This window comes from Saccopteryx leptura, chromosome 4 (assembly GCF_036850995.1).
Source record: "Saccopteryx leptura isolate mSacLep1 chromosome 4, mSacLep1_pri_phased_curated, whole genome shotgun sequence".
Taxonomy (NCBI): domain Eukaryota; kingdom Metazoa; phylum Chordata; class Mammalia; order Chiroptera; family Emballonuridae; genus Saccopteryx; species Saccopteryx leptura.
The window spans coordinates 119,646,970-119,791,148 of NC_089506.1; the positions used below are offsets into that span (position 1 = coordinate 119,646,970).

Genomic DNA, 144,179 nt, shown 5'->3' on the forward strand with positions numbered 1-144,179 from the left:
TTTTTATGTATAAGGACAGTTAGCTTTATACTGGAAACAAGCTGTTTTTAACTTTTTAAGAGCTTTGACAGGGATTTGGTCATACTGAGTATAAAAAACTCCTTGTTAGAAAGTTTAGACTGTAATTTTAAAAGTTGCTTCTTTAATTATTTATAAGATAAATGCTTTTTCTTATTAGAGGCTAAATGACTCTTGTTATTTTACCATTGTAAAAAAATTTTTAGAATTTTGTTAGGAATTTTTCCCTAAGCCTTGTAGCTTAGTGACTGCTGTAAAAGTGGGCCAGGAAGAAAACTAATGTTGCTTAGCAATAACAGATACATTAGCTCCTATATCTAAAAGTCTTTTGTATTGTTAAGTCTATTATAGGGCATTAGAGGAGCTAAATTTCTGCTTTCTGTGGTGCCTCCTTTTTCAGTATGTGGCCTGACAAGCAGCCAACTGTCTGAAGCAGCTTGAGATAAACTCTTAAAATGATTTAATTGTACTTAATTTCTTTGTTTTATAGATTTGAGCATATTTTTATGCACAAAGAAGACAATTTTCAGCATAGAAACAAATATAAGATATAACTTTAATTCTAATACCTGAATTATTATTTGACTTCTAACTTTGGATACACCTTATAATGCATTAGTTAAATTAGCAAGTCTTAAAGATCTATATTCTATTCAATTTAAATTTAAATGAATTCTCCTTATAATTTCTAATTTTTAAAACAAAAAATATATGAATGAAATTATTTTTCAATATAAGCATCGGCATTTCCAATTTTTGTATCAAGAACTTAATTCAGGCCTTAAAAACCATATTTTAGACAACATCAAACAAAAACTAAACAGAAATTAGAATCAGACAAACCAGACCAGACAAACCAGAGAGAAAACCAGGATTTCAAAGCATAATTAGACTAGAAGGATGCCTGCCTGATTTTAATCAGGGCATTTTCTGACAGAGGGACTGACGATGGATGGGACTAAATAAAATTTCCCCAAGAAAATTTTTTTGGCAGCTGCTGGAATATTTTCTATAGTCAGATGTAACACATGTTCCCTGCTTCAGTTTCCAGGCAAAGAATAAGAAAGAAACATAATGATAGTTCAGAGGATTGTAGCTAAAACATTAAAGAAAATTAGTAAGCATTCTCTATTTTCTAGATTTTTTTTCTCTATTATAAAAACTAGAGAATTTTAAGGACTTTGTGATTCTTTTATATGTCCTCATTTTAATTGAGTTTGTATTAATTGATGTAAAGCTTTAAGCTTTTCTTTTTTAACAGTTATTGCTCAACCCATATTGGTTTTTTACTTAACCATTATTAATATCAGACATTACCTGACGAGCTGGAGGCCCTGAGTATTCAGAACTTGACTGCAAAGATTGCAAAGATAAAGAAATAAAATTACAAAGAGACCAAACAGAAAGAGGAATAGTGTCTCCTGGCTGATGAACACGCCATAAGTGCTTTTTACTTGGTTCCAGGTTCCTAAATTTTTAACTAATAACCTAATATTTTTATTTTTTTTGAAACCAGTAACAATGCTTACCAGACCCTTTTAATAATGTTTGCAGTAGTTTCATGGTTTTGGATCTCTATTTATGAGGAATTGATGTGAGAAGTCCCCATCACTCTGCCTCCTGAAAGCTTTGCTTACCATAGAGCGTTCCTATTACCTCCTTTGGTCCAGTGGTCCCGAGACTGCAAATTCTGACCTCTTCGAGCCCCCATTTGTGGGATTGTGACCCACGTTGTGTGCCAGATGTTAAGAATTTTTTCACAGTTTGGACTTGTGAGGCAAAAGACACACCAGATTATATATACAACATGCAGAGGACTGAAACTCTTAGGCGCTTCCAGCCCCAAGAAACAGTGCCTCTGCATATTTGTTGAGTTTCAAAAACCATAGCTCAGCAATTAAAACTAGAAAGTTACACAAGCCTTTTCCCCCACCCGTTTCATTCCCAACCCTGCACATCTACTGTTTCTTTTCATGAACAAGGACACAAGAAGAGTCAGAGTCTCAGAGCTTATCAATCACAAAGTACATCTGGTTCTTGCAGGCATCCCTCCAAGAATCCTGTGTACATGCACTTGAGTAACCCAGGCCAGTGTCTCTCCATGGCCAACACACTCCAAGAGCTCCTGTCTCCAATTAACCCTTGTTCTGCAGTCAACTGCCATTTATGCTGGTGCAGAGTTGTCTCCTACAAGTAAACACAGAAGGACCACATTAGAATCATTAAGGAAAGCTAAAACCATTGGATGAAAGTTTCTTGGGTGATTAAAAAAAAAAAGCCAGATATTAGTTAAACTAGTAAAACAGATTTTATTCAGTAACTACTGACCATGAGGGAAAAACCTGAGTTTCATTCTAATTTGCACTATGTAACTGGGCATTGCAGAAGGAGAATGAGGGTGTAGAGATGGGGAGCTCAAGTGAGAATCTACAAAGGTCTGGTCAGGGTAAATGTGATTAGGCCAATTGGGTGTGCTGTTGACAATAATCAGGATTCTATTCTTCCTGCTGATTGCATTTCAGAAGAATGACTTTCACACTCTTGAGCAAGACACTTGAGTTGTAGAAGATACATCTACATCCTGAAGATACAGATGAAGAAGTCACAGTGATGAGCCTTTGTTCTTAGTAATGCTCTAAGGGGAGGCCAGGGGGCCAATGTCAGATATTGATTAGAGTTATTTTGATAGCCCTGAGCTTTTCCAAACAGGAACTCAAGAGGAGGTTGGGTAGTCCTATGCATGTGGCTTTAGGCTGTTAGGAGCCATATTCAAGTATGGTCAAGTCTTTTAGTGTGGGGGTTTGAATGACGTGTTCATACAGGAAGTTTTTGTTGTTCTCATGGGTTAAAGAATATTTGATATTCCCAAAATATCTCCCCTCAGATTACTTATTAATTAAAAGTGGGGTAATACCTTTACAGTGGAGAAATCTGGTAGACACCACCTTAACTAAGTGATGGAAGTTATCATCACCAACAATAAGACAAACTGGCATCAGGTGGCCCCTAAAGCAATGCACAAAGACACACATAAGACATAGTACTGTTGTCAAAATGTGTCACTTGAATCACATCATGAAGAAGCAATCCAACAAACCCAAAGTAAGGGACATTTTAGGAAACAACAGGCCTGTACTCTTTAAAAAATGTCAGTATCATAAAATACAATAAAAGGTCAACTCTAGATGAAAAGAAGTGAAAGAGACATTAAAACTAATGAAGGCCCTGGCTGTTAGCTCAGTGGTAGAGCATTGGCACAGCATGTGGATGTCCTGGGTTCGATTCCCGGCCAGGGCACACAGGAGAAGGGCCCATCTGCTTCTCCACCCTTCCCCCTCTCCTCTCTCTCTCTGTCTCTCTCTTCCCCTCCTGCAGCCAAGGCTCCTTTGGAGCAAAGTTGGCCTGGGTGCTGAGGATGGTGCCATGGGCCTCTGCTTTAGGTGCCTTAGGTATAATGGAGTGACGGCCCAGATGGGCAGAGCATTGCCCCTAGTGGGCATGCCAGGAGGGTCCCAGCTGGGTGCATGCCGAAGTCTGTCTCTCTGCCTTCCTGCTTCTTGCTTCAGAAAAATACAAAACAAACAAACAAACAAAACCAAATGAAGGTCCTGGCCAATTAGCTCAGTAGGTTAAGAGTGTTGTCCTGAAACAACAACATCGTGAGTTCAATCCCTAGTCAGGGTACACACAGAAAGCAACCAAAATAATACAGGACTGAGTGGAACAACAAATGCCTCCCTTCCCCCTCCCCTCTCTCTCCCTTTCTCTCTCTGTCTTTCTAAAAATTACTAAAAATTAAGCCCTGGCCAGATAGCTTGATTGGTTGGAGCATCGACCCAGAGGGTAGAGGTTGCCAATTTAATTCCTGGTCAAGGCACATTCAGGAGCAGTTCAAAGTTTCTGTCTCTCTCTCTCTCTGCCTCTCTCAAAACAACAATAACACCAAAAAACAAACAAAAAAATAACTAAATTAAAAACCACAATGAGATATTACTATATACCTACTAGAATGGCTAAAATAAAAAATAGTGATAACACCAAATGCTGGCAGGGATACAAAGGAACTGGTTTACATATACACTGCTGGTGGGAATGTAAAACAGTAGAGTCACTCTGAAAAAGAATTAGATAATTTATTTTATTTTATATATATTTTTTTTAATTGAGAGCAGGGGAGGCAGACAGACTCCCATGTGTGCCCCAACTAAGATCTACCTGGCAAGCCTCCTATGGGGTGATGCTCTGCCCATCTGGGGTGTTGCTCTGTTGCTCCTCAATAGAGTTATTTTTAGTGTGTGAGTTGAGGCCATGGAGCCATCCTGGAGGCAACTCACTTGAGCCAATTCAATTGAGCCATGGCTGCAGAAGGCAGGTGGCAGGGGAGAGAAAGAGAGGGAAAGAGACACAGAGGAGAGGGAGGGGGAGAGGGGGAGAAGCAGATGGTCACTTCTCCTGTGTGCCCTGACTGGAAATTGAACCTGGGACATCCACATACCAGGCTGATGCTCTACCAATGAGCCAACCGGCCATGGCAGTTTCTTAAAAATTAAGCATGCACTACCATACAATCTAGAAATTGCACTCCTGGGAATCTATCCCAGGCAAACAAGAAGTTAAGTCCACACAAAATACTTGTATATGATTAACAGCAGTTTTATTTATAATAGACAGAAATTGGAAACAACTTATATATTCTTCAACAGATAAATTGGATTTATATATTGATTTGAGAGAGAGAAAGGAGAGAAGGAGAGGGAAAAGAGAGTGTGAAAAGCATCAACTTGTAGTTGTTTTCTGTTCGTTGTTCATTGATTGCTTCTCATACATGCCTTGACCTGGGAGCTCAAGCTGAGCCAGTGACCCCTTGCTCAAGCCAGTGACCTTTGGACTCAAGCCTGGGACTTTGGGGTCATGTCAGTGATCCTGCGCTCAAGCTAGTGACACCATGCTCAAGCTGGAAAGCCCACACTCAAGCTGTCCAACTCGTGTTCAAACTGGTGACCTCGGGGTTTCAAACCTCAGCATTCTGGGTTTGTTTGATGGCACTGTATCCACTGTGCCATCACCAGTCAGGCAACAGATAAATTGTTCTTTAAAAATAATTTTTTATTTTTCAATAACAGTTGACATACAATATTGTATTAGTTTCAGGTGTACTACATAGTGATTAGATATTTGTATAATGATGAAGTATGATAAATCTAGTACTCATCTGATAACGTACATAGATTTTACAATATTATTGACTGTATTCCCTATGCTGTATTTTACCTCCCTATAACTATTTTGAAACTACCATTATTTACTTTTGAAACTACCATTATTTACTTTTTTTTTTGTTTAGAGAGAAAGGCAGGGGTAGGAGCAGGAAGCATCAACTTGTAATAGTAGTAGTTGCTTCTTGTATGTGCCTTGACCCAGCAAGCCCAGAGTTTCCAACCAGCATTCCAGGTCAATGACTTATCCACTGCACCACCACAGGTCTGGCCATTTTGTACTTCTTAATCCCTTCCTCTTTCTCACCCGTACCCCAACCCCCCCTCCCATCTGAAAACCATCAAAATGTTCTTTGTATCTATGAGGCTTTTTTCTGTTTTCTTTGTTCATTTATTTTATTTTTTTTTTAAAGATTATACATATATAAGTGAACTCATATGGTATTTGTCTTTCTTTGACTTATTTCACTCAGCACAATACCTTCTAGGTCCATTCATGTTGTGGCAGATGGCAAGATTTCATTCTTTTTTGTCATTGAGTCATATTTCATTGTACATATGCACCATTTCTTCTTTATACATTCATCTATTAATGAACACGTAGGTTGCCTGGATATTGTAAAGCAGGGGTCCCCAAACTACGGCCCGCGGGCCGCATGCGGCCCCCTAAGGCTGTTTATCTGGCCCCCACCGCACTTCCGGAAGGGGCACCTCTTTCATTGGTGGTCAGTGAGAGGAGCATAGTTCCCATTGAAATACTGGTCAGTTTGTTGTTTAAATTTACTTGTTCTTTATTTTAAATATTGTATTTGTTCCCGTTTTGTTTTTTTACTTTAAAATAAGATATGTGCAGTGTGCATAGGGATTTGTTCATAATTTTTTTTATAGTCCGGCCCTCCAACGGTCTGAGGGACAGTGAACTGGCCCCCTGTGTAAAAAGTTTGGGGACCCCTGTTGTAAAGAATGCTGAAATAAACTTAGGGATGCATATGTTTTTTTCAAATTAGTGTTTTGGATTTCTTCAAACAAATATCCTGAAGTAAATTGCTGGGTCCTTCTTTGTATCTTGTTAAATAGCCTTTGATTTAAAGTCCATTTTGTCTGGTATAAGTATTGCTACAGCACCTTTGTTTTTCTATTTGTATGATATATCTTTTTCCTTTCCTTTACTTGCAGTCTTTTTTTTTAAATCTGAAGTAAGTCTCTTGTACATAACATAGGTATAAGTCTTGTTTCTTATCCATACAGACAATGTGTGTCTTTTGATTGGATAATTTAATCCATTTATGTGTAAAATAATTGTTGATAGATATGCAGTTACTGCCACTTATTATCATATTTTTTTATCTTTTTTTCTTCTTCTTGAAGAAGTCCCTTTAACATTTCATGTCGTATTGGTTTGGTGGTGATGAACTCCTTTAGCTTTCTTGTCTGGGAAGTTCTTTATCTCTCCTTTAATTTTAAATGATAGTTTGCTGAGTAATCTTGGTTGTAGGTCCTTGCTTTTCATCACTTTGAATATTTCATACCAATCTCTTCTGGCCTATAAAGGCTCTGTTGAGAAATTAGGTGATGACAGTTTTATGAGATCTCCCTTGTAGGTAACTAATTGCTTTTCTCTTGCTGCTTTTAAGATTCTCTGTTTGTGTTAAAACTTTGACATTTTAATTCTGACATGTCATGGTGTGGACATCTTTGGGTTCATATTGTTTAGGATTCTCTGTCCTTCTTGGACTTTTATATCTATTTACTTAACCAGGTTAGGGAAATTTGGAATTATTATGACTTCAAATAGGTTTTAATTCCTTGCTTTTTCTCTTCTTCTGGTATCTCTGTGATGTGAATGTTGGTATGTTTGATGTTGTCATCCAAGAGGCCCCTTAAACTATCCTCCTTCTGTTTTTTTTTTTTTTTTTAGTGAGAGGAGGGGAGGCTAAGAGACAGACTCTTGCATGCACCCCAACCAGGATCCACTCAGCAAGCCCACGAAGGGGGCAATGTTTTGCCCATCTGGGGCCATTGCTCCATTGCTCAGCAACCAAGCTACATTTTTTTAGCACCTGAGGTGGAGGCCATGGAGCTATCCTCAGTGTTCAAGGCCAACTTGCTCGAGCCAATTGAGCCATGGCTACAGGAAGGGAAAAGAGAGAGAGAGAGACAAAGAGAGAGAAGGGGAGAGGGAAGGGCAGAGAAGCAGATGGTTTCCCTGACTGAGAATTGAACCCAGGACATCCATACTCTGGATTCATCCGACGCTCTACCACTGAACAACTGGCCAGAGCCCTCATTCTATTTTTTATTTTTATTTTTTTGCTGTTCTGATTGTTTTCATGATCTTGTCTTCCTAATCACTGATATGATGCTTGGCATCATCCAATCTACTGCTGATTCCCTTTAAAGCAGTGGTCCCCAACCTTTTTTGGGCCATGGACTGGTTTAATGTCAGAAAATATTTTCATGGACCGGCCTTTAGGGTGGGACAGATAAATGTATCATGTGACTGCGACAAGCATCAAGAGTGAGTCTTAGACGGATATAACAGAGGGAATCTGGTCATTTTTTAAAAATAAAACATTGTTCAGACTTAAATATAAATAAAACAGAAATAATGTAAGTTATTTATTCTTTCTCTATGGACCGGTACCAAATGGCCCACAGACCGGTACCGGTCCGCAGCCCGGGGGTAGGGGACCACTGCTTTAAAGTACTCTTCATTCCAGTTATTATCTCTTTATTTTTTACTGCATCTTTTTTATAGTTTCTATGTTCTTTTTTATGCTGTCAAAGTTCTAAGTTCCTTGAGCATCCTTATAACTATTGTTTTGAATTTTGTATCAGGTAGATTGCTTGCCTCCATTTCATTTAGTTCTTTTTTCAGAGATTTCTCTTGTTCTTTTATTTGGGACATGTTTCCTTGTCTCCCCATTTTGGCTGCTTTCCTGCGTTTGTTTCTATGTATTGGATAGCACTATTACATCCGCTGGGCTTGGTGGAGTGATATTTAGTAGGTGTTCTGTGGGGCTCAGTGGTACAATCTCCCTGCTCATCTGAACTGGGTGCTTCAGGTGAGTCTTTTGTGTGGGTTGTGTGTGCCCTCCTGTTGTAGTTGGGCCTTGGTTGTTGTTGGCATGTCAGTGGGAAGGATTGACTCTCTAGCTGTTTGGTTGTGAGGATTGTCTGTGACTATAAGTGGAGCAGCTGTTGTGCAGGTGCACTCCATAGAGTAGGACTTGCTTTAGTGAGACTCTGGTGCCTGCTGAGTCTGTCCTTTGAGTGTGTCATCTGTGGAGGTGGTTGGGTGGTGGTCTGGTGTGGTCTGAGTCTGGCCACCAGCTGTGTTGGTTTAGGGGCCTCTTGGGAAGTGCAGGCCAAGGTCAGCTGCCACTTGTGCCCTGTCTGGAGCCACTTGATGAGCTACAAGGTGATCTGCAGATAGTTGTTGCTTGTGATGGGCTTGGAGGTGCCAGGGAGAAACTAAGCTGTGAATTAATGTTGGCTGCCACTGGTGCTGGAGCTGGGGCTGCTTAGCAAGAAATACAGGGCACACCAAGCTCTGATGCTACTTGTTTGGTGTCTGTGAATCTTTAAAAGTTTTTAGGGAAGTCTGCAACATGAGGCAAGAAAGGCCATTTGTATGGAAATGCTGCTGGAACTGGTTGGTTAGTGTGGGCCTGCAAGTTTGGTGGGGCAGAGTCACCGGGAATCACCAGGGCAGGGTGAATGGTGTTAGACAGATAATGGAGACTCAGATAGAGTGCCTGCCTGTGCCTGCATGGGAAGGCTCAGCAAAAGCAGGGCCCTCCCTCTGCTCTTAACTGCACGTAGGACAGACGCATTTAGATGCAGCGGTTTCCTACATCTCCCCCTTTTTTATTTCTTAAATGCAGGTGATGGCATGCTATGCTTGCTGGGAAGAGCTGTCTTTGGATGATTCAACATTGGACTAAAAACAAGCAAAACAAAACTACACAACGTATTATTATTATTATTATTTTGTATTTTTCTGAAGTTGGAAATGGGGAGGCAGTCAGACTACCGCACACACCCTACCGGGATCCACCCAGCATGACCACCAGGGGGTGATGCTCTGCCCATCTGGGGTGTTGATTTGTTGCAACCAGAGCCATTCTAGCACCTGAGGCAGAGGCCATAGAGCCATCCTCAGCACCCGGGCCAACTTTGCTCCAATGGAGCCTTGGCTGCGGGAAGAGAAGAGAGGAACAGAGAGGAAGGAGAGGGGGAGGGGTGGAGAAGCAGATGGGTGCTTCTCCTGTGTGCCCTGGCTGGGAATCAAACCCGGGACTCCTGAACACCAGGCAGACACTCTACCACTGAGCCAACCGGCCAAGGCCCACAACATATTATTAAAGCAATCTAATACCAAGCAATATGTTTAAGCATATTGAAAGGGTTAAAACCTTGTAAATCATCAAGAGGTTGTTTTGCTACTTGTGCCAGACTAACAATATCATCATGGCTATCTTGAATATTTTGGATATGTTTATGTAGTTTAGCTACATCAATACTATTATTATTATCACTCCAAATTCCTTGAAAATGCATTTTGATTTTTTTCCAGTCCCATTTGGTCTGATCATAAGGGACTGAGGTCACACAAATTCATTGAAACACAGCATGACATAAGAGTTGTCAAATTTTGCCCTGACCGGTTGGCTTAGTGGTAGAGCGTCGGCCTGGTGTGCAGGAGTCCCGGATTCAATTCCCGGCCAGGGCACACAGGAGAAGCGCTCATCTGCTTCTCCACCCCTCCCCCTCTCCTTCCTCTCTGTCTCTCTCTTCCCCTCCCACAGCCAAGGCTCCATTGGAGCAAAGTTGGCCCTGGCGCTGAAGATGGCTCTGGGGCCTCTGCCTCAGGTGTTAGAATGGCTCTGGTTGCAGCAGAGCGACGCCCCAGATGGGCAGAGCATCGCCCCCTGGTGGGCGTGCCGGGTGGATCCCGGTTGGGCGCATGCAGGAGTCTGTCTGACTGCCTCCTCATTTCCAACTTCAGAAAAATGCAAAAAAAAAAAAAAAGAGTTGTCAAATTTTGATATTTTGAATTTGATCTTTTATATACATGACAGTAGCCTCTAAGACATTTAATTTTGCCTCTAATTTAAGATTTATATGTTTTTGTTCATGTAGAGCCAAAGATGTATTTTGTGCTAATTGATTTACATAATGAGCATTTGGGATACTTTGAATTAGGGCTGTGGCCCCTACAGTGGTGGACACCAACAAGCCAACCAGGGTCACAATTCCAAATACAATCATTCCCACTACTCTTTTAGACCTTTGAATGAGTAGTTGGTGGACTTCCTGCAATGCCTGGGGACAAGTATCATGATACCAAGCTTCAAAGACATTGGCTAGTAGCATAAGGAATGAGGGCTATTTCAATACCAGAATATCTTGTTCTCTGTTATATCTTGTAATATAATTTGTCAAATTGCACTGTGGGCATTAGGCAGTATAATATTGTCCAGAAGGAGTAATATTGACTTGGCTTGATAGTAGCACATGAAGAGGCTGGACACAGGCATGAAGGCCATAACAAAAGGTAGAGATTGGGCTGCTCTCAGGACTGCGAGTAAAGTTCACAAAGTCAGTGGCAGTGTCCAATTGCCACAATTCCCTCTGGAGTTGACTAGATAAAGTAATAAGAATATTGCTTATAATTCTCCAGGGGTCATGTAATTGTGATGAGGATGAGAAACATTGAATCTTTGTGACCAATCACAAACTTGTTTGGCCATTCCTGTAATATTAAAGAATTTTGGCAGGACACAAGCACATTCAATCCAATATAGGAACCCACCTAATTCTTGACTAATACTATTAGGGCAATAAAAAATGGGGGGGGGGTGCTGTAAAGCAAGAGTTAAATTCTAATCTGCTGACCCTTGGGACTGTGGTTCAAAATTTTTTGTTTTGGCTGGGTCTGAGGGATATCCCTCACAGTCATATCAGAAAAACTATGTCTAAATTCTTCAGGAGCAAAGCAATCCTGTTCTTCCTGATCTTCTTCTACCTCTTGTTCTAACTCTTGTCTATACTCAGGGGGAAGTTCCTCCTCCTTTTCTTCAACTCTAGCCACAATGAGAGGTGGAGGCGAAGGAGGGGGAGGAGTACAAAGAACCTCAAAGCCTCTCACTGTTTATTTCAATGGTCAGCTGAAGTGCCTAATGGCAATCTCTTGTCTTCTCGGGTAGGATCAAGACAATCTCTAATTAAATTCCCCAAGGAGAAGGTCATAACTGGAATCTTATCCAGGCCTTCTGCCATATAACATGCCTAAAATTGCTTACCAACCCTTTCTCAGGTTTTCTCCTTAATGGTCCCCTCTGCAGAGAACCAGGGGCATGTCTCTTGTACAAAATGTAAAGATTCAGCAAGTTGACTCCCATGGGCAGTACAGCCAAAATCTCTTAACATTGCCTGAGCATCTGCACATAAAAATTTCTTTCTTGAGAATCAGAGTTGCCCATATTTTACAACCGCTTAAAATCCGCTCCTTACTTCAACTTGTATTTGATGCGTCCTCCTCAAGGATTGTCCTCTCACCTATGTGGAGTTCTCTCATACCAGGTTCCTGTTTGAGCACCACTTGCTGTCACCTGTGTAAGGAAGTGAAGACCTGAGTGGGGGCAACGGAGGATTAATGAAAACACAAAGACGTAGATAAAGTTCGGGCCAGGTGGGGCACTCTGCTCGGATGGAGACACAGTGGCCCAGAGCCTGGAAACCCCATTTATTTTATATGCTTAAACAAGAGGGCATTTTGCTGGGGGGTGAAGGTAATAACCTCAAATCTAAAACTACGTGATGCTCTATCCTACAAGCATAGTAGGACATCTGAGCCTGCAGTAGCACTGTGTGCTTGCTGCCCTGCCTCTAGAGTTAATACTATGAACAGCCTCTGAGTTGTTTTTGTGACCTTGCTCTGCCAGGTCACTCTTGGCCGAGCAGGACCCTTCCTCTGCTCTCAGCTACACATAGGCTGGATGCATTTAGATGCAGTGGCTCTCTACAGCAAAGAAACAATAGCCTCTGCCAGCATTTCTGTCTGGGAGAAAGCTGCCCTTCTAGCTTCTCACTTTGAAGACAAACAATTCAGTTCCTCCCTATGTGTCTGTGGTACTTTTCAAGCTGCTGTGCCAGAGTGAGTAAGTACTTCAGAAGGTAAGTCTGTGCACAGGCCCTTTTAGAGGAATTCTGGGGGCACCAGCAGTCCTTGGTCTCATTCAGCCCCAATCGCTCTGGTTGTTACAGCCAGAAGTAATAGGGACTGTCTTCTTGGCACAAAAAAAGCCTCAACACTGATGTAATATATATACATATAGGGTTGTGTGTGTGTATGTGTGTGTGTGAGAGAGAGAAAAGCAATAAAGCTACTGTGCCAAAATGTTAATGAGTGAAGAGTATATGGGGTTGTTGTAATATCTTTGTAACTGTCTATATATTTAAATTTTATTTTCCAAAATAAAAATTTAATAATAATAAAAAAAGAAGTCTTCTGTTAAGGCAACACTTTGCTAAAGGATAGAGCATGACTAGGAAGGGTGACAGACATTGAGCCGTAGTCTGTTTTAATTCTACCCTGAAACCTGTGCCAGGAAAATAAAACTTTAGTTTGTCACCACACTCTCCTTCAGAGTGTGTGTTTGCCCAATGAGCACTGGGAGGGAGAGTCGCTGTGAGGAAGTATCAATCAACACAGTCTTAAAAGCAAACTTATTAGTTATTTTTGGAACCAGGGAAAAGAAAGTAAAATTTACAGTCAAGAAGTGTACCCTGACAAACTGTGAAGATAAAAATAAGCAAGTGAATGAGTTGTGGAGAGGGATGGAGCAAACAAGTCATGTGACCCACGTGTTTGTAAAGAAATCAGCTTTGTAATTGTATCAGAACAGCAAGAAACAGGCGTCTTGCCACACACAATCAAGTAGCCAAATAAAGAAATTAAGGAGTCTTGAATGCCAGCGCACGACAGCATGGAGACCTAAGTCGTTCAAATCAATGCAGTGGGGAACACAGTTTGGAGGTGGCTTTTAAAGACAAAATTACATACTGGCTGAGGAATGGGGAGGAAAGGAAGCATAGCAGTAAAACAAAGCAGTGAAACAAACTTTCTTACAATGTTTATCTATAGGGTTAATTCAGGGAGAAACATTCTGAGAACACCTGCACCCTTGCAAAGCTAGTCCAAGGCCACAGTCTGGGGGACCAGCCTCAAGGTGAAGAATAGGGAGTCTTTTCAGAAAAAGTTAGTTCTGCTAAAAGTCTCATTGTTTTAGAGAAAGTAAGTTCTGCCAAAAATTATTCATGTTAAGAATAATTTCTTTTCTACATTTCAGTAATGAAGCACTAATAAACATTTTTTAAAATTTCTTAAATCACATCACCACTTGCCCTTATCTCATGCAATAAACTCTGCTCTTTTGCTAGAACACAAATTAGCACCAGGCTATATAAATTGCTCCTTACTTTGGACAAATAGCTTTTTTCTGATAGCTTTCTACTGTGAAGGAGAACTAGGTTCTCCCACAGGAAGCCAAGTGTTTTCTTCTGTGACCAAGTTTTTAGGCCAAATTTTCAATCAAGGCACTTAGGTGGGGCATCTTGCCTCACACTTCAAATTTAAAAAAGAAAAAAATTCATCTGATGAGACTTTCAGAGACACTGAAAACATTCCAAATGGGCAGAAACACCGTGTTAACTAGAGAAAATGTTTCTCAGGATTCAAACTTTCTTTTTATGCAATTTCTTTTTTTTTACAAATATATTTGAATATATTTATTCTATTTTGTTTTGTCCTTTCAATTTGTTCCACCTTATCTGTATTTTCTTTTTTTATATATAAATAAATTTTTATTAATGTTAATGGGGTGACATCAATAAATCAGGGTACATATATTCAAAGAAAACATGTCCAGGTTATCTTGTCATTCAATTATGTTGCATACCCATCACCCAAAGTCAGATTGTCCTCTGTCACTCTCTATCTAGTTTGCTTTGTGCCCCTCCCCTTCCCCCTTCCCCTCTCCCTCCTTCCCTCCCGCTCCCCCCCTCCCACCCCCGGTAACCACCACACTCTTGTCCATGTCTCTTAGTCTCGTTTTTATGTCCCACCAGTGTATGGAATCATATAGTTCTTGTTTTTTTTCTGATTTATTTATTTCACTCTGTATAATGTTATCAAGATCCCACCATTTTGGGCCCTGGCCGGTTGGCTCAGTGGTAGAGCATCAGCCTGGCATGCAGGAGTTCTGGGTTCGATTCCCGGCCAGGGCACACAGGAGAAGTGCCCATCTGCTTCTCCACGCCTCCCCCTCTTCTTCCTCTCTGTCTCTCTCTTCCCCTCCCGCAGCCAAGGCTCCATTGGAGCAAAGTTGGCCCGGGCGCTGAGGATGGCTCTGAGGCCTCTGCCTCAGGCGCTAGAGTGGCTCTGGTCGCAACAGAGCGACACCCCGGATGGGCAGAGCATTGCCCCCTGGTGGGCGTGCTGGGTGGATCCCAGTCTGGCGCATGCGGAAGTCTGTCTGACTGCCTCCCTGTTTCTGGGTTCGGAAAAAGAAAAAAGAAAAAAAAATATCCCACCATTTTGTTGTAAATGATCCGATGTCATCATTTCTTATGGCTGAGTAGTATTCCATAGTGTATATGTGCCACATCTTCTTTATCCAGTCTTCTATTGAAGGACTTTTTGGTTGTTTCCATGTCTTGGCCACTGTGAACAATGCTGCAATGAACATGGGGCTACATGTGTCTTTATGTATCAATGTTTCCGAGTTTTGGGGGTATATACCCAATAGAGGGATTGCTGGGTCAGAAGATAGTTCTATTTTCAGGGGTTTTTTTTGTTTTGTTTTCTTTTTCTGAAGTTGGAAACAGGGAGGCAGTCAGACAGACTCCCGCATGTGCCTGACCGGGATCCAGCCGGCATGCCCACCAGGGAGCGATGCTCTGCCCATCTGGGGTGTCGCTCTGTTGCAACCAGAGTCATTCTAGCACCTGAGGCAGAGGCCTCAGAGCAATCCTCAGTGCCCGGGCCAACTTTGCTCCAGTGGAGCCTTGGCTATGGGAGGAGAAAAGAGAGACAGAGAGGAAGGAGAGGGGGAGGGGTGGAGAAGCAGATGGGCGCTTCTCTTGTGTGCCCTGGCCAGGAATCGAACCTAGGACTCCTGCACGCCAGGCCGATGCTCTACCACTGAGTCAACCGGCCAGGGCCTATTTTCAGTTTTTTGAGGAACCACCATACTTTCTTTCATAATGGTTGTACTACTTTACATTCCCACCAACAGTGAATGAGGGTTCCTTTTTCTCCACAGCCTCTCCAACATTTGCCATTACCTGTCTTGTTAATAGTTAATCTAACGGGTGTGAGGTGGTATCTCATTGTAGTTTTGATTTGCATTTCTCTAATAACTAATGAAGATGAGCATCTTTTCATATATCTGTTGGCCATTTGTATTTCTTCCTGAAAGAAGTGTTTGTTCATGTCCTCTTCCCATTTTTTTTATTGGATTGTTTGTTTGTTTGTTGTTGAGTTTTATGAGTTCTTTGCATATTTTGGATATTAGGCCCTTATCTGAGCTGTCGTTTGAAAATATCATTTCCCATTTAGTTGGCTGTCTGTTTATTTTGTTGTCAGTTTCTCTTGCTGAGCAGAAACTTCTTAGTCTGATGTAATCCCATTCATTTATTTTTGCCTTCACTTCTCTTGCCTTTGGAGTCAAATTCATAAAATGCTCTTTAAAACCCAGGTCCATGAGTTTAGTACCTATGTCTTCTTCTATGTACTGTATTGTTTCAGGTCTTATATTTAGGTCTTTGATCCACTTTGAATTAATTTTAGTACAAGGGGACAAGCTGTAGTCGAGTTTCATTATTTTGCATGTGGCTTTCCAGTTTTCCCAGCACCATTTGTTGAAGAGGCTTTCTTTTCTCCATTGTGTGTTGTTGGCCCCTTTATCGAAAATTATTTGACCATATATATGTGGTTTGATTTCTGGACTTTCTATTCTGTTCCATTGGTCTGAGTGTCTATTTTTCTGCCAATACCATGCTGTTTTGATTGTTGTGGCCCTATAATATAGTTTGAAGTCAGGTATTGTAATGCCCCCAGCTTCATTCTTTTTCCTTAGGATTGCTTCGGCTATTTGGGGTTTTTAATAGTTTCATATAAACCTAATGATTTTTTGTTCCATTTCTTTAAAAAATGTCATAGGAATTTATAAATTGCTTTGGGTAATATGGCCATTTTGATTATCTTTATTCTTCCTATCCAAGAACAAGGAATATTTTTCCATCTCATTGTATCTTTTTTGATTTCCCTTAACAATGCTTTGTAGTTTTCATTATATAGGTCCTTTACATTCTTTGTTATGTTTATTCCTAGGTATTTTATTTTTTTTGTTGCAATCGTGAAGGGGATTATTTTTTTGAGTTCATTTTCTAATATTTCATTGTTGGCATATAGAAAGGCTATGGACTTTTGTATATTAATTTTGTATCCTGTGACCATACTGTATTGGTTTATTGTTTCTAGTAGTCTTTTTGTGGAGTCTTTGGGGTTTTCAATGTATAGGATCATATCATCTGCAAAAAGTGATACCTTTACTTCTTCTTTTCTGATATGGATGCCTTTTATTTCTTTCTCTTGTCTGATTGCTCTGGCCAGAACTTCTATCACCACGTTAAATAAGAGTGGAGAGAGTGGACAACCCTGTCTTTTTCCTGATTTAACGTGGAAAGTCCTCAGTTTTATGCCATTTAATATGATGTTGGCTGATGGCTTATCATATATGGCCTTTATCATGTTGAGATATTTTCCTTCTATACCCATTTTGTTGAGTGTCTTAAACATAAAGTTGTGTTATATTTTATTGAATGCCTTTCTGCATCTATTGATAAGATCATGTGTTTTTTTTCTTTGTTTTGTTGATATGGTGTATTACGTTAACCATTTTACATATGTTGAACCATCCTTGAGATTCTGGGATGAATCCCACTTGATCATGATGTATTATTTTTTTAATATGTTGTTGTATTCGATTTGCCAGTATTTTGTTTAGTATTTTAGCATCTGTATTCATTAGAGATATTAGTCTGTAGTTTTCTTTTTTTGTGCCGTCCTTGCCAGGTTTTGGTATGAGGTTTATGTTGGCCTCATAAAATGTGTTTGGAAGTATTGCTTCTTCTTCAATTTTTTGGAAGACTGAGTAGAATAGGAACCATTCTTCTTTGAATGTTTGATAGAATTCACTAGTGTAACCGTCTGGGCCTGGACTTTTATTTTTGGGGAGGTTTTTAATAGTTTTTTTCTATTTCCTCCCTGCTAATTGGTCTGTTTAGGCTTTCTGCTTCTTCATGACTCAGTCTAGGAAGATTGTATTGTTCTAGGAATTTATCCATTTCTTCTAGATTATTGAATTTGGTGGCATATAGTTTTTTGTAGTATTCTACAATAATTCTTTATATATCTATGATGTCTGTGGTGATTTCTCCTCTTTCATTTTGGATTTTGTTTATATGAGTCCTTTCTCTTTTTTCCTTGGTGAGTCTTGCCAAGGGTTTGTCAATTTTCTTGATCTTTTCAAAGAACCAGCTCCTTGATTTATTAATTTTTTCTATAGTTTTTCTGTTCTCTATTTCATTTATTTCTGCTCTGATTTTTATCATCTCCTTTCTTCAGCTGGTTTTGGGTTGTCTTTGTTCTTCTTTTTCTAGTTCCTTAAGGTGTGAAGTTAAGTGGTTCACTTGGGCTCTCTCTTGTTTGTTCATATAGGCCTGAAGTGATATGAACTTCCCTCTTATTACTTCTTTTGCTGCATCCCAGAGAATCTAATATGTCGTATTGTCATTTTCATTAGTCTGTATATATCTTTTGATCTCTGCACTTATTTCTTCTTTGACCCATTCATTTTTTAAAAGTATGTTGTTCAGTTTCCACATTTTTGTGGGTTTTTCCCCTCTTTTTTTGCAGTTGAATTCTAGATTCAAGGCTTTATGATCAGAAAATATGCTTGGTACAATTTCAATTTTTCTGAATTTGCTGATGTTATTTTTGTGGCCCAACATATGGTCAATTCTTGAGAATGACCCATGTACACTAGAGAAAAATGTATACTCTGTCGCTTTTGGATGAAGTGTCCTGTAGATGTCTATCATATCCAGGTGCTCTAGTGTTTCATTTAAGGCCAATATATCTTTATTGATTTTCTGTTTGGATGAACGATCTAGAGCCATCAGTGGTAATTTGAGGTCTCCAAGTATGATTGTATTTTTGTCAATTTTTGTTTTTAGGTCAATAAGTAGCTGTCTTATATATTTTGGTGCTCCTTGGTTTGGTGCATATATATTAAGGATTGTTATGTCTTCTTGATTCAGTGTCCCCTTAATCATTATGAAATGAACTTTTTTGTCTCTGAGTACTTTTTCTGTCTTGTAGTCAGCATTATTAGATATGAGTATTGCTACACCTGCTTTTTTTTGGATGTTATTTGCTTGGAGTATTGTTTTCCAGCCTTTCACTTTGAATTTGTTTTTATCCTTGTTGCTTAGATGTGTTTCTTGTAAGGCAGCATACAGTGGATTTTCTTTTTTAATCCATTCTGCTACTCTGTGTCTTTTTATTGGTGAGTTTAATCCATTTACATTTAGTGTAATTATTGACACTTGTGAGTTCCCTATTGTCATTTTAGAAATTGCTTTCTGTTAGTTTTGTATCTTGTTTGATTCTTCTCTTTTGTTTTTCTATCATTTGTTTTTGTTTGTATTCCATACTTCTTTCCTCTGTTGCTTTTTTAAGTCATGTGCTTCTGTGGTGGTTTTTTCAAGGGTGGTTACCATTAAGTAATGAGAAGGGTACCTATCATATTCATTGTAGTACTCTATCTTATGAGTGTTTCTGCACTTCATCATCCTTTGCTACTGTTAATTTCCGTCCTCTCCCCTTTTTTTGCTTTTGTTGTCACAGTTTAAGTTTGGTTTTATTGTGTTCTTGGTGGAGCTTTACTTGTGGTTTTGTTTTGTTTTGTTCTTTGAATCTGGTTGGAAAATCCCCTTTAGTATTTCCTGGAGTGGGGGTTTTCTGATGATAAATTCCCTCATCTTTTCTGTATTTGTGAATGTTTTTATTTCTCCTTCGTATTTGAAGGATAGCTTTGATGGGTATAGTATTCTTTGATGAAAGTTCCTCTCTTTCAGGGCTTTAAATATTGGGGTCCACTCTCTTCTAAGCTTGTAGAGTTTCTGCTGAGAAATCTGATGATAATCTAATAGGCCTTCCTTTATATGTTGTATTCTTCTTTTCCCTGGCTGCCTTGAGAATTTTTTCTTTGTCGTTGGTTTGTGCCATTTTCATTATGATATGCCTTGGTGTAGGTTTGTTGTGGTTAAGAAAACTCAGTGTTCTGTTTTCTTCTTGAATTTGAGGCTTTAGTTCTTTCCACAGGCTTGGGAAGTTCTCATCTATTATTTGTTCGAATATATTCTCCATTCCATTTTCTCTCTCTTCTCCCTCTGATATACCTATTATTCTTATGTTATTCTTTTTGATGGAGTCAGACAAGGACCAAGGTGGGGGAAGTAGAAATAATAATAATAAAGGCAAGAAGATGAAAGAAACAATAGTGGAACAAGTTATAAAGTCTGTGGATTTTTCTTGATTTTGAGAGGTTAACTTCTTCCGTTTTCTTTCCTCTCCCTCTTCCTGGTTGATGACTCTGTACCCCAGGCTCTGCCCCTGTGGCATGCTTAGGTAGAGATTTGCAGTTGATGGGACTCTACGGCGATGTCATATATTAGGCTTAAGTCTTGTTGGTAGTCAAGGCTTGTTAGCATTTGCAGGCTCCGACAATGAGAGAGTCCGTTTTCCCGGAGCCTCTCTTCTAGTCTCTCCTTTCTGAATTTGCAGCCTGATGATCCAGGTATGAGGCTGCCTCTGCCTCTGCCTCTGCCTGGGGAGTAAGAGGCTCTAAGATCTGGCAAATCCCCACTCTATCCCCACTCAACGCAGGGCTTTGGGTAAGGCTCTGGCAGTCAGAGCCGCCAGCGTAATCAGGCAGGGCTGGGAGCCAAATTGCTCTCAAGGTGACTTTCTATGAGCCTCCAGGCCTGTTCAGCATGCCTAGCACTCTGTGGGACCACTCTCCCCAGGCTTTCTGCACTTTGTAACCTGTTTTGGCTGGGAAGAAGATGCCTTAGTCGCTGCCTGCAGTACAGGAGGTCTTAACATCTGCCAAGTCCCTCTTTTTAGCATATATCCCTGAGTATGAAAGCTCTGCCAATTAGAAGTTGCCCCACCCCTTTAGCAAGAGGCACTAAAAAATATCACACCTCTTGTCTTAGATCGCTGAACTGAGAGAAATCTTGTCAGAGCCATGTAGGTCAGTTGGGAGGTGAGCAGACTGTGTATTAAGCTAATTTCAGCAATTGGATCCACTGATCTGCTCCAGAAAGGACTGCAAGCTGCCCGTGCACCCCTCCCCCGATGCTTGATTGTTAGCTTGAATGGCTGGGTGAGGTGCCCCACCCACCAGAGAAGCTCGGGCGAAGGGGAGTTTGCTTTGGTGCACTCCCCGCGCGTGCTGGCAGTTTACTTGCGGCATGGGCGTTTGCTCCCAGCACGAGCGTTTGCTCGCATGGGCTGATTCACCACAAGCACACTTTCCTCGGCTTGAACGAACGTCCGTTCTGCAGCCTAGCTTCCTCCACACCCTTAGTCCTCCCGACTCTCAGTTCCAAGTGAAAGCAGCCTTTGCTCAGGTTAGTGAGGAAGGCAGAGTGTTCCTTTGTCCGACTTATTTCCTTCAGGGTTGATTATATATTTAGTCAATTTTTTGCTTGATCCCACCTTCGCCTTCAGTGTGTGGAACTCCTGGACACTCCAAGGATAGATTTTTCTGACTCTGGTTGATGAACTTGTTGAAATTTTCAGGAGATTTGTAGGTCACGCTCCTCAAGGCACCATTTCTCTGACGTCACCTCTCTTTTTATGCAATTTCATTTTAAATTCTTTTTTGCATGGTTTTGAGAAATCTTTCAACCAATGCTTTCAAAGAACACAATTTTGATAGTCTTCAGAAAGAAATAACCAACTCATATTATTATTATTATTATTATTATTATTATTAGAGACAGAGAGAGGGACAGACAGACAGGAAGGGAGAGAGATGAGAAGCATCAATTCTTCACTGCGTCTCCTTAGTTGTTCATTGACTGCTTTCTCATATGTGCCTTGACCAGGGGGCTCCAACTGAGCCAGTGACCCGACCCCTTGCTTGAGCCAGTAACCTTGGGCTCAAGCCAGCAACCATGAGGTCTGTGATCCCACATTTAAGCCAGATGAGCCCGTGCTCAAGCTGGTGACCTTGGGATTTCGAATCTGGGTCCTCTACATCCCAATCCGACACTTTATCCACTGTGCCACCATCTGATCAGGCTGCTTTCTAAATTTTAAATCCCATTCAAATCACACCAGTTGCCCCAATATTGTCCATACTAGCTAAAGGATCTTCCGTTAGATCTACTTGTAATTACCTTTTAGGTCTGGAACAGTTTTTTGAATCTTTCTTTGATTTTCATGACCTTGGCAATTTTCAAGGTTACTGGCAGCTATTCTGTAGAATGTGCCTCAGTTTGGATAGTCAGATGTTTCCTCAGGAATGGATTCAGATTTGCACAGAAGTGATGCCGTGTTCTTTTATTTCATTCTAACAGATGGCACATAAATATCAATTTTCCCATCACTGTTGGTGTTCATTGCTATTGTTAAAGAACTTATTTGTCCCTTTGTAATTACTATTATATTAATAGTAATTAAAATGTAATATTATTAGTATTAATAATATGTATTTTGTGGGAAAGAACTTTGAAGTTATATAAATGTTCTATTCTTCATGAAACTTTGAATTGACTCATTTATTTTTATGTGTATGGGCTATGGTTTTCTATTTTATTTAATAGTTATAATCTGTTAATATCACCATTTATTTTGATGCTCAAATTGTTTAGGTTTGACCAATGGTAGCTTCTTTAGGCTGGTTTCCATTTCCTTTTGACATGTCCCTATCCTTCTTTGAGAATTTCCTTACTTTCTGGCAGAAAAAGTTGTCTTAGGCTAATCTTGTAGTTCACCCTGGAAACAGCCATTTCTCTAAACAATTCTGGTTTCTTTTATTAGAGAATAGTAGTTTGAAGCCAAGATCTAGATGTTAGATGTACACATTGCTGTTCAGATGTCACTGCTTCCAGGCCTTCTCAGTGGACAGAGTTAGGAAATACATGTACGTATACACACATTTACCTCCACAAATATATCTTTACCTATCTCTATAGACATACTGAAAATCATGAATTCACACTGATAACTCCAGTTACAATTTAACACTACAAGGTTCATCCTCCCTTTCTTTATCTGTAATTCACTCTCTGACAGTGACAAACCTGGCCTCATTATCCTTTATGTAGTTACTTATGTGATAGTCCCCTTGCATATAACCAGTGTCTCATCTTCCCAAGCACCCTCTCCTACATGGTCACCCTCCTGATCCAACCAATCACCCAACACCACACATTGAGCACTTCTTGCTGTTAGATAGGACAAGGGTCTCAAGGTCTGGGCAGTTCTTAGTAAGCTAAGTGCTATTGTGCTAAATGCTAAAATGTAGCATGTATTTTCATATATTTTTTAAAGATTTAATTTATTCATTTTAGAGAGGGGAGAGAGAGAGAAAAGAGGGTTAGAACAGAAAGCATCAACTCCCATTTGTGCCTTGACCAGTCAAGCCCGGGGCTTCGAATCAGTGACCTCAGCGTTCCAGATTGACACTATATCCACTGCGCCACCACAGTTCAGGAAGCATGTATTTTCAGAACAGCTATAAACAGGATGAGTTTGACAGGGACCTAATCCAATAGGTATAACCAACTACAATGAAGAAATTAACATGTAAGTGACCTAATTGTGTACATAAGCTATGGCTAAACCTCCCTTAGGGGAGATAGAGCTTTGGATGTGAATCCTATCTTCTTTACTTGCTGCAAGTAAACAGAACTACTTTGCAACAACCACATTTGTTCATGAATAGAGCACCCCAAGCACCAAACCCCTTGAGTTTAGTAACACTGCCACACAGAACCTTTCCTCAGACCACTTGGGCTCTAACACCTAGACCAGGCTGCACCCCCTCCTCACATGGAGGTTTTTTGCACCCCACCTAGATTCTAACTCCTGTGCTGGGCAGCCTTCCTGGGCTGACACCCTCTTCATCCTGCTTGGGCTCTACAACTGTGCTGGGCGGTCCTCCAGTCATGTGTGAACACCCATCTCCCCTTGGAGGACAGCACCCTTGTTAGGCGCCTCTTCCGTGCAGATGCGATTCTTACCCTGCCCTGAGCCACTGTGGAACCCTACTGCGTGCATGTCTGCTGTGCTGGCCCCACCTAGTGGCTTTATCCCTGAATTGTTTAGGAAGGTAAGATGAAGAAAGGGAAGGGAAGAGAAAGAGCCATCACAATTATAATGGATCTTTACATTATTTAGTCCAGTCTCTAGCCCCCAAGGTTGACTCTTGTCCATTTTACAGGGGCATCAATTGCTCCACTGCATACCAAGATTCAAGTAGAATGAATTGATTGACTAGAAATACTCACTGCTAATACTCACTGGAATTGACTGCTAATACTCACTGGAAGCAAATAAAACTTGTTCTCTAGAATTATACTGACTTGAAATATTTAGCAAACTCCAACCACATCACATTTTGCAACATCCTTCCCACAATTCATCTCATCTCAGAACTTATGATGTTCCTTTTTACTGAGAAGGCTTAACAGATATTGGTCAGCAACTATATTGAGGACCAGTTCTGTGCTCACTATTGTGTACCTGTGTAACACCATGTTGTGTACACTCAACCAAAGCACCAGTGAGAATATGCCCTGCTGTGTACCACACTGCTTGCTTTCTATTTGGACCACAAGCAAAGGGAGCCTGAGCACAGGTGAGAAGGTAAACATGCATTTGTGCACATGGGTATATGTATGTAGCACATATATATGTGTCTGTATTCAGGCTTCTAAAACACACATTCACATGTGTTATGGATATGTATATCTTCATGCCAGGATAGTTGAACAGAATGTGTACCTTGCTCCACACCCTACTCAGGAAGGGCTGGGTTTCTGGAGCCTTTCACTCTCACATCTGGCCGATGGATGGCTTTCAGAAAGGATGAGCACATGTGAGGAGATTTCATTTTGCTTCCCTGTACAAATTTACCCCTGCTCAACAGCCAGAATCTGAGATCCCTGGAAGATAACCCTTCTGTCCCCTACCCTAGGAGTCTATGTACATGAAATACATTCTAAGGAGTTAACAAGCATGTTATAGACCCTTTAACCTTATATATCTGCATGCCTACCTGGTCAGTTCCTAATTTCACTGAACTTGTATTTTACATGAAAGGGTAAAAACAAAGTCAGAGCTGGTGTTGGCAGTGGTTAAGACCCAAGGTTCTGAAGTCAGACCCTCGTAGAATTCTAGCTCCACCACTTGTAATCTTCTGACCTTGGATAGTCACTTAACTTCTTTGAAACTTAATATTCTCATCTGTAAAATTAGAATTAAAAATAGGCTTTACATCAAGAGGCTGTTGTCTAGATTAAGTTAGGTTTAAAGTTTAGTAAAGAGCCTGGCATATCTCAGGGATCCAGTAAATGTTAGGTCTTATGAACCCTAATAAAGAAGACACCTCCTAAGAAGGGATCAGGAAGGTACCTAACTAGGCTCAAATAAAAACAACAACAACAACAACAACAACAAAGAGCCTGGCAGCCATTACTGCAAAGAAGCCTCTCACAGAAGCTGCACTTCAGAGAGAAGCCTGCACTGAACTCCCTGCGTCCAACACTGAACTGCCTGCCTACACTATGTTCCTTGCACCTGAACCAGCGTTTATAGAGGAGTTCCTGGAGTCCTATTTCAACCAATAAAACTGAGGCTTCTCCCATTCAATTGGAGCTACAGCTCCAACCAACTAGAGTGGCTCTATTCTGACAGTCAGGACAGTGCCTTTTGGGCCAATAAAACTTCAAGGGTTGGAGTCCTCATTTGCATGAGAACAGACCAATCAGGGGTACTTCTATACATATAAACCAGTTCCCCTCCGGTTCTGGCAGAGTACTTTCCCTTTCTAGGGAAGAATGCATTTTCTCAGCTGAGCTGAAATACTGAAGATATCTCACAGGAACAGAGCTGAGCAGATCAGGGCAGGCCATGGCAGACTGGCACAGAATGGTACAGACCAAAGCACAGTGTAAAGCAGAGTGGCAAAGAGCAGAACAGAGCAGGAATCAACCAATGAATGCAAAAATACGTGGAACAACAAATCGATCTTGCTCTCTGTTTCAAATTTAAAAAAAGCTAGACCTTGCCATTAGAAGTTTTAATGAACCCTGGCCAGTTGGCTCAGTGGTAGAGCATTGGCCTGGCATATGGATGTCCTGTGTTCCAGTCCCAGCCAGGGCACACAGGAGAAGCACCCATATGCTCCTCCTCCTCAACAACTCCTCCTCCTCCTCAACAACTCCTCCTCCTCCTCCTCCTCTTCCTCCTCCTCCTCCTCTTCCTCCTCCTCCTCCTCCTCCTCCTCCTCCTCTTCTTCTTCTTCTCTCTCTCCCCCTCCCACAGCCATGGCTTGATTGGTTCCAGCAAGTTGGCCTCTGGTGCTGAGGATGGCTGTGTAGCCTCTGCCTCAGGCACTAAGAAAATGGCTCCAGATAGGCAGAGCATTGCTCCCTAGTGGGCTTGCTGGGTGGATCCCCATTGGGTGCATGGGGGAGTCTCTCTCTTTCTCCCCTCCTCTCACTAAAACAAACAAACAAACAAACAAACAAACACAAAAAAAACAAAGAAGTTCTAATGAGGAATAAGCTGTTCACTTTCTTTGCTCTACCATTCACCTTGTGGATCTTCTTCTGATTCTGCAGAGTGGCAGAACAATAGAATAACGATTTTATGCCTGTGTTATAATATAACCAGCGAGTTCCCCAAAGACACCAAGTCCAGATTAATTTTTGAGGAGTTTATTAATTAGCCAGCTAACTACAGGGCACAATCCCAAATCATGTAGAAACTCCCTCAATTCTGTGGCTGCTTTTATAGACCAAATCACATACTGGTTGGGGTGGGTAAGGAGGGGCTTGTGATTCCTTTGTAGAGGTATATGTTACTCTCATGACTTTAGGGTGAGTCCGAGTATAGGAATTCTTGATTAAGGTACATAAACATTGTTTTCTAAGATTTTTAGATAAATTCTATCTCCTTTGCTCTGTGTGGCAAGTGGCCCCAGGCATCCTTTCAGAGAATTCTAGGAATTAGCTAAACTATGACTAGGTGACCCAGTTGTCCTCGTAAGCCAGGAAGCTCCTGCATTCTTCTCTTTCCATTCTCTACAGAAAGGAGGGGGGTAAGGAGCCTGATTTTTCCTCTTTAAAATGGCATTGTTAATGCTAAGTTTTATAGTTCCTTGGCACCTTATCAGACCTATGTGCCTTATTTCATCGAATCTACAATGTATTGATTTAAATTTCTTTTTGATTTTTAGAGAAGAGGAAGAGAAACACCAAATTGTTGTCCTACTTACCTATGCATTCACTAGTTGATCCTTGTACGTGCCCTGACCCCCTGACCCACAATTTTGGCTACCAGGACGACTCTCTTATCAACTTAGCTATCCGGCCAGGGCCTACAAACGTATTGATTTTAAGGTATGCAATTTAAGAAAATATATTATAGCATTAGAAAAGAAAAAATGCTGCCATATGTACTATGAAATGCCAAGCGATTATAATACGCGACCTAAGTACAGGGATCGTAGAATGTCAAAAGAAAAGAAGCCTGTCTTCTTGGGATCCTCTACAAAATGTGCATATTGAAATCAGCGTAATTGAACGCACAAATGCACCACGCAGGATGCATACTCAGGAGCTGAGCGAGCTACAGCTCCGTGGTCGAGGCTCAGGTGCGCAGGCGCCCTTCTGCTCCGGGTAGGGTTTAGCGTGCACTACGCTAAGTTTCACTTTCCATTCCGTGGGAATCGAAAGCCCATGGCAGGGGGGAGTGGCCTGGCAGGCGGGCCGCGTGAATTAGTCGCAGTAGCTCCGGCTCCGCGGCTCCCGCCGGAGCCGGCGCGGGCAGCACAGGGAGCTCTCTTCTGAGTGTCCTGGGCATCAGTCTTCAGCGGAGGAAGCCTGGCGCTGGCGTGGCAGGTAAGGCAAGTTTGATGCTGATTTGGAAGCTTTCTCCAGGAAAGATATACCACGGTACTCTGCTCCTATTCCACCGGGATAATTAAGGTATTTATTAGGCTCTAATAATTAGGGGATCTACACATTTTAATAATGGTCAATAGTCATTAATTCATAAGTTGGACCAATGAATTTACTTCCAAGCTGATATATGTATTTATTTGGACTTTTTGCATGACTTTGAGTTTAACTGAAAAAGAAATTACAAAAGTCTTGCAAACTTGTAAATAAAAAATACAAACCAAGCAGACAAACCTATAATGTAGAAACAAAAGTTTCTCTTTATCCTTAACTCAGTAACAATTTTGTATACACCGTACCAGAAATTTTCATATGGACAAGTCTTTAAAATTGTTACGTAATTTGCTTAACAGTATATTATGGACATCTATTCATGGCAAAATATAGAGATAGGTCTACCTGATTTTTCAAAATCATTGAATAATATGAGAAGTATACCGTCTGTTTAAACAACTCATGGACAGTTTGTTTCTAGTTTTTACTGGTATAGATGATGTAGCAAGAAATATCTTTTTTTTTTTTTTTTTTTTAAGTGAGAGGATGAGAGGAGGGAAGATAGACTCTCGCATGTGCCCCGTCTGGGGCCAATGCTCGAATCAACCAAGCTATCTTCAGCACCTGAGGCCGACACTCCAACAAGTTGAGCCACTGGCTGAGAAGAGAAAAGAAAGAAGGGGGAGAGGGAGGGGAAGAGAAGCAGATGGTTGTTTCTCCTGTGGTCTGACTTGTGGTTGTACCCTGGATATCCGCATGCTGGGCTGAAGGTCTATCCACTGAGCTAGCCAAGGGCCAGGAATATAATTTTATTAACACATTTATGCTAATATACAAATATATTTGTGGAAAATTCCTAAAAGAGGAATTGCTTAGTCAGTGGGCATTCATATTGAGAAATTTGAAAGATTTTGTCAAATTGTGCAAATCAATATTTTAGACTTGATCTTCCAACCTCCTCTCCCTTTTTCCTGGAGAAAAGCTAAATTTAGATCTTTGAACATAAAACTTTCTTCTATGACCCTGGAAAAGCTGGGTTCAAAGCATTTGTAAATTAAATCATGTGCTTTCCAGCACTGAAGTAGTTGTATTTTGAAATTGTTCCAATAAACAAGGCAGATATTTAGAACCTTTCAGTGTTAAATTGTGCAGAGTGAGGCAGAGATCTAGTTTATGTGGTGTATTCCTTGGAGAAATGGGTAGGAGACTAATAAAGGTATATGACTTCATTTTGATTTATGGAACAGTAGAAAAAAACTACAGGAAAGGCCCCCCCCCTTTTCCACTATTAAAAGATGTGTTGCACAGTTTTGGCACTTTTGCACAATGATTGCAAAGGGGAAATGATTAACATGTATACAGACTCAAAGAAAGTAAGACCTAATGCCTTTCACATGGGCTATTTCTTTCTTTTCTTTTTTCTTTTTCTTTTTTTTTTTTTTTTTGAGAGAACAGCCCCAAAGTCCCCTCTTATTTTAGGTTTGTGTGCTATGTGGTAATCTGCATGCCCAGCACATTGCTGCCACTCAACACACCTCACGTGGTTAAGAATTAGGTCTCGGCCCTGGCCGGTTGGCTCAGTGGTAGAGCATCGGCCTGGTGTGCAGGAGTCCCGGGTTGGATTCCCAGCCAGGGCACACAGGAGAAGCGCCCATCTGCTTCTCCACCCCTCCCGCTCTCCTTCCTCTCTGTCTCTCTCTTCCCCTCCGGCAGCCAAGGCTCCAGTGGAGCAAAGATGGCCTGGGTGCTGGGGGTGGCTCTATGGCCTCTGCCTCAGGTGCTAGAATGGCTCTGTTTGCAACAGAGCAACGCCCTAGATGGGCAGAGCATTGCCCCCTGGTGGGCATGCGGGGTGGATCCTGGTCGGGCGCATGCGGGAGTCTGTCTGACTGCCTCCCGTTTCCAACTTCAGAAAAATACAAAAAAAAAAAAAAAAGAAAGAAAGAAAGAAAGAAAGAAAAAGAAAAAAGAATTAGGTCTCGATTTGCTGTTGCCAATATTATGGGTTTGATTTGGAAGATGGGGCAGCTTGGATCATGTTCCAGGCATATTAATTTTGTTCCTCTTAGGGCAGTTAGTGATGGAGTCAGTTTTTCTTACAGAGAGGCTACTTGTGAGTGAACAGCAGCCCAGTTAAGAGACCAGAACCAACTAGGTGTTTTGCCTCATGATTTTTGCTGTTTTTCAAACACCCTGATTGATTCTGTGGCTACGACGGTGGACCTAACCCAGCTGTTTCTGTTATTCACATCTTCTACTTATTTTAAGGGTAAAATTTTGGAAAGGGTGGGAGCTAAGTTGGTTTAGTTCTTTGAAGCCAAATAAATATTTTCAAAAATAACATTATTGGCCTGACCTGTGGTGGTGCAGTGGATAAAAGCATCCGCCCGGAATGCTGAGGTCGCAGATTTGAAACCCTGGGCTTGTTCAGGGAAGGCACATATGGGAGTTGATGTTTCCTACTTCTCCCCCTTCTCTCTCTCTCTTCCTCCTCTCTAAAAATGAATTAAAATTTTCTTTAAAAAAAAATAACATTAACCAATGTCACCCCAATAAATTTAATAAAAAATACGTCTATATTTTAGAGCAATTTATATTCATGGCAAAATTGAGTGGGAAGTACAGAAACTCTATACCGCTCCCTACTCTCAGCCTGTCATTATGGACTCCCACCCACCCTACCCCACACACGGGAATGAATATATATTTGTTACAATTGATGAATCTACACTGACACATCATTATCATCCAAAGTTCATACTTTACAATAGGGTCCACTCTTGGTATACATTATATCATCATACAAAATAGTTTTATTGCCTTAAAAATCCTCTGTTGGAGCCAATTTTTTGTCAGGGGTTGAGTTTGAAAATTCAGCTTTCTTGGACTATACCTATCCTCTTTTCTTTGGTGGGTGCTTATTCAGCTGCATGCTGTCTGCTCACTCTGCTCTTCCCAATCCTCCTTGGAGTCTAAGTTTCACTTTCTTTCATTGCTTGACTCACCCGTCTGTCTTCTGTGATCAGCTCTGAAGGATGCGGCCTTTTTCTCTTGCCCTGTTCCTAGCCTGCTAGCCTTCACAGTTGATGTACTCTAATGCCTTTTACTGACCTGTTTGGCTGACTTATTTTTGAGTGCAAAACAATGTCTCTGGAAAACACAGGCTGGCCCCTTTTGACTTTTTTTTTTAAGCGAGAGAGAGAGAGAGAGGGACAGACAGGTACAGACAGGAAGGAAGAGAGATGAGAAGCATCAGTTCTTCTTTGCAGCACCTTAGTTGTTCATTGATTGCTTTCTCATATGTGCCTTGCAAGGGCGGGGGGCTACAGCAGAGCGAGTGACTCCTTGCTCAAGTCAGCGACCTTTGGGCTCAAGCCAGCGACCATGGAGTTATGTTTATGATCCCACGCTTAAGCCAGCGACCCCGCAGGCTAGTGTGATGAGCCTGTGCTCAAGCTTGCGGCCTCAGGATTTTGAATCTGGGTCCTCTGCATTCCAGGCTGACGCTCTACCCATTGCGCCACCACCTGGTCAGGCCCCTTTTGACTTTGGTCCATCAGATTCCCCTCAGTGTTTCTCAAAGTCCTATCCCCTGTTCATGGGATTGTCAACTGTCATCATTTCTTTTTCAACTTAACTCTCCTTCACTGAGGTTCATAAGAGGAACAACTGTTTATGACTTTCAAAAATAAGTATTTCCTAAGAATAAGAGGTTGTTTGTTAACATGAATTTAATAATATATTCACTTATATTTGTTTCCCAACTTCAGATGTTCTCTTTTCTTCCTCATTTTGTAAAAGAATTAAGAAAAAAAGATTCTAACACTTCTTTCGTTTCTAATTCACTAAATTTTTGGATCTTGGAATGGGAACACTATTGCCAACAAAGGCTACATTGCAAGATATAAAATCTATCCTCTAAATGAATTATTGATTATTTTTAAATTACATATCAATCACAAGATATTTGGAAATTAAGAGAAATAATCAAGAAAAAACCCAAAAATTATTAGTAATCTTATCAATTAGAATTAACTTCCAATGACATTTTTGGTACTTTTGGTACATTTCATTCAGGTTGTTCTTCTGTATGTGTGTATATGTGTGTATAGTTATATTTATGTTTTATAAAATAAACATACCATATAATTTCTTTTTTTAAATTTTCCTTAGAAAGTTAAATTTCATGAGATGACACTGATCAATAAGAGTACATAGGTTACAGGTAAACATCTCCATAGATTTGAACTGCTGTGTTGTGTGTTTATCACCCAAAGTCAGATCATTTTCTGTCCCAGTATATTTGTCCCTCTTTACTCACCTCCAGCCCAACCTTATCCCCAAACCTGCCTACCCCTTGTAATCACTTCACTTTTATCTGTGTCTGTGAGTCTCATTTTTATATTCCACCTATGTGTGAAATCATTTGGTTCTTAGCTTTTTCTGATTTACTTATTTTACTCAGTATCATGTTCTCAAGGTCCATCCATCTTGTCATAAATGGCAATATGTCAGCACTTCTTATGGCCGAGTAGTATTCCATTGTATATATGTACCACATCTTCTTTATCCAATCCTCTATCGAAGGACACTTTAGTGTTTCCATGTCTTGGCCATGGTGAATAATGCTGTGGTAAACATGGGTGTGCATGTGTCGTTGCTTACCAATATTTTCGAGTGTTTTGGGTAGATACCAAGTACAGGAATTGCTGGGTCATATGGTAGCTCTATTCTTAATTTTGTGAGGAACCATCATACTTTCTTCCATAATGGCTGTACCAGTTTACATTCTCACCAGCAGTGATTGAGGGTTCCCTTTTCTCCACAGCTTCCAAAATTGTTGTTACCTGTGTTGTTGGTAACAGCCAGTCTAACAGGTGTGAAGTGGTATCTCATTGTTGCCACGGACCAGAGTGGCTCCTAATACTGGAGGCCTTGCAGCTAAGGCAGCCATAGCCATGGACTTTTTATCCCCTGAGTCATCCTCAGACTCCAAGTTGTCCTCATATTCATACCCCCTGTTTCCGGCTCACCCTGATACTCTTCAGAGAAAGATTTGTCCTCATACAGAAACGTTTCTACAAAAAGGTCCCTTATTTTTTACCCTATCTGTTCCATAATTTTTTACTTCCGCTTATATATACTTTCCCCAAAAACTTTCTTTATTCACTGTGCACACTTCACTTGGGGGGTTCTGTCACCTGCCTTCAGTTTTAGTTTCCTCGTACTCAAGTCTTCTGTTTGGGCGCCACTTGCCACGGACCAGCGCAGCTCCTAATAACAGTGCGGAATTAAGGAAACAGACTTATTAAGAAAAAAAGATGGGACCGGGAAGACTTTTCAAATGCTGATGGCAATATCCGAGTGTCTCATAGCTCCCGTTTGCTTTATTATATAGCCATATGCAAATCAAGGAAGTCCTTGATACAAAGTTACACATCCAGGCTAAAACAGGAACTCTCTCCCAAGGCATAAACAGGAATCCCCCTACCATGCATAAGTGAAATCAACCAACATCTAAACAAACAAAGAGTAAGTGGAATGGCATGTAAATTGCTTCCAGCAACTTAAGCAAGCAAGTGAAGTGGGTGCAAATACTCAGCATCATAGCCAACATGGAGGTGAAGGGGGGGGAGAACTTAGCCTTTTGCTAAGCCTCGAATCTATAAAGGATTTTTGCCATTTACAGTCCACAACATATTGTAGTTTTGATTTGCATTTCTCTAATAACTAGTGAAGATGAGCATCTTTTTTATATCTTTTGGCCATTTGGGTGTATTCCTGGGAGAAGTTTCTGTTCAGGGCCTCTCCCCATTTTTAAATTGGATTATTTGCTTGTTTTTTGCTGAGCTTTGTGAGTTCTTTATATATTTTGGATATTAACCCCTTACCAGAGATGTTCTTTGTGAATATCATCTCCCATTTGGTTGGCTGCCTGTTTGTTTTGTTGTTGGTTTATTTTGCTGTGCAGAAGCTTTTTAGTTTTACAGAGTCATATTCACTTATTGTTGCCTTTACTTCTCTTGCCTTTGGGGTCAAATTCATAAAATGTTCTCTACGGCCAACATCCATAAGTTTAGTACCTATGTTCTCTTCTACGTAATTTATTATTTCAGATCTTATAATTAGGTATTTGACCCATTTTGAATTAATTTTTGTGCATGAGAACAAGGTATAGTCAAGTTTCATTTCTTCACATGTGGCTTTCCAATTTTCCCAGCACCATTTATTGAAGAGGCTTTCTTTTCTCCATTGTATGTTTTTTGGCTCTTTTGTCAAAGATGATTTTTCCATATATGTGTGGTTTTATTTCTGGGCTCTCAGTTCTGTTCTATTGGTCTGTATGTCTGTTTTTCTGCCAATAACATGCTGTTTTGATTATCATGGCTCTGTAGTATAATTTGAAGTCCAGTAGTGTGATAACGTCCAGCTTCATTCTTTTTCTCAGAATTGCTTTGGCTATTTGGGATTTCTTATGGGTCCATATAAACTTGGTGATTTTTTTGTTTTCTTTTTCTTTTTTTGTGTGTGTGAGAGATAGATAGATAGAGGAATAGAGAGACAGGAATATTGAGCTGTTCCTGTATGTGCCCTGACTGGGGATCAAACTGGCAACCTCCATGGTTTGAGACAACCCTCCAACCTACTGTCTATCTGGCCAGGGCTTTCTATTTCTTTAAAGCATGACATTGGGATTATAATGGGGATTGCATTAAATTTGTATATTGCTTTGGGTAGTATGGCCATTTTAACTATGTTGATTCTTCCAATCCATGAACATGGAATATTTTTCCATTTCATTGTGTCTTTTTATTTTTATTTATTTTTTTATTTTTTTGTTTTGTTTTTGATCATTGTATCTTTTTAAATTTCTTTCAATAATGGTTTGTAGTTTTCTGTATTTAGGTTCTTCACATTCTTTGTTAAGTTTATTCCTAGGTATTTGTTGTTGTTGCAATTGTAAAAGGAATTATTTTTTTTTTTTACTTTGTTTTCTGGTTTCATTGTTACCATATAGGAAGGTTGTAGACTTTTGCATTTTGATTTTGTATCCTGTGACTTTACTCTATTGGTTTATCATTTCTAATAGTTTTTTGGTGGGGGTCTTTGGGGTTTTCTATATACAGGATCACATCTTCTGCAAAAAGCGATACCTTTAATTCTTCTTTCCCAATGTGGATGCCTTTTATTTCTTTCTCTTGCCTGAGTGCTCTGGCTATGACTCCTAGAATTGTGCTGAATAAGAGTGGAGAGATTGGGCAGGCTTGTCTTGTTCTTGATTTTAGAGGAAAAGCCTTCACTTTTTCACCATTTAGTATGATATTGGCTGATGGTTTGTCATATATATGGCCTTTATTATGTTGAGGTAGTTTCCTCCTATACCCATTTTATTGAGTGTTCTAAACATAAAAGGATGGTGTATTTTATCGAATGCCTTTTTTGCATCCATTGATAGAGTCATTGTTTTGTTAATGTGGTGTATTACATTGGTTAATTTATATATGTTGAACCATCCTTGAGCTCCTGGATTGAATCTCACTTGATTGTGATGTATTGTTTTTTTAATGTGTTGTTGTATTTGATTTGCTAGTATTTTGATGAGGATTTTTGTATCTGTATTCATTGGAGATATTGGTCTGTAGTTTTCTTTCTTTTTTTAATTTTATTTATTTATTTATTTTTTTACAGAGACAGAGAGAGAGTCTGCATCCCAGAAGTTTTGATATGTTGTGTTGTCATTTTCATTTGTCTGTATGTATCTTTTGATCTCTGCTTTTATTTCTTCTTTGACCCAGTCATTTTTTACAAGTATATTGTTTAATTTCCACATTTTTGTGGGTTTCTTCCATTTTTCAGTTGAATTCTAATTTCATAGTCTTATAGTCAAAGAATACAGTGTGTCTGTAAAGTCATGGTGCACTTTTGACCAGTCACAGGAAAGTAACAAAAGACTATAGAAATGTGAAATCTGCACCAAATAAAAGGAAAATCCTCCCAGTTTCTGTAGGATGATGCGCTTGTGCAGATGATGACATAACACCATGTATACAGCGGAGCAGCCCACGGCCATGCCAGTCGAGATGTGGACAGTACAGAGGAAAGTTCAGTGTGTTCTGTGGCTCACTAAATTTGAATCCGTGACCAAAGTGCAACGTGAATATCGGCGTGTTTATAACGAAGCATCACCATATAGGAGTAACATTACTCGGTGGGATAAGCAGTTGAAGGAAACCGGCAGTTTGGTGGAGAAACCCCGTTCTGGTAGGCCATCAGTCAGTGATGAGTCTGTAGAAGCTATACAGGATAGCTACCTAGGAAGCCCTAAAAAATCTGTGCGTGAGCCCACATTGAACTGCACTGAATAGGTATGAAACTGGGAGAGTTTTCCTTTTATTTGGTGCAGATTTCACATTTCTTTCATCTTTTGTTGCTTTCTTATGACTGGTCAAAAGTGCACCATGACTTTACGGACACACTGTATACTTGGTATAATTTCAGTCTTTTTGAATTTATTGATATTAATTTTGTGGCCCAACTTAGGGTCTGTCCTTAGGAATGTTTCATGCACTGGAAAAAAATGTATAATCTAATGTTCTGGGATGAATTGTTCTATTGGGTTGGGGAATAAGTTCGTAGCGTTTTTACTGACTTTTATTTAAACAAAAAACAATAATTATATCAATAAGTTAATCAATTATATATTTGCCGTTGCTGTTTACAACCTCTTCCCACCTCTCGACCAATTTGTTGATGCCGTTCCGCCAAAAATCACCTGGTCTGGTGTCGAAGTTGTTGAGCCAGTTTTTAAGGACCTCTTTGTTATCGAAGGTAACGCCCTTCATATGGTTTGACAGGGAGCGGAAAAGATGGTAATCGGTCGGTGCAAGGTCCGGAGAATATGGCGGATGCTGAAGGACCTCCCATTCGAGCTCTTGGAGTGCGGCTTTGACGACTTGTGCAACATGGGCCTGGCGTTGTTGTGAAGGAGTATGGTTTGACCATGTCGATCAGGTCTTTTCAGTCAAATAGCCTCATTCACGCGGTGTAGCTGGGCAATGTAGAGCTCCTTGTTGACCGTGGCATTCTTTTCGAGCATTTCCCAGTTCTTCATCAAATTCAGAAGGCCTTCCGCTGCGGCACGTGTCATCGACGTCAAAGTCGCCATTTTTGAACTTTGCAAACCATTTCCGTGCTGTAGACTCGCCTATGACACCTTCTCCATACACGTCGCAAATGTCCCGGGCTGCTTCGGCAGCTTTTTGACCTCGATGAAAAGCAAAAGAAGAGCAGGTGTCGAAAATGTTGATTTTTGCCTCCTGGGTATTCCATTTCTAAACCTCAAAACTAATAAAAAATTAAATAACTCAAAAATACAATTAACATAGTTTTGTAGAGCAGAAAGAGTTTTATCGAATGAATACTTACCCTTTGCCAAACAGCAAACAAATCGTTGTAAAATAAAAGAAAATATAAAAACGCTACGAATTATTCCCCAACCCAATATAAATGTCTATTAAGGCAATTTGGGGCCCTGGTCAATTGTCTCAGTGGTAGACTTTTGGCCCCACGTGTGGATGTTCTGGTTTGATTTCCAGTCAGGGGTCACAGGAGAAATGACCATCTGCTTCTCCACTCCTGTCCCTCCCTCTTCTCTCTTTCTCTCTCTCCCCACCACCTGCACAGCCATGGCTTGATTGGTTTGAGTGAATTCACCCCAGGCACTAAGAATGAATCCATGGAGTCTTTGCCTCAGGCACTAAAAAATAGCTCAGTTGCTGAGCGATGGCCCTAGATGGGCAGAGCATCCCCAGTAGGGGCCTTTTCAGGTGAATCCAAGGGGGGCGCACATGCAGGAATCTGTCTTGCTGTCTCCCTTCTTCTCACTTAAAAAAAAAAGGCCATTTGGTTTAGTGTGTCATTTAAGCTCAATATTTCTTTATTGATTTTCAGTTTTGATGATCTGTCTAAAGCTTTCAATAGTGTGTTGAAATCTCCAGGTATGATTGTGTTTTTGTCTGTTTCCACTTTTACATCAGTTAGTAGATGTCATATATTTTGGTGCTTCCTGATTCAATACATACATATTAAAAAGTGTTATGTCTTCTTGATAATGTGTGCCCCCATTATTGTTATAAATGTCCATCTTTGTCTCTTGTTACTTTTGCTGTCTTGAAGTCAGAATTGTCAGATGTTAGTATGCCTTCACCTGCTTTGCTTTGGGTATTATTTGCATGGAAAATCATTTTCCAGCCTTTTACTTTCAGTCTACTTTTGTCCTTGCAGCTTAGCTGTGTCTTTTAAAGGTAGCATACGGTTGAGTTTTGTTTTTTGATCCAGTCTGCTACTCTGTGCCTGTTTATTGGTGAGTTCAGTCCATTTACAATTAGGGTAATTATTGATGCTTGAGGATTTCCTTTTTTAAAAATTTGATTTAGGAAATTAAATTTAACAGGGTGACATTGATCAATAAGAGTACATAGGTTTCAGGTAAAGATTTCTATAGCATTTGAACTGTTGATTATGTTGTGTATCCATCACCCAGAGTGAAATCATTTTTTATCACTGTATATTTATCTCTCTTTATACCCTTTATCCTACCCTCTCACCCACATCCCCTGGTAACCAACCACTTCACTTTTATATAGATAATAGTGAAGTCTCAGTTTTATATCCCACTTACATGTGAAATCATACAGTTCTTAGCTTCTTCTTTTTTTTATTTTTTTATTAAGCAGAGATGGGGAGGCAGAGAGACAGACTCCCCATGTGACCTGACTGGGATCCAACTGGCAAGCCTCCTGTAGGGTGATGCTCTACCCGTCTGAGGCCGCTGCTCTGGTTACTTGGCAATCGAGCTATTTTAGCCCCTGATGTGAGACCACTGAGCCATCCTCAGCTTCCGGGGCCAACTTTCTCAAGACATTTGGGCCTTGACTGTAAAGGGGTGGGGGAGAGAGAGAGAGAGAGGGAAAGAGAGAGAGAGAGAGAGAGAGGGAGAGAAAGAGAGAAAAGGGGAGGGCTGAAGAAGCAGATGGTCACTTCTTCTGTGTGCCCTGACCAGGAATCAAAGCTGGGACTTCTACACGTTGGGCTAATGCTCTACTGCTGAGCCAACTGGCCAGCTTTTTCTGATTTATTTATTTCACTCAGTATAATGTTCTCAAGGTCCATTGAGGATTTCTTATAGTCATTTTGTGTTTGTTTTCTGGTAGTTATGTGTCTCCTTTAGCTCGTCTCTTTAATGCTTCTGTCACAGGGGTCGGGAACCTATGGCTCGTGAGCCAGATGTGGCTCTTTTGATGGCTGCATCTGGCTCGCAAACAAGTCTTTAATAACGTTAAAAATATAAAACATTCTCATGTATTACAATCTATTTATTTCCTATTGCTCATGTTCATGGTTGCGGGTGGCTGGAGCCGATCACTGCTAGCCTCCAGGACACCACCAAATTTTTATTGGATAATGTGTAACATACACGGTCATTGTGAGGTCAGGAAGTAAACTTCCCTCCTTTTAATCAAGTAGTCAGCTAGCTGTTTGCAGAAACCCTTTTGACAAAGGAGATGGCTAAAGAAAAAAAGATGAGGAGTATCATACTTTTCAGCAGGAATGGACAGAGGAATTCGCCTTGTGGAGAGAGCAGGTTCTGCAATGTGTCTAATATGCAATGATAAAAGTGCATCGATGGCCCTGGCTGGTTGACTCAGTGGTAGAGTGTTGGCCTGGCGTGCAGGAGTCCCGGGTTCGATTCCCAGCCAGGGCACATAGGAGAAGCACCCATTTGCTTCTCCACCTCTCCTCCTCTCCTTCCTCTCTGTCTCTCTCTTCCCTTCCCACAGCTGAGGCTCCATTGGAGCAAAGTTGGCCCAGGTGCTGAGGATGGCTCTGTGGCCTCTGCCTCAGGCACTAGAATGGCTCTGGTTGCAACAGAGCAATGCCCCAGATGGGCAGAGCATCGCCCCCTGGTGGGCATGCTGAGTGGATCCCGGTCGGGGGGCATGCAGGAGTCTGTCTGACTGCCTCCCCATTTCCAACTTCAGAAAAATACAAAAAATTAAAAAATGCATCGATGAAACGGTCAAATATAAAGCAGCACTTCGACACACACCATACTACATTTGCATCAAAATATCCAGCAGGGGACAGTAGGAAAAAAGCATGTCACGAGCTACTGTGCAGAGTGCAAGCTAGTCAGCAGCAACTCCGTGTTTGGACCCAACAAGGTGACTGGAATTCAGCTAGCTTTGCTGGTGCTTTAGCAATTGTGAGAAACGGAAAGCCATTCACAGATGGGGAGTATGCCAAAACATTCATGCTTGATGTTGCCAATGAACTTTTTGATGACTTTTCGGATAAAGACAAGATAATCAAATGAATAAAAGACATGCCTCGGTGGGCAAGAACTGTTCACGATCGTACCATCATGATGGCAAATCAAATTGAGGCAACAAGTGAAGGACATAAATGCAGCACCATTCTTTTCTCTCGCTTTGGATGAGTCAACAGACATAAGACGTTTATCCCAGTTCAGTGTGATTGCAAGGTATGCTGTCAGTGACACACTACGTGGGGAAAGTCTTGCTGTTTTGCCTATGAAAGAGACAATAAGAGGGGAGGATTTATTCAAGTCTTTCACTGAGTTCACTAAAGAAAAAAATCTACCAATGAATAAACTTATTTTGGTATGTACTGATGGTGCTCCGTACATGGTGGGGAAAAACAGAGTATTCGTAGCGCTTCTTCATGAACATGAAAAGAGACCCATTCTAAGTTTTCACTGCATCCTACATCAGGAGGCACTTTGTGCTCAGATGTGTGGCGAGCAGTTTGGTGAGGTGATGTCGCAGGTACTTTGGGTGGTCAACTTTATTGTTGTCTGAGCTTTAAATGATCGCCAGTTTAAAACACTGCTGGATGAAGTTGGGAATAATTATCCTGGTCTGCTTCTGCACAGCAGTGTGTGTTGGTTGTTAAGAGGGAAGGTGCTCAGCCGTTTCGCGGCTTGTCTGAGCGAAATCCAGACTTTTCTTGAAATGGAAAACGTCAAGCATCCTGAGTTAGCTAACGCCGAGTGGCTCCTGAAGTGCTACTATCTCATGGATATGACTGAACATCTGAACCAGCTCAATGTGAAAAATACAAGGTGTTGGAAATACAGTCTTATCCCTTCAACAAGCAGTGTTTGCATTTGAAAACAAACTGGAACTCTTTGTTGCGGACATTGAAACAGGTCGTTTACTACACTTTGAAAAACTGGTAGAGTTTAAAGATGCAGATGCATGCACAGCAAGCAACCCTGCTCAACATCTTTTTTTTTTTTTTTTTTTTTTTTTTTTTTACAGAGACAGAGAGAGAATCAGAGAGAGGGACAGACAGGGACAGTCAGGAACGGAGAGAGATGAGAAGCATCAATCATCAGGGTTTTTTTTTTTCATTGCGACACCTTAGTTGTTCATTGATTGCTTTCTCATACGTGCCTTGACTGTGGGGCTACAGCAGACCAAGTAACCCCTTGCTCAAGCCAGTGACCTTGGGTGCAAGCTGGTGCACTCGCTCAAACCAGATGAGCCCACGCTCAAGCTGGTGACCTCGGGGTCTCGAACCTGGGTCCTCTGCATCCCAGTCCGACGCTCTATCCACTGCCCCACCTCCTGGTCAGGCTCAACATCTTGATCTCTAGCAGCTAGACCGCTTCACATCTAATCTCTTGCAGTCATTCAAAGCACGCTTTGAAGAATTTCATGAGCGCACTCGTCTTTTTAAGTTCATCACCCATCCACATGAGTGTGGAGTAGACAGCACCGACCTGAGTTACATCCCTGGTGTCTCCATCAGAGATTTTGAGCTACACGCTGCTGACCTGAAGGCCTCAGACATGTGGGTGAATAAGTTCAAGTCACTGAATGAAGGTTTGGAAAGACTTGCATGACAGCAAGCAGAGTTGGTGAGCAAACACAAGTGGGGAGAAATGAAAGACCTTCAACCCACGGACCAGCTGATTATCAAAACTTGGAACGCACTTCCCGTCACATACCACATATTGCAGCGTGTGAGTATTGCTGTACTGACAATGTTTGGCTCTACATATGCATGTGAGCAGTCTTTCTCACATCTAAAGAACATTAAGACCAACATATGATCACGTTTAACAGATGGAAGTCTCAACACCTGCATGAAGCTTAACCTCACCATGTACCAACCAGACTACAAAGCCATCAGCAAAACCATGCAGCACCAGAAGTCGCATTAAAGATAAGAAGTACTTTATTCATCATTGGTTAGCAACAGCATAACAACGTTATTTAAAAAAATTCAGATACTTATTGTACTTTAAAAGTGTTGGTCTTACATAAAATGCACACATTTACTTGTATTTAGTGTTAAGCATATTGTATGGCTCTCATGGAATTACATTTTAAAATATGTGGCGTCATGGCTCTCTCAGCCAAAAAGGTTCCCGACCCCTATTCTGTCAGGTTTTTTTTAAGTTTTTTTTTAAATTTTATTCATTTTGGAGAGGAGAGGGAGAGACAGAGAGAGAGAGAGGAGAGACAGAGAGCGAAAAGGGGGGGAGGAGCTGGAAGCATCAACTCCCATATGTGCCTTGACCGGGCAAGCCCAGGGTTTCGAACCGGCAACCTCAGCATTTCCAGGTCGATGCTTTATCCACTGCGCCACCACAGGTCAGGCCTCTGTCAGTTTTTTTGGTTGGTGGTATTCCAACATTCTTTCCCCTGTTTCTTTTTTTAAGTTATTTGTCTCAGTAGTGGCTTTTTTTTGTGAGTGGCTATTAAGACTATGACTCTATTACTGTTGATCTCTCCCTTTATGTCCATCAAGTCTTGCTTTACATATTTGAGTGCTTTTTACATTGGATGCATAAATATTTACAATGATTATATCATCTTTTTGGATTGTTCCCTTTATCATGATGTAGTGTTTTTCTTTGTCTCTTACTATAGCCTTTGTTTTAAAGTCTGTTTTCTAAGATATAAGTATAGATATCCTAGCTTTTTAAAATTTCCATGTGCATGAAATATTTTTTTCATCTTTCACTTTCAGTCTGTGTGTATCTGTAATTCTGTGGTCAGCCTGTTTTAGACAGCATATATATGGGTCAATGAAATTTCAGAACATCTATAGGGGACCTGAGTAAGGGGGGGGGGGTAGAGGGATTGAACCAAAAAGGACAAAAAAGAGAAAAACACTCATGGACTCAGACAGCAGTGCGGTGATTGCAGGAGTGTGGGAGGTAGAGGAGGGTATAGGTGGGATATATTGTGATGGAAAAGACTTGACTGGGGAGCAGTGAACACAGAATAGAGTGCACAGAGATGTGTTGTGGAATTGGGCACCTGAAACCTATATAATTATGTTAACCAGTGTTACCCCAAAAAATACAATTAAAAAAAAAAGAGGAAAAGATAATTCCTTTGCAATTATAACAAAAAACAACTACCATGAAATACCTAGGGATAAACTTAACAAAGCATACAAAGGACCAGAAACAAAGGACACTGAAAACTACAAAGCATTATTAAAAGAAGTTGAAAAAGACACAATGAAATGGAAAAATATTTTGTGTTCATGGATTGGAAGAATCAATAGTGAGAGAAGGAAAGATAGACTCCTATATGCACCTGGACCAGGATCGACCTGGCAGCCCTCGACTGGGGCTGATGCTTTGCCCATCTGGGGCCATGCTCGCAACCAATTGAGCCATGGCTGCAGGAAGAGAAGAGATTGAAGGGAGAGAGAGAGGGTTGGAGAAGCAGATGGTTGCTTCTCCTTTGTGCCCTGACTGGGAATCAAACCCAGGACATCTACATGCCAGGCCAATGCTCTACCACTTAGCCAACTGGCCAGGGCCTAGTTAAAATATTTCTATTACCCAAAGCAATATACAGATTTATTGTAATCCTTATCAAATCCTCAATGTAATTTTTTAAAGAAATAAAACAATAAATCATTAGATTTGTATGGAACTACAAAAGACCCTGAGTAGCCAAAGCAACCCTGAGAAAAAAGAATGAAGCCAGAGGTATTATACTAACCTGACTCCAAATTATTCTACAGAGCTACAATAATTAAAACAACATGGTATTGGAAGAAAAACAAACACACAGACCAATGGAACAGAGTTGAGAGCCCGGAAAAAACCCTACATGTATACAGGCAAATAATTTTTAACAAAGGAGCCAAAAGCACAATGGAGAAAAGAAAGCTACTTCAATAACTGGTGCTGGGAAAACTGGAAAGCCACATGCAAAAGAATGAAAGTAGATTATAGTTTTCCTCCATGTACAAAATTTAAGCCAGACCTAAATATGAGAGCTATAACAAATTACATAGAAGAAAACGTAGGTACTAAACTTACAGACCTTGGCCATAGAGAACGTTTTATGAATTTGACCCCAAAGGCAAGGGAAGTAAAGGGAACAATAAATAAATGGGACTCGATCAAACTAAAAAGCTTCTGCTCAGCAAAAGAAACTGACAACAAAACAAACAGGCAGCCAACCAAATGAGAGATGATATTTGCAAACAAAGTTCTGACGGGTTAATATCCAGAATATTTTAAAAACTCATACAACTCAACACCAAACAAACAATCTAATTAAAAATGGAGAGAGGACCTGAACACACACTTTTCCCAAGAGGACATGCAAATAACCAACAGATATGTGAAAAAATGTTCAACTTCACTAGCTAATAGGAAAATGCAAACCAAAACTACAGATACCACCCCACACCTGTTAGATCGGCTATTATCAAGAAGACAGGTAACGCCTGACCAGGCGGTGACACAGTGGATAGAGTGTCGGACTGGGATGCGGAGGGCTCACCTGGTTTGAGCAAAGCTCACCAGATTGGACCCAAGGTCGCTGGCTCCAGCAAGGGGTTACTGGGTCTGCTGAAGGCCCATGGTCAAGGCACATATGAGAAAGCAATCAATGAACAACTAAGGCAGGGGTCCCCAAACCTTTTACACAGGGGGCCAGTTCACTATCCCTCAGACCGTTGGAGGGCCAGACTATAAAAAAAAACTATGAATAAATCCCTATGCACACTGCACATATCTTATTTTAAAGTAAAAAAACCAAAACGGAACAAATACAATATTTAAAATAAAGAACAAGTAAATTTAAATCAACAAACTGACCAGTATTTCAATGGGAACTATGCTCCTCTCACTGACCACCAATGAAAGAGGTGCTCCTTCCGGAAGTGCAGCAGGGGTAGATAAATGGCCTCAGGGAGCTGCATGTGTCCCGCGAAAAACTGATGATTGATGCTTCTCGTCTCTCTCCGTTCCTATCTGTCCCTGTCTATCTCTCTCTCTGACTCTCTCTCTGTCTCTGTAAAAAAAAAAAAAAAAAAAGACAGGTAACAACAAATGTTGGAGAGGCGGTGGAGAAAAGGGAACTCTCATTCACTGCTGGTGGTAATGTAAACTGAAATAGCCATTATGGAAGAAAATATGGTGGTTCCTCAAAAAATTAAGAATAGAACTACCATATGATCCAGCAATTCCTGTACTTGGTATCTATTTGAAAAACTTGAAAACATTTACTTGCAAAGGCATATGTATCCCTTATTCATGATGGCCAAGGTGGGATAAATTGTGACGTGTCCTTCGATTGATGACTGGATAAAGAAGAGATTGGTCATATGTACAATGGAATACTGCTCAGCCCTAAGCAAAGATAAAATACTGCCATTTGTGACACTAGGGATGGTCTTTGAGAATATTATGGTAAGTGAAATAAGTCTGAAAAAATAATCATATGGTTTCACTCATGTGCGAGATATAAAACTGAAAGTAGCAAATGAACAAACAAGAAAAACAAAAACTCATAGACACAAATAACAGTGTGGTTGTTACCAGACCGAGGGGATTCAGGGGTAGTAGAGGGTAAAGTAGGTGAAATACTGTATTTTTCATTCCATAAGACGCACCTAGACTTTTAAGGAGGAAAATAATAAATAAAATATTCTGAACCAAATGGTTTGTTAAAATATTTAATAAAATATACCACAATAACATTTCAACAATGTAAACTCAACAGCAGTATTAACAACCATTAACACTGTTATTAACAAATGAGAAGAGACTTTAATGTTCAAATACTCTTCTAGTTGTCTGGGAGCCCACAGCTGCTAAAAAATAATGAACATTCGTTCCATAAGACGCACGGGCATTTCCCCTCCACTTTTGGGGGAAAAAAGTGCATCTTATGGAGCGAAAAATATGGTATATGGTGATGGAAGGAGACTTGACTTTGGGTGGCAAGCTCATAGTGCCTTATTCGGATGATGTGTCATAAAATTGTACACATGAAACCTGTATAATCGTGTTAAGCAATGTTACCCCCATAAATTTAATTTTAAAAAGAAAAGAAAGAAAACTATTAAAAGATTGTAAAAAATATATTTTCTCTTTGGGCATGGGGTGTTAGAATATAAAGCGACTCTCTTCTCCAGGGATAGTGTGGGTTCTTTCCCACTGTCACAGTAGTTCTTCAGAATATGGACTTAAGCGGGACATACTTGAATACTTCTGTTTGAAAGAAAATAAGTGTCTAGGTGTAAGAATCAATCTGAGGCTTCAGTTTTGGAAAAGAAATGAAAGCTCTTAACCTCCTACCCTGCTCCCCAGCTCTGCCTCTGGCTTTTCAGTTCCTTCCTGTACTGGCCTTCCTTCAAAGGCTGGCCTTGCAGGCTCTGCATTAACACCTCCATGAGGAACAGATTACTACTTGGGCAGGCTCACTGCCTCTGAAAAGGGTTGTGGAGTGACGTCACGGAAATGGCGCCGTGAGCAGCGCGTCCGACAGATCTCCCCAAAATCACAACAAATTTATCAACTAGAAACAGGAAAATTTATCTTCGGAGCATTACGGAGTTCCACACAAACTGAAAGCGAAAGGACTGTTTATCACTTGAATCTGAGAGATGAGGGTGTGGAGGAAGCTACCGCAGGGACGTCCATTCAAGCCACGAGGAAGTGCGCCTGTGGTGAGTCATCCTGCACTCGGGAGCCGCGAGCCGCCGCCGCGAGCAGCGCCGGGGTCGGTTGCAGAGCTAGCACCGCCGCCACGAGCAGCCGCCGCGAGCAGCCGCGAGCAGTGCCGGGGTCGGTTGCAGAGCTAGCACCGCCGCCGTGAGCCACGAGCAGCGCCCGGGTCGGTTGCAGAGCGAGCACCGCCCACACTCCGGAGCGGCGAGCAGCCGCTGGTGCGCGCCCGGTCTGGTTGCAGACCGAGCATTGCAGACCGAGCACCGCTAACGTTCCCAGCGGCCCGCGCACGGGGAGCGGGAGAGGCCCCAGGGCGGTATTCCCTACTTGGGAGATTCTCTCCGCAGGCGGGGCACCTCACCCAGCCATTCAAGCTAACAATCAAGCATTGGGGGAGGGGCGCGCGCAGGCAGCCTGAAATACCTTCGGGAGCACAGCTGCGACCCAATTACTAAAATTAACTTAACCCGTGAAATCTGCGCACCCTCGGTTCTAATTGATAAGATCTCTCTCAGTTCACCGACCCAAGACAAGAGGCGTGATATTTTTTAGTGCCTCTCGCTAAAGGGGCGGGGGCAACTTCTGATTGATAGAGCCTCCATATTCAGGGATAAACGCTAACAAGAAGGACTTGGCAGATAATAAGATCTTTACTACACTAGTCGCAAGCAGAGACTAGTGCCTCTTCTTCCCAGCCGAAACAGGCTACAAAGTGTGGAAAGCCTGGGTTGAGAGGTCCAACTGAATGCTAGGCGCTGAACAGTCACCTTGACAACAATTGACTCCCACCCCCGCCTGATTACACTGGAGGCCCTGACTGCCAGAGCCTTTCCCAAAGCCTTGCACTGAATGGGGATAGAGTGGGGATTTCCCAGCTCTTTGAGCCTCTTACTCCCCAGGCAGAAGCAGTGGCAGCCTTATAGCTGGATCACCAGGCTGCTAATTCAGGAAGGGGGGACTAGGAGAGAGAATCCACGAAAGCAAACTCTCTCATCGTTGGACCCTGCAAACGCCAACAAGCCTTGACTACCAGCAAGACTAAAGCCAATTATATGACATTGCCATAGAATCCCATCAACTGCAAATCCCTACCTAAGTGTGACACAGGGGCAGAGCCTGGGGTACAGAGTCACCGACCAGGAAGAGGGAGAGAAAAGAAAAAGGAAGAAGTTAACATCTCAAAATCAAGAAAAATCCACAGACTTTACAACTTGTTCCACTAATTTTTTTTTGTTGTTGTTGTTGTTGTTTGTTTCTTCTATCTTATTGCCTTTATTTCCTCCACCTCGGTCCTTCTATTCTCTGCCCATCTTATGCTTCCCTTTTCTTGAACTACACTACCCATAAGTGTTACATTTTATTTCTCTTCTTCATCCTCACCCTCCTTTGGGGTTATACTCCAGGACACTTAACTCTCACTCTCTCCTCTTTTTTTTTTTTTTTTTTTTTTTTTTGCTTTATTTTGTTTTTTTCTCTTCCTTTTTTATTTCTTCCTTCGTTTTTCTCTTTTTCTTATTTTTCCCTTTCTATTCGTTTTTTCTTTTCTCGTTTTACTTTCCTCCCATTTAATCCTCAATCACGAACAAATTAGTTAATTTGGGACTCAAGGCTTTTTTTGGCTTTATTTTTCTTTTTCGCTTTTGTTTTTGTTTTTTTCTTGTTAGTTTATTTTTGTGGCATTTTGGGTCCTCCCAACCCAAGGTCTCCATTGTATTTGGTCTTCGCTCCACTTAATACAACAGATTTTTACTTATTATTTTTATTTTTTTCTTCTTTATTATTCCTTTTTTTGTCCATTTTTCTGGTTCCCTCTTATCCCTCTCATTATATCTCTTAGTTGACCATCACCCGCAGGCAGATCATCTTATGCTTGTCTAAGATTTTCTTCCTTTTTTTTTTTTTTTTTTTTTTTTTTTTTTTTGCATTTAGTAGGTCCCTACTCCCCTTTTTTTTTGCCCCTTGAACTCTTCACCGCAAACCAGGCCCTCCATTATAGGCACGATATTTCCCTGAGGAGGGGAGAGGAGGGAAGAAGAAGAAAGAAAAAAAGGGGGAAATAATAAATTATTACTGCTTTTTTTTGTGGGGTGTTTTACCCCTTGTTTGTTTTTTTTTGTTTTTTTTTTTGTTGTTTTTTTTTTCCCTTTTTACTCTTTATTAATTCTAATTAGTGCTACCAACAAGACCACACACAGATGCCAATAAGAAAGAGGAAATCGAATATTATGGATACAAAAGAAAGAGAGGTAACACAAATAGATGTGGAAAAATCTATGGTGAAAAGACTTAACATATTGGAAGCCTTGGAGCTAAATGACAGAGAATTTAAAATAGAAATCTTAAAAATACTCAGAGATATACAAGAAAACACAGAAAGGCAATATAGGGAGATCAGAAAACAACTCAATGAACACAAAGAATATATTACCAAGGAAATTGAAACTATAAAAACAAATCAAACAGAAATGAAAAACTCAATTCACGAGCTGAAAAACGAGGTAACAAGCTTAGCTAGCAGAACAACCCAGATTGAAGATAGGATTAGTGAAATAGAAGACAAACAACTTGAGGCACAACAGAGAGAAGAAGAAAGAGACTCAAAAATAATAAAAAACGAGAAAGCCCTACAGGAATTATCTGACTCCATCAGAAAGAATAACATAAGAATAATAGGTATATCAGAGGGAGAAGAGAAAGACAATGGAATGGAGAATATACTCAAACAAATAATAGACGAGAACTTCCCAAGCCTGTGGAAAGAACTAAAGCCTCAAATTCAAGAAGCAAACAGAACACCGAGTTTTCTTAACCCCAACAAACCCACTCCAAGGCACATCATAATAAAGATGACACAAACCAATGACAAAAAATTCTCAAGGCATCCAGGGAAAAGAAGAGTACAACATATAAAGGAAGGCCTATTAGATTATCATCAGATTTCTCAGCAGAAACTCTACAAGCTAGAAGAGAGTGGACCCCAATATTTAAAGCCCTGAAAGAGAGGAACTATCAGCCAAGAATACTATACCCATTAAAGCTATCCTTCAAGTATGAAGGAGATATAAAAACATTCACAAATACAGAAAAGATGAGAGAATTTATCACCAGAAAGCCCCCACTCCAGGAAATACTAAAGGGGGTTTTCCAACCAGATTCAAAGAACAAAAGAAAACAACACCACAAGTAACAGCTCCACCAAGAACACAATAAAACCAAACTTAAACTGTGACAACAAAGGAAAAAAAAGGGGGGAGAGAATGGAGATTAACAGTAGCAAAGGACGATGAAGTGCAGAAATACTTATAAGATAGGGTACTACAATGAATATGGTAGGTACCCTTTTCATTACTTAATGGTAACCACCCTAGAAAAAACCACCACAAAAACACATGACTTAAAAAAGGTAGCAACAGAGGAAAGAAGTATGGAACACAAACAAACAGAAACAAATGATAGAAAAACAAAAGAGAAGAATCAAACTAGATACAAAACTAACAGAAAGCAATTTATAAAATGGCAGTAGGGAACCCACAAGTGTCAATAATTACACTAAATGTAAATGGATTAAACTTACCAATAAAAAGACACAGAGTAGCAGAATGGATTAAAAAAGAAAATCCAACTATATGCTGCCTACAAGAAACACATCTAAGCAACAAGGATAAAAACAAATTCAAAGTGAAAGGCTGGAAAACAATACTCCAAGCAAACAACACCCAAAAAAAAGCAGGTGTAGCAATACTCATATCTGATAATGCTGACTACAAGACAGAAAAAGTACTCAGAGACAAAAATGGTCACTTCATAATGATTAAGGGGACACTGAATCAAGAAGACATAACAATCCTTAATATATATGCACCAAACCAAGGAGCACCAAAATATATAAGACAGCTACTTATTGACCTTAAAACAAAAACTAACAATAATACAATCATACTTGGAGACCTCAATACTCCGCTGACGGCTCTAGATCGGTCATCCAAACAGAGAATCAATAAAGATATAGTGGCCTTAAACGAAATACTAGAACACCTGGATATGATAGACATCTACAGGACACTTCATCCCAAAGCGACAGAGTATACATTTTTCTCTAGTGTACATGGAACATTCTCAAGAATTGACCATATGTTGGGCCACAAAGACAATATCAGCAAATTTAGAAAAATTGAAATTGTACCAAGCATATTTTCTGATCATAAAGCCTTGAAACTAGAATTCAACTGCAAAAAAGAGGGGGAAAAACCCACAAAAATGTGGAAACTAAACAACATACTTCTAAAAAATGAATGGGTCAAAGAAGAAATAAGCGCAGAGATCAAAAGATATATACAGACAAATGAAAATGAAAATACGACATATCAGAATCTCTGGGATGCAGCAAAAGCAGTAATAAGAGGAAAGTTCATATCACTTCAGGCCTATATGAACAAACAATAGAGAGCCGAAGTAAACCACTTAACTTCACACCTTAAGGAACTAGAAAAAGAAAAACAAAGACAACCCAAAACCAGCCGAAGAAAGGAGATAATAAAAATCAGAGCAGAAATAAACGAAATAGAGAACAGAAAAACTATAGAAAATATCAATAAAACAAGGAGCTGGTTCTTTGAAAAGATCAACAAAATTGACAAACCCTTGGCAAGACTCACCAAGGAAAAAAGGCACAGGACTCAAATAAATAAAATCCAAAATGAAAGAGGAGAGATCACCACAGACATCATAGATATACAAAGAATTATTGTAGAATACTATGAAAAATTATATGCCACCAAATACAACAATCTAGAAGAAATGGATAAATTCCTAGAACAATACAACCTTCCTAGACTGAGTCATGAAGAAGCAGAAAGCCTAAACAGACCAATCAGCAGGGAGGAAATAGAAAAAACTATTAAAAACCTCCCCAAAAATAAAAGTCCAGGCCCAGACGGTTATACTAGTGAATTCTATCAAACATTCAAAGAAGACTTGGTTCCTATTCTACTCAAAGTCTTCCAAAAAATTGAAGAAGAAGCAATACTTCCAAACACATTTTATGAGGCCAACATAACCCTCATACCAAAACCTGGCAAGGATGGCACAAAGAAAGAAAACTACAGACCAATATCTCTAATGAATACAGATGCTAAAATTCTAAACAAAATACTGGCAAACAGAATACAACAACATATTAAAAAAATAATACATCATGATCAAGTGGGATTCATCCCAGAATCTCAAGGATGGTTCAACATACGCAAAACGGTTAACGTAATACACCATATCAACAAAACAAAGAACAAAAACCACATGATCTTATCAATAGATGCAGAAAAGGCTTTTGATAAAATACAACACAATTTTATGTTTAAGACTCTCAACAAAATGGGTATAGAAGGAAAATATCTCAACATGATAAAGGCCATATATGATAAACCATCAGCCAACATCATTTTAAACGGCATAAAACTGAGGACTTTCTACCTTAAATCAGGAACAAGACAGGGTTGTCCACTCTCTCCACTCTTATTTAACGTGGTGCTAGAAGTTCTGGCCAGAGCAATCAGACAAGACAAAGAAATAAAAGGCATCCATATCGGAAAAGAAGAAGTAAAGGTATCACTTTTTGCTGATGATATGATCCTATACATCGAAAACCCGAAGGACTCCACAAAAAGATTATTAGAAACAATAAACCAATACAGTAAGGTCGCAGGATACAAAATTAACATACAGAAGTCCATAGCCTTTCTCTATGCCAACAATGAAATATTAGAAAACGAACTCAAAAAAATAATCCCCTTCACGATTGCAACAAAAAAAATAAAATACCTAGGAATAAACATAACAAAGAATGTAAAGGACCTATATAATGAAAATTACAAAGCATTGTTAAGAGAAATCGAAAAAGATACAATGAGATGGAAAAATATTCCTTGTTCTTGGATAGGAAGAATAAATATAATCAAAATGGCCATATTACCCAAAGCAATATACAAATTTAATGCAATTCCCATCAAAATCCCTATGAGATTTTTTAAAGAAATGGAACAAAAAATCATCAGATTTATATGGAACTATAAATAACCCCGAATAGCCAAAACAATCCTAAGGAAAAAGAATGAAGCTGGGGGCATTACAATACCTGACTTTAAACTATATTATAGGGCCACGATAATCAAAACAGCATGGTATTGGCAGAAAAATAGACACTCAGACCAATGGAACAGAATAGAAAGCCCAGAAATAAAACCACATATATATGGTCAAATAATCTTTGATAAAGGGGCCAACAACACACAATGGAGAAAAGAAAGCCTCTTCAACAAATGGTGTTGGGAAAACTGGAAAGCCACATGCAAAAGAATGAAACTCGACTACAGCCTGTCCCCGTGTACTAAAATTAATTCAAAATGGATCAAAGACCTAAATATAAGACCTGAAACAATAAAGTACATAGAAGAAGACATAGGTACTAAACTGATGGACCTGGGTTTTAAAGAACATTTTATGAACTTGACTCCAATGGCAAGAGAAGTGAAGGCAAAGATAAATGAATGGGACTACATCAGAATAAAAAGTTTTTGCTCAGCAAGAGAAACTGATATAAAAATAAACAGACAGCCAACTAAATGGGAAATGATATTTTCAAACAACAGCTCAGATAAGGGCCTAATTTCCAAAATTTACAAAGAACTCATAAAACTCAACAACAAACAAACAAACAATCCAATAAAAAAATGGGAAGAGGACATGAATAGACACTTCTCCCAGGAAGAGATACAAATGGCCAACAGATATATGAAAAGATGCTCAGCTTCATTAGTTATTAGGGAAATGCAAATCAAAACTACAATGAGATACCACCTCACCCCTGTTAGATTAGCTATTATCAACAAGACGGGTAATAGCAAATGTTGGAGAGGCTGTGGAGAAAAAGGAACCCTCATTCACTGTTGGTGGGACTGTAAAGTAGTACAACCATTATGGAGGAAAGTATGGTGGTTCCTCAAAAAACTGCAAATAGAACTACCTTATGACCCAGCAATCCCTCTACTGGGTATATACCCCAAAACCTCAGAAACATTGATACGTGAAGACACATGTAGCCCCATGTTCATTGCAGCACTGTTCACAGTGTCCAAGACATGGAAACAACCAAAAAGCCCTTCAATAGAAGACTGGATAAAGAAGATGTGGCACATATACACTATGGAATACTACTCAGCCATAAGAAATGATGACATCAGATCATTTACAGCAAAATGGTGGGATCTTGATAACATTATAAGGAGTGAAATAAGTAAATCAGAAAAAAACAAGAACTACATGATTCCATACATTGGTGGAACATAAAAATGAGACTAAGAGACATGGACAAGTGTGTGGTGGTTACCAGGGGTGGGGGGAGGGAGGACAGGGGGAGAGTTAGGGGGAGGGGGAGGGGCACAGAGAACTAGATAGAGGGTGGCGAAGGACAATCTGACTTTGGGCGAGGGGTATGCAACATAATTTAATGACAAGGTAACCTAGACATGTTGTCTTTGAATATATGTACCCTGATTTATTAATGTCATCCCATTACCATTAATAAAAATTTATTTAAAAAAAAAAAAAAAGGGTTGTCTTTTGTTTCTAGATGAAATCTGTTTCTTTGTCATTTTTACACATTAAGTAGTTTGTCTGCCCACCTACAGACAACAAAGACAATAAATCTAATTATGTCTCTTCCATATGGTCCCTCTTTAGTTATTTGAAGACAATTGTTTTGTTCCCTATAAGACCTCCTTCATTCAGTCATTCATTCATTTATTGACTGTCCACCATACACTGTACAGAGTGTGATGGAAGCAGTTGAAAACACAGTGCTCACAGTTGGATGTCCATTTAGATGCTAAGACTCTGAGATGTTCGATCAGGAAGTATATTGGGAGTACCCTTAGAAGTAACAACTGAGAGGGGTGAGCAAAATTGGTATGGGAAGAAGGAAGAGGTCGCCTGCTAGACAGTTGCAAAAGAGGCCTCAGAAGATCTTAACGGGAGCTCTGGGGCTGGATGACCCTCAGAGCTATTTCACCTTAAAGGCAAGGCATTAAAGTCTTTGTATCACCCCTTGTCTGGTCACTGAGCTGGGTTTGGGCCAGCTTTCTTTGCTGGGTAAATTTCTGGAGAGAGACTCAGTTGGGAGCTGTTAACTACTAACACTCCCCTCTGCCTGGGGTGTGATATCATCCTGCAGGAGCCTGAATGGTGCACTCATCATCTCCAAGTGGAGAGAGCTATTCCCCACATTAGAATACTATAATGAACCAAATATTTCCATAGGTCAGTGTACAGAGTTCCTGGGAGCATAGGCAACATCAGTCCTGCCTGAGGAGCTAGGACAGGCTTTCCAGTGTTAACCTAAAATAAAAGGACAAAGTGAGAGAAACAAGCATTTATTGGAGATCAAAGAACAACTCTTCAGAAAGCTCTGATTCAGGGGCAAACCCAGTTAGTATTCTGATTAGGACACAGAAGCAAGGGATACAAATTTAAAAGGGAAGAAAGGGCAGTTCTATTGGTTGCAGATATGCGAACCTTGTGATTGTAATTCTCAACAATGTTTTAAAATTTCAGTCTGGTAGTCATCAGGCCTTTAGTGGTAGTACTGCTTTCTTGTTATCTTTGCAAACAGTTCTTTCGGATACACTGTTGCTTTATTTGCGGTCCAAAGGTTATTTTGCCCTGTTTTAACATTCCAAAAGACAGGAGAGGCTGTTTCTCTAGCATGGCAGCTCAGACTTCATTTTGAAGTGGCTCTGTTTGCATTATTTGTCTACACCAGGAAGTCAAGAGTATGAATAGCAAGGAGAATGCTTGTGAGCAGACTTTAAGCAGTAGAAGGGCCAACAACCCTCAATGGTTTTTTGTACCTGGAAGGGTGGAGCAAGGAGACACCATGCTTCTGATCTGCAACCCTTGGTGACTATTGTGCCATTTGCGAGAATAAAGAACCTGAGTGCAGGAAGAAAATAAGGCAGTCCACTCTGATGAATAAGGAATGGGGACATGGGGGACAAGAGGGTGGATGTGCAGCCTGCTCCCCACTTCTAGCCCGGAGCTTTGTGAGCCAGTCTTGCATTCATCTCCCTCTTGGGCGTGGCTCCTTGGAAGCAGAGCTGACGACGTGAATGTGCTTTCCCCTTCTCCTACCCTTAACTGCCTGTGGTGTGTTTTCACAGTTGTCCAACCAAGGCTGACTCGTGAGAGATCTTCCTGGAAGTATGGTCGTGCAGTGCTGAGGACAGGCCAGCCAACGGCCTGGGGATTTTGGAGTGATCGTGAACGCGCAGTGTGTTTGGATTCCTGAGGAAATTTGACAATCACTTGGTTGAGTCTCAGCATTTCCTGGCAGACCCTGTTGAGGAGGAGCAAGAGAACCGCAACATGAAGAAGAAGAGGGAACAGCCACCAAAACACCTTGGGGCCTGGGGATCCCCTCAGGGTCGTTATCTCCCTCCCATCTTTCTCTTTCTTTTACTGCATAGAAATGTTTTGTTCACCCACTGTGCTTTGAATCAGTAGAACTTTGTAGTTAATAACTGCTGGTCTCTTGTACCTCCGTTTCTGCACCTTTAAATGGAAAAACTGTAGCACTGATGCATATGATCATTGGAATAAATGAGATAATCTGTGGAAACCGCTCTAGACCCATGTTTGGTATGCGGTAGCAGTTAGCATGGGTTCCTGTGGTTATTATTTTTTTTTTAGAGAGAGAGAGACAGAGGGAGAGAGAAGGGGGAGGAGCAGGAGGCATCAACTCCCATATGTGTCTTGACCAGGCAAGCCCAAGGTTTTGAACCAGCGACCTCAGTGTTCCAGGTTGACGCTTTATCCCACTGCGCCACCACAGGTCAGGCCGTTCCTGTGGTTGTTGTTAGACCTGTGTGCTCATGCATCTAAGAGACAGGCACTTCTGCTGACTCAGGAGTATGAATCTGAGATTACCTGCTACTCCTGGATTTTTGTGTTCTTAGTACCCTGTCTCCTATACACCAAAGCCCTTTTCCCAGGAATACTGAGAGTAGTGATACTCCCTCCCTCTTCAATATTACTCACCTTGTGGAGTCCATGGCTGGGTTGGGAAAGGAGAGGTTGGTTGCAGGTGGGTTAGAGAAATGCTATCTTTTGGTTTTCTCATTTCCTTATAAGTTCCTTTTGGCTTCCAGCCTCTAGAGGTGAGTTTAGATTAGTGGCTCTCCCCTGAAGCTTTCTTCAGATTTCTTCAACCACATTGTGGGGACTGGGCAGGCTTTTTCACTGGAGTCTGAAATTACTCTTACCCCTGAGCCCTGTAGATGCCCATTCTGACTGAACTCCTAATTCTCCCAGGTGCACTTCCTGTGATGTTTCTTGCTTTTCCTTTATTGTAAGAACCACAGTGGTTTGTACTACACATTTGACAATGAGTAATACAGTTTCTTGTGACCTCCTTTTTCCTATGGACTATTAACACTTATTGCTTTTTCACTTTTCAGAGTTCATGCCTTATCTCTACTCCCCAATTTGTTTGCAAGCTCCCTAGTGAATTCTTTGTTCCATGAGAGCACTTTATAGGATTTCATGTCCTTCAGTAGATTCTTGAAAAATATATGACTTCTGTTAAATCCCTTAGCTAGGTCTTCTCCTCAGTATTTTTTTTTTCTCTTTTCTTCATAGGCCCAGTTGGTTTACACAACATCGGACAGACCTGTTGCCTTAACTCCCTGATCCAGGTATTAATTAGGAACATGGGCTTCACCCAGATATTGAAGAGGTAAGACTATCACTCAGGTTATGAACATGTATATGGCTTTTTATTTTCAAATATTCAGTTATTTACAGTAAATTGGACTTTTATTATTATTATTAAATTTAATACAGTGACATTGATAAATCAGGGTACATATGTTGAGAGAAAACATCACCAGATTATTTTGACATTTGATTGTGCTGTATACCCCTCCCCCAAAGTCAAATTGTCTTCTGTCACCTTCTATCTAGTTTTCTTTGTGCCCCTCCCCTCCCCCACCCCCTCTTTCCTTCCTTGCGTCATCCCCCCTCCCCCCACCCCTCCATCCCCATTGCCATCACATTCTTGTTCATGTCTCTGAGTCTCATTTTTATGTCCCATCTATGTATGGATTCATATAGTTCTTAGTTTTTCCTGATTTTCTTATTTCACTCCGTATAATGTTATCAAGGTCCATCCATGTTATTGTAAATGATCCGATGTCATCATTTCTTATGGCTGAGTAGTGTTCCATAGTATATATGTTCCAAAGCTTTTTAATCCACTCGTCCTCTGACGGACACTTGGGCTGTTTCCAGATCTTTGCTATTGTGAACAATGCTGCCACAAACATGGGGGTGCATTTCTCCTTTTGGAGCCGTTCTATGGTGTTCTTAGGGTATATTCCTAAAAGTGGGATAGCTGGGTCAAAAGGCAGTTCGATTTTCAGTTTTTTGAGGAATCTCCATACTGTTTTCCACAGTGGCTGCACCAGTCTGCATTCCCACCAGCAGTGCAGAAGGGTTCCCTTTTCTCCATGTCCTCGCCAGCACTTATTCTGTGTTGTTTTGTTGATGAGTGCCATTCTGGCTGGTGTGAGGTGATATCTCATTGTGGTTTTAATTTGCATTTCTCTAATGATTAATGATGTTGAGCATTTTTTCATATGCCTTTTGGCCATCTGTATGTCCTCTTTCGAGAAGTGTCTATTCATTTCTTTTGCCCTTTTTTTTTTTTTTTTTTGTATTTTTCTGAAGCTGGAAACGGGGAGAGACAGTCAGACAGACTCCCGCATGCGCCCGACCGGGATCCACCTGGCACGCCCACCAGGGGGCGATGCTCTGCCCCTCCTGGGCGTCGCTCTGCCGTGACCAGAGCCACTCTAGCGCCTGGGGTAGAGGCCAAGGAGCCATCCCCAGCGCCCAGGCCATCTTTGCTCCAATGGAGCCTTGGCTGCGGGAGGGGAAGAGAGAGACAGAGAGGAAGGAGGGGGGGTGGAGAAGCAAATGGGCACTTCTCCTATGTGCCCTGACCGGGAATCGAACCCGGGTCCCCTGCATGCCAGGCCGATGCTCTACCGCTGAGCCAACCGGCCAGGGCCTCTTTTGCCCATTTTTTGATTGGATTGTTTGTCTTCCTGGTGTTGAGATTTACAAGTTCTTTATAAATTTTGGTTATTAACCCCTTATCAGACGTATTGTCAAATATGTTCTCCCATTGTGTAGTTTGTCTTTTTATTCTGTTCTTATTGTCTTTAGCTGTGCAAAAGCTTTTTAGTTTGATAAAGTCCCTTTGTTTATCCTGTCTTTTATTTCACTTCCCCGTGGAGATAAATCAGCAAATATATTGCTCCGAGAGATGTCGGAGAGCTTACTGCCTATGTTTTCTTCTAAGATGCTTATGGTTTCATGGCCTACATTTAAGTCTTTTATCCATTTTGAGTTTATTTTTGTGAGTGGTGTAAGCTGGTGATCTAGTTTCATTTTTTTGCAGGTAGCTGTCCAATTTTCCCAACACCATTTGTTAAAGAGGCTGTCTTTACTCCATTGTATTTCCTTACCTCCTTTGTCAAATATCAGTTGTCCATAGAGCTGGGGGTTTATTTCTGGGTTCTCTGTTCTGTTCCATTGATCTATGTGCCTGTTCTTATGCCAATACCAGGCTGTTTTGAGTACAATGGCCTTGTAGTATAACTTGATATCAGGAAGTGTGATACCTCCCACTTTATTCTTTTTTTTTAAGATTGCTGAGGCTATTCATGTTATTTTTTGGTTCCATATAAATTTTTGGAATATGTGATCTATAACTTTGAAGTATGTCATTGGTATTTTAATTGGTATTGCATTGAATTTATAGATTGCTTTGGGTAATATAGACTTTTTTTTTTTTTTTTGTATTTTTCTGAAGCTGGAAACGGGGAGAGACAGTCAGACAGACTCCCGCATGCGCCCAACCGGGATCCACCCGGCACGCCCACCAGGGACTATGGTCTGCCCACCAGTGGGTGATGCTTTGCCCCTCCGGGGCATCGCTCTGTTGTGACCAGAGCCACTCTAGCGCCTGGGGCAGAGGCCAAGGAGCCATCCCCAGCACCCGGGCCATCTTTGCTCCAATGGAGCCTCGGCTGCAGGAGGGGAAGAGAGAGACAGAGAGGAAGGAGAGGGGGAGGGGTGGAGAAGCAGATAGGCGCTTCTCCTGTGTGCCCTGGCCGGGAATCGAACCCGGGACCTCTGCACACCAGGCCGATGCTCTACCACTGAGCCAGCCAGCCAGGGCCAATATAGACATTTTAATGATGTTTATTCTTCCTAACCATGAGCACAGTATATGCTTCCACTTGTTTGTATCTTCCTTGATTTCTTTTATCAATGCTTTGTAATTTTCCAAGTACAAGTCTTTAGTCTCCTTGGTTAAGTTTACTCCTAGGTACTTTATTTTTTTGGTTGCAATAGTGAAGGGGATTGTTTCCTTAATTTCTCTTTCTGACTGTTCATTGTTGGCATATAAAAATGCCTCTGATTTTTGAGTATTGATTTTATATCCTGCCACTTTGCTGAATTCATTTATCAGGTCCAGTAGTTTTTTGTCTGAGACTTTAGGGTTTTCTATATACAATATCATATCATCTGCAAATAATGATAGTTTTACTTCTTCTTTTCCAACTTGAATGCCTTTTATTTCTTTTTCTTGTCTGATTGCTGTGGCTAGGACTTCCAGGACTATGTTAAATAAGAGTGGTGAAAGGAGGGCACCCCTGCCTTGTTCCTGATCTTAAGGGTATTGCTTTTAAGTTTTGCCCATTGAGTATGATGTTGGCTATGGATTTTTCATAGATGGCTTTTATCATGTTGAGGTATGTTCCCTGTATTCCCACTTTGCTGAGAGTTTTGATCATGAATGGGTGCTGGATTTTATCAAATGCTTTTTCTGCATCTATTGAAATTATCATACGGGTTTTCTCCTTCTTTTTGTTTATGTGATGAATCACATTAATTGATTTATGAATATTGTACCAGCCTTGCTTCCCCAGAATAAATCCCACTTGATCATGGTGTATGATTTTTTCCATATATTGTTGGATCCAGTTTGCTAATATTTTGTTGAGTATTTTAGCATCTATATTCATCAGAGATATTGGCCTGTAATTTTCTTTCTTTGTGTTGCCTTTGCCTGGTTTTGGAATCAGAATTATGCTCGCCTCATAAAAGGAGTTTGGAAGTCTTCCTTCCTCTTGAATTTTTTGAAATAGTTTGAGAAGGATAGGAATTAGTTCTTATTTGAATATTTGGTAGAATTCACTTGTGAAGCCATCAGGCCCCGGACTTTTCTTTGTTGGGAGTTTTTTGATAACTGTTTCGATCTCATTTGGTATAATCGGTCTGTTTAGGTTTTCTGATTCTTCCAGATTGATTTTTGGAAGATTGTATGTTTCAAGGAATTTGTCCATTTCATCTAGGTTGTCTAGTTTTTTGGCATACAGTTCTTCATAGTATTTTCTTACAATATTTTGTATTTCTGTTGTGTCAGTTGTTATTTCTCCACTTTCATTTCTAATTTTATTTATTTGAGTCCTCTCTTTTTCTTGGATTATTCTAGTTAAAGATTCATCAATCTTGTTTACCTTTTCAAAGAACCAGCTCCTAGTTTCATTGATCCTCTGTATTGTTTCTTTAGCCTCTATGTCATTTATTTCTGCTCTGATCTTTATTATTTCCTTCCTTCTACTAGCTCTAGCCTTTACTTGCTGTTCTCTTTCTAGTTATTTTAGATGCAGGGTTAAGTTGTTTATTTGAGCTTTTTCTAGCTTCTTTTTTTTTTTTTTTTTTTTTTTTTTTTCATTTTTCTGAAGCTGGAAACAGGGAGAGACAGTCAGACAGACTCCCGCATGCACCCGACCGGGATCCACCTGGCACGCCCACCAGGGGCGACGCTCTGCCCACCAGGGGGCGATGCTCTGCCCATCCTGGGCGTTGCCATGTTGCGACCAGATCCACTCTAGTGCCTGAGGCAGAGGCCACAGAGCCATCCCCAGCACCCGGGCCATCTTTGCTCCAATGGAGCCTTGGCTGCGGGAGGGGAAGAGAGAGACAGAGAGGAAGCGTGGCGGAGGGGTGGAGAAGCAAATGGGCGCTTCTCCTGTGTGCTCTGGCCGGGAATCGAACCCGGGTCCTCCGCACGCTAGGCCGACACTCTACCGCTGAGCCAACCGGCCAGGGCTTTTTCTAGCTTCTTAAAGTGTGCCTGTAGTGCTATGAACTTCCCTCTCGGTATTGCTTTTGCTGTGTCCCAGAAATTTTGAGTTGTTGTATGCTCATTGTCATTCGTTTCTAGGAATTTTTTTATTTCTTCTTTGATCTCATTCTTAATCCATTCATTATTTAACAACCTGCTATTTAGTTTCCATGTGTTTGAGAATTTTTGAGCTTTTCTGTTGTGGTTCATTTCTAGTTTCATGCCATTGTGATTGGAGAAAGTGCTTGATATGATTTCAATCTTCTTATATTTGTTGAGACCACTTTTGTGCCCTAACATGTGGTCTATCCTAGAGAATGTGCCATGAGCACTTGAAAAGAATGTATATTCTGCTGCTTTGGGTGAAAGGTTCTGAAGATATCTATTAAATCGAGTTGATCTAGTGTGTCCTTTAAGTCTGCTGTTTCTTTGTTAATTTTCTTTCTTGAGGATCTATCTAGTGATGTTAGTGGGGTATTGAAATCCCCTACTATTATAGTATTGCTGTTGATCTCGCCCTTTAAATCCATCAAAGTCTGATTTATATATTTAGGTGCTCCTATATTAGGTGCATAGATATTTATAATAGTTATATCTTCCTGTTGGATTACTCTCTTTATCATTATGTAGTGGCCTTCTTTATCTCTTACTATATCCTTTGTTTTAAAGTCCAATTTGTCTGATATAAGTATTGCTACCCCAGCTTTTTTTTCATTTCCATTTGCATGAAATGTTTTTTTCCATCCTTTTACCTTCAATCAATGTGTATCTTTTGTTTTAAGGTGTGTCTCTTGTAGACAGCATATGTACGGGTCCTGTTTTCTTATCCACGCAGCTACCCTATGTCTTTTGATCGGATCATTTAATCCATTTATATTTAAGGTTATTATTGATATGTAGTTGTTTATTGCCATTTTATTCTTTAAAGCTGTATTCCTCTTTTGCTATATTCTTTTCCCACTTTGATCTGTTTACAACAGGCCCCTTAATATTTCCTGCAGCATTGGTTTAGTTGTAATGAATTCCTTGAGTTGTTTTTTGTCTGGGAAGCTTTTTATTTCTCCTTCAATTTTAAACAATAGCCTTGCTGGATAAAGTAGTCTTAGTTGTAAGTACTTGTTCTGCACTACTTTGAATATTTTTTGCCATTCCCTTCTGGCCTCAAGTGTTTCTGTTGAGAAGTCAGATGTCATCCTTATGGGGGCTCCTTTGTAGGTGATAGCTTTTTTTTCTCTTGCAGCTTTTAATATTTTCTCTTTATCACTTAGCTTTGGTATTTTAATTATGATGTGTCTTGGTGTAGGTTTCTTTGGGTTTCTCTTTAATGGAGTCCTCTGTGCTTCTTGAACTTGTGAGAGTTTCTCCTGCATTAATTTAGGGAAGTTTTCAGCTATGATATGATTGAACAAAGTCTCTATCCCTTGTTCTTTTTCTTCTTCTTCAGGAACCCCTATGATGCGGATGTTATTTCTCTTCATGTTGTCACAGAGCTCTCTAAGAGTTTCCTCAGACTTTTTGAGTCTCTTTTCTTTTTTCTTCTCTGCTTTCATGCCTTCATTCCAGTTGTCCTCCAACTCGTTGATTCAGTCCTCAGCTCTATCTATCCTGTTTTTCATTCCTTCCATTGTGGTCTTTATTTCTGATATTGTATTTGTCATCTCTGACTGATTCCTTTTTATACTTGCTATTTCTTTATTTGGGTGTTCATAATGACCAACCATTGTTTTCTAAGATCCCTAAGCATCCTTACAATCATTATTTTGAACTCCGCATCTGGAAGTTTGATTATTTCCATATCACTCAGTTCATCTCCTGAAGGTGTCTCTTGTGGTTTCATTTGGATTGCACTTTTTTATCTTCTCATTATGTCTGTGTTTGGGTGTTTTGCTTATAGAGCTGGTTGAGTCTAGGCTTGGTGTTGTCTGCCTCCAGTTTTCAGTTGTGTTATTTCTAGGTCTTCTTGGGTTGGTATCAGCTATTATTTGTAATCCACTTTTGGATTTGGGCAGCTTTGAAGTCTTGATTTGTTTGTTTTCTTAACAGGTGATAGTCTTGTTTACTGATCTCAGCAGGGGGCTTCCTTGAAACTGTATCCAGGAATGCCATGGTGTAACCTGAGGCTCTGAAGTCCTCTTCTGCCAGTAAATCTCTCTGGGGGCAGGGTGCTTTCTCAGCTTCAGTAGGGGGAGGTGTATCTCAGATCTCCATGGAGACCTGAGTTACTGCCCCTCCTCCCCACTTCTTGTTTTCAGCTGTGTCTTATTGCACTGAGTGGAGCTGGAAAGATGTCTGGAGATCTCTGCTCCTGAAGCAGTTCAGTACTGTTTTGTGGGGAAGGATCAGTCCCTCCCCCAGCTATGACCGCCTCCAGCACAGATGAGTCAGCTTTTTTTTTTAGGTCGTCTCCTGGATTCCTTAGCCCCTCACAGTCTGTCCCTCTCTCTTTCCTTTCCACTTGGGAGATAAGCTGGTCCTTTCAACACACTTCGCTCCCTGGCCGTCAGGCAAGTGGCTGCGAGCAGTACCTTCTGTTCTTTTCCCTGGAGTGAGATCCCCTCGGGGCTCCCAGCCTCTTCCCCCCCCTCCATTCCTGTAAGCAGGGGAGATTCAGGTGCTCCCTACCAGGTTTGTTGTGGCTTCTTCTTTGCTCCTTGGTTTTTGAGAGCTGTTCTTGTAGTCCAGAGTTGGTTTTTCATGCTGATTTTTCCTAAATTGATTTGTATTTCAGTTTGGTGGTGAGAGCTGGGCGTCTGTGCATCCACCTACTCCATTGCCATATTCTCTCCCCTGGACTTTTTTTTTTTTAATTTAGCGAGAGAGACAGAGAAATGCTGGGGAAGGGAGAGAGATGAGAAGCATCAACTCATAGTTGAGGCACCTTAGTTGTTCATTGATTGCTTTCTCATATATGCCTTGACCAGGGGACTCTAGCTGAGCCAGCAACCCCCTTGCTCAAGCCAGTAACCTTGGACTTTATGCCAGCGACCTTTGCACTCGAGCCAGTGACCATGGGTCATATTTATGATCCCACACTAAAGCTGGTGAGCTCGCACACAGGCCAGCGACCTCAGTGTTTCAAACCTGGGTCCTAAGTGTTATAGGCTGGCACTTTATCCACTGTGCCACTGCCTAGTCAGGCTGAATTGCATTTTTTTAAAATAATTTTTAAAAAATTTTAATTATAGCTGACATTCAATATGATACTAGTTTCAGATGTACAACATAATGACTAGACATTTGTATCACTTACTAAGTGATCACCTTGGTAAGTGTAGTGCCTATTTGGCACCACACACAGTTATTACAGTATTATTGACTATTTTCCTTGTGCTGTACTTTACATCCCATGACTATTCTGTAACTGCCAATGTTTACCTATTAACCCCTTTTTACTTTTTTCACCCATCTTCTCAACCCCACTCTCATCTGGCAACCATCAAAATGGCATCTGTATTTATAAGTATTTCTGTTTTGTTTGTTTTTTTGTGTGTTTTAGCTTTCACATATAAATGAAATCAGAAGTTATTTGTCTTTGCAGACTTATTTCACTAGGTCCATTCATGTTGTCACAAATGGTAAGATTTCCTTCTTTTTTATGGCCAAGTAATATTCCATTGTATATATGTACTAGCGGTTTTTTATCCACCCTTGTATTGATGAGCACTTAGGCTGTTTCCATATCTCTACTATTGTACGTAATGCTGCAGTGAACATAAGGGGACATATATTTTTCCACATTAGAGTTTTGGATTTCTTTGACTGTATACCCAGAAATAGAATTGATGGATCCTACTTTATCTCTTCTTATATAGGCTTTGTTTTAAAGTTCTTTTTGTCTGGTATAAGTATTGCTTCCTCAGATTTTTTTTTTGGGGGGGGGGTTACCATTTACATGAAATATCTTTTTTGTGTGTGACAGAGACAGAAAGAGAGTGAGAGACAGACAGGGACAGACAGACAGGAAGGGAGAGAGATGAGAAGCATCAATTTTTCATTGCGGCGTCTTTGTTGTTCATTGATTGCTTTCTCATATGTACCTTGACGGGGGAGGGGAGCGGGGGCAAGGCTCCAGCAGAGCAAGTGATCCTTTGCTCAAGCCAGTGACCTTGGTCTCAAGCCAGCGACCATGGGATCATGTCTGTGATCCCACGCTCAAGACAGTGACCCTGTGCTTAAGCCAGAGTCCTCTGGTTTTCAAACCTGGGTCCTCTGCGTACTAGTCCAATGCTCTACATGAAATAGCCCTGGCCGGTTGGCTCAGTGGTAGAGCGTCGGCCTGACGTGCAGAAGTCCCGGGTTCGATTCCCGGCCAGGGCACACAGGAGAATCACCCATCTGCTTCTCCATCCCTCCCCCTCTCCTTCCTCTCTGTCTCTCTCTTCCCCTCCCGCAGCCAAGGCTCCATTGGAGCAAAGATGGCCCGGGCGCTGGGGATGGCTTCTTGGCCTCTGCCCCAGGCGCTGGAGCAGCAGAGCGACGCCCCGGAGGGGCAGAGCATCGCCCCCTGGTGGGCAGAGCCTCGCCCCCTGGTGGGCGTGCCGGGTGGATCCTGGTCGGGTGCATGTGGGAGTCTGTCAGACTGTCTCTCCCCGTTTCCAGCTTCAGAAAAATACAAAACACACACACACACACACACACACAAAAAAAAAAATATATATATATCTTTTTTCATCTCTTTATTTCAGTCTGTGTGTCTTTCAATCTGAAGTGAGTCACTTGTAGGCAACATATGTAAGGGTCTTGTTTTTTTATCCATTCAGTCACCCTATGTCTTTTGATTGGAGCATTTAATTTATTTACATTTAGAGTAATAGTTGATAGGAGGCCCTGTCTGGTTGGCTCAGTGGTAGAGTGTCAGCCAGTGTGTGGAAGTCCTGGGTTTGATTCCCGGTCAGGGCACACAGAAGAAGTGACCATCTGTTCCTCCACCCCTCCCCCTTCTCTCTCTCTCTTTCTCCTCTTGTAGCCCTCCAATTGATTCGAGTTCAATGGCTCTGGAGGTTGAGGATGGCTCCATGGAGCCGCTTCCTCGAGTGCTAAAATTCACTCATTTGTAAGCATCACCCCAGATGGTCAGAGTATTGGCCCCATTAGGGCTTGTCAGGTAGGATGCATGTGGGAGTCTTTCTATCTCCCCTCCTCTCACTTGGAAAAAAATATAAAAATTTTAAAAAGAAGTCTTTCAAAAGTTACCAGAGAAGAAACTTGTTCTGCTCATTCTGGCCTGCACATTCTAATCCTCTAAGAAGCTTTAAAAATATATAAATTCTTGGTTCTACCCCCAGATATTTGGTTTCATTTTGCCTATAGTGGGGCACAGGCACTGATACTTTAAAAAGATGCCCCAGGTGATTTAAAAATGTAGTCAGGATTGACAGCTGCTGATTTGATTAAAAAGAAATTGGGACTGGATCAGTGTCAGAGGAGGAGTAAATCAGGGGGTAGGTGCTTGAGTCTCTTTATTGATTTTTTTCAAACCACATACACACACAGAATACACATGTATGTATGCCTCATGCTTTCTATTTTTCCCTTCCATTGGCATGGGCGGTTCTGAGATACCTATAATTAAATAAATCATTTTCAAAATATACTGATATACCTTCATGTTGCCCTTTCTTCCCAGGACCTAGCTGGGTATTTGCTTTCTCCCTGGAGTGCTTCTGGGTTGATATTGTGCTGCATGCCCACGTTGCCGTGGACCCAGGAGGACCTACTGTGTTTTAATGGGATTGTTAGGCAGGGTCGGGAGAGAGGTGAGGGTGCTGATCCCCTCTCAAGATGTTACTCACTGTAGCTCATTTGCTAACATGGTGTTTCTAAACCTTGTCTGTACATATAAATCATTTGGGAAACTGAAAAAAGTTAATAATTGGGTCCTACCTCCAGAAATTCTGATTTAGTTAGTCTACAGAGTGGCCAAGACATGGGGATTTTTGGAAGTTCCCTCAAGTGATTCTAGTATGTGCCTAACTTTGAGAACTGTAGGAATGGGAGGCTCATGGCTGTTCTTCCTCGGCAGAATGACGGTACCAAGGGGAATGGAGGAGCAGAAGAGAAATGTCCCCTTCCAGTTTCTCTTGCTGTTGGAGAAGATGCAGGACAGCCGGCAGAAAGCAGTGCAACCCATGGAACTCGTCTCCTGTCTCCAAAAATACAATGTGCCATGTAAGACCATCCTCCTAGCACCTGCTTCTGGTCTAGTACTCTAAAGCAGTGTTTTTCAACCAGTGTGCCATGAGACATGGTAAGGTGTGAGTATAAATACATTTAGAAACTATATTATTATTATTATTTTTTTGTATTTTTCTGAAGCTGGAAACGGGGAGAGACAGTCAGACAGACTCCCGCATGCGCCCGACCAGGATCCACCCAGCACGCCCACCAGGGGCAACGCTCTGCCCACCAGGGGGCGATGCTCTGCCCCTCCGGGGCGTCGCTTTGCCGCTACCAGAGCCACTCTAGCGCCTGGGGCAGAGGCCAAGGAGCCATCCCCAGCGCCCGGGCCATCCTTGCTCCAATGTAGCCTTGGCTGCGGGAGGGGAAGAGAGAGACAGAGAGGAAGGGGGGGTGGAGAAGCAAATGGGCGCTTCTCCTATGTGCCCTGGCCGGGAATCGAACCCGGGTCCCCCGCACGCTAGACCGACGCTCTACCGCTAAGCCAACCGGCCAGGGCCTAGAAACTATATTATTAACTATATGTATAATATGTACTGTGTTAGAGTGTCATTTTGTGTCATTTTGGTAGGTGGTGTGCCCCAGGATTTTGTAAATGTAAAAAATGTGCCGCGGCTCAAAAAAGGTTGAAAATCACTGCAAGGGTGTGGGGGCTGGATGGAGAGATAGGAAGAAGTGGGAGCGTGGGAGGGAGATGGGGAGAGAGAGAGAGAGGATGAGGATGAGGGAGAGGGAGCAAGAAGGAGAAGGCATGGGAAGGAGGGGATAGGAAGAGGGTGAGCAAGAGGAAGTGAGTGAGGGAAGGAGAGGGAGAGGAGAAGGACTAAGAAGGAAGTTAGACTGTGGACCCCTTGTATTGGAGGCATTTATGTGATTTGAAATATTTTGAAGAGCCCACATTTTTACACAGAATTGGTATTATGCATATATTACTTTCACACTCATTTTCTGCCTCTTAGTAGAATAAGTAAGCCTAAGAGTTTCCTCAGAGCTGATTCAGCTGCAGGTAAGGAATCCCAGGAATACCGAATAAAGGATTAATAAGGAGAAATCATGTTCTACAAAAGAAAACTCATAAATTGGTTATTTAAAAATTTTTTTTAATTAATTTATTTTTTAAGTGAGAGGAAGAGAGAAGAGTGACAAAGAAACAGATTCTGACATGTGCCCCCACCAGGATCCACCTGGCAAGCTCCCTACTGGCGATGCTTGGCCCATCTTGGGTCATTGCGTGGAAACCAAGCTATTTTTAGCGCTCGAGGCAGAGACTCCATGGAACCATCCTTGGCACCCAGAGCCAACTTGCTCAAACCAAGAGCCATGGCTGCAGGACAGGAAGACAGAGAGAGAAAGAGAGAGAGAGAGAGAGAAAAGTGAGAGGGGGAATGGCTACTTCTGTGTGCCCTGACTGGTAATTGAACCTGGATATCCACATGCTGGGCTGACACTCTACCACTGAGCCAACCAGCCAAAGCCAGAACAATATATTTCAATGCTTTTTATTCATTTAGATTAATTTGAGCCGGCATTTTCTAACTTTGCATGCAAAAAATTAGTTCAGGCATAAAAAGAGCTCCATTTTGGCCATCTTAAGTTTGTATTCCTTCTAGTTAAATCTTTCTATTTTTGTTAAGTACTTGCAAGTAAATGCTTTCTATTAATTGAATCCCAACCCTTAATATTTAGTGCTACATTGAGGATTTAATCCCATTTCCCTAAACATTGACAGAACAATTCAAGCTGATATATAGTATAATAATTTAAAGATTCTTTAGGGTGGCCAGTGCTCATGGAGTCAAGTATATACATTGGCCAAACAGTATTACAGAAAAACATCATTCTTTTCTTTGTCATAGGCTTGTAAGCATATGTTGACCAATCAGCCAACATTCTCCCTAGGGGCTCTTTTTGGGAATGGACTGTGTGTTACCCATTCTGTTACAAAATCAGAGCAGAAAATTTAAACAGGAACCAGAAACAGAAAAACCAGAGAGGAACCTCTGACCTGTTATGCGATATCGTGACCTGGAACTTCAGCATGCAACCACAAAGATGCCTGCCTGATGTCAGTCAGGGAGTTTTTGACAGGGGTCGCTGGAGGATGAAATTAGCAGAACTTCCCTGAATAGATACATACTTGGAACTGCTCAGAAGCACTGTAATCATATCCTCTAGGACAGTGGTCCCCAACGTTTTTTGGGCCATGGACCGGTTTAATGTCAGAAAATGCCTAGCGTGCGGAGGACCCGGGTTCGATTCCCGGCCAGGGCACATAGGAGAAGCGCCCATTTGCTTCTCCACCCCTCCGCCACGCTTTCCTCTCTGTCTCTCTCTTCCCCTCCCACAGCCAAGGCTCCATTGGAGCAAAGATGGCCCGGGCGCTGGGCATGGCTCTGTGGCCTCTGCCTCAGGCGCTAGAGTGGCTCTGGTCGCAATATGGCGACGCCCAGGATGGGCAGAGCATCGCCCCCTGGGGGGCAGAGCACCGCCCCTGGTGGGCGTGCCGGGTGGATCCCGGTCGGGCGCATGCGGGAGTCTGTCTGACTGTCTCTCCCCGTTTCCAGCTTTAGAAAAATGAAAAAAAATAAAAATAAAAAAAAAAATAAATAAAAATAAAAAAAAAAAAAATAATGTCAGAAAATATTTTCACGGACCGGCCTTTAGGGTGGGACGGATAAATGCACAAAATAAAATTATGCAACTGGCGTAAAAACTGATATTTTTAAATATAATTGTTGAACTTACGAGACAAGCGTCAAGATTAAGTCTTAGACGTAACAGAGGGAATCTGGTCATTTTTTAAAAATAAAACATCGTTCAGACTTAAATATAAATAAAATGGAAATAATGTAAGTTATTTATTCTTTCTCTGCAGACCGGTACCAAATGGCCCACGGACCGGTACTGGTCCACGGCCCAGGGGTTGGGGACCACTGCTCTAGGATCTCCTAATCTGGGCAACCAACACCCCACCACCACCACCAGGGACATGCTACAGAATCTCTGGGATTTACCTGAATCTTGTGTAGGGTCCCCTCTAGGGTGCTAGAAATAAGTTATGGTACTACAACCGGTCTGGGGTTTGGGTCACTCACCGCTGCAATAACCAGTAAGCAGAGTCTAGGTCTGAAAGGGAAACAGGCATCTTTAATCAAGATTGCCAGCAACTTGAGAACTGGTCGTATCCTAGCCCAAAGCCTGCCTTACAATCATGGTTGTAAAGGCTGATTATATACTTTTTCAAGGGAGGTTAGTACAATGGTCTTTATGAGGTTAATCCTGGAGGAGTCCTGAGGCTGGACAGCAGGTTCCTGGAATCCTAATAATCTCTTTTTTGGGAGGTCAAGATTGTTCCAATCCAATCACAGTCTTTACTGCTTCTTGGACTCAGTATTTCTTTATCTGCATTCTTGTCACTGGGAATTGTGTCCTTAGAGCATGGAGGTAGGGGGCTTAGATACCATCTAGCTATGGAGCTCCCGGGCCTGGGGCACAGAGGTGGATTGCCTGCAGCCTCATGAAATCATCTAGGCCTTTACAATTATCCAGCTCCTGGAATAAAGTTTTTACTTACATAAATCATTAATCCTATTTATTGTAGCTAAAAGGTACTATTACTAAAGCTATTGTACATTTCTAACCCTGAGTTCTCCTATCATTAGGGCACACCTTCAAAGCTCGGGCAGTTTAGGACACTTTTAGCCTCCATTCTTCTTTCATTTCTTCCTCGCACAGGACCTCAAAGTCAGCTAGAGCTAAGAGTTTGGGGCCCTCTCAGGTCTTCTAGGTCATTTGGAATATGTGAGACCTTTTAAAAGTTCCCTGTGGACATCTCATTCCCCAGATCTTTCTTTTAAGTTTTTGGCCAGGCTCTTTTTTGTCCTAGCAGTCAGTATTGCAGCCTTAGTATCAATTGTCACTGCTTGTTTTCCACTAATGCTCTGGGGCTAGGGTATTGAGCTCTGAGACAGGTCAAATAATGACCACATCCTTTGAATGGGGCTTGACCACATACATCCTTTGAATGGGGCTTTTCCACATAGCTGCATTCAGGTCAAATGATGCAAATGCTCCCAGTTCTGGATGGAACTTTTTCTGAGGATTTCCAGTCCCAGCCTACTTCCTCTTGTTGCTTGCAACAAGGACACCTGATGGAGGAGACCAAAGACGCTCAGACAATTTAATAGAGGAAGGAGAATTTGTTAGTAGCCTACGGAGTACATGTGATTAGTAGCACCAAAGCACGAGCTCCCTGAATTAGATTTTCTTACAGGTTATAGACCTTTACAGTATCCAAGCAATGGGCATGTGATTTCTTTGTTTAAGGTTTCCCAGGACTCAAGGAGAGAGAGGGGGAGAGGGAGTTTTGGTGGGTCAATGAGGGGGAAGGGGTTTCTGAATCATTCCTTGTAGCTACAAACAGATCCTGCTTTTCTTGCTTTGTGTTGCCAGCGGCTCCAGGCAACCATTTAGAGAACTATGGGATGTAGTTAATTTATAACTGGCTGACTCAGTTATCCCTGCTGGCTCCTTTCCCTCGTATTCTTCTGGTTTCTCCCCTCTCAAGGGAGAAGGGAGGCTTGCTCCTTCCTCACTCTGGTGGTTGCAAGGCTTCTGGTTTTCAAGGCTACTGCACAGTTGAGAAGGAGGTGTCAACATAAAAATCTTTCAAACTTGTAAGATATTTTAATGAGTTTATTTGAGCCAAACTGTCAACAATTAATGGGACATAAAGTTTCAATGAATTGAGAAAATGTTCCAGAAAATGGTGGTCTCACCACTTATTTTATCCATCAGAATCAGAGGGAAAAATATAAAGGATTATGAAATCCATAGGTGATAGATTAGGGAGGTTAGGAGAAAGGAAAGTGGGGAAATCTCTAGGATGGTATAAAAAGTAAAAATGTATATACTGAAACTTCTCTTATATAGGCAGGTATAAAATAGTTAACAGCGATTAACATGATAACAATAACAATGAGGGGGATCTATTGGCTTCTGCTCTGGTGGGGTGGCTGCCCTGAGGAGGGCAGGACAAGATTACCTGCATATTATGAGATACCATTATTGTAGATGCAAAAGATGACAGACCGGCTAAATTGAAGTAATCATTGACCTTTGTTAGAGAAAAATACCACCTGAGGACATGACTACTGTCCCAGTTTTTGCCAGCCAGGTGTCTCTGGGACTGGCTATCCTCATGGAGTGGGACATACTACGCAGTTTGTAAAGTGGTTCATTCGATATGTGTCCTTGAGACTACTCTTCACACAATTCAGAGGGTTCTACTAGAGCTAGCCCAGTTTTGCTTCCAGAGGAAAGACATGCTGTAAGGCTAATAATAGTGGCTGCCGCCTTGGCCATGCAAGTTCACATAGGATACAGGCAGACAGTAAAATAACTGTGGAGCCAGAAAATGGCGGGCCATTCCATTTATTAAAGTCTCCTGACGAGCAAACATGCAGGGAAGACTTCCCTTCTCTTGGAGCGCCCAACCCCCAACTCACCTCTCCAGACTCCTCCTCCAGACTCCTCCTCCAGACTCCTCCTCCAGACTCCAGACTCCTCCTGTACTCACCAGCTAAACAGGCGGGGTAGAAATACCCCTACTTCTGCAAACAAAAGCAAATGATTGCCCCTCCTCATGGAGGCAGACAGTCTGCAATTTACAATCTGCCGTCCTGAGGGCAGCCCTCCATAGACTACACACCCATGGCACTGCCCCAATACAAGCGAGAAAACCTAAAAACATTTGTTACAAACTTGTTTGCCCAGCGCATGCACTGAAAACAAGTTGCAGTTCAAAGCATAGGCAATATTTATTCACTCACAGATGCAGAGATGCTCGTTTAGGAAGGGGCCCCATTGGTGATGCTCCTCTGGGTGGCATCTGGTTCAGGATCTGGTCTGATGTGGAGACATGCCACTCTGTGTTAGAGGCAAGACAACTGACTGCGGTTCAGGGGCCCCGTGCTTATGAACCTTTACATGCAGCACTTCTCGCCATATGGTTATCACAAATCAGAGAAACATCTGGCTATTGCCAGGGTTCGCTCTAATCACTTCTTTGCACTCCTTGCTTGGCTGTTTGCCTGGCACGTAAATATTTATAGTTTCACTCTGTATTCATTTCAATTGTTTACAAGTTTTCCTATTAATATTTCCACAACTTATTTTCCTATGTTTACTATAACTTTCACCCCTTGGTTCCAACATCCTATGTAGTTGGGGGGGCACACTATATTTTGTCTTTATTATTTCTAAATATACACAAAGAATATTTATCACACATAATCACCTCAATATTATTACAAACAAGCAAATAAACATTATAATTTCTTTCACTCTAGTCCAAATGGATGTGAAGGTATGCATACACTGTTCAGTATAGTATGCAATGTTCAGTAAATTCCATGTGGGTTTACAACTCAATGTTGAGATTATAGATCCCACAGTCTATAAAATTGCATGGTTTACCAAGTCCTTTTGCATCATGGTCTAGGATGATGCTCATGCTGTTAGGTATGTCTCAGTTCCCTTATGATGTCTTGTTCTTGTCATGCTTTAGAGATGTTTTTTAGTTTCAATATGGATTACTTCAAGTTTTTGTAGGTTTCTTTGTAGCCTTTTTCCGTTTATATGTTCTTCCTATAGTTCACTGAACGTGGTTATCAGTAAATATTTCAGTGTGTTGTGAACTGCATATAAGTAGATGGTTTTTCCATTGTTTGTCACATTCATGGTGTCAGTGATTAGTTTGCAGGTGTCTGCAATGTTGTCCATTGTCCAATTCCCTGAGTTCGCAGTGTGGTCCCAGTAGGTCAAGTTGGCGTTGCAGTGTACGAAGGCGAAATTTCCTAGATTGTAAAATTCTTCCCTCAGGGTGGTTTCCACCATGGGTAAGTAAAAAGTTTATGTCTAGCTGCTGTGTGGTTATGTATGTGTTTTTTGTCCATGTTATTAGCTGTTCTGGTTTCAAGAAATAAGGTTTCTCGTATAACAAATTGCTTACTGGTAATACATGTTTACCATTATCTAGTCTGTGTGGTAAAGGTATAGTGTGGAATCCTAATAGTGTTGTGCCTCCTGCTATAGTCTTTATAGCGAATTCAGATAGTGACATTATGTATCCTTCTGGTTCTGAGGATTCTAATAATGCTAAATTTTGCGTCCAGAGGCGTGAGTACCTTCTCTGCTCATCATTATGTCTCTAATACTTCTTAGTGCAAATGTTAGTTGGTCTTGGGTTCTTTGGCAGGCTGTTAGTAAAACTAGGTTTTGTGTGAAATTTCTTAGGCCTTGTATATCAGTGACCAGGTAATCTATTCTTTCTTTGGATGCTTTTTCCAATACTTGTATTTGTATCTGCATGTGTGTTGCTATGTCAGTTACAGTTGTGAAATGTTTCCAGAGTAAGCCTAGAGTTTGTCCATAGTCTCTCTTGTTAGTTTTAATTCTGCTAGTTTTGTTGTGATCTTGCTGATTTTGACTGTGTTGTATACTGATATGGTAATGCTAAGGCTGATACTCCAATAGCTGCTGCTTTTAGGAATTGTAAAAAGTTTTCTTTCTCTGTTTATGTCTATTCTGTTTGGTACTATGATCTAGTAGTCTATATTTTTATTTTTTTATTTATATTTATATTTTATATTTATTAATTTTAATTTATTGTGTTAACATAGATTCAAGTGTCTCAATCAATATAACACCCTTACTCCCCAACCCACATGTCCCTCATTACACCCCCTTTCCCCCCTCCCCCTAACTCCCTCTCCCTTCCCTCTGGGATTTGCTGTCCTGTTATCTGTATCTATGTGTTATGTATCAATATATATAATTTTACTAATCCCTTCGCCTTCTCTGATCCCACCCCCTCATCCTCCTTCCCTGTGACAGCTGTCCCTCTGCTCCCTGTGACCCTGTCTCTATCCTGATACTCCATTCACTTTGTTCATTAGATTCTACATATAAGTGAGATCATACAATATTTTTCTTTCCCTGCCTGGATTATTTCACTTAGCATAATAATCTTCAGGTTTCATCCATGCCATCACAAAAGGTAAGATTTTCTTCTTTTTCATAGCCATGTAGTATTCCATTGTATATATGTACCACAATTTTTTGTTTTTTTGTGTGTGTGACAGAGACAGAGAGAGGGACAGATAGGGACAGACAGACAGGAAGGGAGAGATATAAGAAGCATCAATTCTTCCTTGTGGCACCTAAATTGTTCATTGATTGCTTTCTCATATGTGCCTTGACCCAGGGGCGGGGGGCTACAGCAAACCGAGAGACCCCTTGCTCAAGCCAGCAACCTTGGCCTCAAGCTGGTGAGCCTTGCTCAAACAGATAAGCCTGTGCTCTGGCCAGTGACCTCAGGGTTTTGAACATGGGTCTCTGTGTCCCAGTCCAATGCTCTATCCACTGTGCGACCATTTGGTCAGGCTGTACCCCAGTTTTTTAATCCACTTGTCCACTGACAGACACTTGGGCTATTTCCAGATCTTGGCTATTGTGAACAATGTTGCCATAAACATGGGGGTGCATATCTTCTTTTGAATCAGTGATTTGGTATTTTTAGGTTATATTCCTGAAAGCGGGATGACTGGGTCAAAAGGCAGTTCCATTTTTAATTTTTTGAGGAAACGCCATACTGTTTTACACAGTGGCTTCACAAGTCTGCATTCCCACCAGCAGTGCAGGAGGGTTCCCTTTTCTCCACACCCTCGTGAGCACTTATTGTGTGTTGATTTGTTAACAAGCGCCATTCTGACAGGTGTGAAGTGGTATCTCATTGTGCATTTCTCTGATGATTAGCAATGTTGAACATTTTATCATATGCCTATTGGCCATTTATATGTCTTCTTTGGAGAAGTGTCTATTCCAGGGATGGGGAACCTATGGCTCGTGAGCCAGATGTGGCTCTTTTGATGGCTGCATCTGGCTCGCAAACAAATCTTTAATAAAAATAATGTTAAAAATATAAAACATTCTCATGTATTACAATCCATTTCTTACTGCTCATGTTCCATGGTTGTGGGTGGCTGGAGCCAATCACAGCTGTCCTCCGGGACAACACCAAATTTTTATTGGATAATGCGTAATGTACACGGGTCGTTGTATGGCTCTCACAGAATTACATTTTAAAATATGTGGCGTTCATGGCTCTCTCAGCCAAAAGGTTCCCGACCCCTGCTCTATTCAGTTCCTTTGCCCATTTTTTAATTGGATTGTTTACCTTCCTGGTGTTGAGTTTTAGAAGTTCTTTATAAATTTTGGTTATTAACTCATCAGATGTGTTGGCAAATATGTTCTCCCATTATGTGGGTTTTCTTTGTATTTTGTTCATGGTGTCCTTTGCTGTGCAAAAGCTTTTTAGTTTGATGTAGTCCCATTTGTTAATTTTGTCCTTTATTTCACTTGCTCATGGGGATAAATAGGCAAAAATATTGCTACAAGAGATATTGGAGAGTTTACTCTCTATGTTTTCTTCCAAGATGTTTATGGTTTCACGATTTACCTTTAAGTCTTTTATCCATTTTGAGTTTATTTTTGTGAATGGCATAAGTTGGTGGTCTAGTTTCATTTTTTTTGCATGTACCTGTCCACTTTTCCCAACACCATTTATTAAAGAGACTGTCTTTACTCCATTGTATGCTCTTACTTCCTTTGTCAAATATCAATTGTCCAATATCAATTGTCCATACAGGCAAGAGTTTATTTCTCGGTTCTCTGTTCTGTTCCATTGATCTGTATGCCTGTTCTTATGCCAGTACCAAGCTGTTTTGAGTACAATGGGCTTGTAGTATAACCTGATATCAGGAAGTGTGATACCTGCCACTTTGTTCATCATTTTCAAGATAGCTGAGGCTATTCGTGTTCTTTTTTGGTTCAATATAAATTTTTGGAATATTTGTTCTGTATCTTTGAAGTATGTATGCTATTGGTATTTTAATATGAATTGCATTGAATTTATAGATTGCTTTGGGTAGTATTTTTACTGTAATTTTAATACATAATAATTTTATGTATTAAATAATTTTAATTTTATTTTACATAATAATTTTAATGATGTTTCTTTTTCTATCTATAATCACATTATATGCTTCCACTTGTTTGTATCTTCCTTGATATCTTTTTTCAATGTCTTATAATTTTCTGAGTACAAGTCTTGTACCTCCTTGGTTAAATTTACTCCTAGACTTTATTTCTTTTTGTTGTTGCAAAAGTGAAGGGTATTGTTTCCTTAATTTCTCTTTCAGACAGTTTATTGTTGGTGTATAAAAATGCCACTGTTTTCTGAAAATTAATTTTATATCCTGGCACCTTGACAAATCCATTCATCAGGTTTAGTAGTTTTTTGACTGAGACTTTAGGGTTTTCTATATATGGTATCATGTCATCAGCAAATAATGATAGTTTTACTTCTTTTCCAATTTGGATGCCTTTTACTTCTTCTTCTTGTCTGATTGCTGTGGCTAGAATTTCCAAAACCGTGTTGAATAAGAATGATGAAAGAGGGCACCCCTACCTTGTTCCTGATCTTAAGGGGATTGCCTTATTTTTTTTAAAGACTTTATTTATTCATTTTAGAGAGGAGAGAAGGAGAGAGAGAGAGAGAGAGAGAGAGAGAAAGAGAAGAGGGGAGGAGCAGGAAGCATCAACTCCCATATGTGCCTTGACCAGATAATCCCAGGGTTTTGAATCAGCGACCTCAGCGTTCCAGGTCGACGCTTTATCCACTGTGCCACCACAGGTCAGGCTTAAGGGCAGGGGTCCCCAAACTACGGCCCGCGGGCCACATGCGGCCCCCTGAGGCCATTTATCCGACCCTCGCAGCACTTCCAGAAGGGGCACCTCTTTCATTGGTGGTCAGTGAGAGGAGCATAGTTCCCATTGAAATACTGGTCAGTTTGTTGATTTAAATTTACTTGTTCTTTATTTTAAATATTATATTTGTTCCCGTTTTGTTTTTTACTTTAAAATAAGATCTGTGCAGTGTGCATAGGGATTTGTTCATAGTTTTTTTTTATAGTCCGGCCCTCCAACGGTCTGAGGAACAGTGAACTGACCCCCTGTGTAAAAAGTTTGGGGACCCCTGCTTAAGGGGATTGCTTTTAATTTTTGCCCATTGAGTATGATGTTGGCTGTTGGTTTGTCATAGATGGCCTTTATTATGTTATGGTATGTTCCCTGTGTTCCCACTTGGCTGAGCATTTTGATCATAAATGGGTGCTGGGTTTAATCAAATGCTTTTTGTGTATCTATTGATACAATCATGTGATTTTTATTCTTTCTTTTGTTTATGTGATGAATCACATTTATTGATTTGCAAATATTGTATCAGCCTTGCCTTCCTGGAATAAATCCCACTTGATCATGCTATATGATGTTCTTGATGTATTGCTGGGTCCGGTTTGCTAATATTTTGTTGAGAATTTTAGCATCTATGCTCATCAGGGATATTGGTCTATAATTTTCTTTCTTTGTAGTGTCTTTACCTGGTTTTAGAATGAGGATAATGTTTGCCTTATAAAAGGAGCTTGGAAATCTTTCTTCCTCTTGAGTTTTTGAAATAACTTGAGAAGGATAGGTGTTAGTTCTTCTTTGAATGTTTGGTAAAATTTGCCTGCAAAGCCACTTGATCCAGGACTTTTGTTTTCTGGGTGTTTTTTGATAACTGTTTCAGTTTCATTTGTTGTAATCAGTCTGTTTAGGTTTTCTGATTCTTCCAGATTGAGTTTTGGAAGATTGTATGTTTCTAGAAATTTATCCATTTTACATAGGTTGTTCAATTTTTTGGCATATAGATCTCTACAGTATTTTCTAACAATCCTTTGTATTTCTGCAGTGTCCGTTGTTACTTCTCCACTTCCATTTTTAATTTTATTTAAGTCCTCTTTTTTTCTTGATGAGTCTGGTTAGAGGTTCGTCAATCTTGTTTACCTTTTCAAAGAATCAGCTGTTGGTTTCATTGATCTTTTGTATTGTTTTTTTAGCCTCTATGTCATTTATTTCTGTTCTGATTTTTATTATTTCTTTTCTTCTACTTCCTCTGGACTTTATTTGTTGTCCTTTTTCTAGTTCTTTTAGGTACAGGGTTAAGTTGTTTATTTGAACTTTTCCTTGCTTCTTAAGGTATGCCTGTAATGCTATGAACTTCCCTCTCAGGACTGCTTTTGCTGTGTCCCATAGATTTTGAGTTGCTGTAAGTTCATTTTAATTTGTTTCAAGAAAATTTTAGATTTCTTCCTTGATCTCATTGTTAACCCATTCATTATTTAATAACATGCTATTTAGCCTCCAAGTGTTTGAATGTTTTTCAGTTTTTCTATTGTAGTTGATTTCTAGTTTCATGCCATTGTGTTCAGAGAAGATGCTTGATATGATTTCAATCTTCCTAAATTTATTGAGCCTTGTTTTGTATCCTAACATGTGGTCTGTCCTAGAGAATGTACCATGAGCACTTGAAAAGAATGTATATTCTGTTGCTTTAGGATGAAGGTTCTGAAGATATCAATCGAATCCAGTTGATCAAGTGTGTCATTTAAGGCTGCTGTTTCTTTGTTAATTTTCTGTCTGGAGGATCTATCCATTGATGTTAGTGGGGTATTAAAATCCCCTTCTATTATAGTATTGCTGTTGATCTCGTACTTTCTGTTCAAAAAATCTGCTTTATATATTTAGGTGCTTCTTTATTAGGCACATATATATTTACAATGGTTATATCCTCCTGTTGAATTGCTCCCTTTATCATTATGTAGTGACCTTCTTTATCCCTTACTATAGCCTTTGTTTTAAAGGCTATTTTGTCAGATATAAGTATTGCTATCCCAGCTTTTTAAAAATTTCCATTTGCATGAAATACATTTTTCCATCCCTTCTCTTTCAGTCTATGTGTATCTTTTGTTCTGAGGTGGGTCTCTTGTAGACAGCATATGTAAGGGTCTTGTTTTCTTATCCATGCAGCTACCCTGTGTCTTTTGATTGGGGAATTTAATCCATTTACTTTTAAGATTATTATTAATATGTACTTATTTATTGCCATTTTACTCTTTAAATCTACAATCCTCTTTTTCCTGATTTCTTTTTATCCTTTGTTCTTTTTACAGCAGGCCCCTTAACATTTCTTGCAGTACTAGTTTTGTTGTAATGAATTCCTTAAGTCTTTTTTTTTTTTTTTTTTTTTTGGTCTGGGAAACTTTTTATTTCTCCTTCAATTTTAAACGATAGCCTTGCTGGATAAGAAGTCTTGGTTGTAGGTTCTTGTTTTGCATCACTTTGAATATTTCATTTTTTTTTTCTTGGATTTTTCTGAAGCTGGAAACAGGGAGAGACAGTCAGACAGACTCCCACATGCATCCGACCGGGATCCACCCGGCACGCCCACGAGGGGCGACGCTCCACCCACCAGGGGGTGATGCTCTGCCCCTCCGGGGTGTCGCTCTGCCGCGACCAGAGCCATTCTAGCGCCTGGGGCAGAGGCCAAGGAGCCATCCCCAGCACCCGGGCCATCTTTGCTCCAATGTAGCCTTGGCTGCGGGAGGGGAAGAGAGAGACAGAGAGGAAGGAGGGGGGGTGGAGAAGCAAATGGGCACTTCTCCTATGTGCCCTGGCCAGGAATCAAACCCGGGTCCCCCGCACGCCAGGCCGACGCTCTACCACTGAGCCAACCGGCCAGGGCCACTTTGAATATTTCTTGACAGTCCCTTCTGGCCTCAAGTGTTTCTGTTGAAAGGTCAGGTGTTATCCTTATGGGGCTCCTCTGTAGGTAATTAACTGCCTTTCTCTTGCAGCTTTTAGTATTCTTTCTTTTTCTCTTAACTTTGGCATTTTAATAATGATGTGCTTGATGCAGGCCTCCTTGGATTCCTTTTTAATGAGACTCTGTGCTTCTTGAACTTGTTTAACTTTTTCTTTCATCAATTTAGGGAAATTTTCAGCTATGATTTCTTCAAACAGGTTCTCTATTTCTTTGTTCATTTTCTTCTTCAGGAACTCCTAAACTGCAGATGTTGTTCCTCTTCATGTTGTCACAGAGCTCTCTTAGAGTTTCCTCAGCCTTTTTGCACCTCTTTTCTTTTTGTTGCTCTACTTCTGTGCTTATGTTTATCTTGTCTTCTAAATCACTGATTTGATCATCTGCTTCATTCAGCCTGCTGTTGATTCCTTCTAGTGTAGTCTTCATTTCTGATATTGTATTTGTCATTTCTGACTGGTTCTTTTTTTATGATTTCAGTGTCCTTTTTGATGCTTGCTATTTCTTTATTTAAGTTCTCACTATGACCATTCATTGTTGCTCTAAGATCTTTGAGCATTTTAAAAATCATTATTTTAAACTGCATCTGGTAATTTGGTTACTTCCATTTCATTTAATTCTTTTTCTAGGGATTTCTCTTGTTTATTCATTTGGATCATACTTCTTTGCCCATTTTGTCTGTGTGCTGTCTGACTTTGAAATTTGTTGTGGTGTCTGTATGAAGAAGATGGGCTTGGTGGTCCTGACCGCCAGGCCACCTGTTTTCCTTGCTCTAGGAATGCTTCTTGTGGGTAGTATTTTTCCTTCTGTTGTATGTGGGTATTGAATGCAGTTGGTCCTCTTGTAGGTGCGGTTATCCCTTCAGGCTGGCTGGCACTAAGGATCAACCTTGATCATGTGTATTAGATACTGTGCAGTGTCTGGCCTGTTGGGAATATTTATTTTCCACAATGTCTGGTGCTTGCTGAACCACTTCTTTGGGTGTGCTGCTTGTGTAGCTTTCTGAGTCTAGGGTTGCTGCTTTCTGCCACCCACTTTCTGCCACCCGGTGTTGGCTCTAGATCTTCTTGGGTTGGCATCAGCTGTTGTTTGCAACATGCTTTGGGCTACCTGTCTGCAGCTACTGCACTTTTTACTGTTTATGTCTGCGTTTTCTGTTCCTGGGTAGTGTGGGAGGGACCAACTTTTGTATAACGATTAGCTTCCTCCTGCTTAGAGATCACAGAAGCTCTGTAAAAGTCCCAAGCTCTGTAAAATTTGTCCAGACTTTTCAGCTGCTCCTTCTCCTCTTGCAGCTGCCTGGTCTTCCCACAGAGTCTTCTGTAGTAATGCTGTAGTGTGGCCTAGTCTGGCCTCACCCAGCTAACCCCTCTACAGGTTGCAGCTGAGGTTGTGAATACAACGTCAGTGGTGTCTTGGTCAGGATCTTAGTATGGGGAATGTGTCCCCTCCTCCAGAGCTTAATCCCTCAGCCACCGCTGGATACTCAAAACTTATTTCTCCCCAACAAGGTGAGCAGCAGGTTCAGACTAAGTTTGGCTGACAGTCCCCTCTGCATAAGTTCTTTCAGCTGGTGAGACCCTGGTCTCAGGGAGGAAGAGTGAGAGAGTCCTCTCCTGGGGCTGAGTGAGCCCCAAAGGTGGCTAAGCCCATCAACCAGATCCAACAATAGACTCACAGAGACCCACACGTTAAATGTTCATACTCCACGCCTCTCTCCCTTCCCCCTGTGGAATCTAGCCCTGCAGGGCAGGATATCCAGCGCCCAGGCCGGCTGACTGTGAAGCTACAACCTATCTAATGCACATGAGCTGCTGTGCTGGTACTGATCACAGAGAGTGGAACTTGCCTCAGCTGGGCCAGATGTGAGGAGCCTTTCCTTAGGATACCAGTCTAGCAAGGGCGGTTAGGTCCTGAACCAATGCTTTCTGCTGCTGGCCCCTGGATGTGCCAGCCCGGGCCTCCCTGGCAGGAACCTGGTGCAGACCAGTGGGAGACATTGCCCTTGACTGTCCCTCAGCAACCTTCTTGGAGCTACAAGCAATCCAGAGTTTGTGGCTGCCTCTGCTGGGCCCAGGTCTACATGGAAATAACAAGCTGCACACCTCAGCTGGCTTTTACCCACACTGGGTCTGGGGCAAGTTCCACTTAAAAGGCCAAGTTTCTCTGAGCCTCTGTTTGCTGGCTCCTTGTTGGGCTCAGACTGAATAAAACTCCTGCTAGAGTCAAGCGCCTATAGCAATTCGGGGATTAGGAAGGGTGGTGGGTGTGTCTCTGCCCCTCAATCCCAGATGTCAGTCTTTCCAGACTTTTTTCACAGACCTCAGTAGGGTGTGGCTCCAGGAGTTTGGTGGTGTGGCCTCTGAGACCCAAAGGTACAATATAATCTGTCCCCTCTTGGGACAGTTTCTACTGAGCCTCCCGTGAGGCGGAAGCACCAATCCTAGAGTTGGGAGTGTGTGGGGGACACTCTGGTCTCAACACCAGAAAACTGAGCAACTGACACACCCCCTGTTTCCTGGCCTCTCAGAATGACCAGTTTCCATGATGGGCAGAAGAGACTCCCAAGGGCAGAGCAGCTACTTTTCCCCAGGCTGATGCCATTCAGAGGGGACTGCTCCACCCAAAAAAGATGGAGACTGCAGCATTGGAGAATGACTCAGCACAGGGGTTCTGGTGGCTGTCCCCCACAGTGTCTCTCCCTGGGCCTCCAACTTTACACTCTCCTCACGCAACTCTAGTCCTCTCAGGTCTCCCTCCACCAGAGACCTTAAGTGGCTGTGAATGAGGTTTTCTGCGTGGGCCCTGTAAGATGGAGTCTGCGTCTCAGAAAGCTCAGTCTCTTTATCACAGACAGAAACCCAGCTCCTTTCACCACCAAATGCTGTCTGGGTGCCTCTTCTAGGCTCTGGGGCTCTAGGCTGGGGCTCCGGGCCTGGGGCTGAGCACCTACCTATACCTCTCATGGCACCCCTCCCCATGGTGACAGTCCCTTCGGACCTTCAGCCACCCCTCGCTCCTGGGAGCGGGGCAGCCTTTTCTGCATCTCTGCCCTTCTACCAGTCTCGGTGTGGCTTCTTCTGTGATCTTTGGTTATAGAGGCCTCTTCCTTTAGTCCAAAGTTGATTTTACAAGATGATTGTTCTTATATTAATTTGTAATCCAATTTGGTCCTGGGAGGTGGTAGTTGGAACAACCACCTACTCCTTTACCCTCTTGGACGCCCCCTGGATGGGCGTTTTGACAATGATGAGGAGTTGTATGAATTTTATGAATAAAACTTGAGTTCAATAAGTCTATGTAATACTTTTTTTTTTTTTCAAATTTAGGGCCCCCAAATTAAGGTGCATCTTACACATGGGGAAATATGGTAGGTGCCTGTAGTTTCTGAAAATGTTCTAGATATTCCTTTTATTGGTCTAGTGAGTCTTGTTGTTCCTTTCCCCATGTGAAATCTATTGCTTTCCTAGTCACTTTATATATCAGTTCTGCTAGTACTGGTAAGTATGAAATATGATTTCTCCAGTATGCAAATAATTCTATTTGTTGTGCTTCCTTTTTGTTAGTTGAGGCTTTTATGCTAAATATTTTATTTACTACTTTTTCTGGTTTTTGTTTGTTTTTTGTTTTTCCAAAGTTAGAAGCAGGGAGGCAGTCAGACTCCCACATGTTCCTGACTGGGATCCACCCAGCATGCCCACCAGGGGGCAATGCTCTGCCCATCTGGGGCACTGCTCCACTATGACTGGAGCCATCCTCAGCGCCTTAGACAGAGGCCATGGAGCCGTCCTCAGCGCCCTGGCCAACTTTGCTCCAATGGCGCCTTGGCTACAGGAGGGGAAGAGAAAGAGAGAGAGAAAGGAGAGGGGGAAGGGGTGGAGATGCAGATGGGTGCTTCTCTTATGTGCCTTGACCAGGAATCAAACCTGGAACTCACCGGGCCAAAACTCAACCACTGAGCCAACTGGCCAGGGCCCCTTTTCCGGTATTTTTCTACCATCTGAGTTTCATTGAATTCCTACAAATTTTACTTCTGTCCCAGGGGGTTGTATTTTCTCTGGATTTATTGTCCATCCTGCTTTTTAAAATCGTTCTACTAGTTTGTTTAGGTCTTCTTGAAGGTTTTCTTTGTCTTCATTACACATGATAATATGACCAATGTATGTGATAATTTTGGATTGGTAGTCTTTTGGATTTATGCTAGAAGTTAACAGGTTATGTGCAGTGGCAATTGAATTTTTATACCCCTGTGACAGCCTTTTAAATTGATATTGTTTTCCTTTCCAGGTAAAAGTTGTTATTGGTCTAGAGTCCTCATGAATGGGTATTGTGAAAAACATCCAAGAGATCAATTGCTGCCATAAATTTTGGGTTATCTTTTTGTAAAATATTGATTACTTCTTGTGTATCAGGTAAAGTTTTGTCTATGCTTGGGGAGTTTTCACTGATATTTCTATAATCTGTGGTGATTCTGTAAGTTCTATTTGGCTTTCTTACTGGCCATACTGGGCTATTATACATGTGTGATCTGCCTACTTCAGTTATATCTTCATCAATTAATTTGTTTATAGCCTCTGTAACTTTGGTGTCCTCCCTTTAATGGGTATTGTGGCATAAATGATGCTTTTAAGGGTTCTGTTAGTGTTATGGGCTTTATCTGTAATTGTGCCAAGTTTTTTTTAATTTATGCAAGCCAGGTGTATGTATTTTTAATTCTGTTAAATGTGGTAGTACGTCCATTCCTCTGATATTTTGGAAATTTGGGTTTAATTAGAAAGTTGTTACTTCTTTAGTCAGTCCTTTATAATATATAACTCCATCTCTGGCTGATGCTATTAGTGAGTCCCCTTTTAGTCCTTCTACTCATTTCTTTGTTGGATTTATATATTCCCTTTAGTAATGAGACCTGGGAACCTGTATCTAATAAAAATTGTGTCTGAAATTTCCTTCCACTATCTGGAAATTTTACCTCTAACAGGGAGTCTGTTATCTCCCTGTCTCTTAGCAATAATTTTGGCTAATTTTTTGGAATTCCCCCCTCACTGTTCCATCGGGGGGAGTTACCTTTTTCTGTCTGGCAGTTTCTACTCTTCTCATTATAGAATGATTTGTTCTATTTTCCTCCAGTCTTATTTTTGTCCCTGACTCTGGTTTTCTTCTTGCTTTTTATTAGATTTAAATGGGTTATTATTGTTTTGATTTTGTCTGTTAAATGGGTTATTCCTTTTCCAATACGGGGCTTGATTTTTTAGATAGTTGGGGTTTCCCTGTTTAATAGGATCACTGTATGAAGATTTAAAATGGTCATTTTCAGTATTCATTCTTCTATATTTGAATCTATTTGTAGTTCTTTTCCCTAGGTTTGGCATAGATGTGTAGTATGTAGATTAATTTTTTCTATTTAGGTCCTCATGTATTGTATTCTTTCTCTAATGTGCTCTGTTGTGGGTGCCCCTTGTAACAAGTTTTGTAATGTTATTTTATAATTCTCTGGGGCTCCAGGTATGAGTGCTGTGATCATCCCTGATGTATTTTTATTTTCCCGTGGATTTCCTAAACCATCCTCATATATACTTAATCAATGTACTAGCTTTCTTAACTGTATTTTTAACTCTCCTGTTTCTGTCCATCTAGCTGTTATTGCTCCTGATGTTAAGTCTATGGTGGGATATGCTGTTCTCCATGCTTCTCTAATCCAATTCCATAGTGATGTGATGTTATTCTATCTTTATTCCTATCAATTAATAACCCTAGCTGGTATTTAATTTTTAGATTTTCAATTGCATCTATTACTGCTTTTAATTCATCTGTAGATAGGAGTATCTACAGATGTGTGTATTCCCATTCATAAATTTTGATTAACCAATCTACATCTGTATTATTTCCTTGAGTTAGTGTCTTTCTGAGTTCTGCTAATTCTGTCCTGTTATATGGGCCAAATTCAATAGTTTCTTCATTATTAGGATCTTCCTGTTCTATAGATTTTTTTTCTCACCACTACTGGATCTGCTTTTACTTTTTGCAATACTTCCCTGCTAGTTCCTTGCCTTTGTGTCTGCATCAGTTTGTTCAATGGTTTGGAGGAGAATTCCGTAATTTCTTCTCCTTCTGCCTTTTCTGTGATGGGGTTTACATTTTTTGGGTTTTTAAGTTGCATGAGATATTTTCTGCAACCAGGACCTTTAAACCTTTTCCCTAGGGAGTCCTTGGTAGTCCTCCAAGGACTTTACGAAGTAAAATTTCTACTCTGTATCTCCCAAGTAGGTAAAATATTTTGGGTTAGTATGTGGATATTTAAAACTAGTTTCTACATTCTACTTCCTCTAACACTCTCTTAGGCCTTTAGTTACCTTTAGCTTTAAGCAATATAATATTTTCATGAATTTGCTCCAGAGCTTATTTTGTAGATCCTCTTTTCACAGACTATTCTCTTTTATTCCATTTGGAGGTGTTAGTGTGGTTTTCTCATGCTCCTTGGTACCTGGCAGGTCAGCATAATACCCCAACTAGGCCTGACCCTAAGATGGAAAAGAAAATAATTTTCCAGCTTTCTGTGGACTACCTTATCCCATATGGAGTCACAGTCCTTTTCACTGTCACCTTCCAGCCTTATTTTATTTTATTCTTTTTTGTGATAAAGACAGAGACAGGAACACAGAGAGGGGCAGATAGGGACAGACAGGAAAGGACAGAGATGAGAAGCATCAGTTCTTCGTTGCAGCACCTTAGTTGTTCATTGATTGCTTTCTAATATGTGCTTTCACTGGGGGACTACAGCAGAGTGAGTGACCCCTTGCTCAAGCCAGCAACCTCGGGCTTCAAGCCAGCGACCATGGGGTCATGTCTATGATCCCACGCTCAAGCCAGTGAGCCCATGCTCAAGCCGGCGACCTTGGGGTTTTGAACTTGGGTCTTCTGCATCCCAGTCTGACACACTATCCACTGCACCACTGCCTGGTCAGGCCTTCTAGCTTTTGATGCTAGACTTGCTTAATTTATATGTCCTTATGGGACTTCCGACTCTGACAATTATCCCAGGTTTTGCCAGCTATGTGTCCCCAGTACTGGCTATCCTTGTGCATTGGGACATACTATGCAGTTTGTAACATAGTTCAGTTTGTGTCCTCAAGACTACTCTTGACATTATTCAGAGAGTTCTTTTTGGGCTAGCTCAGTTTTGCTTCTGGAAGAAAAACATGCACCAACAACAAGTTGCAACAGCAGTTCAAAGCACAGGCAATGTTTATTCACTCACAGTTACATGTGGAGATGCTGCCTAGGTACTCGCTTAAGAAGGGGCTCTATTGGTGATGCTCCTCTCGGCGGAGTCTGGTTCAGGATCTGGTCCAACGTGGAGACATGCCCACTCTGCATGGGAGTCAAGACAGCTGACTGCGGTTCAGGGGCCCCGTGCTTATGAACCTTTACATGCAGCACTTCTCGCCATATGGTTATCACAAATCAGAGAAACATCTGGCTATTGCCAACGTTCACTCTTTTTATTTTTTTCTGACAGAGACAGAGTGAGAGTCAGAGACAAGGACAGATAGACAGGAAGGGAGAGAGATGAGAAGCATCCATTCTTTGTTGCGGCATCTTAGTTGTTCATTGATTGCTTTCTCATATATACCTTGATGGGGGGCGGGGACTCCTTCTGAGCCAGTGACCCCTTGCTCAAGCCAGTGACCTTTGGACTCAAGCCAGTGACCATAGGGTCATGTCTATGATCCATGCTCAAGGCAGTGACCCCACGCTCAAGCTGGTGAGCCCACGCTGAAGCCAGCGATCTTGGAGTTTCAAACCTGGGTCCTCTGCATCCCAGTCTGACGCTCCATCCACTGTGCCACTGCCTAGCCAGGCTAGGTTCACTCTTATCACTTCTTTGCACTCCTTGCTTGGCTGTTTGCTGGCACGTAAATTTCTTTAGTTTCACCTGGTATTCATTTCAACTGTTTACAAGTTTTCCTATTAATATTTCCACAACTTATTTTCCTATGTTTATTATAACAACTACCCACACCAAACTGCTTTTAGTTAGAACTTTTTTTTTTTTAATTTTAGACCATCTTGTGTGGGTGGTTACTTTAGGTCTCTGAGTCTGCAAGGCAACAGTGTAGGGCATTTGTGAGCTTGTCAGGTTCAGCACGACTCCTTTTTCATCCACAAAAGAAATGTAAATGGGCCAAGTTGAAAAGTTTCTTCTTACTCAGATTTTGCAGTTTTTCTTTTTTTTTTTTTTTACAGAGACCGAGAGAGAGTCAGAGAGACAGAGTCAGAGATGAGTAACATCAATCATTAGTTTTTCGTTGCGACGCTTAGTTGTTCATTGATTGCTTTCTCATATGTGCCTTGACCGTGGGCCTTCAGCAGACTGAGTAACCACTTGCTCGAGCCAGCGACCTTGGGTCCAAGCTGGTGAGCTTTGTGCTCAAGCCAGATGAGCCCGCGCTCAAGCTGGCGACCTTGGGGTCTCGAACCTGGGTCCTCCTCATCCCAGTCCGACGCTCTGTCCACTGCACCACTGCCTGGTCAGGCGCAGTTTTTCTTGAATAGACATTTTAAAGATTTTTTTAAACTTTTTGGTTAGTTTCCAGAGTTGTGAAAATTTTTAGCAGCATTTTTATTGCTTTTATGGAGGATGTTAGAGATGGAATTAAGCAAGACTTGTGGAGACAAAATACCTCGGCAAGGCAACTTTAATAACTTCTGCAGAAGGGCGTGCTGCTGCTATTGAAAGCCAGCCAGCAAGCATGCGGGCAGAGAGCCAATTCTGTTTTTAGCCCTAACGCAGACCCTAGGCTGCTGGGTCTTGCTCCGTTGGCTGGAGTGTTGACAGCACAATCTTAGTTTTTCTGGATTGGCTAGTTTAAATGGCGGCACCAACGTGGAAGGGAGAGATGGGGATATCATTAACTAGGTAAGGGGGTTGAGGAATGGTCGGAAACAACTGGACGACCGGACGAAGGGGGTTGGGGGATTTGTAGACAAGTGAGTTATTTCTCATTCTACTCTCTGGTCAGAGGGACCCCAATGAAGGGGGTTGGGAATTAGTTGAAGAAAAGAACATGAGTTAAACATTTCCTTCAGAGGAGTAGATTTATAGAGACTCTCACTCTATCGTTTCAGTTTTATTCTCACTTTCCTGTAACTTTCTTTAGCTGTTTGTGCACCTTTGGGAAGTTTCCTTATTCTTCTTTGCATTGTGATTATATGAATACTTGTCTTCCACTAGCACATGTTAAGTTGAAAACGTCCTCTCTGACAACAAATCATTAACTGCTTGCTGTCTGCCTTTCTCTGGACAAATGCTTAATTGCCTGGAACAATGTTTTACATGTATTAATCCTTAAGCCCATCAGTTAAGACTTAAAACTGAAGCATTAAGCACTAAGTCTATTGACTACAACTAAAGCTAAAAATGTAAACTCAAGAGTTCCCTTATCAAAGTCATTTTATGGGCTGGGCAAACATCCCAGTATTTCTTAGACAAATTGGGACTTTTGATTCTGGTATGGTCACATGAGGCAAAATGTTTCTGCAATGCAAGGTGATCCTACTTCTTTTCTGTCCAGTGTTGTCTCTGTGGCAGGCAGCCTTCTGTAAATAATTACTGGGAGACAGCATTAGTTCAACCTTGCTGTTTGTCTTTGTTTAGGGATGATTATCTTAGAATATGGATGAATTAGTCCATTCAACTAGTATATAATATTTACTTGTTATGTACCAGGTATTGTGCTGGTGCTATAGATAAGAGAAGTAGAGTCTTTGTCTCCCTGGAGCTTACAGTTTAGGGGAGAGACAGGCAAAAATAAAACAGCAAAAAACCCCCATAACATTAAGTACAAATTGTGGTAAGTATTATGAAGGAAATAAAGTGGTGCTGATATAGCAGATATGAACATTTAGTATACTTACACTGACGACCCTTCCTTGCCATGCCTTTGTAGTTTGGCAGATATATTGGTCCTTGTATAAGATGGTCCTCAGTGTGTGTTCATTTTCTTGGTCTTCCTAGGTGTTTTCCTAGAAGATAGGCATCTACTATTTTAGTTGTACATGCTCTGCATGTACTTGTATGACATGTAGAACCCACTGCTTAAATCTTGCCTCCTCTTAGCAGCAGCATCTCATTGCTGCAGTGGTCTTTCTCTTCTTGTTCTCCTAGACACAGCTGGGGAAGACCTGGGTCACATATGAGTATTGGGAAACTGTTTATATTTTAGAGGGATTAGTAAAGAAAATACATAAAATCACAGAGAAATGAGTGGCCATTGGAGTCTCTTGAGAGTATTGGCTTGGCATAGAGATAGGAAAGAATACACTGTTGACTGCTGGTTTTATCTAGCTGTGTCCCTGAGTGGAAGCCAAAAGTGGTGGGTGGCAAATCAGAGGACAGAAAACTTGAATTTTAAATTTTAAGAGGATCTCTCAAAAATCAGTATCAAACTTGTCTTCCATTTCTAGCACCTGACATCTAGTGGAACCTTAGTGAAAATGGGGCAGAGGCTAGGAAAAACCACTGTGGTGAGTGTTCGTGTGTATCTAGGTCACTAGGGCACAAGGTGACCTCACTAACTGAGCTGTTACTTTTGTCTTTGGCCAGTATATGTCCAGCATGACGCTGTTCAACTCTACCTCACAGTCTGGAACCTAATTAGGGACCAAATCACTGACGTGGACTTGGTAAGATTCTAGAACTAGAGAATGTAGAAGTTTAAAATGCTGTTCATTTAATTTATTCAGCAGTTGTTAATATACTATATAGAGAGGATTAAAAGAGAAAATTTTTATTTTTATACAAAATGCTTGTCATAATTCCATAATATTATTAATGTTGTTATTCTGCACCTTTCTGAGTGGAGCAAAGAACATTAGTAGGTGCCATTTCTGGGCTTCGGTCTGGTGGCTCCAACTTCCTGAAATTGTCCTGAGCTGGTCTATGGATGGCCCTGTGCCCTTCTTACCTCTCCTTTCCTGTTTTGTATTGTAGGTGGAGAGGCTGAAAGCCCTGTATACAATTCAGATGGAGGAATCCTTGATTTGCCTTGAATGTACCGTGGAGAGTAATAGGAATAGTAGCATGCTGACCCTCCCACTTTCTCTTTTCGATATGGACTCAAAGCCCCTAAGAACACTGGTGAGGGATTTCTTTGGTGACTTTTCTGTGCCCACACAACCCAGGCTGCAAATGACCCTTGCTTCTTTAGTTCCTTTGGCTTTTAAAGAAATGATTTCTGTTTCCTTTGCATGGTTCTGGCTAAGTTCTCCTTGGCTGAATAAATAAGTAAAAATTTCCTCCTACTTCCACTTTCAAATGCCCCCTCCTGTTTCGTTTTGTTTTGTTTTTTTTCTCTAATCAGTAAGTACTGTTTAAGATCCTGCCCTGTACACAACTCTGGGCCAGACATTAAGGGGGATGTGGAGATGACCAGAAAAGCTTAAACCCCCTTCTGCAGGACAGGGGCTGTACTCTGGATGGGAAACACCAATCCTGCTTTTCTGCTTGCTCTCCTGGGACAGGAGGATGCCCTTCACTGCTTCTTCCAGCCCAGGGAGCTATCGGGCAAGAGCAAGTGTTTCTGTGGAATCTGTGGGAAGAAGACCTGTCGAAAGCAGGTACTCACTCATCGCAGCCAGTTTCTTCCCCAGCCTGGGGATGCGTCTAGAGAGCTTCCTGAGAGACTTCACGGAGCCCCCCATGGTAGTTGAGGGAGGGATTCCTAATTTGACCCAGGGATCCTGGGGCTCCTCAGATCACATCCCTGAGAGAAGGACAGAGTCTTTTAAGGGTGAGAGGAGGTCTGGGAACAGGAGCAGAGTTTTCTCCTCAAGGCTAGACTAGGTCCCTAGAGGACCCAGGTTGCTCAGGCCTTCTGTAGGAGAGCTCAAGAGACAGCCAGTGCCCCCTCCCCTTACACAGTTTGCTGTGGTATTTCTCTGAATCCACTGTTTCAACTGCCTTAGCACTTCATCTCCAGTGCTTTTGCTTTTGTAGGTCTTGAAGCTGACACATTTGCCTCAGACCTTGACAGTCCATCTCATGCGGTTCTCCATCAGGAATTCACGGGCAGAAAAAATCTGCCACTCACTATATTTCCCCCCGACTCTGGATTTAAATCCGGTTCTTCTAACTGGGAAAGACCTCTGTGATACTGAGTATCAGGTAACGTGTTCCTCCCGTCTACCCTCATCTCCTCAGACAGTGTCCTTTTGATTTTGCTCCCTCTCCCTAAGCTGCTTGAAGTCACCCACTTATCAGAAATGGCATTTTTGGATGTCTCATCTGTGTCATTATCTCATCTCAGAAATGATGCCCTCTGCTGGCCATGCTCGGTATACACTAAAGGAGGAAAACTCGCCAGCCGGTGGATGTCATTCACAGAAACATATTTTTTTTAAATCGGTATTTTGAGCCTGACGAGGCAGTGGCACAGTGGATAGAGCGTTGGACTGGGATGAGGAGGACCCAGGTTCGAGACCCCAAAGTCGCCAGCTTGAGCGTGGGCTCATTTGGTTTGAGCAAGGCTCACCAGCTTGGACTCATGGTCACTGGCTCGAGCAAGGGGTTACTCGGTCTGCTGTAGCCCCACGGTCAAGGCACATATGAGAAAGCAATCAATGAACAACTAAGATGTCACAACGAAAAACTAATGATTGATGCTTCTCATCTCTCTCCGTTCCTGTCTGTCCTTATCTATCCCTCTCTCTGACTCTCTCTCTGTCTCTGTAAAAAATAAATAAATAAATAAATAAATAAATCAGTATTTGATGGAAACCTGTGTGTTCTTGAACAACAACAATGAAATGTTATCACCATGCCACCACCACTACCATTTCCTCTTTGTAGCTGCTTTTGTTCTAAGATCAAAAAGACTGTATTTTTAAATATTGGGTCTGTACTTATATGCTTCATAGCACAGAGGGAAGGAACCCATAATGCAGAACCTTCTTTTTAACTAACGTGTAATATGTACATGTAGATAAGTAAACATAACACCTTGGATTCTAAATATAACACCAACCAAGCTTTCTTCTTTAAACAGCTTATGCCTACTTTGAAGATAATAAGGGCCCTGGCTGTTTGGCTCAGTGGTAGAGTATCAGCCAGGCATATGAATGTCCCAGGTTTTATTTCTAGTCAGAGCACACAGGAGAAGCACCATCTGCTTCTCCAACCCTTTCTCTCCCCCTTCTTTCTCTCTCTTCCCTTCCTGCAGCCATGGCTCAATTGATTCGAGTGTATCATCCCCAGGTGCTGAGGATGGCTCCATGGAGCCTCTGCCTCAGGTGCTAAAAATAGCTAGGTTTCTAGCATGGCCCCATATGGACAGAACCTTAGCCCCAGATGGGGCTTGCTGGGTAGATCCCATTCTGGGTGCATGCGGGAGTCTGTCCCTCTATCTCTCCTCTCACATGGAAAAGAAGAAAAAATAAATAAAGAAAAGATGAAGATAATAAGGAAGTAGCCAGTACATTGGGCCAAATTTAATCAAAGTAAAGTTGAATTCAGTTTTCCTGAGCTAATAACTTATTGGGAGATTCTGAGAAATAAAAAGAGACATAAAAAAACCTTTTCTCCACACATTTGAAATTCTACATTTAGTACAGTCTACATTTAGATATATATGTGTGTAACTATTTTTTATAGGAGTATTATTTTTCTAATTTTATTTATTAATTTTAGAGAGAGGAGAGAGAAATAGAAAAGGGTAGAGGAGTGGGAAGCATCAACTCATAGTAGCTTCTTGTATGTGTCTTGACCAGGCAAGTCCAGGGTTTCGAACCAATGACCTTAGGTTGATGCTTTATCCACTGCATCACCACAGGTCAGGCTACACATAACTATTTTTGAACTGTTTTGTTCTATTGGTCTGTTTACTATTCATGCTCTAGTATTTTAAATATTGAGGTCTGATAATATGTTAGAATACCGCCTATTATAATATAGGCTTTAAAACCAATTTAGGGCATATACCCTTCATAAGATTCTCCTTTTCTTTCCTAGTTTTCTTTATTTCTACTTCTACATACCTGATAAGGTATATTAGATTTCTTTCTACTTAAAAGTGACTTTGGGCCCTGGCCAGTTGGCTGAGTGGTAGAGCATCGGCCTGGCGTGCAGGAGTCCCGGGTTCGATTCCCGGCCAGGGCACACAGGAGAAGCGCCCATCTGCTTCTCCACCCCTCCCCCTCTCCTCTCTGTCTCTCTCTTCCCCTCCCACAGCCAAGGCTCCATTTGAGCAAAGATGGCCTGGGCACTGAGGATGGCTCTATGGTCTCTGCCTCAGGCACTAGAGTGGCTCTGGTTACAACAGAGCAATGCCCCAGATGGGCAAAGCATCGCCCCCTGGTGGGCATGCCGGGTGGATCCTGGTCGGGCGCATGCGGGAGTCTGTCTGACCCCCTCCCCATTTCCAACTTCATAAAAATACAAAAAAAAAAAAAGTGACTTTGTTCCTGTCTCACTATCACTAAAAAAAAAAAAAAAAAAAAAAAATTTATGGAAAATTTTGAATATATACTGAATATATACTGAAGTAGTGAGGAATTATGCAATGAATCCCCACATCTATCCAGCAAGTTAAACAGCTACCATAACTCCCATCCAGTCTTGCTTCATCTAACCCCATCTCTTCTTTCCTTGATCGTCCTGGATTATTCTGATGAAATCTGAAACGCCATCCCATTTCATTAGTATTTCATCATGCCCCTCTAAAGAATAAGCACTCTTTTTATAAATATAACAAGTTCTATATCGTAATTCCTTAATGCCAGCTAGTGTCCAGTCAATATTCAGATTCCCTAACTGTCCCATCATTTGTTTGGTTTGAATCTAGGTCTGCATTTGCATTTGCTTAAATTGGTTTCTTCTTTCCCTCCTTTTCTTTCTTCACGTAGGTTATATTTCTTTATGTTTTCTCTCTCTTTCTTTTTCCTTGAAATTCATTTGTTTGAAGGGTTTTTTATAGATATCCAAAATTGGCTGGTTGGTATTATCTAACATGTTCTTCTATCCCTTTTATTTCTTGTAGCCTAGTCAGTTAGATCTAGAGATTGCTTTATATTTTTAAAATCCAACATAAAGTCTCCAAATGAAAACAGAGAAGAACCTGAGCCCTCCCTTTTGGATGAGTTAACTTCACTTGCTCACCTGTCCTGCTGACCTCACCCCATCTTGCTTCACTGACCCTGTTTCTAAATCTCGTTATTTGGCTGTGTGGGAAAATGGACCACTCCTGACTAACAGGGAGATCCTGTTTATAGCCAGTCTCACTCTGTCTCTCCTGCCATGGTTACCTTTGCACAGGGAGTTATTTCTTATCTTGAATTTCTAATATTTGAGCGAATAGAATGACTTACTGCCAAACCTAATACTTCTTGGTCTTACCCTTTACTTGATCTTTTTGTGTCTGTCTATCCTGTTGATTCTTCTCCAAAACTGATATACTCTAGGTTTCTCTTTGGCTGGATCCTTTCCCATCCATACTATCACTGGTATTTAGCTTCAATTCCATTCCATCCTTCTCCTCATTTTTCATATGTCATCTTATTTATTTTCATAGTTTCAATGACTACCTCAAACTGCGGACTTGTAAATATATATCTCCTGACCAGGTCTCTCTTGACCTCCAAATCAGTGTACTTGTCTCCTAGTGAATGTTGTCACACAGTCCCTGGATTTATTCTTTCATTCCCAGACAGCTCTGTACCATATTTAACTTTCTGGTACCAACATCTTAATCTTTACAGAAATCTGGGGATGGCCTTTATAATGCCTTCAGCTTACTCCCCACCTCTGCATCCAATCAGTGACAGTGTACCTTTAATTTTACACAAATCTGTTTCCCCATCTCTATCTTCACTCTCCTTTAGGATAGTGAAGGGGTTAAGGGCTTGAGCTTCAAAGCTAAACTTTGAGGCCTGAGTTCAAATCCTGCCTTTTCTATTTATAAGTTCTGAACTTTGGGTAAATTACTTTACCTCCCTGAGCTCAGATTATGCCTCTATAAAGTAGGATTTGTACTAGAAGCACCCAGCTTAAAGGAAACAATGCATGTAAAGACTTGGCTAAATTCATAATGAATGCTAAACGTTAGCTAGTAATTATTATGTTAGTAACTATTATCATTTTAGTGATCACTTCTGACAGTAGTTATATATTCAGATTATCACCATTTCTTCTTGCAACATGGTGGCCCCTTATGTGTCTTGTTGACTTGTGTCTCACATGAACTCTCAACCCATTTTTTTCAAACAACTTTATTTCAGTGTATTTCTCAAACAGAAATCTGATGACATTCATCTGTTCAAAATTTTGATGGTGCCCAATCACTCATGGGATAAAGTTCTAATTCCTGACCTGGCTTTCAAAGCCTGATCTCTCAGGACTTCCCCGTACCCTCCCTGATTTCCATTGCCTCAACGTGCTCTGCAGTGCTGTGCTGTAGAACCTTTTGAGGTTTCTAGGTCCACATTCAAGTGTACCCCCTTTTCATAGCTTTGTTAGCAACCTTGTTCATTCTGCAGGATCCGTTCATACATGTCTTCTCTGGGGAGCTCTTTCCCCACCTTCTTCCTTAGCCTTCCATTAGCTGGTTGTTTCTTTTCCCTTTGGGAGCAAAAGTTGGGTTTTCTCTAATTAACCTGTAAATGCATTTGATATAAAACATGGCTGTAAATTTTTTGAAGTCAAGGACTGTTTCCTAGTCCTCGTGCAGGAATACACTCAGGAAGGCCTGAGCGGGCAGCTCACTCGCAAGAAAGACTGCCCCGATTAGTTACAAAATTTAGGTATTTATGGGCTTTACTTCCTGAACTTCCCATTCCTGTTTTTTCTTTCTTTCCAGCTTCTTGTTATCATTTCTTTGCCTTCATTGTAGTGCTGTGTGGTTGATACCACATCAGGGAACTCGAGACCACCAGTCTGGGTGTGGTGAGGTCTGTTCTAGCTTAAAGATTTTCCTAGATCCTGCAGACCAGAAATGCATGGAGGCAATTCACCCCTCCCCCCTCCTTCGCCTGTCCGGGCTCATGCTTAACTAGCTACCTAACCTAACAAAATGTTTCCTTGTTCTGAAGCAGGGTCAGAAAAGGAGGGCTGATGCCGAATCACTTTGTGCCTTGTGCTCTTGCAGCTTGGAGGACAGTATGAACTTTTTGCTGTGATAGCGCACGTGGGGCTGGCTGACTTTGGTCATTACTGCGCCTACATCCGGAATTCTGTGGATGGAAAGTGGTTCTGCTTCAATGACTCCAGTGTGTGTTGGGTGAGAACCATCATCTAGAATTGCCTCTTGCTCTGGATTAACCAGCTCTCATACAGTCTAAGCCCAGGGCTCAATGGGTCCTCAAGGTCAGGCAAGCTACACTGTGGTCCTGCTCTCTTTGTGGGGGGACTTTTTATGAACTTGAAAGCTGTTTTCTGCATGAGGTGCCTATCTGGTTTCTCTCTCTATCAGAGTCCACTTAGCTCAGCATCCAGGTTTTTGGTGTTCTAAGCTCAGTGCCCTGCAGCTTAAAGCTCTGTGAGACACTTACGGAAAGCAAGAAGAGTTAGAAATATGATGTTAAAACTGTGACCTGAACATAACCAAATTTAACCAGAGGAACAGTGTTACTAAAAGAGACTTCATGTGCATTGGCATTTATCACTAGATGCCGTTGGTCTTGGGAGTTTCTAGGGGTAGGTTTGTCTGGAGGAGTGAGGGAGGGCAGATTGTAGCACCCTGTGTTCTCTGGGTACTTCACAGATGTCAGCTGGATGCTTTACTTTATATGTGTATTTACTTCCAGGTATCTTGGGAAGATATCCGGTGTACCTATGGAAATCATAACTACCGCTGGTAAGAGTGACAAAAACCCAGTCAGCTCACAGAGAGTTCTTGTTGCTTTCTGAGACTCCCATGGATTCAGCCTCCACTTGTATTTGCATAACTGCCCATCTTCCAATCCTTATCCCACTGCAAAACGATTTTCTCACAGCTTAGACGCCAATGATAACTAGAGTAGAAGTAGCTCCCCAAACAGCATATTATCCATTTTCTCTCCATGGTTTTGCACATGCTATTCCTGGCCAGTGTTTCCCTCTCTCAACTTACCATCAAGGCCAAGTCCCATCCCTGCTTCAGGGCCTCTGCTCACGGCTTCTTCCTACTCTGTAAAGCTTGTGCTGATTCCCAAGGCAGATCGAGGAGGGCTTCTCCTGGGCTTTCACTGTGTTTGGAGCACACCTCTTACAGAAAAGGTCACACTGTTTTGTAATTGTTTGCTTACCTGACTTTCACATTAGACCGTGAGCTCTCTAGGAGTAAGGATCACTTTTTTCCCCTTTCTTGGTCTGGTGCAGTGGCCTATGCTTAGTAAATACCAATGACTGTATTTTTAAAAACAGTAACTGCAGAGGGAACGCTAGAAAGAAAAAGTGGATGAAATTAAATCAGAGACTTTGCAAGTTTTCCCAGCTGGGTGAGGGGTGACTTTGTACACCAAAGGTGCTATTTGAATGATGTTAGTTACAGAAGTAGGCCAGACCATTTGAAAAATAATGAATTAGGTGAAATTTGTGTTTGAAATCCTCCCCCAATGTTTCTTTTCTCTCTCTCATCAGTACCTCCCATGGATGCTCACTCGCTGTTCCTTTCTGTTTGTTAGTGACCCTCCTGTTATTTAGGTGAGACTTTGGCAAACTCTCTCTATAGAGGGCCAAAGAAGAAATATTTTAGGCTTTGTGGGCCGCACATTCTCTGTTGCAACTTTTTAAAACTACTTTTATAGCCAAAATCAGTGACCAGCCACCGACAATAACATGAATGAGTGATCATGGCTGTGTCCCAATTTAATTTATTTGTGAAAACAGGGTCGGATTTGACTCGTGGGTTCCTAGTTTGTCAGCCCCTGATTTGGATATTAACTAACCACAGTTTGGTGGCGATTTTCCCAGACCACACATTTTGTTCTTCTCTGGGATGGTGGATAGATTAACACTTTATCCAACAGCCTAGGAAATTTGCCGATGTTTATCCTGTTGTGAATTACTAATGTATCAATTAACTATGAATGTTTTATTCTGCTATGATGTTGCATTTTTTTTTTCCTTTCTAGGCGGGAAACTGCCTATCTTCTGGTTTACATGAAGACTGAGTCCTAATGGATGTACCCTAAATCTTCAGAGACTGACAAAGTATCATTTCCCTTTTCAATTTCTGAATCTGCTCTTTTAAGAGATTTTGCAATGAAGAGGAGCACTGTTTTCAAATTGTATAAGTAAACTTTATTTATAATTAGGGGTGATTATAGAAATATTTAACAGTGACACTGTACCCATCTTGACCAGCCAGAATGGATACTTCCACCAGTGGACCTTGGACATGTCCTGAGTGTTTCCTGCTATGCAAGACAGTAATCCTTTAGTTTGGAGATGTGGGAGTTAGGTGCTTTCAGGGAGTACAGCCCTGGCCAGCAATGATAGAGGGAAACGTTCAGGTGGCAAGGGGCAATAGTAGGAAAGTATTTCAATATTTTACAACTAGTGTGGCTACTGGTATGTATTGGCTGAACAGGATTTGTATATAGTTTTTAAAAAATTTTAAACCTATGCTGATTTCATAAACCTCAAATGTTATATCATTGTACTGGCACAGCCTGACCTGTGGTGGCGCAGTGAATAAAGCATCGACCTGGAAAGCTGAGGTCGCTGGTTTGAAACCTGCACTTGTCTGGTCAAGGCACATATGGGAGTTGATGCTTCCTGCTCCCCCCTTTCTTTCTCTCTCTCTCTCTCTTTCTCTCTCTCTCTCTCTCTCTCTCTCTCTCTCTCTCTCCTCTCTAAAATGAATAAATTTTTAAAATGTTATATAATTGTTAGTTTATATGATATGTACTCCCCAAAAGATTGCATGCTAGGCACAATAATGAATAAAATTCTTTTTTCTCTCAAAAGGTGTTTGCTGTTTAATGAATAGTGATTAAAATACAGAAGATACTGAAGGTTTGTGTTATAGGAATTCAAAGGGAAAGGGAATTCCTTTCTTTTCAGAGCCAGGGGAAGACTTAAGGCTGAAGAAGGGCGAGAGCGAAGGGCAGTCCATTTCTAGAGAGAAGCACACTCATTTGCTTTAAACCAAAAAAGCAAGTGGACAGTGATAATGATGGCAGGTAGGTGGGGCTCTGAATGTAGAGGGTCTTGTACTAAATTAAGAAGTTTGGATCTAATTTAATGGCTTATTAGAAACTGTTGAAGGGTTTCAAAAAGGAAAGGAATATGTAGTGGTATTTTGGTAAAATGAATCTGCTAGAGGCTAGGTTAGAGACAGGTGTGGTAGGTGAATGGAAAGGTATTTATAGTCACTAGAGTCATTTTGGAGGAAGAATGGATGTGGATAGTAAGAGAAGAAGGTCCATGGAGACTCCTAACCAACCTCGGAAGTGAATAGGGTGGATGATTGTCCCGGTAGAGCCTGAGTTCTACATCAATCAGGTGTCCCTGATTTGACTTCCCCGTGCAGTGGGACACTCCTACTTATCAGCAGGGCTGGCAGCCTCTTCGAGACTACTCTTGAGGCGGCTATGAGGATGCTACTAATCAGTGCTGACACTAACTGCTACCGGAGGAAAGACATGACTGACACACAAGTTAGTTGCAAGAATCACACAGACAGTTTATTACTCATCCCTTTGGCATGCCTCGGTACAATTTAAGGGGGTCATGTCGGCGTGCTCCTCTTGGCTGTCTTTGGTCAGAGCTCAGGGTGGCGTGGAGGCAGTTCACGTTCATGTTGGAGTCTGGGCGACTACTACAGCAGGAGGCCCCTTAGCTTTAGTAACTTTTCTGGCTAACACCTTCTAACAGGTGTCAATTTATAGGATTATCACCTCAAATCACCTTTTTGGGAGTTCCTCTCAGAGAGCCCTTTTTTGTTAATCTACTGAAATGTTACATCAAGCCACTTTTAAAATGTTCCTAGAGAAGCTTCCTGTCTACGTCAACCCACAGAGTTATGACATCAAGCCACTTCTTATCTATACATAACTTCACACACACACTAACTGGGCCCTGCGTGAAAGGCAGAGTCTGTTTATCATATCTGTACACACTGTATTAATTCCTATCCAGACAGCATAACTTTATTTAATTTCCTTAATTACTTTAAATATTATATCCTAATTATATTTATATATCTTCCATGTTTTTCTATATTTCTATATATTTGATTACTATAACCTTATATTACTGCAATAATTTTTTTCTTTTTCTGTTAACTTATTGTGTTTACATAGATTCTAGTGTCCCCCTGAGTACATCCTTCCCTCCCCAGTATATCCCCTTGTCCTCCTCCCCGTAACGCCCTCCCCCCTTCCCTCCAGGATTTGCTTTTCTGCTCTCATCCCATCTTTTCATCCTATCACCCTATCATCCCCTTTCCCTCTGTCTGCTTTCCCTCTGGATCCTTTGATCCTGCCTCTGTCTCTGTTCTGCTCTGTTGCAGTGCAACTCGTGAGGAAATGGAACCAGAGCCCAAACTGACAAATTGATTAAGAATTTGAAGAGCCTTTGTTAGCCGGCTGGTGACTGTCTGCTGTGGGGAGCAACAAACAGTCCCGAGCTCAGGGGGAGAGAGGTATTTAAGGGCAAAACCCACAAGGTTACAGTTGTTTCAGCACGTTTTCACAGTATCTTGCAAAAGTACACATTGCTCTAAAGATAATAAACCGCCTTCCTGCAATATCTGCAATACTGAAGCACAAAGAACGCATCCTGCCTCTGTTAGCAAGATTAGATCTGAGCCTAACTGCTGAGGCTTGTAAAAGTTTTCTAGTTGCAGCTGTAGCTATAAACTGGTTCCTCTTAAGTGTTGAGCTGAATTGGGTCAGGGGTCCTCAGCATGGGCTGGCACGCCAGCCCATTCCCCACTGGTTTTATGGGGGAATCAAATCATTGTTTCCTCATCGGTATGGATGGGCTGATAATGGGCCCTTAGTACTAGAAGCTTTATGGCTTGAATTCTTTTTGTACATACTGTATGAGGCAGTTAATAATACACAGACCAATGGTGACCCCTACTATAAGTAAAATGAGGGTCTGGTAAGAGCAGTAAGCAAAGTAGTGAGCCAAGGGGATGAAGAGAATAAATTTTTTTTTTTCATTTTTTTTTTTTCTGAAGCTGGAAACAGGGAGAGACAGTCTGACAGACTCCCGCATGCACCCGACCGGGATCCACCCGGCACACCCACCAGGGGCGAGGCTCTGCCCACCAGGGGGCGATGCTCTGCCCATCCTGGGCGTCGCCATGTTGCGACCAGAGCCACTTTAGCGCCTGAGGCAGAGGCCACAGAGCCATCCCCAGCGCCCGGGCCATTTTTGCTCCAATGGAGCCTTGGCTGTGGGAGGGGAAGAGAGAGACAGAGAGGAAAGTGCGGCGGAGGGGTGGAGAAGCAAATGGGCGCTTCTCCTGTGTGCCCTGGCCGGGAAACGAACCCGGGTCCTCCGCACGCTAGGCCGACGCTCTACCGCTGAGCCAACCGGCCAGGGCGAGAATAAATTTTCATACCAATTTCTTTCTGCCTTGTGGTTGTCTTCTCTGTCCTGGCGTCTTTCTCTAAGTTGGCTGAGACTTCCTCTGCTTCTCCTGAGTGGTTAGTATAGAAACAGCAAGTCTCTCCTAAGGCCGGGCAGAGGCCTCCTTGCTTCAGGAACAGAAGCCCTAAGGCCCGTCTGTTCTGTAAAGCTACTTCAGCAAGGGAGCTGAGGGAGTCTTCAAGCTTCTCTACATTTCCTTCTAGGGTTTTAAGGTCATGGTCTATTAGGGCACTTAACTTCCTATAATTCTGATGTCCAGTTACTAGAGCCGCTGTTCCTGTGGCTGCTGCGCCAGCCATCCCGAGACCCACTAACACAGGAACTAGTACAGTGCCCTTTGTATGCGGCCTGTTTCCTCTAAACCTAAGTGCTCTCTTCCTCCTTCCCCTGAGCAGTAATAGCCTGTGGAAAGCTATGGGTTAATACACACAACTGGGGAGAGCTAGCGAGAGACCAAGATGAAATGCAGGGAGAGATGCCCGCCGTACAAGCAAACCAAGTCCCTCTGATGCTGCTGAACAACAGCAGCTGTCCCAGTGCCCCTCCCGGAACTGACGGTCTCTGATTCCGCTCCTGGAGGTGCAGGAATCCTGAGAGGGGAGGTGTAACTGCTAGAGGAAAAGCAGGTGCCTCGTCCCTGAAAGCCCCCTAAGGCTAGTCTGGGGGTATGTCCCCACTGACAGTCTTTATCGGAGATGCTGGTGACACCAAGCTTTCGAATGTCTCCTTCCTCATTCCCTATGCTCCGGTTAGCCCCAATCCCTGTGTAATAAGGGGGTCAGGATTAAGGCAAAGCCAGCAGTCCAATATGACTATATTAGGGGAGGTATGATTGAGAAAATCAAAAACAATCTGGAGGGTGTCGAAAATTTGCTGCTGGAGTGATGCCCCTCCTGAAGGACTCTGAGGCAGTTCCCTTGGGGAACTTGGGGGCAGCTGCATGGGGGCTAAGAAGCTAGGTACCCTAGGAGTACTAGGGGGTGCTCTGGGTGGCTTGGTCACAGGTTGTGGCCGTGGTGTGACTGGTCTAGGGGGGGGCTGAAGGGGTAGTCCTTCAGAGCTAATGTCTCTAAGGGGTCCTATGGGGTTACGAACTCTCAAGGTAAGCCTTTCTATAGGGGTCATGCCAGTCAACATATCATCTAAGACCCCAAGTTTTCTCCCCTTCCCACATGTCACTTTGAAAGTCATGGCTATACTACAGCGGATTGCAGTCACCTACGGCACAGTTTTCACTGGGGGCTTTACGGCAAACAGTTCTCTTAAAGTCAAGGAGGGGATCCTTGTTCTTCCAAGTAGCTATAGTCTCAAACCCTATTCCTTGCAAAAATAGTCCTGCACTGCATTGCCACACCTCTGTGGTCCTGATGAGGGGCATATGTGATGGTTGGTTCGCCAGAGACTGTGCTCCCTACTGAGGGTGCCACAGCCATACTGCTTTATCCAGGCATGGTATGGTATACTAACATCCCGCTGTTCCCTGCTGTGATGTCCCAAGACCAGTTCTGCTTGGGTTAGTCCAGAAGCTTCCTAACAGCTGGCAGAGGTCAAATTCAAATTTTGGCGCCCCAGTAGTGGTCACTTGGCTGATTATTTCACCATTGGTGGTCCTTGTTAGCTACCAGGTTGGGGAGGAGTGCCCCTGGAGTCCTCCTGCAAAAACACTTAACAAAATGATTAGACTCACTTGAACGGTAACTGAGTAGGGTTTACCATCTTCTGGATTACCCATTTCCAGTTGTTTGGGGGGGGGGGGAGGCTCTGCCTTCTTGACCTGGAGCAATGGATCCAATGTTTCTTTCCTTCTACCTTAACAGCCGTCGGCGTGTTAAGGATGACCTGAAAGGGACCGGTCCACTTGGCTTCAAGGGTGTCCAAGTCCCGCTTTTTCAGCCAAACAAATTCTCCTGGGTCTGTGACCAGCATTAAAGTTCTTTCCTTGGGGTCAGGGTGTGCCTCCCGTACTAGGCGGTTGGTTTCCTGTAAACCTTTATTCCAGGACTGTAGGGATCTAACAAGATTAGAGTTAGAAATCTGGGCTAAGCTTTCTTCTCTGAGCTTAGGAAGGAGAGGAGGGGGTCTTCCAAACATTATTTCAAATGGAGTTAAACCTTCTACATTGGGGGTGCACTGGGCTCTAAGGAGGGTAAAGGGGAGAAGACTCACCTAGTTTTCGCCAGCCTCTAACCTTAGTTTAGTTAAAACATCTTCAAGTGTTCGATTCATCCTTCCTACCTGTCCTGAACTCTGCGGCCTGTATTCACAGTGTAAATTCCATTTTACTCCTATTGCTCTAGCCAAATTCTGGGTTACGGCAGCTATAAAACCTGGGCCATTGTCAGACCCTATTGCAACAGGTAGGCCAAACCTGGGGATAATTTCAGACAAAAGCTTCTTAGTGACTACGTGAGCTGTTTCTGACCAAGTAGAATAGGCTTCTGCCCATCCCAAGAAAGTATCCACAGCTACTAGCAGATACTTGTGCCCCCCGTGCCCCGTGGCATTTCAGTGAAGTCTATTTCCCATTGTTCACCAGGCTGTTGTCCTCTCAGTTGGTGCCCAGTCCCGTGGGCCATTTCTGGGCTGGGGTTGACTTTTGCACACGTCAATCACCTCTGGTTTACCTCCTTGGTGACCTGATGTAATCTGGGAATATACAGTGTGTCCGTAAAGTCATGGTGCACTTTTGACCAGTCACAGGAAAGCAACAAAAGACGATAGAAATGTGAAATCTGCACCAAATGAAAGGAAAGCCCTCCCAGTTTCTGTAGGATAATGTGGCAGCATGTGCGCATGCGCAGATGATGACATAACACCGTGTATACAGCGGAGCAGCCCACGGCCATGCCAGTCGAGATGTGGATGGTACAGAGGAAAGTTCAGTGTGTTCTGTGGCTTGCTAAATTCGAATTCGTGACCAAAGTGCAACGTGAATATTGGCACGTTTATAACGAAGTGCCACCACATAGGAATAACATTACTCGGTGGGATAAGCAGTTGAAGGAAACCGGCAGTTTGGTGGAGAAACCCCGTTCTGGTAGGCCACCAGTCAGTGACGAGTCTGTAGAGGCTATACGGGATAGCTACCTAAGGAGCCCTATAAAAAACCTGTGCGTGAGCCCACATCGAACTGCACTGAATAGGTATGAAACTGGGAAGAGTTTTCCTTTTATTTGGTGCAGATTTCACATTTCTATCGTCTTTTGTTGCTTTCCTGCAACCGGTCAAAAGTGCACCATGACTTTACGGACACACTGTAGAAATCAGTTCTTAACAGTTCTATGAGTTTAGTCCTGCCGAGGTGGGTCCTGGCGTGCAAATCTTGGACTAGCTTTTGCTGAGTACTTTGGGGACTAGCACCAGGGAGTCCGGCAATACTTTCCAGCCCGACAGATCCTCAGTGGCCCTTAAGGAGATCCCTAGAGCTTTGAGTCCAAATATTCTGGGGACAATTGTAGAGTACGTCCTGGCAGTACCGGGAGGATGTTGAGGGGCCCCACTGGTTTTTGTGCGGCCTCTTTTGCTACTCAGTCTGCAAAGGCGTTTCCCAGAGCCTCTGGGGTGTTCTCCTTTTGGTGCCCATGACAGTGGATTGTGGCTACTTCTTTGGTAACCATATTGCTTCTAGGAGAGAAAGAATTTCGGGGGCATGCTTAATGTTTTTCCCTCCGGTGTTAATAATCCTCTCTCCTTGTAGATGGCCCCATGAATATGAGCAATAACAAAGGCATACCTGCTGTCTGTGTAGATGTTGACCCGCTTTCCCTTTGCCCACAGCAGGGCCTGGGTTAAGGCAGCTAGCTCTGCCTTCTGTGCAGACATGCCTTGGTTGAGTGCTGCAGATCAGACTACCTTGTCCTGCGTTATAACTGCTGCCCCTGCTTTCCGGGTTCCCTCCTGTACAGAGCTGCTTCCATCCATGTAGGGAGTGGCTTCTGCCGCCAGCAGGGGCTGATCGGTGAGATCCTTGCGGCAACTGGCTACTGTAGCCAGGAGGTCTAGGCAGTCGTGTGAGGGGGCCTCCGGATCATCGCCAGGGAGCAGGGTGGCTGGGTTGAAGGCAGAGGTCTGCAAGAACTTAATGCGGGCAGAGTCAAGCAAGGTTACCTGATATTGAGTGATTCAGGCATTGGACATCCCCCAGTCAGGAGGGCTGCGGAGCAAAGCCTCTACTGAGTGCTGCGCTACGACCTGGAGCTCTTTTCAAAAGGTGAGCTTTTCGGCCTCCTAGGCAAGGACGGCTGTGGTGGCGATGGCCTGGAGACAGTTTGGCCATCCAGCCGCCACTGGATTCAGCCTTTTGGACAGATAAGCAACTGGCCTCTTCCAGGGTCCGAGGTACTGAGTGAGTACCCCCTTTGCAATGCCTCAAGTCTCACTGATACACAACTGGAAAGGCTTAGCTAAATTTGGGAGCGCTAGAGCTGGTGCCTGGGCTAGAGCATTCTTTAACTCTTGGAAGGCTTTCTCTTCTTCAGGGTCCCACCGTAGCGCTTCTTCCTTTCCCCCAGTACAGGTGTATAATGGCTTTGCTATTTCTGCTAACTCGGTCAATAACTTTCCTTCAAAGCCTTCTAACTTTTGTAATTTGCGTCTAATGTCTAGGGCTGACTGGGAAACAAAAGTGATATTAATCACCCTTTGGTTCCCCGGGGCTTCTGGGTCTATAGGAGTATAAACATGGTAAGGCTCCTGGAGACGTTCTAAGAAAGCTGCTGGGGATTCTTCTTTCCCTTGGATAATTTCAGATACCTGAGACAGGTTAGTGGGCTTGCAAGCAGCTTGGCGCAAAGCTCCCATTAGAGTCTGGCAATACCATTCGAGCCTCCTTACCTGAACTCTTGTTGGGGTCCCAATCAGGGCGTACAAGGAGATACACCACCTCAAGGCTAGCGGGGTCAGTGGTCAGCTGGCCATCATGGCCCAAGACGAGCTTTCGCCCCTGTGCCCAGATTCTCTCTCTCTTCAGAGGTGAAGAGAGTCTGAAGCAACTGCTGGCAATCATCCTAAGTGGGCTGGTGAATATAGAAAATAGATTCTAATAAAGTAATTAGACCATGGGGGTTTGCAGAGAAAGATGGGTTTTGGTTCTTCCAGTTATAGCGATCACTGGTGGAAAAGGGGACATAAACCATGAACTGGCAGCTGCTTGCTTCCGGCACCGCCTGGCGCAAGGGGAGGATGGGGGTGACAGGAGCAGTGGAGTCCGGGTCCCCAGTCCTGGGGGGAGAGGAAATCTTCCGGGTGAGGGGTGTGCAGTGTTGGGGATCCGCATCGTAGGATGTGCCCTGTAGGGTATGGAGAGGACTGAGTGCCGTGTCAGCCTCGGAACAAGAAACTGATAGATACATGAATTCCAAACTGCCCTTTTGCTGTTCCGCTTGGCTGCCTGACCTCCACCCTTACTTACCGGACAATCGCCCATGGGACAAAGGAATTCCAGGAAGCTGGTCAGTCAGCCCAGTGAAGAGTTTTCCAGAAAGTGGAACATACCAGCACACCCTTACTCGAGGCTATCCCCAACTCTATAAAGTTTTACCTCAGTCTGTTTTTGGTGCTCTTCTCCCCCAAGAAGTGCCTGGCAGGGTTCCTTTTTTCCTTTCAATAAAGCCTGTTACTCTGGTCTTTTGGACTCCCATGGATTCCACAGAAATTTTAAGCTCTGGGGCCTGAGGCATACAGCGGAGGACCCGAGAGTTCTGGGCTTTCTGGAGGTGGTAGGAGAACTGGCCAAAGGAGTTTAGATTTGGGGTTTTCCAGAAGAATGGTTTGCCCTTCTTCTGCGTTTTGGAGGGCGGGAGGCAGTCTTTAAGCCATTTTGGCTGCTCAATGAGAACATCAATCCAAATCTGTATATACAGAATTTGGTCAGGATGCCCAGGACACCCAAAGATGACTGATTAAACCTAGTAAGCAAGAGAGATATTAGTAGATCCCTCTGAAGGCCAGTTCCCTGGGGGGAGCACTGGCCACTCTAACTCGCATGAAGTGCATCATCTCCCAGAGCTAACAGTTGCTCCATAGTCAGCAGCTCGTTTATTTAAGTTCTGGAAATTATTCAAAAAACATTCAAGCAGCATACACTTAGCACACGAAGCAAACTGACTGATGTTGATGGACTGGGCAAGGTCTAGACAGAGAGAGACAACCAGATATGCTCCCCAAAGAAAGTATAGACAGAAACCAAACCTGAGATCACTGGCCACTGTCATGTGCCAGGATGGGGTTGCAGAGGATATGCTGCGTCCAGCCCTGTGGCAGACCCCTTGGGGGCGCCCCAACCTGTCAGGACCAAGTTTATTACCGGTAAGATCCTGAGAGGCTCAATGCCAGTTGAGAGTTGAGTAGAGATGTTCCTTGGTTCCTCCATCTGCCTCGTGCCAGTGGCTGAGAACATCTCTCCCCCTAGGCAGGGCACCTGAAGGCCCAAAATGGGCACCAGCCTGATCACCAAAAAAGTCTGGTGAATCCCGGACGAGCCCCCAAGATGTTGCAGTGCAACTCGTGAGGAAACGGAACCAGAGCCCAAATTGATAAATTGATTAAGAATTTGAAGAGCCTTTATTAGCCAGCCTGTGACTGTCCGCTGTGGGAAACAACGAACAGTCCCAAGCTCAGGGGGAGAGAGGTATTTAAGGGCAAAAAGCACAGGTTACAGTTTCAGCATGTTTGCACAATATCTTGCAAAAGTACATGTTGTTCTAAAGATAATAAACCGCTTTCCTGGAATATCTGCAAGGCTAAAGTACAAAGAACTCATCCTGCCTCAGCTGTGGCTATAAACTAGTTCGTCTTAAGTGTAGAGCTAAATTGGGTCAGAAGTATTTAGCATGGGCTGGCAGGCCAGCACATGCTCCTCAGTTTGTATTGTTTGTCGGATTCCTCAAATGAGTGAGGTCATATGATATTTTTCTTTCTCTGCCTGGTTTATTTTACTTAACATGATAGTTTCCAAGTCCATCCAGGTTGTTGCAAAAGGTTAGATTTTCTTCTTTTTCAAGGCCCCATAGTATTCCATTGTGTATATCTACCACATCTTTTTTTAAAATTTTATTTATTAAATTTAATGCAGTGACATTGATAAATCAGGGAACATATGTTGAAAGAAAACATCTCTAGATTATTTTGAAATTTGATTGTGCTGTATACCCCTCCCCCAAAGTTACATTGTCTTCTCTCACCTTCTATCTGGTTTTCTTTGTGCCCCTCCCCTCCCCCAACCCCTCTCTCCTTCTTCACCCCCTCCCCCCTCCCCCCACCCCCCCACCCCTGTTGCCATCACATTCTTGTTCATGTCTCTGAGTCTCATTTTTATGTCCCATCTATGTATGGATTCATATAGTTCTTAGTTTTTTTTCTGATTTACTTATTTCACTCCGTATAATGTTATCAAGGTCCATCCATGTTATTGTAAATGATCCGATGTCATCATTTCTTATGGCTGAGTAGTATTCCATAGTATATATGTACCAAAGCTTTTTAATCCACTCGTCCTCTGACGGACACTTGGGCTGTTTCCAGATCTTTGCTATTGTGAACAATGCTGCCACAAACATGGGGGTGCATTTCTCCTTTTGGAGCCGTTCTATGGTGTCCTTGGGGTATATTCCTAAAAGTGGGATAGATGGGTCAAAAGGCAGTTCAATTTTCAGTTTTTTGAGGAATCTCCATACTGTTTTCCACAGTGGCTGCACCAGTCTGTATTCCCACCAGCAGTGCAGGAGGGTTCCCTTTTCTCCACATCCTCGCCAGCACTTATTCTGTGTTGTTTTGTTGATGAGCGCCATTCTGGCTGGTGTGAGGTGATATCTCATTGTGGTTTTAATTTGCATTTCTCTAATGATTAGTGATGTTGAGCATTTTTTCATATGCCTATTGACCATCTGTATGTCCTCTTTGGAGAAGTGTCTATTCATCTCTTTTGCCCATTTTTGGATTGGATTGTTTGTCTTCCTGGTGTTAAGATTTACAAGTTCTATATGAATTTTGGTTATTAACCCCTTATCAGACATATTGTCAAATATGTTCTCCCATTGTCTACCACATCTTTTTAATCCACTTGCCCACTGAGGAACACTTGGGCTGTTTCCAGATCTTGGCTATTGTAAACAATGCTGCCATAAACATGGGGGTGCATTTCTCCTTTTGAATCATTGATGTGGTGTTCATGGAATATATTCCTAAAAGTGGGATGGCTGGGTCAAAAGGCAGTTCTGAACATTTTTAATTTTTTGAATAATCTCCATACTGTTTTCCACAGTGGCTGCACCAGTCTGCATTCCCACCAGCAGTGCAGGAGGGTTCCCTTTTCTCCACATCCTGGCCAGCACTTATGTGTTGTTTTGTTGATGAGCGCCATTCTGGCTGGTGTGAGGTGGTATCTCATTGTGGTTTTAATTTGCATTTATCTAATGATTAGTGATGTTGAGCATTTTTTCATCTGCCTATTGGCCATCTGTATGTCCTCTTTGGAGAAGTGTCTATTCATTTCTTGCCGGGGTCCAGCCCCGGGGGGAAGGATCCAGGGGTCCCACAGGAAGAGACGGCGTCGGCACGAATCGAGTGAGAGAGCCGAATTCTTTTCTTTCTCTTTATTCTCTAGTTAGCATTTACTGCCAGGCATCTCTCTCAATTGCTGGTCTAGCTTTCCTTTTATGCACACACACTAAGTTACAATCACATGGTATTCAGAATACATTGATTAATCATTGTTTTTGTTTCACTATGGTTACATTTTCTAGGTAACAGTTAATTCATTTCTATAAACTGTAAGTCATTCAAAGTACAATTATACAATAACTTGAACAGCAATAACAATATTGATACAAACTTCCAAAAGGTCAGTACTGATTAATAACTCTACCTTGCCTAGGATACTATTGTCTAGTCAAATTTTATTTATTACTATATTCATACACTAATTAAGTTCTAACTTTACTTTTCTCAGAGTGTTCCACCACCTGCAGGTCAGGTATGCAAGAAGAATGGAAAGTTTCTTTACTCTACCACATGAGAAGGCTAGGGAGGAAAAGTGATGAATTAAGTGAAGGCTGAAAGGTGCTCTGTGTATAGTTACTGTTTCCTACCTATTCATAAGTCACAATCTATTCTTTCTAACATGATTAATAAGAAGAAATTCTCCTACAAACTTAACCCTTTACGAGGGATATCATAGCCAGCCTCTTATGTCTATGAGCCCAGTTCAAGGGGCTTACAGGCTTTTCTGTGGAATTCACACCCTCTGTCTCATTTCCAAAGAAATTACTATGAATCTACAGGGAAAGCATGGTACTATTATCCCTGTGCCATAAATAATAGCATACACCCAGAAAGGGGGGGGGATATAAGGCCAGATTAATTCAAAAAGGTCAAAAGGGGGAAGTATCGTTGTGCCTCTCCTCTGCGGTGACTTTGTCAACCCGCAGCTGTTAGTCTTCACTGCGGTGACTTTATTAACCAGCAGCCATTGGTCTTCTTCTGCTGTGACCTTGTTAGCCAGCACTAGTGGATCGGCTCCCGACATCTCCCCCTTTTTTATTATTTAAATAAAGCTTTTGTATTTTCACCGCTGTTTCCCTGAGACCATTGTTTAAGAGTCGGAACATGACTGGAAGGACAAGAAGAGTGATAATTGCCACAGCTATTATAATGCCTATATCAGTAGCCAAAGAGGTCAGGCCATGCATAGAAAACATACTTTTAATGTTTTCAACAAATTGATCAGCTACTTCTGAGGCAGAGACTAAAGAGCCTGAATGTCCTAAGTTTTGTATCTGCTGATGTAATTCCCTCAAATCTAAACTAACATCACTATTATTCCATACACCTAACAAATGATTCTGTATATTATTCCATGATATGATAGACTGATTGTATTCTAAAGGAGTCACACATATCCACTTGAATCCTGCATGGCATCTAAGAGTCATCCTAGCCTTCATAGCTAACAGCTCATTACTTATGTGAATGAAAGCCTCCTCTAAAGCATTCACTTTCATTTCTAACTTTCTATCTATAGTCTCCTGTACTGCTAAGGCAAGAGATATATTACGAGATAAACTATCTACATGATTTGCAGTGTGAACTGATTGAGCTAAAGCAGTGGTGGAAGCAGCTACAGATCCTATAATAGCAATAAGAGCAGTAATTCCTAAAATTAATTCTGCAATAAATCGCTTTCCTCGATAGCGAGCAAGCGCTTCAGAAGCAGCCTGTAGTGCATGCAACCCTGGGTCATCATACCAAGGCCGAGACAAACTAACAGGTAACATCACATAAGGTGGCTGCTGCAAAATAAACATGACTTGAGCTTTGGTGTCATAAGATAGACAGTTTGTTAAAACACAGTGAGAGCAGGAAATGCTAAACATAGAATCATAATTGCTAACAGAAAGATTACTGTTCCTTGTAGCAATCAAAAGTACATAAAGAGCCTGTACACAAGCCTGAACAAAAATATTCTGAGCAGGATAAGGGTGAGGCCTAACCATATATGCAGGTGCAGCAGCTGCAATTAGCTGCCAAAGCTTTGTTTGATACCTGGTGGTTGATTCATCCTGATAAGTCAGCTGTGCAGGTATCCATTCAGTAGACTGCCATCGTGTGATGATTTTATTTAAAGGATTATATTTACTTGACCAATTGTAAACATCTTCCATTTCCTGCACTAATTTTCTATAATCATATTCAAAATAAGGACTAGACCAATCTTGTACAGTGAAATTAATAGCACATGCAGTATAATTCATATAATTAGAATATGCACACTCTTGCCATGGGGGAAAACCAAATCTATTCTCTACAGACCACCAGTAAGGCTCTTGAGTTGCCCTTTTTGGAGGATAAAGTTTACATGGGTGAAATCCCTTAGGAGGCAAAGTAACAGGATTATACTCATGGGTGTCAGGGCCTCCAGGCATTAAAATTGTGAGAGACCATAAATCTCTTGTAATGTGTCCAGGTCTATTACTTTTAGGAGAGTCAGTTAAAATAGTCTTAAGTGTAGTAGGAAAACACCCAAAAATCTTACGAGTATTGTTAAACATAAAACATATGGGTACATTATCTGTTTTTCCATGAAATGAGAAATTTGAATCAGTTTTATGCATAATAAAAGAACTAGATGATCCTCCTAAAAACTTAGTATGATTATTAAACACAGGTATGTCATCTCCTCCCCAAGTAACAGGCTTAACCAATGGTGGATTTGGAATATAAGCCCAATAAGATTTGTTTTGTCCAATAGCCTCAACATTAAGTACCTGAATTGAAAGTACAGCGAGCATAGCAATAAACATATTAACAGGGTTACTATGTATATTTTGTTGACGACAAATTAAATCAGCCTTCTAAGTCAATGCCTTCAACTGGTCCCAGGTTGGTGGGTTGACAGTTCGAGTAGAGCGAGCCATCCGTTGACCATGATTGGGAGGTCATCTAGCTTCCTGTAGTGACAATCGCTGCATCACTCGAGTAACAGGATCATACAGAGAGTTTCTTGATGGCCTTTGCTGGAAAGTCACTGGTGACGCGGGTGGCACAGGAGTCTCCTCCGGGCTGGGTGGTGTATAAGGAGGAGGATGGAGATAAGGAGGGGGCAGCAGTAGCAGCGGAGGCCTCTGGTGAGACATGGCAAATCAGCCGGTCTGGGATCCAGAGAGGCGAGTCAGCATTCTGTGGATATACAAGCATACCCTCTCCCCTGGGTTAGAATTATATCTGGTCACTTCCATTGACCTGTCAATAAATCCTTCTACTTTGCCATTGGTTTAGGCTTATCCAGATCCAGATTCCAGTGTCTCAGCATGCGAGTGTGGCCTTGATAGTCTGAATTAAGATTGTTAATAACAAACAAAGCATGATTTAAAAGCTGATGTGGGGAACTATATCTTAACTCACCTTCCTGTAGTTTTTGAATCTGCATTTTCAGGGTCTGATGAGTCCTTTCTACTATACTTCGTCCCTGTGGATTGTAAGGGATGCCAGTAATATGTGAAATGTTGAAAGTGTTACAAAACCTTTTAAAGGCAGGCTTTAGCTCAAATGACCTTTCTTTTCACTCTTGCTCAGATTTTGTTGAGGGGTTTGAGGGTTCTTATTTGCCTATATAAATCATTTCCGTATATCTGGAGCTATTTGGAAAAAGACAAAACAGTGTTATTAGCTGGATCAAACAAAAGAGGGTAAAAGTTTGCAGAAGAAACAGGTTCAGCATCTCCTGTAGGATTCCAGAGTCTCTCAGCTGTTGAATAACCCTGTATATCAGCATTCAAAAGAAATTTTTTAAAGTAAGAAGCATGATAAAGATTTGTAGAAGTTCCAGTATATGACTTTCCTATATTCATAAAAACATTTCTACTCTATTAGTTAACAGGCAATTTAAAGAACACGTTAAAGCTGGAAAATTCTAGTGTGACTTTTATTATTTTCCTATATTAAAAAAATCTACACCTTTGTTAGGTAAATCTACTCTGCTTCATGCTCTGCAGCCACAGCAAGCAGCCTGAAGCTTGAAGCAGTTTAGTCAAAATCAACAAGTCTTTAGGATTCATATTTCATTCTATTTAAATTTAAATGAGCGCGCTTTACTTGTTTCAATTAAAATTATAAATTTGTAGGGATGATATTTTTATAATATTAGAGCCGGCATATTCAATTTTTGCATGCAAGAACTTAAAAAAATCACATTTAGACAACATTAAACAAAGACCAAACACAAACAAGAATCAGACAAAGTAGACAAATCAGACAGATTAGAGAGAAACCCGGGTTTTTAGAGATTAGAATATGGCCTGCTTGATTTTTACACAGGGCTATTCTGATTGGAACATAGTGGATAGAAACCAAACAGAACTCTCTCTCAAAAAGTTTTGAGAACGGCCGTTTATGAGATTCTGTTTAGCCATATCCAAACAGGTGCTCCCTTTGCCCTCTTTTCAGGCATAGAACAGGAAAGAAATAAAATGAGTTGAGAGAAAGAGGAGAACAGAAAAAACTGTAATTTTTCCAAACTCTTAAGTCCTTCTATTTACTAAAGAAAATCAGATAACAACACAACTTTAAAACTCATCTCAGTCTCTAATCATTCTTAAATTCTAATAGCTGCTACAACCGGCAGCCGAAATCCCTCCATTTCAACCCCCACAAGAGGCTTGCTTCTCATATTTTGCATTCCAAAGCAGGTAATTTTCTCCAGATAAACAGGCTTTAGGAACTTGTTTCCAATCATAAGGAGTCATCCAATTATGAGAAACTGTTTCCACCAAGGACATAGTATAAGGAGAGGTGGGTCCATATTGACTGCAAGCCATTTTCAACTCTTTCAATAATTTATAAGGAAGTGGCTCCCATGTAGGAGTCTCCTCATCATCAAATTCACCAGCCACAGCCACAGGAAAACACAATGCCAAATCAGTTTCCCCTTGGTCGCAAGAAGCTTGAATTGCCTTCTGCAACCCTGTTAACCCTGATGATTTTTTCTTTTCATTAACATCTAATGATTGTATTGGTAGAGGCAAAGACATTCTAATATCCTTATTTTTATCCTTTTTGTCAGTCTTGGGGGGATATAATATGGGCAAGACTGTTTTTGTATTCCAATCCTCATTATCCCTATTATATTTAGCTGCCTCATCTTCTAATTCAGCCTCATCAGATGGAGATAAATGATCTTCACTATCATCCTGATGTTTACTTAATTTTAAAGAGGCCATTCCATAATCTGTACTATCTTGAGACTGCCTTCTATTTCTAATTAATGGAGTCTCTTCTTTTGGAGGAGCAGTTGCCTTAGAAAATTTATGCATCTCATGTTCTGGATCTAAGGCATCTTTAATCAAGCTCCATAAAGCAAATGTATCAACTGGGACCCTTTCAGGTCCATGTAGCTCATAGTAAAGTTTTAGATTTTCTCCAACCTTAGCCCATGTCTCAAGACTAAGCATTCCCTCATCTGGAAACCATGGAGAACATTCTTGTACGAAATGCAGAAAACGAGCTACTTGTTGAGGGGAAACACTAACTCCCTTTAGGGAAAGTGTATACTTAATGACTTCTATAAAGAGTCTTCTTTCTTTAGACTCAGTATGGCCCATGACTTCTCAAAATCTTAAGTTCTGAAATCCTCCACCTATCCTCACCCCGTCTTCCTTACAGGGGGGTCTGCAGCACCCTGAGTGGAGTCCTAGCCATCCCGAGACAACGAGGGGGGCTTACCTGTGGGTCCCTGTTTGGGCGCCAAATGCCGGGGTCCAGCCCCGGGGGGAAGGATCCAGGGGTCCCACAGGAAGAGACGGCGTCGGCACGAATCGAGTGAGAGAGCCGAATTCTTTTCTTTCTCTTTATTCTCTAGTTAGCATTTACTGCCAGGCATCTCTCTCAATTGCTGGTCTAGCTTTCCTTTTATGCACACACACTAAGTTACAATCACATGGTATTCAGAATACATTGATTAATCATTGTTTTTGTTTCACTATGGTTACATTTTCTAGGTAACAGTTAATTCATTTCTATAAACTGTAAGTCATTCAAAGTACAATTATACAATAACTTGAACAGCAATAACAATATTGATACAAACTTCCAAAAGGTCAGTACTGATTAATAACTCTACCTTGCCTAGGATACTATTGTCTAGTCAAATTTTATTTATTACTATATTCATACACTAATTAAGTTCTAACTTTACTTTTCTCAGAGTGTTCCACCACCTGCAGGTCAGGTATGCAAGAAGAATGGAAAGTTTCTTTACTCTACCACATGAGAAGGCTAGGGAGGAAAAGTGATGAATTAAGTGAAGGCTGAAAGGTGCTCTGTGTATAGTTACTGTTTCCTACCTATTCATAAGTCACAATCTATTCTTTCTAACATGATTAATAAGAAGAAATTCTCCTACAAACTTAACCCTTTACGAGGGATATCATAGCCAGCCTCTTATGTCTATGAGCCCAGTTCAAGGGGCTTACAGGATTTTCTGTGGAATTCACACCCTCTGTCTCATTTCCAAAGAAATTACTATGAATCTACAGGGAAAGCATGGTACTATTATCCCTGTGCCATAAATAATAGCATACACCCAGAAAGGGGGGGGATATAAGGCCAGATTAATTCAAAAAGGTCAAAAGGGGGAAGTATCGTTGTGCCTCTCCTCTGCGGTGACTTTGTCAACCCGCAGCTGTTAGTCTTCACTGCGGTGACTTTATTAACCAGCAGCCATTGGTCTTCTTCTGCTGTGACCTTGTTAGCCAGCACTAGTGGATCGGCTCCCGACAATTTCTTTTGTCCATTTTTTTATTAGATTGTTTATCTTCCTGGTGTTGAGTTTTACAAGTTCTTTATGAATTTTGGTTATTAATTTCTTATCAGACGTATTGCCAAATACATTCTCCCATTGTGTGGTTTGTCTTTTTATTTTGTTCATATTGTCTTTAGCTGTGCAAAAGCTTGTTATTTTGATATAGTCCCATTTGTTTATCCTGTCCTTTATTTCTCTTGCCCGTGAAGATAAATCAGCAAATATATTGCTGCAAGAGATGTCAGAGAGCTTACTGCCTATGTTTTCTTCTAAGATGCTTATGGTTTCATGATTTACATTTAAGTCTTTTATCCATTTTTGTGAATGGTGTAAGTTGGTGGTCTAGTTTTATTTTTTTGCAGGTAACTGTCCAATTTTCCCAACATCATTTGTTAAAGAGACTGTCTTTACTCCATTGTATGCTATTACCACTCTTGTCAAATATCAATTGTCCATAAAAGTGTGGGTTTACTTCTGGGTTCTCTGTTCTGTTCCATTGATCCATATGCCTGTTCTTATGCCAGTACCAAGCTGTTTTGAGTACAATGGCCTTGTAGTATAACTTGACATCAGGAAGTGTGATACCACCCACTTTATTCTTCTTTTTCAAGATTGCTGAGGCTATTCCTGTTGCAATAGCGAAGGGGACTGTTTTCTTAATTTCTCTTTCAGACAGATTATTGTTGGTGTATAAAAATGGCTCTGATTTCTGGGTATTGATTTTATATCCTGCCACCTCGCCAAACTCATTTATCAGGTCCAGTAATTTTTGACTGCGACTTTAAGGTTTTCTATGTACAGTATCATATCATCAGCAAATAATGATAGTTTTATTTCTTCTTTTCCAATTTAGATGCCTTTTATTTCTTTTTCTTGTCTGATTGCTGTGGCCAGGACTTCCAGAACGATGTTGAATAAGAGTGGTGAAAGGGGGCACCCCTGCCTTGTTCCTGATCTTAAGGGGATCACTTTTAACTTTTCCCCTTTGAGTATTATGTTGGCTGTAGGTCTGTCATAGATGGCCTTTATCGTGTTGAGGTATGTTCCCTGTATTCCCACTTTGCTGAGAGTTTTGATCATGAATGGGTGCTGGATTTTATCGAATGCTTTTTCTGCATCTATTGATATTATCATGTGGTTTTTGTCCTTTTGTTTATGTGATGAATCACATTTATTTATTTACAAATATTGTACCAGCCTTTCCTCCCCAGAATAAATCCCACTTGATCATGATGTATGATTCTTTTCATGTATTGCTGGATCTGGTTTAGTACTATTTTGTTGAGAATTTTATCATCTAAATTCATCAGGGATATTGGCCTATAGTTTTTTTTTTTCTTTGTGATGTCTTTGCCTGGTTTTAGAATCAGAATTATACTTGCCTCATTAAAGGAGCTTGGAAGTTTTCTCTCCTCTTGAATTTTTTGAAAAAGCTTGAGAAAGATAGAAGTTAGTTCTTCTTTGAATGTTTGGTTGAGTTTGCCTTTGAAGCCATCTGGCCCAAGGATTTTGTTTGTTGGAGTTTTTTGATAACTGTTTTCTCCTTTGTTATAATCGGTGTATTTAGGTTTTCTGATTCTTCCAGATTGATTGTTGAAAGATTATATTTTTCAAAGAATTTGTTTGTTTCACCTAGGTTGTCTAATTTTTTGGCATACAGTTTTTCATAGTGTTTTCTTACAATCCTTTGTATTTCTGCTGTGTTCGTTTTTACTTCTCCACTCTCATTTCTAATTTTATTTATTTGAGTCCTCTCCCATTTTATCTTGGTGAGTCTGGCTAAGGGTTCATTGATCTTGTTCACCTTTTCAAAGAACCAGCTCTTGGTTTCATTGATCCTCTGTATTGTTTTTTAGTCGTTATGTCATTTATTTCTGCTCCAATATTTATTATTTTCTTCCTTCTACTTCCTCTGGACTTTACTTGCTGTTGTTTTTCTAGTTCTTTTAGATGCTAGGGTAAGTTGTTTATTTGAGCTTTTTCTTGCTCCTTAGGGTATGCCTGTAATGCTATGAACTTTCCTCTTAGTACTGCTTTTGCTGTTTCCCATAGATTTTGAGTTTTTATATGTTAATTTTCATTTGCTCAAGGAAATATTTTATTTCTTCCTTGATCTCATTGTTAACCCATTCATTATTTAATAACATGCTATTTAGCCTCCAAGTGTTTGAATGTTTTTCAGTTTTTCTATCGTAGTTAATTTCTAGTTTTATGCCATTGTGTTCAGAGAAGATGCTTGATATGATTTCAATCTTCCTAAATTTATTGAGCCTTGTTTTGTATCCTAACATGTGGTCTATCCTAGAGAATGTACCATGAGCACTTGAAAAGAATGTATATTCTGCTACTTTGGGGTGAAAGATTATGAAGATATTAATTAAATCCAGTTGATCAAGTGTGTCATTTAAGGCTGCTGTTTCTTTGTTAATTTTCTTTCTTGAGGATCTATCCATTGGTGTTAGTGGGGTATTGAAATCCCCTACTATTATAGTATTGCTGTTGATCTCACCCTTTATGTCCATCAAAATCTGCTTTATATATTTAGGTGCTCCTATACATAGATATTTATAATGGTTATATCTTCCTGTTGAATTGCTCCTTTTATCATTATGTAGTAATCTTCTTTATCCCTTACTGTAGCCTTTGTTTTAAAGTCTAATTTGTCAGATATAAATATTGCTACCCCAGCTTTTTTTCATTTCCATTTGCATGAAATATTTTTTTCCATCTCTTAACTTTCAGTCTATGTGCATCTTTTGTTTTGAGGTCGGTCTCTTTAGACAGCATATGTACAGGTCCTGTTTTCTTATCCATGCAGCTACCCTATGTCTTTTGATTGGATCATTTAATCCATTTACATTTAAGGTTATTATTGATATGTAGCTGTTTATTGCCATTTTATTCTTCAAATTTACATTCCTCTTTTACTAGATTTTTTTCTCCCTTTGTTCTGTTTACAACAAGCCCCTTTACATTTCTTGCAGCATTGGTTTGGTTGTAATGAATTCCTTGAAGTTTTTTGGGGGTTTTTTTTGTTTTGTTTTTTTGTTTTGTTTTTTGGTCTGGGAAGCTTTTTATTTCTCCTTCAATTTTAAATGATAGCCTTGCTGGATAAAGAAGTCTTGGTTGTATGCTCTTGTTCTGCATTACTTTGAATATTTCTTGCCATTCCTTTCTGGCATCAAGTGTTTCTGTTGAGAAGTCAGAAGTCATCCTTATGGGGACTCCTTTGTAGGTGATTGACTGCTTTTCTTTTGCAGCTGTTAGTATTCTTTCTTTATCTCTTAGCTTTGGTATTTTAGTTATGATGTGTCTTGGTATAGGTCTCTTTGGGTTCCTTTTTAGTAGTATTCTCTGTGCTTCTTGAACTTATGTGACTTCTTCCTGCACCAATTTAGGGAAGTTTTCAGCTATGATTTCTTTAATCAGGTTCTCTATCTCTTGTTCTTTCTCTTCTTCTTCAGGAACCCCTATTATGCAGATGTTGTTTCTCTTTATGTTGTCACAGAGCCCTTTTAGAGTTTCCTCAGACTTTTTTATCTTCTTTTCTTTTTGCTATTCTGCTTCTGTGCTTTCTCTTATCTTATCCTCTAAATTGCTGATTTGATCCTCTGCTTCATCCAGCCTGCTTTTATTTCCTCTAGTGTAGTCTTCATTTCTGATATGTGTTTGTCATTTCTGACTGTTTCTTTTTTTTATGATTTCAATGTCCTTTTTGATGCATGTTATCACTTTATTTAGGTGCTCATTATGTCCATCCATTGTTGCTCTAAGATCTTTGAGCATCCTAACAATCATTATTTTAAACTCTGCATCCTGTAATTTGGTTATTTTCATCTCATTCTATTCTTTTTCTGGGGATTTCTCTTTTTGATTCATTTGGATTGCATTTATCTGTCTTCCCATTTTTTCTGTGTATAGACTCCTCCTTTGCGTGTGTTGTTTGTGTAGCTAGCTGAGTCTAGGGTTAGTATTGTCTGCCTCCAATTTTCAGTTGTGTTGTTTCTAGGTCTTCTTGGGTTGGCATCAGCTGTTGTTTGTATTCCACTGTGGGCTACCTATCTGCTGTTACTGTTCTTTTGGCTATTTATGTCAGCGTTTTGTATGTCTTAGGTGGGTCAGGTGTGAGGAGCCTTTCCTTAGGCTACCATTCTAACAAGGGTTATTAATTAGGTCCTGAACTGATACTCTCTGTATCTGGCTTCTGGATATACCTGCACTGGACCTCCCTGGGAGGATCTTGGTGCAGATCAGTGAGGGTCACTGCCTATGACTGGCTCTTATCAACCTTTTTGGAGCTACAAGTGATCCAGATCATGTAGTTGTCTCTGCTGGGCCCAGGTGGTGTTGTAAATATCAGCTGCATTCCTATACTGGCTTTCATCTACTCTTGGCCTGGGGGAAGTTCATTTAAAAGTTCACATTCTCCTCAGATCCACTTTCTGCCATCTCTTATTGCTGATTACTTGTTGGGCTCAGTACAGTAATTCAGTGATTAGATACGATATCAGATGTGGCTTGCCCCTTAGCCTCAGGTTTCCTTCTATCCAGACTTTTTATTTATTCATTTTATTTTGTTTTGTTTTGTTTGTTTTTTTCTTTTTCAGCACTCAGAAGGGTGTGGTCACAGTAGTCCAGTGGGTGTGGCCTCTGTGTTCCCGGTGTGTGGTCTGTCCATCGGCCAGCCACCACGGCTGTTGCCACCTTGAGCGTTGGTGCTTGGGCACTGCCAGCACCAGCCCGCCTCCATGGCTGCCATGGCTTCTGCCACCCCGAGCAGACTTTCACGGGAGCTCTAGTCACTGTTGTGGCCGCCACAGCTTCTGCCTCTGTGGGTGGGCTTGCATGCACCTGCTCAGACTGCTTCCATGGTAGCCCCGGCCTCCACCGCCGAGGGCGGGCTTGTGTCATGGTGGGCTTGCACGCACCCGCTTGGATCGCCTCCATGGTCGCCCCAGACTCTGCCATGGTGTGCAGGCTTGTGCATGCTTGCTCGGATCGACCCGACCCCTGTGGCGTCACCCCACTGCTGCCGGCCTGCCCGCCCCTGGTGAGTACTCAGCAGTGTTGGGGGGATGGCAGTGTAGCTCAGACCTCAGCACTCACTACCTGTATCCCTAACGTGCTGCCTGCTTCTAAGTGCCTCTTTGCTCTGACTGGAGCAGGAGAACCTCCGGTGGGTGGGGTAATTTCTTCTCTTTGCTGGTGGTGTTGCTGCTCCCAGGAAAAATGTTCATTTTTAGATTTAGGGAGTGACTCAGCCCAGGGGTTAGGGTGGCTGTCCCTCAAAGTATCTCTCCTTTTGCCTCAGAGATTACCCTCTCCTCTGGCAACTCTAGTCCTCTCAGTGCTCCCTGCTCCTGTAGCCCCGGGTAGGTGGCTGTGAGTGAGGTTTTCTGCACAGTCCCTTTAAAACGGAGCCTGGTTCTGAGAGTTCTGTCTCCTTCTCGGAAACAGTATCTAAGCTCTTTTCTCAGCTAAATACAGTTCGTACACCCCTTCTAGGCTCCAGGAATCTAGGCTGGGGATGAGGACCTACAACTCTCCGGGCAACCCTCCCCGCCATGAGAGTCCCTCAGTGCCGCCACTTGCTCCTGGGAGCAGGGCAGCCTTTTCCATGTCTCCACCTTTCCTACCAGACTCAGTGTGGCTTCTTAGGTGGTCCTTGGCATAGAATCCTCTTAGTTTAGCCCAAAGTTGGTCTTACAAGATGACTGTTCTCAAAATTAAGTTGTAATTCACTTTGGTTCTGGGAGGTGGTAGTTGGAACATCTGCTTACTCCATGGCCATCTTGTCACCTCTCCTGCAACAATGTTAACATCTTCATTTTACAGATGAAGTGATTGAGACCTTCATATATTTAATAACTTTTTCAAGATTTCATACTGGGTAAGTGGCAGAGGCAAAAACTCCACCATAAAATGTGGATAACTTCTTTATTAATTCATTTTTACTGGGAAAAATATTAGCCATTGTAAGGCCAGGAGCCACCATAGTGGCCATTCACATGCAGATTTGCATTGGATTCGGACAGTCGGTAAAGAAACAATGGAGCCAAAAACTGGTGGGCCATCATCTTTAATCCGAGCTTGCACCCAGCGGGCAAGTAAAAACACACACTGGGCTCCAAAACCCACTCATTCAGTGTTCACAAAGCTACTGACTTATCCGAGTTTCCTAGAATCAAAGGTTTCTAGCTCACCAGCCTTAATCACCTCTGTTTCCCATCTCCTTCCTTCTCCCTGCACAAACTCTGCACAAACTGGCTTCTCACTCAGCATTCCACCATCTTGGCTGCTTCTCCTGGCCTCCTCCATGTGGCCTCTCTCTGCTCTCTCCTCTAATGCTTTCTCAGGAACCAAGAGAGCAAGCTCCTGGCCTGCCCCACTTTATAGTGTAGAAACCAAAACCCTTAATCCAATATACAAAATAGGGAAGTCTCTGATACAAAGTCACTTATCTGAGGCATGATAGTATTGCACCACCTCACATCAAAAAGGGTGGGAAAGGCTTAGTCCTAAAACCAAGCCCCAGGCTACAAGGATCCTGCCTGCCCACAGCCCACCCCCAACACACATCAATATCACCTGGGTGACGGGCCTCCATGTGGGCAGCGCCGTCTTTAACAAAGTGAGCATAATATATTTTATCTGGCCCAACAATCCACCCCTATGCTCACTTTACTACCCACAATCTACATCACCGGCATCCCTGTGCAAGGAAATTAGGCACATTACACAAATTACAACATGACAAATTATACAATTTCAACAATTACAGAGGTACACTTCACCAGTCTCTGAGCACTTTGCTAAAAGCGCAAAATGTCCTAGGCCTTTTTTCTAGCCATTTGAAAGGCTTCCCAGGGCAGCAAAGCTGCCTCTCACCCCCATCAGGGTATTTCACATTGTCCAAAATCCGTAAGTCCATCCAACAAAAGAGCCATTGCTCACTTCAATCATAGTCCAGGAAATCAGTCCATGCACATGGGGCTCCCCCTTCATCCCTGCTGTCCTGGCAGGTCTTACACTGTCCCAAAGAGAAGCATGTGGCAATGGAAGTCAGCATTTCCATCTCTGCTCTGGAGAGCATGATGGCGTTCACCCCTTTGTCCCAAAATGTCAGCAAACCCACCAACACCTTAGCAGGCACTCCCTGCCGTTCCAGCGGCCACTTGGAGATGCAAGCCTGGCTTCCGGGATGTCCGTTCATCCTCCCGCTGCAGCTGCCACCGTTTACCTTCTGGAGTCTGCAAACGCTGCACAAACTGGCTTCTCACTCAGCACTCCACCATCTTGGCTGCTTCTCCTGGCCTCCTCCACGTGGCCTCTCTCTGCTCTCCTCTCTGCTCTCTCCTCTAATGCTTTCTCAGGAACCAAGAGAGAGCAAGCTCCCAGTCTGCTCCACTTTATAGTGTAGAAACCAAAACCCTTAATCCAATATACAAAATAGGGAAGTCTCTGATACAAAGTCACTTATCTGAGGCATGATGGGATTGTACCACCCCACATCAAAAAGGGTGGGGAAAGGCTTAGTCCTAAAACCAAGCCCCAGGCTACAAGGATCCTGCCTGCGCACAGCCCGCCCCCAACACACATTAATATCACCTGGGTGGCGGGCTTTCACGTGGGCAGCGCCATCTTTAACAAAGTGAGCATAATATATTTTATCTGCCCAACAGCCATAAAAGAAGAAATTTTTACTGTAAAATATTCAAACAATACAGAAATATATAGACTCTTCCTTAGAGCTAACCACTGATAAACAAACGTATTAATTTCCTAGAGCTGACATAGATATGAATGGCTTAAAACAACAGAAATTTATTTTTTCACAGTTCAGGAGGCCAGAAGTCTGAATCAGGATGTCGGCAGCATTGGTTCTTTCTAGAGCAGCGGTTCTCAACCTGTGGTTCGCAACCCCGGCGGAGGTCAAACGACCAAAACACAGGGGTCGCCTAAAGCCATCGGAAATACATATTTTATTTAAAAATGTATTGTATAATAAATATATATTTTCTGATGGCTTTAGGCGACCCCTGTGTTTTGGTCATTCAACCCCTGCCGGGGTCGTGACCCACAGGTTGAGAACCGCTGTTCTAAAGGCTCTGAAGGGAAACTTGTTCCTTGCCTCTCTCTTAGCTTATGGTGATGCCTGTAGTCTTTGTCATTCCTTGTCACTCCAGTCTCTCCCTGAACCTTTATGTGGCCTTCTTCCCTGTGTGTTTGTCTACACATGGCCTTTGTATGAGGACACCAGTTGTTGGATGACTGGTGGGTGTACATATGAGTCCTTCAGAGACTAATTAGAGGGTTAGCTGGAGATCCAGATGTATATCTAAGCATTGACACAAGACTGGAAGGTTCAAAAAATTTAAGTTCCCAGACTAGTTGGCAAATGAATAGAATTTTTCTCATGCCTGAAACATCACAATGTTAACAATTTTAGCAGCTTGGTTAAAGTGATGCCAGTTTACATATTTTCTATCTTCAAGTTTCCTCACATCATAAATTTACTGTACAAATTATTCTGCTCATTGCATTTTTAGCTTAACAATGTACAATATTACAAAAAATTTCAAGTTTGTATATAGGTGATAGAATTCTTTTAAATTGTTGCATTTTAAGGGTTTGTTTCCAGATGGCTTTTATTCCATTTATTAAATTTATTGGGGTGACATTGGTTCCCAAAACCATACAGGTTTCAAGTGTACAACTCAACAAAAGATCATCTACACACTGCATTAGGCACCTATCATCCAAAGCAAAGTCTCTTTCTGTCCCTATTTTCCCCTTTTCCCATCTCTACCTACCCCCACCCTACTTTCCCTCAGGCTGTCTGTGTCTGTGTGCTATGTATATCTGTTTTTGGTTAATCCCTTCACCTTTAATCCAGTTCCCCAACACCTCTCCCCTCTGATAACTGTCAGTCTGTTCCATGTACCCATGACTTTTTCTATTTTGTTCATCAGATTATTTTGTTTATTAGATTCCACATATATGTGAGTTCATATGGTATTTGTCTTTATCTGAATGGCCTATTTATTTCTTTAGGTGAGAGGAGGGAAAACAGAGACAGACTTCCACATGTGCCCCAATTGGGATCTACCCAGAAAGCCCCTACAAGGTGATGCTTTGCCCATCTTAGGCCATTGCTCAGCAACTGAGCTATTTTTAGTGCCTGAGGCAGAGACTCCAGGGAGCCATACTCAGCTCCAGGGACCAAATCACTGAGCCAATTGAGCCACTAGCTATGGGAGGAAAAAAGAGAGAGAGATAAGGAGGGACAGGCAAGGACAGACAGACAGGAAGAAAGAGATGAGAAGCATCAACTCATAGTTCTGGCACCTTAGTTTTTCATTGATAGCCTTCTCATATGTGTCTTGACCAAGGGGCTCCAGCCAAACCAGTGACCCCATGCTCAAGGCAGTAACCTTGGGCTCAAACCAGCGACCTTGGGATTCAAGGTAGCAACCCTTTGGCCTCAAGCCAGTGACCATGGAGTTACATCTATGATTACATTCTCAAGCCGGTGACCCTGTGCTCAAGCTGCTGAGCTCATGCTGGAGCCGGATGAGCCTGCACTCAAGCCAGTGGCCTTGGGGTTTCAAACCTGGGGTCTCGCCTGACCTGTGGTGGCGCAGTGGATAAAGTGTCGACCTGGAAATGCTGAGGTCACCGGTTCGAAACCCTGGGCTTGCCTGGTCAAGGCACATATGGGAGTTGATGCTTCCAGCTCCTCCCCACCTTCTCTCTCTCTCTCTCCTCTCTCTCCCTCTCTGTCTCTCTCTCTCTCTTTCTCTCTCCTCTCTAAAATGAATAAGTAAAATTAAAAAAAAAAAAGAAAATTAAGGAAGAAGTAATATGACTTACTAATAAATTGATTTCTCTCTTTAAAAAAAAAAAAAAAAAAAAACCTGGGGTCTCAGTGTCCCAGGCTGATACTCTATCCACTGCCTGGTCAGGCTGTTTCACAGTTTTTTAATCAGCTCTTTAATTACTAAAGAAAACAGTCTCAATCCTAAGAACCAAAGATGTGATAACCATATATTAATCTGATGCCAATATGACAGAACCCCTACTCTCTCAGGTAAGACTCCTCTTAATACAGGACTAAGAGCTGTAGTGACTGCACACCCCACTGTCATGTATGTCCCTCTCCACACTCACAGCACTTAGAGCTAACCTCATAGGTCCCCCTAAATTCTTAGATTGGACTCCTCCACACAGTTACATGACCTACAGATGATGTCAAAGGACCCCATACTCTCTCAGGTGGGACCCCTACACACAATCACAGGAACCAGATATGACATGTTAGGGCTGTGCATTCTCTCAGGGAATACTCCTCCCAACACTCAGAGGATATAGAACTGATGTGACAGGACTCTATGCTGTCACTGTTGATCCTTCACACACACTCATACACTGCCAGAAAACAACTATTCTCTGCTGTCATCTAGTGCACATCTTGTGGATATCACCTATTTATTAAGCATCGAATGTTATCATTTCTCTAGGGCAGTATCAATCTCTGAGTTATCTTCCATCATCCCTATCTCAAGATGACTCACATACACATAGAGGTAGGACCCAAAGTGCATGTGATGAGATCCACTAGTCTCTCATGCGGGACTCCTCTCCATAGTGACGTAATCCACAGCTCAGGTGACAAAACTCACTATTCTCTTAGGTGAAATCTTGACCCAAACTCACAGGACTCAAAGGTAATTTGACAGGATCCTCTATTCCTACTGTCTAGGGAACAAACCAAAGGACTTTCTAACACTGCATGAGTTTTGATTTGGGGTGTACTTCTTATGAATCAGGAACCCTGAACAGCAGTTCAGAGTTTTTTTTATACACCCCCATTTAACCTGTTATGTTTCTCCAGACTGTGTTCAAGTGATTACATCCTCAGGACTGGTTTCCCAGGGAGTCCTCCAGGTTCTGTTGGGACCACTGTTTATGAGCACCTCTTTCAGACTGGAGAAATTGATGGTGTAAGAATGAGATGGCACTCAAACACCAGGTGTGCAGGCTTTATTAGAGGAGAAAGACCTGCTGGGGCACTCCTCCGGGAGAAGTGCACTGAAACAGACTCTGAGGCAAACATTTATTAAGGTGGGGAGAGCTTTGAGCAAGTGTGCGTTGTGTCAGCAATTCTGGTGTGCTCCCTTCTGCAGTCCTACGATTTCGGCTTCCTGGAACACTTCTCCTCGGGGCAGCTGACCAGCTTCCTAGAACTTTTCTGCTTCAGTGGTGATAGTAAGTAAGCAAGGGTGGGGTCAGATAGACAAGTGGAACAGCAAAAGGGCAGTTTGGAAGTTCTGGTGAATTCATGTATCTATCAGATGGAAAAGAATAGAAGGTTTATTAATAGACTGAAATCTACAGGTCAGTTTTGTATGATAAAGATGTCTCCTTAGATCAACTTTAAAAGTGTGCACTATATAATAAATGGTATGAGGATATGAGGCAAGGGGCAGGTCATGAATTAAATTCTAGCAACCAGACCTTGCTTGAGGTGAGAGGCATGGTCAGAGCATGAGGCTAGTGGCCTGGCAAACAGGAAGTGATGTGCCCCAAAGCAGGGTGTGGGGTAGGGTGGTACTGTAGGCAACAGGCAGTTGGATCTGAGGGAAGCAGAAGTGTGGAAAGAGGGAAGGAATGTGACCTACCTGGAGACTGCACAGGTATCACAGATATGAGGCAAGTGTCTGGCAGACATGAAGTGAGTAGACACCTGTCTTGTCCTGAGGTGGGAGGGGAACAGTGGAAAGGATTTGAGGTGACAGGTAAGGAGCAGGCAGGATGTGAGAAATGGGTCAGGGACAGGGATGAGTGTCTGGGGCTACAAGTCAGGCCATGTGTGGGAGGGCATGAGGGGAGCACTTCCGGTGGGACCACTTATTTTGAGCACATCCTCTACACTGGACAGTGGATTTGGAAGTACACTGTTTTTTGGTTTCAGTTTCGATTGAGCATTGTGAAGTCCAATATCTCAGCATTTTGGGAGGCAGAGCCAAGGCCTAGGCCTTTTAGCAATGTGTTTTAAAAATGGCGAATTTTACAAGTGAGGAAGTAAAGACCCTGAGAGGTGTGTTCTGTATCCAGAGGAACCTAGCTTATAAGTGGCAGATCCAAGCTCAGATAAATTCCAGATGCCCAAAGGTTATGAGGTCATTCAACGGGAACTGCTGCAAGTGTGTATGAAAAATTGCAAGTTAGAAGGTGCTGCAAACCAGTGTGGCTAGTAATTCCAGGTCCTGAGTAGGAACGGTGCAGAATTAAGAAAATAGGCTTAAAGAGAAAAAAGGTGGGTTCAGGAGAATTCTTTGCAATGCAAAAGATAGTTTTCAAAAAGCGAGTCTCCACCCCCTTACTGCTTTATTAGGCAAAGTGAAGTCATTAGCAAATCAAAGAGATTATTAAAACAAAGTCACATTTTCAAGACAACCCAAAAATTCTCCCAAGTACCAAAAACCCTCCAACCTGCATAACATCTTCACAAAACAAAGAATAAAAAGAAACTGCCCTTAGTCTTTCTGAGAGACATGGAGGATAGGACAGGTAGAAACAATCCAGCATCACAGCTAACCTGGAGGTGTGGAGAAAAACTTAGCCTTTAGCAACTTAACCAAGCAAGTGAGGTAGGGGGTTGGGATGAGTGCAAATACTCGGTTTCGTTACCAATATGGAGGAGTGGGGGGAGGAGATCTTAGCCTTTTGCTAAGCCTCGAACTATAAGAGCTTTGCTACAAGAAGAGTAGGCACTCTGGGCTAATCAATTTGAAGAGGCTTCTTCCCCTCTGACTGACAGGAGACCAGGACGGATGAATAGAGAAGAGGCTTCTGGTGGTGTCACCACAACATTCTAGGCTGTTATTATTTTTTTAATTATATGGTTTTTCTTGACTGTCTTGGTTTTTTTTTTATTGATTTTAATTTATTGTGTTTACATAGATTATAGTGTTGCCCCGAATGCATCCCCCTCCCCCATATTCCCCTCAACATCTCCCTTGTCCCCCTTCCCATAGCACCCTCTCCCCTTCCCTTCAGCTTTATTCCATCCTATCATCCCCTTTCCCTCTGTCCTCTTTTCCTCTGGTCCCTTTGAACCCTCCTCTGTCTCAGTTCCGTTCCTCAGTTCACATTGTTCATTGGATTCCTCAAATGAGTGAGGTCATATGATATTTTTTTTTTCTGCCTGGCTTATTTCACTTAAGATAATAGGTTTCCTCTTTTGGGAAAAAAAGTACACTTTTGCCCAAAATGCATGTGTTTTTGTTGTTGCAGCTTATTAAACAATACAAAAAAATAAAAGTAATTTAAAATCCTACTCCAAGAAGTATAAACTGTTATATTTTATATGTATACTCTTCTAGACAATTCTATGTTCACACTTCTGTACTTTGTGGATTTAATTAACTATTCTAGGTTCTTAGGAAGGATGCAAAAATTGTGAATTTTCAGTGTTTTTTATAATTTGCATTTAAGAATGTACATTCTCTCATATGTTTTACTTTTATTTTAATTATTTATATAGGGGCTTATTCAGAAATCTACATCACTTCTAAATATGAAGATATTCCTGTTATTCTTTGTTAATGATTTCTAGCTTAGCTGTAACGAGAGCAAGACAGATAATTTCAATCCTCTGAAGTTTGTTAACACTTGCTTTATAGTATAATATATTTACTTTTAAAAACTGTTCTAAGTGTACATCTCTGCTGTCATCTTGTGTGCATCTTGCAAATAACAGCTTAGTGCACGTCGGCAGGAAAAATGGTTGGCTATAGTGGATTATCTATGAATCTTGAATGCAATTTTTATGTAGACATGTATTTCATAAGTTTTAAATATATGGAATTTATAGGTGCCTTTTGTTACTGATTTCCAAATTAACTGCCATTAGGGCAAGAAATAAATAGACTTTACTTAAATTTATTTTTTTAAGTTTCTTGAAACTTGCTGTTTAGTACACTATGGCCAGTTTTTAAAATAACCCAAGTGAGATTTTCTGCTGTCATCTCATGCTGTGCATTTTGGGAGAAACAGCTTAGTGCTGTTTAACAAGAAAAGTTTTTTGGGTATAGTGGATGATCTGAATATTGAATCCAACTTGCTGCTCATGTAGTTTTTTTATATCCGTACTGATTTGGGGGGAGGGGGATGGGAAGTTTATGGGTTCTGAAAGATGTGTGCTCTATCCCTTAATGAGAATGGTGTGTTAAATCTCCTAATATAGTTATGAATTTGTTTATTTTTCCTTGTAGTTGTGTTCTATATGATTTAATTTATATTATTAAGTGCATGTGAACTAGGAACTTACTGTTATATTGAACTTATTGCTACGAAGTGCTCTCCTTTACTTCTAGTAATGCTTTTGCATATAAGTGTATTATTATATAATTTTCATTTGGCTTATTTTTGCATAACGTATCTTTTTCCATTCTTTAACTTTTCATCCCTCTGTTCCTGATGTGTTAGGTAACTCAGTGTTTTATATGAGTTGTGCATCGTTATTAAAATGAATTGCTTTTGGTGGAGGGTATGATGTCAGTGTGCAGTATTTTCCCCAGTCAGTGGTCCCAATACCACTTATTATCTAAAATGTAATGCATATTTTCCTACTGATTTAAGGAGACATCTTTTTTTTTACACTTCCCTTTTTTTAATGTTGCCTTAAACATTTTTTATCTTATTTTTATTAATTTTAATGCAGTGACATTGATAAATCAGGGTACATATGTTCCGAGAAAACATCTCCAGATTATTTTGACCTCTGATTATGCTGCATACCCCTCACTCAAAGTCAAATCGTCCTCTGTCACCTTCTATCTGGTTTTCTTTGTGCCCTTCCCATCCCCCACCCCCTCTCTCCTTCCTTGCACCATCCCCCCTTCCCCCACCCCTCCTCCCCCATTGTCATCACATTCTTGTTCATGTCTCTGAGTCTCATTTTTATGTCCCATCTATGTATGGATTCATATAGTTCCTAGTTTTTTCTGATTTACTTATTTCACTCCGTATAATGTTATCAAGGTCCGTCCATGTTATTGTAAATGATCCGATGTCATCATTTCTTATGGCTGAGTAGTGTTTCATAGTATATATATGTACCAAAGCTTTTTAATCCACTCGTCCTCTGACGTACATTTGGGCTGTTTCCAGATCTTTGCTATTGTGAACAATGCTGCCACAAACATGGGGGTGCATTTCTCCTTTTGGAGCCGTTCTATGGTGTTCTTAGGGTATATTCCTAAAAGTAGGATAGATGGGTCAAAAGGCAGTTCGATTTTCAGTTTTTTGAGGAATCTCCATACTGTTTTCCACAGTGGCTGCACCAGTCTGCATTCCCACCAGCAGTGCAAAAGGGTTCTCTTTTCTCCACATCCTCGCCAGCACTTATTCTGTGTTGTTTTGTTGATGAGCCCATTCTGGCTGGTGTGAGGTGATATCTCATTGTGGTTTTAATTTGCATTTCTCTAATGATTAGTGATGTTGAGCATTTTTTCATATGCCTATTGGCCATCTGTATGTCCTCTTTGGAGAAGTGTCTATTCATTTCTTTTTCCCATTTTTTGATTGGATTGTTTGTCTTCCTGGTGTTGAGATTTACAAGTTCTTTATGAATTTTGGTTATTAACCCCTTATCAGACATATTGTCAAATGTGTTCTCCCATTGTGTAGTTTGTCTTTTTATTCTGTTCTTATTGTCCTTAGCTGTGCAAAAGCTTCTTGGTTTGATATAGTCCCATTTGTTTATCCTGTCTTTTATTTTCCTTGCCCGTGGAGATAAATCAGCAAATACATTGCTCCGAGAGATTTCGGAGAGCTTACTGCCTATGTTTTCTTTTAAGATGCTTATGGTTTCATGCCTTACATTTAAGTCTTTCATCCATTTTGAGTTTATTTTTATGAGTGGTGTAAGTTGGAGGTCTAGTTTCATTTTTTTGCAGGTAGCTGTCCAATATTCCCAACACCATTTGTTGAAGAGACTGTCTTTACTCCATTGTATTTCCTTACCTCCCTTGTCAAATATCAGTTGTCCATAGAGCTTTGGGTTTATTTCTGGGTTCTCTGTTCTGGTCCATTGATCTATGTGCCTGTTCTTATGCCAGTACCAGGCTGTTTTGAGTACAATGGCCTTGTAGTATAGCTTGATATCAGGAAGTGTCATACCTCCCCCTTTATTCTTCTTTTTTAAGATTGCTGAGGCTATTCGTGTTCTCTTTTGGTTCCATATAAATTTTGGAATATGTGATCTATAACTTTGAAGTATGTCATTGGTATTTTAATTGGTATTGCATTGAATTTATAAATTACTTTGGGTAATATAGACATTTTAATGATGTTTATTCTTCCTAACCATGAGCATGGTATATGCTTCCACTTGTTTGTATCTTCCTTGATTTCTTTTATCAATGTTTTATAATTTTCCAAGTACAAGTCTTTAGTCTCCTTAGTTAAATGTACTCCTAGGTACTTTATTTTTTTGGTTGTAATAGTGAAGGGGACAGTTTCCTTAATTTATCTTTCTGACTGTTCATTGTTGGTGTATAAAAATGCCTCTGATTTCTGAGTATTAATTTTATATCCTGCCACCTTGCTGAATTCATTTATCAGGTCCAGTAGTTTTTTGACTGAGACTTTAGGGTTTTCTATATACAATATCATATCACCTGAAAATAATGATCGCTTTACTTCTTCTTTTCCAACTTGAATGCCTTTTATTTCTTCTTCTTGTCTGATTGCTGTGGCTAGGACTTCCAGGACTATGTTGAATAAGAGTGGTGAAAGGGGGCATCCCTGCCTTGTTCCTGATCTTAAGGGGATTGCTTTTAATTTTTGCCCATTGAGTATGATGTTGGCTGTGGGTTTCTCATAGATGGCCTTTATCATGTTGAGGTATATTCCCTGTATTCCCACTTTGTTGAGAGTTTTGAATGGGTGCTGGATTTTATCAAATGCTTTTTCTGCATCTATTGAAATTATCATGTGGTTTTTCTCCTTCCTTTTGTTTATGTGATGACTAACATTAATAGATTTGTGAATATTGTACCAGCCTTGCCTCCCCAGAATAAATCCCACATTATTATGCTGGGATTTTTTCTATATATTGTTGGATCTGGTTAGCTAATATTTTGTTGAGGATTTTAGCATCTATATTCATCAGGGATATTGGCCTATAATTTTCTTTCTTTGTGTTGTCTTTGCCTGGTTTTGGAATCAGAATTATGCTCACCTCATAAAAGGAGCTTGGAAGTCTTCCTTCCTCTTGAATTTTTTGAAATAGCTTGAGAAGGATAGGAGTTAGTTCTTCTTTGAATATTTGGTAGAATTCACTTGTGAAGCCATCTGGCCCAGGACTTTTCTTTGTTGGGAGTTTTTTATTACTGTTTTGATCTCATTTGGTATAATCAGTCTGTTTAGGTTTTCTGATTCTTCCAGATTGATTTTTGGAAGATTATATGTTTCAAGGAATTTGTCCATTTCATCTAGGTTGTCTAGTTTTTTGGCATACAATTATTCATAGTATTTTATTACAATCTTTTGTATTTCTGTTGTGTCAGTTGTTATTTCTCCCCTCTCATTTCTAATTTTATTTGAGTCATCTCTCTCTTTTTCTTGGTGAGTCTAGTTAAAGGTTCATCAATCTTGTTTATCTTTTCAAAAAACCAGCTCTTTGTTTCATTGATCCTTTGAATTGTTTCTTTAGTCTCTATGTCATTTATTTCTGCTCTGATCTTTACTATTTCCTTCCTTCTACTTGCTCTGGCCTTTACTTGCTGTTCTTTTTCTAGTTCTTTAGATGTAGAGTCAAGTTGTTTATTTAAGCTTTTTCTAGCTTATTGAGGTATGCCTGTGATGCTATGAACTTCCCTTTCAGGACTGCTTTTGCTGTGTCCCATAAATTTTGAGTTGATGTATGCTCATTATCATTCATTTCTAGGGATTTTTTTATTTCTTCTTTGATCTCATTCTTAATCCATTCATTATTTAACAACCTGCTATTTAGTTTCCGTGTTTTTGAGAATTTTTGAGCTTTTCTGTTGTGGTTGATTTTTAGTTTCATGTGATTGTGATCAGAGAAAGTGCTTGATATGATTTCAATCTTCTTAAATTGGTTGAGACCACTTTTGTGCCCTAACATGTGGTCTATCCTAGAGAATGTACCATGAGCACTTGAAAAGAATGTATATTCTGTCTGACCTGTGGTGACGCAGTGGATAAAGCATCGACCTGGAACACTGAGGTCGCCGGTTCGAAACCTGCACTTGCCTGATCAAGGCACATATGGGAGTTGATGCTTCCTGCTCCTCCCCCCTTTCTCTCTCTCTCTCTCTCTCTCTCTCTTCCCTCTCTAAAATGAATTAAAAAATTTTACAAAAAAAGAATGTATATTCTCTGCTGCTTTAGGGTGAAAGGTTCTGTAGATATCTATTAAATCAAGTTGATCTAGTGTGTCCTTTAAGTCTGCTGTTTCTTTGTTAATTTTCTTTCTTGAGGATCTATCTAGTGATGTTAGTGGGGTATTAAAATCCCCTACTATTATAGTGTTGCTGTTGATCTCACCCTTTATATCCATCAAAGTCTGCTTTATATATGTAGGTGCTCTTATATTAGGTGCATAGATATTTATAATAGTTATATCTTCCTGTTGGATTGCTCCCTTTATCATTATGTAGTGGCCTTCTTTATCTCTTACTATATTCTTTGTTTTAAAGTCCATTTTGTCTGATATAAGTATTGCTACCTCAGCTTTTTTTTCATTTCCATTTGCATGAAATGTTTTTTTCCATCCTTTTACCTTCAACCTATGTGCATCTTTTGTTTTAAGGTGTGTCTCTTGTAGACAGCATATGTATGGGTCCTGTTTTCTTTTCCAAACAGCTACCCTATGTCTTTTGATTGGATCATTTAATCCATTCACATTTAAGGTATTATTGATATGTAGTTGTTTATTGCTATTTTATTCTTTAAAGCTGTATTCCTCTTTTGCTGTATTCTTTTCCCACTTTGATCTGTTTACACCATGCCCCTTAACATTTCCTGCAGCATTGGTTTGGTTGTAATGAATTCCTTGAGGTTTTTTTTTTGTTTTTTTTTTTGTCTGGGTAACTTTTTATTTCTCCTTCAATTTTAAATGATAACCTTGCTGGATAAAGTAGTCTTGGTTGTAGGTTCTCGTTCTGCATTACTTTGAATATTTTTTGCCATTCCCTTCTGGCTTCAAGTGTTTCTGTTGAGAAGTCTAATGTGATCCTTATGGGGGCTCCTTTGTAGGTGATAGCCTTTTTTTCTCTCGCAGCTTTTAATATTTTCTCTTTATCACTTAGCTCTGGTATTTTAATTATGATGTGTCTTGGTGTAGGTTTCTTTGGGTTTCTTTTTAGTGGAGTTCTCTGTGCTTCTTGAATTTGTGAGAGTTTCTCCTGCATTAATTTGGGGAAGTTTTCAGCTATGATATGATTGAACGAAGCCTCTATCTTTTGTTCTTTCTCTTCTTCTTCAGGAACCCCTATGATGCGGATGTTATTTTTCTTTATGTTGTCACAGAGCTCTCTAAGAGTTTCCTCAGACTTTTTGAGTCTCTTTTCTTTTTTCTTCTCTGCTTTCATGCCTTCATTTCAGTTGTCCTCCAACTTGCTGATTTAATCCTCAGTTCTGTCCATCCTGTTTTTAATTCCTTCCATGTGGTCTTCATTTCTGATATTGTATTTGTCATCTCTGACTGATTCTTTTTAATATTTCAATATCCTTTTTTATACTTGCTATTTCTTTATTTAGGCATTCGTAATGACCATCCATTGTTTTCTAAGATCCCTAAGCATCCTTACAATCATTATTTTAAACTCTGCATCCGGAAGGTTGATTATTTCCATATCACTCAGTTCATCTCCTGAAGGTTTCTCTTGTGGTTTCATTTGGATTGAACTTCTTTGTCTTCTCATTGTGTCTGGCTGTTTGGGTGTTTTCTTTGTAGAGCTGGTTGAGTCTAGGCTTGGTGGTGTCTGCCTCCAGTTTTTACTTGTGTTGTTTCTAGGTCTTCTTGGGTTGGCATCAGCTATTATTTGTAATCCACTTTAGGATTTGGGCTGCTTTGAAGTCTTGATTTGTTTGTTTTCTTAACAGGTGATTGTTTTGTTTGCTGATCTCAGCAGGGGGATTATTTGAAACTGTATCCAGGAATGCAGTGGGTGTGACATGAGGGTCTGAAGTCCTCTTCTGCCAGTTAATCTCTCTGGGGGCAGGTTGCTTTCTCAGCTTCAGTAGGTGGAGGTGTATCTCAGCTCTCCATGGAGACCTGAGTTACTGCCCCTCCTCCCCACTTCTTGTTTTCAGCTGTGTCTTGTTTTAATCTGTGACAACAAAAACAAAAAAGGAGAGAGGACAAAGATTAACAGTAGCAAAGGAAGATGGAGTGCAGAAGCACTTATAAGATAATGTACTATAATGAACATGATATGTATACTTTCTATTACTCAATGGTAACCACCCCTAAAAAAACCACCACAGAAACACATGGCTTAAAAAAGATCAACAGAGGAAAGAAGTATAGAATACAACCAAACAAAAACAAATGATAGAAAAACAAAAGAGAAGAACCAAACAAGATACAAAGCTATCAGAAAGCAATATATAAAATGGCAATAGGAAACCCTCAAGTGTCAATAATTACACTAAATGTAAATGGATTGAACTCACCAATAAAAAGACACAGAGTAGCAGAATGGATTTAAAAAGAAAATCCAACTGCATGCTGCCTTCAAGAAACACATTTAAGTTACAAGGATAAAAACAAATTCAAAGTGAAAGGTTGGAAAATTATTCTCCAAGCAAATAACATCCAAAGAAATGCAGGTGTAACCATACTCATATCTAACAATGCTGACTACAAGACAGCAAAGATAATCAGAGGCAAAGATGGTCATTTCATAATGATAAAGGGGACATTGAATCAAGAAAACATAACACTTCTTAATGTATATGCACCAAACCAAGGAGCACCAAAATATATAAGACATCTACTATCTGACCTAAAAATAAAAACTGACAAAAATGCAATCATATTTGAAGACCTCAATACACTGCTGATGGCTCTAGATCATTCATCCAAACAGAAAATCAATAAAGAAATATTAGCTTTAAATAAAACACTAGAACAATTGGATATGATAGACATCTATAGGACATTTCATCCCAAAGTGCCAGAGTATACATTTTTCTCCAGTGTACATGCTCAAGAATTGACCATATGTTGGGCCACAAAAATAACATTAACAAATTCAGAAAGATTGAAATTATACCAAGCATATTTTCTGACCATAAAGCTTTGAAACTAGAATTCAACTGCAAAAAAGAAGTAAACAAACCCACAAAAATGTGAAAATTAAACAACATATTTCTAAAAAATGAGTGGGTCAAAGAAGAAATAAAAGCAGAGATCAAAAGATACATACAGATGAACAAAAATGACAATACAACATTTCAGAATCTCTGAGATGCAGCAAAAGCAGTAATAAAAGGGAAGTTCATATCACTACAGACCTATATGAACAAACAAGAGAGAGCCCAAGTAAACAACTTAACTTCACATCTTAAGAAATTAGAAAAAGAAGAACAAAGGCAACCCAAAACCAGCAGAAGAAAGGAAATAATAAGAATCAGAGCAGAAATAAATGAAATAGAGAACAAAAAACTATAGAAAAAATCAATAAAACAAGGAGCTGGTTCTTTGAAAAGATCAACAAAATTGACAAACCCTTACTAAGAGAAAAGAGAAAGGACTCATATAAACAAAATCCAAAATAAGAGAGGAGAAATCACCACAGATATCATAGATGTACAAAGAATTATTGCAGAATACTATAAAAAACTATATGCCACCAAATTTAACAATCTAGAAGAAATGGATAAATTCTTAGAGCAATACAATCTTCCTAGACTGAGTCATGAAGAAGTAGAAAGCCTAAACAGACCCATAAACAGGGATGAAATAGAAACTACTATCAAAAACCTCCCCAAAAATAAAAGTCCAAGGCCAGATGGCTATACTAGTGAATTCTATCAAACATTCAAGGAAGACTTGATTCCTATTCCACTCAAAGTCTTCCAAAAAATTTAAGAAGAAGCAATACTTCCAAACACATTTTATGAGGCCAACATAACCCTCATACCAAAAACCTGGCAAGGACAACACAAAGAATGAAAACTACAGGCCAATATCTCTAATGGATACAGATGCTAAAATACTAAACAAAATACTAGCAAATAGAATCCAACAAGACATTAAAAAATAACTTATCATGATCAAGTGGAATTCATCCCAGAATCACAAGGATGGTTCAACATATGTAAAACAGTTAACGTAATACACCATATCAACAAAACAAAGAACAAAAACCATATGATTCTATCAATAGATGCAGAAAAGGCATTTAATAAAATACACCACCTTTTTATGTTTAAAACACTCAACATAATGGGTATAGAAGGAAAATATCTCAACCTAATAAAGGCCATTTATGACAAACCATCAGCTAACATCATATTAAATGGCATAAAACTGAGGACTTTTCCTTTAAAATCAGGAACAAGACAAGGTTGTCCACCCTCTCCACTCTTATTCAACATAGTGCTGGAAGTTCTAGCCAGAGCAATCAGACAAGAGAAAGAAATAAAGGCATTTTTATTGGGAAAGAAGTAAAGGTTTCATTTTTTGCAGATGATATGATCCTATACATCGAAAACCCCAAAGACTCCACAAAAAGACTATTAGAAAAAATAAACCAATACAGTAAGGTCACAGGATACAAAATTAATACATAGAAATCTATTGCCTTCCTATATGCCAACAATGAAACATCAGAAAATGAACTCAAAAAAATAATCGCCTTCATGGTTGCAACAAAAAAAATAAAATACCTAGGAATAAACATACAAAGAATGTAAAGGACCTATATAATGAAAACTACAAAGCATTGTTAAGGGAAATTGAAAAAGATACAATGAAGTGGAAAAATATTCCTTGTTCTTGGATAGGAAGAATAAATATAGTCAAAATGACCATATGACCCAAAGTGATATACAAATTTAATGCAATTTCCATCAAAATTCCAATGTCATTTTTTAAAGAAATGAAACAAAAAATTATCAGGTTTATATGTAACTAAAAAACCCTGAATAGCCAAAGTAATCCTAAGAAAAAAGAACAAAGCTGGGGACATTACAATACCTGACTTCAAATTTTATTATAGAGCCACGATAATCAAAACAATATGGTATTGGCAGAAAAGTAGACACTCAGGCTAATGAAACAGAATATTGAGCCTAGAAATAAAACCACATATATATGGTCAAATAATCTTTGATAAAAGGGCCAACAACACACATTGGAGAAAAGAAAGCCTCTTCAATAAATGGTGCTGGGAAAACTGGAAAGCCACATGCAAAAGGATGAAATCGACTAGTTTGTCCCCTTGTACTAAAATTAATTCAAAATGAATCAAAGACCTAAATATAAGACCTGAAACAATAAATTATATTGAAGAAAACATAGGCACTAAACTCATGGACCTTGGCCATAAAGAGCACTTTATGAATTTGACTCTAAAGGCAAGGGAAGTGAAGGCAAAGGTAAATGAGTGGGACTACATCAGACTAAGCTTTTGCATAGCAAGAGAAACTGACAACAAAACAAACAGATAGCCAACTAAATGGGAGATGAGATTTTCAAACAACAGCACAGATAAGAGCCTAATATCCTAAATATACAAAAAACTCACAAAACTCAACAACAAACAAGCAAACAATCCAATAAAAAAATGGGAAGAGGACATGAACAGACACTTCTCCCAGGAAGAAATACAAATGGCCAACAGATACAGTGGTGCCTTGAGATACGAGTTTAATTTGTTCTGTAACCGAGCTCATAAGTCAGTCAACTCATATATCAAACAAATTTCTCCCATTTAAAATAACTGAAATAGATTTAATCCATTCCAGCCCTGTGAAACATCCCCAAACCATCCTAAATTATGAAAAAATATGTTTTAAATTAAGAAACACACATGTATACTTTACCAATACATAACAAAATATATGAAATAAAAGAAAAGAGTATTATTTAGTACTGTATTCTTAACTTGGAGACAGACGAGTGCAGCTAACAGAGATGAATGGTAGAGGAGGAGGAAGGAAGGGATGAAGGCACTGTAGACACGTAAACTAAAACTGCACTTTCTTAACACTAAATGTAAACTAAAATTACATTTTCTTTACTTTAAACAAAACTAAAACTGCACTTTTGTTACTTAAAATTAAACCACAAAAACTTAATTGTAAAAAAATGCACTTTCTTAACTTTAAACTTAACCTAAGCTTAACATTACGTATTTTTCATTTAATCATCACCTGTTTTTGCCTTTTTGGCTGCATTTTTGGCACTTCCACTTGCAGGACTTTTGAATAAAAATCTATCCAAAGAGGTTTGCTTTTGCCTGCCTTTTAAAATGTTACAGAAATGTGA

General features: G+C 41.1%; 1 protein-coding gene and 1 non-coding gene across 2 annotated transcripts; both read left to right on the forward strand.

The window, feature by feature from the left end:
* Positions 1-27,366: 27,366 nt before the first annotated feature.
* USP18 (ubiquitin specific peptidase 18) lies at positions 27,367-101,540 on the forward strand. The gene is made up of 11 exons (XM_066383746.1): positions 27,367-27,512; positions 55,797-56,059; positions 57,274-57,370; positions 67,860-68,005; positions 92,377-92,456; positions 92,764-92,910; positions 93,294-93,389; positions 93,769-93,936; positions 98,909-99,040; positions 99,567-99,616; positions 100,875-101,540. The coding sequence occupies exons 2-11, from the start codon at positions 56,002-56,004 to the stop codon at positions 100,918-100,920; spliced, it is 1,020 nt and encodes a 339-aa protein (XP_066239843.1). The 5' UTR covers positions 27,367-27,512; positions 55,797-56,001; the 3' UTR covers positions 100,921-101,540.
* Positions 66,079-66,154, forward strand: TRNAV-GAC (transfer RNA valine (anticodon GAC)). The gene has a single exon. It is a non-coding gene; the product is annotated as a tRNA-Val (tRNA).
* Positions 101,541-144,179: the final 42,639 nt, after the last annotated feature.

Bases quoted from the DNA above. Each gene is read 5' to 3' on its own strand.
- USP18 (XM_066383746.1), top strand. From the start codon at position 56,002: ATGAAGAAGAAGAGGGAACAGCCACCAAAACACCTTGGGGCCTGGGGA. The intron at 57,371-67,859 runs GTAAGACTATCA...CTTCCTCGGCAG, and splicing joins TTCACCCAGATATTGAAGAG to AATGACGGTACCAAGGGGAA. The intron at 68,006-92,376 runs GTAAGACCATCC...GTCTTTGGCCAG, and splicing joins CCAAAAATACAATGTGCCAT to TATATGTCCAGCATGACGCT.